Source organism: Mustela putorius, unplaced genomic scaffold, assembly GCF_011764305.1.
Source record: "Mustela putorius furo isolate JIRA1106 unplaced genomic scaffold, ASM1176430v1.1 tig00000390_pilon_pilon_pilon, whole genome shotgun sequence".
Lineage (NCBI taxonomy): Eukaryota > Metazoa > Chordata > Mammalia > Carnivora > Mustelidae > Mustela > Mustela putorius.
In genome coordinates, this window is record NW_025421368.1 from 7,270 (window position 1) to 130,764 (window position 123,495).

At 36.1% G+C, this 123,495-nt stretch overlaps 1 protein-coding gene across 1 annotated transcript; it reads left to right on the top strand.

Moving 5' to 3' along the window:
* Positions 1 to 8,597: 8,597 nt before the first annotated feature.
* On the top strand, positions 8,598 to 119,942 carry LOC123391891 (exocyst complex component 2-like; the record flags this gene model as incomplete). The annotated part of the gene is given in 14 exon segments (XM_045079426.1): positions 8,598 to 8,785; positions 15,162 to 15,193; positions 15,196 to 15,294; positions 32,876 to 32,941; positions 33,110 to 33,267; positions 33,652 to 33,773; positions 35,557 to 35,621; positions 40,767 to 40,847; positions 41,300 to 41,359; positions 42,269 to 42,330; positions 47,040 to 47,106; positions 51,305 to 51,421; positions 68,697 to 68,838; positions 119,915 to 119,942. Coding segments are annotated over 14 exon segments (1,202 nt in total), but the record flags the coding sequence as incomplete, so codon positions are not given.
* Positions 119,943 to 123,495: the final 3,553 nt, after the last annotated feature.

A 123,495-nucleotide genomic window follows, 5' to 3' on the forward strand; every position in this document is an offset into this window, starting at 1 on the left:
TGAATTAGATTTAAAGTGCATACCATTAGAAATCATCACTGTTTGTTAGTAAATAGTTTTTAGGTTTGTATAGGCAGTATTAATTAACCTGAATGCGGATCAGCAGGGTTTTCTATGATTGTGGATTTGTTTTTAATCTAATTTGAAAAAACAATTTGTGCTACCAAATTAAAATTATGATTAGTAATTAATACTAGTCATTTAAGTAGTGTTTTTAAAGTCAGTGACCTAGGACTTAATGAATAACATAGCATTCATTTGTAGATCTGTATAGTAAAATAATAGCTGTTAAACATCATAGGAAAGAGTTGATTAAGTTCTTGTTTCTTCTATTTTATACTAGATTCAATTCACCTTACAGTGAATGAGTGATCTCTCTTTGTTAATCAGACAGGCCAATAAGACTTGAGTCAAAAGGGCCTTTATCCCCCCCATTTTTTTTTTTTTTTTTAAATCCTAGCAGCTGGTTCTTTTCTACTGTTTTGGTTTACTGTACATCTGGAAGAAGACTTCTTAGAGCTGGGAGCCATTTCTTATTCAATTCATGTCCCCTGTCCTTAAGAGAGAAACATTTTTGACAATGCATGTCAAGCACACATTGTATGCTAGCATTAACTGGTAACTTTAAAATATTTATTACAAATATTTTAATTTTGTATTCTGTCATTTTATAATAACTCTATTGCTCATATATTCTAAGCATGTTTTCTCTACTTAGATCTGTATATAATTATAAAGAATATAGTACTTTAATAAAAGCATAAATAATTTTATTTTGGTATTCATCTATCCAGCTTATTATAAATATCTGATTCTTGCTTATATAGCCAATGTTAGCTAATAAATACTTCTTTGTAATTCACACCTGTGGTTTTGCTTTTAAAATATATTTTTTCTTCTACCTATTGTTTTGAATGGTGTTAAAATAAACCAGAATTTCTACCTGGAATCTGCTTATGACTGTTCTGACACCCTAAAAAGTGAAGTTAAATATGAGCATGTTAAATATATCTCCCTTCATTTAATTTAGGTTAAAAGATCCTCTTTAAATTGAGGAAATGCTCCTGTAGGAACTTTAAATATAGAGAGAATAATTAGATCAAAAAGAACATTTTTATCTGTTGACACAGGTCTAATTTGTGAGGAATTTGTAATTCTGTCTTGATATGTCTGCCCCACCCCCCAGCTTTGGCATTGAAATTCTCCTGTGCGGAGTGCTTGAAAGGAATCCCATCCTGCCTGTGTCTGTGGAGACTCCTGGCCCCATGTGTTTGGTCAACAAGCAACAGTGGGTGGTCGGGCAGCAGCTCAGGACAAGGGCCCGCTGTGTGCAGGAAAATGTGTTCAAAGGTGTTTAAGGGCGGTAAGGAAGTCGGCCGCGCTTCTGGCCCTTCTGAGAGTCTGGGGGCTATAGATCAGTGTTCTCTACACTATTGTAGACTGTGAGAAAACTTGCTGCAAGAGGCACGAAGGATGAGAAAATATAGTAAACTTATTCACCTGGTTCCACATCTGCAGGCTTCCCTTAAGACAGGTCTCTTCTGCCCTTTATGTTGTAGAGTTCGTTAAACAAATATTGACTACTCTTTGCATTTAAAATAGGGAAAACTTGCAGGGCTTGAGTTAAATGGATTTGACTGATACATAATAAGGTACCCTGGAAGTCTTATGGAGTGCTAGGTATAATAAGCATTTTTTATAAAGTCTAAAATTCATTATCAGCTTTTGTTTTGTTTTTGTAGGAATCAGTGTTTTAATGTAAACTGTTAAATATTTGACCTTTGGGGAAGATCTCTTCAGATCCATTGGTTAACATAAAGCTTTTTTTTTTTTTTTTAACATAAAGATTTTTTATTTAATAGAAATCTCACAGTTGGAAAAAAATTAGCAAGCGTTTAATTTGTTAAGAGCAAATTGTGAAAGATTGATATTTTATTTTCTTTTAGAAAAGTAAAACATTTTAAAATTTTGATTATTTCTACACTGCAGCTTTTATTCTTTTAGTGAAGTTCCTAGGATGGTTTTATTGATGTTCTATAGAAGGTAACTTCAGCAACTTTTGAAAGTACGTTTTCTCTTAATTAAAACAAACTTTCTGTTCTGTTTAGAATGTGCCAGAAATGTTTTTTTTTTTTAATTTTATGTTTGTTTACAATCGTTAAGTTTCTCTTACATCCTCATAATTAGAAGAAGAGATCCTTTTGAGAATGCTGGTAGCATGTTACAGAAGCTTTAGTTGGAGAAACAAAACATGGATTCTTATTTGTCAGTAATTAAGAAGCTTAGTCATTATTATTATTTTTTAATTTTAAGTGTTTGAAGCCGCCCCCCCCCCCCCCCCGCCAAAGTGCTGCTTCTAGGCATCTGTAGAAAACTATATATTTTTTCTTATGATATACTAGTAAAATCATTAACTCAAACACTAGTTTGTAGAATTTAGAAGACATCGTTTTAGTTCTAGGATTTCATTTGTATCACTTTTCCTACAAACACCACATAGTATTTTTAGAATTAGAAGTACTGTAGTGATGGTTTTCATGCTGTGGGATGTGTTCCTATATGGAATTTTTTACCAAAGTAATCATTACCCTGTAATTATTCCCCAGATATCTTTGACTGTCTATAGCCAAATAATTTTGATCTCATAAGCATTAATTCATTTGAGTGTATTTATTGGTTACCCTGCTTAGTGTTGTTAAAATAGCCAAGCTGTAAGGTCCACAATAACAAGTATTTTGAAATTCTGATGAAGTTTTCACTGTTACGTTTTTGTTGTCTTTATTATATTCTTTATATAATTTATATTTAAGGCTTAGTTTTGATATTGGCTTACTGTGTAGGGGAAGACTTTTTTGATAACACCACTTATCAGTGTTCTAAATTATAAGAATAGTGAGCAAAATAAACATATTTTCCATTTTGTTCTCAGTGGTGATTTAAAGTTTCTCATTCAGACTTCATACCATAGAATCACTGTTTTATACCCAAAAAAGACTCTACAATTTTATTGTGTCAAGCCCTGATTTTTACAGGTCAAGCTAGCTGCAGCTGCAGAACCCCCTTCCAGTTGTATAACCATGAGAATCTTGGGTTAATCCCTGTACCAATTTCAAATATAGCAAACAATTTGTTAGTATTAGCATAAATGAAGCCAAAAAGTTACAACCTTTCATCAAGGTTGTAATCTAAAGGCTTTAAAATAATTTCATCTAGAAAAAATTATAGGAATAGCTCATTTTTTTATCTTCTGAAAATAATCTTTTTTTAAAGATTTTATTTATTTATTTGACAGAGTGAGATCACAAGTAGGCAGAGAAGCAGGCAGAGAGCGAGAGGAGGAAGCCGGCTCCCTGTCAAGCAGAGAGCCTGATGAGGGGCTCGATCCCAGGACCCTGAGATCATGACCTGAGCCAAAGGCAGAGGCTTAACCCACTGAGCCACCCAGGCGCCATCCGAAAATAGTCTTTTATTTTTTTTTAATTAAATTTTATTTTTCTTCAGTGTTCCAAAATTCATTGTTTATGCACCACCACCCAGTGCTCCACGCAATATGTGCCCTCCATAATACCCACCACCAGGCTCACCTAACCCCCCCCCCCCCGCCGCCAAAACCCTCAGTTTGTTTCTCAGAGTCCATAGTTCATTTCTAGAGAAAGTTTACTATCAAGAAAACAAATGATCTCTCAAAACCTAATGCAGTATTGAGAAAGACAAAGACAAATACAATTTTACAAAAACTCTGTCACCTGCAAAATGTGCCGGGAAAAGCTAAAATTGTAATGAAAAAACTGAAGTTGTATATATACAGTTGAATACCATCCTCAGCTGGATATCAAGGGGCAGATAATTTAGGTTGTTAGGTAAAACACACTAAGTAACACCAGTTTCAGTTGCACATAAGTTAGAGCATAATAATCTGAAATTTCCAGAGAGAGCCAATTATCATATGGTTTCACTTATTTGTGGAGCATAACAAATAACATGGAGGACTTGGGGAGATGGAGAGGAGAAGGGAGTTGAGGGAAATTGGAAGGGGAGGTGAACCATGAGAGACTATGGACACTGAAAAACAACCTGAGGGTTTTGAAAGGGCGGGGGGTGGGAGGTTGGGGGAACCAGGTGGTGGCTGTTGGGGAGGGCATGTATTGCATGGAGCACTGGGTGTGGTACAAAAACAATAAATACTGTTAGGCTGAAAAGAAATAAAAAAAATGAAATTTCCCAATTATTCTCATTTAATAACCATATGTTTTATTTAATGTATATTTTCTCTTAAACACATCAAAAGATGTTGCTGTCATATTGTGAGGTAAAACAATCAAGAGGAAATATACTATCTTGTGACATATTTTAAAGCCTTTCTTTGATTTGATGTTACAGAAATAGTTTTTCTCATCTTTTTCTATTTTCTTTTCATAGTAATGTTTACTTATCATCAAAGCAGCTTCATATTTAAAATAATTTTATAGGGTAGGAATGCCTCGTCATATAATTTAAATTTAAAAGGAGGGTTTGAGTCCTCAGGGTTTTTCTGGACTCTTAATAGTAAATAGTTTCTAACAGCTGAGATTAAAAATGTTTTAATTCTGTCTTCAAAGGAAGTCTTCCTAATTCCCTATAAAATAACTGATCTTAAGACCTTTTTCTTTTTCTTTTCTTTTTTTTTTTTTTAAACAACAAAAAAGCAATGTGTTAGAGAAGCTCATTTCTGAGTTTAATGTCCACTGTTTGCAGGGCTTATGCATGTGTGCGGTGCTGAAGCGCTATCTTCTGGTCACTCTGCAAAAATGCATCTAGTAGATGTGTTCCAGATGCTGGTTAGTCCTGAGGATGTGTATATGCTGTTTTAGCTCCCTGGTGCTGTGCTATACTTGATAGAATTCAACACTGTCAATTAAGAAATTAGTTCATGTTAAATTTTCTTTTCCTGATGTTACAGAAAATGATGACATGGTTTCTAAAAGAAGAAAAGCGTATTCTTAATACAGTTTCTATTATTAAAAGGGAAGATAATCCTTTAACGGTTTCAAAATTCAAGATTTACTTAAACTACTATAAATGATTTAAAATTAAACCATTTATATTAACATTGTAAATGATGAAGTTCTAGAACCTAGGTGAGGTTCGGTGGGCTGAGGTCCGGAGCTGATGACCAAGGAAGAATTCTTGAGACATCTTTGGTGCAAAATGGTGGTTTATTAAAGCACAGGGACAGGACCCATGGGCAGGAAGAGCTGCTGCCCCGGATTGTGAGGGTTGGCAGGTTATATACCTTGTGGTTGGGGGAAGGTGAGGGGAAGGGATGGGAGGTTTCAACAGAGTTTTCACATGTTAAGGAGGGCCTATAAGGTGCCCTGGGGAGGCCTTGCCCTTATGGCTTGATCATTGTTGTCTTTAGGTTAGGCACTAACATCAAGATAGTTGGGAGATTCTTGGTGGGGCATTATGATCCGGCTACCATTTACATTCCCTTCTACCTCAGCCTCCTCCAGTTTATGGTGGGGAGGGAGACATTAGGGCTTCAGGAACTGAGAGTTATTTGCCTCTGGAAATTTGTGCTATTGATAAGGTAACCTCCCTGTTTAGGTCTCTAGGACATCTGTAGAGCAAGGGAGATTCCTGTTCTGCAGGATTGCAATCCCTGCAAGTTAACTATTTATCGTTTTATGGCGGTCAGGGGTGCCTGAGGAATGCTACACATATGGAGGGGAGCGGGTGAAGAGGGGGTGCAAGGCGCCAGCTTTTGCTCTGTCCTCAGCCAGCCTCCTGCTCCCTCATCAGTAAACACATCAGTTTTGGAGAAAATCTTTTTCTGAGGATCTATTCAAATATGGTAATTATATTTTTTGTAGGAATGGTACATAATGTATTTTTAGGAAACCAGGAGTGCTTTCCTTCTTAATAAAAAATGTATAGTTTTGGGGGCACCTGGGTGACTCAGTTGGTTGACTCTCCAGTTCTTGGTTTTGGCTCAGGTTATAATCTCATGAGTCCTGAGATTAAGCCCTGCATGGGCTCCCTGCTTAGCAGGGAGTCAGCTTGTAGATTTTCTCCCTTTGCCCCTCCCCATACTCATCCTCTCTTTCTCTCTCTCTCTCTCAAATAAATAAGTAAATCTTTTAAAAAATGTATAGTTCTGAAATCTTCAAGAGTAACGTAACTTTTTATGGTAGGTGCCACACCCAATGTGCAGTTGACGATAAGATCAAAAGTCAGGTGCTCTACCCACTGAGCCCTCCAAGCACCCCACATGTAACATTTTAACCCACTGAGCCACCCAGGCACCCCTGTAACATTTTAAATTAAAGCCTTTTCATTCTTTTCTTTCATCTTTTAATGTAAAATTTTATATATATTATAATTTTTATGTAAATATTGTGATGCTAAGTTTGCCTCCTTTTATTTCCTTTTAAAATATGTCAGAAAATTGATATTTTGAATTCTACAGTTAGCAGCAGTGGTAACTCTATAAACTGCAAAGGAAAATGTCATAAGTCATTAAAAGCTTCCACACAAACTTTGCCTTTAATATAGAAAAAAATAAATTACAAAAATATCATTTCTTCATTGTTTGTATTTTTTTACTCTGTATCACATATCATTTATTTTGTGTTTTAACAAATAAATTGTTGTTTTAAAATATAGAATTACACAGGTCATATCTTAGGTAGTGTTTTCCCTAGTAGAAATGAATGTAAATTAAGCATTTAGCACATAGTATGTCTTCAGTAAAATTCTCTTTCAACAAAAATTCTGTCCACAGATGATTTTATTTCTATTTCTACAAACCATACCTTAGTAGAATTTGTGAGACTACAAGGAGTTAGCTCATACTCTGTCATGTTAAGTGGCTCATGAAAGGAAGGATCTCCTGAAAGCAGGTTTTCCACAGCATGTTTTTACTGTATTTTAATTTATTGTTTTATTTTCTGCCTCTACTACCAGAAAGTAAATACTTTGGGAGCAGAGCCATATCTATTACTCATCAGCTTATCTTCATGGCTTACAGTTCCTGGCACATAGGAGGTACTCAATAAATACTTGTTAAGTATTATTGAATAACATATTATCAGTGGCAGGGTTGTGTTTTATATTTTGCATTTGAAAACAAATTTATATGCTTTTATTATTCTATTAAGTTATAAAAGAAGGAATAGAGTCCTTATTGAGTAATTTAGGATTAATCACTCCGTTTACATTGAGACAGTTATTTGCAGAAGGCCTAGTGATTGTGAGCAGAGATATAATATTTAACTCTTAAACCTTAGAAGATAGTATTTTGATTTGGAGATAGGAACACTTGACTATTAAAGAACAATAGAAGGCAGAATGTCAAATCAATTGAATTATGTTACTTTTCACTGGTATCTGAAGGCAGAGAAGATAGGTAACTCTGAGTTGGAATAATAAGAGGTGACTTCATGGAGCAGCTGAAATTCAGGTTGCATTTTTAAGGATGAGAGTTTAAGTGGGTGGAGAGGAAGGACAGGTAGGTAGGGCCTTTCAGGTAGAGAGGATAGGAAATAAGGCATAAAAATGTAAGATACATTTTCATAGGGAGAATATGTAAGTGTTGTATGCATGGCAAATACTCTTCTTGTTGAATTGTTTGTGTTGAAGCTCTTTGGATGCCCAACTGAAGAGCTCAGAATGGTAGTGAGAAGCACCTCTACAGACTGACAGTGCGAATTTTACCACATAAAGCCAAAGTCTTACTAACTCAGCAACATGAGATACAAGTAATTCTTGAAATCCATTTTAGAAAAAAAATGTTTTCTCTTTTTTAGGATAATTTGGACTGGACTGAATTTCTAAGGGTTTTCTGGAAGACTTGATGCTCATATCAAGAAAGCACTATTTCAGTGATACTACTCCAGGCAATAAAGAAAGTTTACTGACAAGTAGTTAAAATGTTAGACTTCTGGAGTATTTACAGGGTGAGGTGAGAAGGATCCAAATTGGGTGGCTGGCATCAGGAATAGAAAGAGGGAATCAAATTCCACATCCCAAACAAAGAAATCTTAGGATTTAGGGATTTAATTTTTTTTTTTTTAATTGGTTTGAGAGACAGACAGAGATAGCAAGAGAGAGCACAAGTGGGGAGGAAAAGGAGAAGCAGGCTCCCCAGTGAGTAGGGAGCCCAACAAGGGCTGAATCCCAGGACCCCAGGATCATGACCTGAGCTGAAGGCAGATGCTTAACCAACTGAGCTACCCAGGCACGCTTTGGGGATTTAAATTTTAAGGAAAAGTCAGACTGTGCTCTAAGGCTGCTTCATTAAAAGAGAGTCAGAACTCCCAAGTGTCAAGTTGTTCTTCAAAAATGATTTCTCATCCTGATTTTTTGATTTGTAGACCTTTCCCCACCTTTGCCCCTGCCAGTTTTGCTGAACATTCATTCTAAAATGTTACATAAGTTCTCTCACAGTTTGTTATATCTATGTAGTAAGCCAGAGTAATGGATCATCAAATCCTATGAATCTGTCATGGTGAGATTGACTTTTAAAAGCAACTTAGAGAAAATATTTTTTTATTTTGCTTGGTAAATATTTTATTTATAAGAATAGAACAAGTGAGGAAGAAATAACTCAGAGAAGTAGCCCATTAAATCAACTAAATAAGAATATGTGGAATCTATGGGAATGTCACCTCTCTTCTAGGTACTCCAGTCCTTCACAGTCCCATGTTGGATCTGGATAATGATACCCGTCCCTTGGTGTTGGGTCCTCTCAGTCAGACGGCGTCACTGAAGAGGGGCAGCAGCTTTCAGTCTGGTCGAGATGACAGTAAGTATCTCTATCCCCTACTTTGTTTTTTAAATTTGTACTTGTGCAATTTTAAACACTTTTCTCTTGGAAATTTTCCTATTTAGTCATATTACTGCTGCTAAGTATTACCACCCTTCATAGGTGAATGTTTATTCAACATACATAGTTGTTGAATAAAACTCGCTAAAGTCTAGTTTTATTTTTCCTATGATTGGCTTTTTAAAAACATGGCACAGAAAATATTTTGTGAGAATTTATTTAAGATGAAATTTGTAACAAAAGTAATCTCTATAGTCGCTACACAGAAATAACTTTTATGCATTTTAAAATTTGCTTTGGAAAGAAGAGTTAATATATTTATTGCTAATCATTTTTCCTAAGAATAAAGCATCTTGAATTATAAATATGTTACATTTCTTAACTTTCTAAAGTTGATATTTACATATTGTTTATTTACAATTATAACCAAAATCATTGGTTATAATGCATTTGGGTACCAATTAGTCACTGGTTATTTAGTTATTTATTTACCAGTCACTGGTTATTTATAACCTCAATATCAGATCTAAGAAATCCAAATAGGGTGGGATGCCTGGATAGCTCAGTTGGTAGAGCATTCAACTCCTGATCTTGGGGTTGTGAGTTTAAGCTCCATATTTGGTATAGAGATCACTTAAAAATATAAATCTTAAAAAAAAAAAATCTAAATTGGGTAATAGAAATATCTTACTTTATATTAAATACCTCCAAAGTTTATTTTAAAGTATTTTATGTTATTACAAGTCCTGGAGTAGGGCTTTTTCTAAGGTTTCATTAATAAATATGAATGAATGCCCATCATAGGAACAGCTTAAAATTAGATGATTCATTTGTACTAAATGGAGGGTTCAGTGTTCCTTCTTGTTCTGTTCCCATTTCCTACCAAGCCCATCAAACTAATATACACAGTGAAAGAACAGAATTACTTGCTTCTGTATACGGTAGTGTATTGTAGCCCTCTAAGGAAATATAGCCCTCTAAGCAAATATGGCTTCCAGGGTCTGACTCTGAAGTGCCTGAGTTTAAAAACCCACCTGAGTTTTTAAACAATGCTTCCTTCTTTTAATTAGTAGGATAATATATCAGGTCTAAAAACCCTCCACCTCACTTCTTAAGTAATTTACTACCATCAGCTGACATGCTAATTAGAGACTATTCACGAGTCTTAACTTTAAATGAGTTATATCATCTTGAACAGTTCAGATTTATCCTGCCTGGGTTTTGCCAAACCTCTTGAATCTATTTTATGAGATTCTGGAAATTTTCATCAAATTTAGAAAATTTGGGGCCATAGTTTTCTCAGGTGTTTTTCTGTTCTATTTCTTTTTCCAGGACTTCAATTACATGTTTTGTTTTGTTTTTGTTTTTGTTTTTTTTAAGATTTTATTTGACAGAGATCACAAGTAGGCAGAAAGGCAGGTAGAGAGAGAGGAAGGGAAGCAGGCTCCTCGCTGAGCAGGGAGCCCAATGCAAGGCTCTATCCCAGGACCCTGAGATCATGACCTGAGCCGAAGGCAGAGGCTTTAACCCACTGAGCCACCCAGGTGCCCCCAATTACATGTATGTTAGGTCAATAGATTATCTCATAGATCACTGAGGCTCTGTTTCCCCTTTTTCCCTCACCCCAGTTTTTCCATTCTTCATTATAGAGTCAATTGCTAATGCCTTCAACTTTTCTGATCTTTTATCTGCAGTGTCTAACCTGAAAATTCCAGATACTGTATTTTTCATCTCTAGAAATTCCACTTGGTTCTTTTATGTATGTTACCTTTCCATCCTCATTATTTTCCTTTTCCTTTAAATATTTGAATATTGCTTTTATTGCTTAATTCGGTCATCTCTGTTATTTCTGCATTTACTATTATTGATCTTTTTCTCTTGGTTTCTGGTTCATATTTCCCTACTTATCATGTGAATGTCTGATGTTGAGTGTTTGAGTTTTGTTGTCTTCCTTTAAGGAATGCTAGACTTTGTTTTATCAGTACCGTACTCAGACTTACCAGTAAGTTTGAGCCATTCAAGGCTTCTGCTGGTTTGCTAGAGCAGGCCTAGAGTAGCCTTCATTCTGGGAATACTTTAGCCCTACTACTCAAGCATGATCTTTTGGGTCTGTACTGAAAGGCCCAGGTAATTGATAAAGACTGTTCCTCTGGCTGTTCAGATGTATAAGGTCTCCCTGCTCTGTATTATTTCTGGGAATTGTTTACCTTGGTTGTTTTTTCCCTGGTTTTGTGAAGTTTCCCTCCATATATGCAGGACTCAGCAAAGACTTAGAAGTACTCTTAATGCAGATTTTTGGAAGTTTTTTGTTTTGTTTTGTTTTGTCTGTAGACTGAAAGCCATGGCAACTGTGGGCTCACCATACATTTCCCTTCCCTTGGGAATTAGTCCTGTGCTGCCTGTTGTCCAGTGTCTAAAATAGTTTATATTATCTGCCCCCATCCCCAGTTTTCTAGTTGTTTATAACTGGAGGTTGAATCTAATCCTTATTACTCCAGTATAGCTGGGAGTAGAAGTAAAATCCATGTTTAATTTCCTTAAAATTATTACTTGAAACTGAAACATTGAAGAAAATTGCTTATAGTAAAAAATTCTTTTCATCAGTCTTAGGCAGTAACTCAAAGTTATTCTGTGACTGATAATATCATATAGGAACTTATTTAAGACACATTGGATTCAGTACAAAAATAACACCCAGGATCATTTTCAGATAATGATCAAAATTTGATTGAAGTAGATGTAGAAGGAATAGGTAAATAGGACTCTCATTACATATATATATATGTAATGAGAGTCTATGAGTTGTGGGGGGAAAAGCTTTAAATTCAGCTATATATATATATATATATTCCATTAGTAATAAAAAGACCAAATAAAACATGAAACTGAAAAATATTTCCTGTTTCTGGGCAGGCGGCTCTACAGGGACCTGTCTTTTTCCAAGAACCTTGACGATTAAGTGTCAACACATTAAGTAATTACAGAACTCCCACCTCAGTATGATTATTTGGTAATATTATTTAGCTGCTGTATTATCACTCTGTACTATAGTGAACTTAGAAAAAAATTTTACCACTTACTCTGTCATAAAAAGATTCAGCTGAAGAAATCTTTTTGGAAGCCTTATGGGATTGTTTTGTCATATTTTCATTTATATTTGTCCAACTGCTTTTCCTACCATAAAATCCCTTGAGTTGGAATACTTACTAATTAATGGATTTAACAAGACTGAAGCTGAGTTTAATGTGTTTGCTTATTTTGTATTTTTTTGAAATGAAATTTTCCTTTACATTGGTGAAAAGGCAATGTTCCTTATCTTTCTTTGGAGTGGGCACATTGCCCATGGCAGACTGATCTTTGAGTCTTAGTGGTCTATGTATGTAGAATATCTGTATCTATGTATCTATGTAGAATACATAGATATGCAATAAGCCAGGCCACTCAGAGTGCTTGTCCAGCATCAGATCCAATACAGACTTGGTTCACCATAGGGTGTTTTCATTTTAATTTCCCAGCAAAAAAGCTTTGCAAAGAATATATGAGATAAGGATATTAGATGAGTTTCTAACAATAGAGTTACATAAATAGTTGTAAATATAGCTGCATAGAGGAGCTCAGACCTTTGAAAGTCTAATTTAGGGGAAGAGGTCATGTAAGAGTCCACTTGCTGCCACATGAGGCAGGTCTTTCAGTGCTTCAGTTTTTAGATTTTCTTGTCTTATTTCTTACCTTGTCACTGGCCTGTAATACACTGGGCTGTGGCCCATGCTATGTAGGGTACTGCATGCCATTTGAAAAATAGTGCTTATGTGTATTTGGTTTGTCTGCTTTAGCTCTGTCTCCAGAAGAAAAATACCTCCAATCTTATTAGACTTATGTCACATTATCATTTAGGACTCCTTTCATTGTCTGTTCAGTCGTAGGCTCTGAAGGCAGAGACTTGCCCTTTTCATTCAGTGTTAGTGGTGAGTGTCTTAGACATTAAGGTATAGCCACAGGATTAGTACACAGTGGACACTTAATAAATATTGGCTGAATAGACAAGTACAGTTTATAGTGTACCCCTAATAAAGAACCATGCCTTTCACATATGTGACAACTGAATTTCCCCACAACTCATAGACAAAGTATATGAAGGTAGGCACTCAATCTCACTTAAAATAAAAATTTAAATGGCCATGTAATGCTGCAGTGGGATACCAGTTGGCAAAATCCCCAAATTTTTCCTGTTTGGAAATTTTTCCTGTTTGGTTTGTTCATTGGTTATTATAGATTATAAGGAAGCTTCTATGTGTTTATGTGTGTTGCTGGTAGGTGTGTAAAGAATCCCCATAGAGGTCAATTTAATAACACTTACTAAAATCACAACTCCATGTACTCTTGGATTCAGCAATTCTTGTTCTGAGTTTATTCTACACTGATAACTTGTACCTGTGCTAAATGTTGTACAGAGTTATTGATTAAAGCACTTTATTTTATTTATTTTGAAGCACTAATTTTAATTACAAAAACATTGAAAACAGTCTTGTCCTTTATGAAGGGATTTTTTTTAAAAAAAATTATGATACATACAAAATATGAACCACAGTTAACCCTTGAACTGTACTGGTTTGAACTGTGCAGGTTTACTTATACATAGATTTTGTTCAGTAAATACATTGGAAAGTTTTTTGGTGATCTGTGACAATTTGAAAAAACTCTCAGATGAATCATGTAGCCTAGAAATACTGAAAAAATTAGAAAGAGCATAAGAGTATAGTACATAATACATATATAATGTATTAATTAACACATTATATAGTTGGTAAGTTTCTTGGTCAACAGTAGGCTATTAGTAGTTCAGTTTTAGTGGAATCAGAAATCATTCATGTATTTTTGACTGTGCAGGGGGTCAGTGTTCTAACCTCTGTGTTGTTCAAGGGTCAATTGTACTGTGTAACTTTGGGGGATAAAAGAAACATTTTATGTGCAGATAGAGAAAAACTCCAGGATCCATTATTAAATGAAAATGGCCAAGAGTCAAAAGGGTGTGTTTAATATGCTTATATTTGTGTGAAAGAACAGTTGGAACGGGAGAGAATATGTATTTATATTTGCTTGTGTATTTAAAAGACATGTTAGAAAGAATCACAAGCAGCTACTAGCAGTTTCTTAGGGCAGTACCTGGGAAGTAGGCAAATGGGGAAGGGAATGTAGGTGGGAGACAGACTTTGTTCTATATATCTTTTAAATTGTCTTTTCTAACCATATGTTGTCTTTTTAGGTTATTATGAAACATTTAAAAATAAATAAAATCCACCCTTCCTAGAATAACAATAATAATAATTATAAAATAATAATAATTTTTGCAACAGAACTTTTTGCTTGAGTATTTTGCTTGAGTATTTTGAAAGGAAGCTGATAGTTGATGAAGGAATTAATGGAAGTTCCCTTATCTGAACTGTCTTTGAAGTTGCTGAATAGAAGTTGGAAGTTGACCCCAGTTCTCCTGATCATTGCTGTGAACTAGACAGTAGGAATGCCTCTGCCCTGCTCCTGCTGGAGGCTATGAAGCAGAACAGCAGGGAGGGGAAGCAGGGCATGGAGGAAGGAGGAAACAGGAAAGAATGTGATAAGAAAAAGAGAAGAAACTGGAAGTGATTAACACTCACTGAATTACTAATTTGCTTTTATTCCTGTGAACTTATTTCCATAAAAAATCTTTTTTTAAGACCTTATTTCCCACTTCACAATAACTGCATTGAATGATATGTAATCCAAGAGGCTTCAATAGTTTTATTTTTTCTTAAATTTCTTTGTTATGGGAAGAGTTATTCGTTATATGATTATATTTGAATAAGTTCCTTTATGATAATTTGGTTCACTATTGAACTTTCACTGCATTTATAGTGACATTTCTAACTGGTTGATATTTACCTCCAATTTAAGGCTAATTGGCCTTGCCCTGTCTTTGCCTTTTTTTTTTTTTTTTTTTTGTTTGAAAACATGAATTTGCTGTTTGGAAACATGACTTTTGAAGAGAAGTAGAATATCTTGAAGACAAGGTTGAAAACCCAAAGGATTCTCCTTACTTCTCCTGCTGTGTCGTCCTGACCAGTCTGCCACTCCCCCACCTGCCATGCACCTTTGAGAACAGCATGGTATTCTCTGTGTATTCTTAAAGTGTATTAGCTGTGCTGGGGAGGCTTTGGTAATGCGATGTGGAAAAGGAAATATTTGGTCTATCACCAAATTAAAGCTCTACAGCCAAAGTGGGACAAGGTGGGACCTTTTTAGGTGGGAGGGCATTAATATGTTCAAACCGATTTTTTTATTCTTAATTCAAAATATATTCATAGTATTATTCCCCCCTTAGCATGGAGATACAAAACTCCTCACCGGGTGGCTGGAAACTTTTTGTTGAAAAGTTGACCAAGCTTGTTTTAAGTCAGCTGCCTAACTTCTGGAAACTCTGGATTTCATATGTTAATGGAAGCCTTTTCAGTGAGGTATGTATATAAATTTGACTGTAGATATAGCTAAGTCATTGTGTAACCTAGTCTTAAAAGTTTTAGATTTTGAAGTGGCTTTTTTAAAACTTAGGAGGCACAAAGCCTGTTAATTATTGTCAAATATATTAAGATTAATTAAAAGCTCTATAAAGCTCTAACACTTCATAGCTGTATGATCTTAAACAAGTTACTTCATTGTTCTGGGACTTAGTATCCTCAACTGTAAAAAGACAATAAGGGTATCTATATCAAAAGGTGGTCATGAAGATTAAATGAGATATTCAGTAAAAAAAAAAAAAATGTGAAGTATTTGAAGGAATTTGAGTTGAGTAGATGGATGGTCAGGCAGAATTATAGATGAAATTATTGTATAGCTGATATGAGCAAATGGTAAAATAAGGATAAAATGTTTTGCAGTTTGCACATGGGGGTCTGAGGTAAACCCACGTACTTATGGAATTTCCTAGTTTGAAAGAATTTAAAGATCTCTTTTCTAGTCCCCTGTGATCAGCCTGTAGAAGTTGTTACAAGCATTTACACTTTTACAAGTAGCACATTCACATGGTGTCTATATCATAATTGGTAGCACAGAAATTATGAACAGAAAGTAATGAGACTGAGTTTTTTTATAACTCAGACTCATCATTTTAGTGTCTCACTTCAAGTTCCCCATGAAAGACCCACAGATTCTGAAGTATAGACTCTTAACACCCCTTGCCTTGAGCTGCGAAGGTAACATGGAGAAGACATCTCTGGTTTTGTGTCTCTACAGAGAACTCTTTACAACCCTGAGAGATGGCAGAGGTAGAAATCTTCCCAATGGTAAAGACTATTTCCTGCTGCCTTGCACTTGCCAAAGTGAAAAGTGGATATGGAAAAGGACTAACTGGTTTTGGTTTTTTACACAAAAGCATACCATTATGGTTCAAGACCTTTCTTCCTTTGCAAAAGTCGTTAGATGTCTGGGGGATCCATCCAGTCTCTCGCGATCCATGAACATTTATTCATGCTACTTTTTGTTTTAATTGTGTTATTGTATTTAATTGTGTTATGGTACAATACATCATTAGTTTTTGATGCAATGTTCCAAAATTCATTGTTTACATATAACACCCAGTGCTCCGTGCAATACATGCCCTCCTTAATACCCACAACCAGGCTCACCCTCCTCTCTAAAACCCACAGTTTTGTTTCCCAGAGTCCAGTCTCTCATGGTTCATCTCCCCCTCCTATTTCCCTCCCTTCACTTTTCGTTTCCTTCTCCTAATGTCCTCCATGTTATTCCTATGTTCCGCAAGTAAGTGAAACCATATGATAATTGACTTTCTCTGCTTGACTTATTTTACTCAGCATAATCTCCTCCCGTCCCATCCATGTTGATGCAAATGTTGGGTATTCATCCTTTCTAATGGCTGAGTAATAATCCATTGTATATATGGACCATATCTTCTTTATCCATTTGTCTGTTGAAGGGCATCTTGGCTCTTTCCACAGTTTGGTGAGCGTGGACATTGCTACTATGAACATTGGGGTACAGATTGCTCTTCTTTTCACTGCATCTGTATCTTTGGGGTAAATACCCAGTAGTGCAATTGCCAGGTCATAGGGTAGCTCTATTTTTAATTTTCTGAGGAAACTCCACAGTGTTTTCCAAAGTGGCTGCACCAACTTGAATTCCCACCAACAGTGTAAGACGGTTCCCCTTTTTCCACATCCTCTCTGACATTTGTTTTTTTTTTCCCCTGCCTTGTTAATTTTTGCCCTTCTAACTGGTGTTCTAACTTCTAACTGTGGTTTCGATTTGGAATTCCCTGATGGCTAATGATGATGAACATTTTTTCATGTGTCTATTAGCCATTTGTATGTCTTTACTGAACAAGTGTCTGTTCATGTCTTCTGCCCATTTTTTTTTTTTAATTTTTTATTTTTTATAAACATATATTTTTATCCCCAGGGGTACAGGTCTGTGAATCACCAGGTTTACACACTTCACAGCACTCACCAAATCACATACCCTCCCCAATGTCCATAATCCCACCCCCTTCTCCCAAACCCCCTCCCCCCGGCAACCCTCAGTTTGTTTTGTGAGATTAAGAGTCACTTATGGTTTGTCTCCCTCCCAATCCCATCTTGTTTCATTTATTCTTCTACCCACTTAAGCCTCCATGTTGTATCACCACTTCCTCATATCAGGGAGATCATATGATAGTTGTCTTTCTCTGCTTGACTTATTTCGCTAAGCATGATACGCTCTAGTTCCATCCATGTTGTTGCAAATGGCAAGATTTCATTTCTTTTGATGGCTGCATAGTATTCCATTGTGTATATATACCACATCTTCTTGATCCATTCATCTGTTGATGGACATCTAGGTTCTTTCCATAGTTTGGCTATTGTGGACATTGCTGCTATAAACATTCGGGTGCATGTGTCCCTTTGGATCACTACATTTGTATCTTTAGGGTAAATACCCAATAGTGCAATTGCTGGGTCATAGGGCAGTTCTATTTTCAACATTTTGAGGAACCTCCATGCTGTTTTCCAGAGTGGCTGCACCAGCTTGCATTCCCACCAACAGTGGAGGAGGGTTCCCCTTTCTCCGCATCCTCGCCAGCATCTGTCATTTCCTGACTTGTTGATTTTAGCCATTCTGACTGGTGTGAGGTGATATCTCATTGTGGTTTTGATTTGTATTTCCCTGATGCCGAGTGATATGGAGCACTTTTTCATGTGTCTGTTTGCCATCTGGATGTCTTCTTTGCAGAAATGTCTGTTCATGTCTTCTGCCCATTTCCTGATTGGATTATTTGTTCTTTGGGTGTTGAGTTTGCTAAGTTCTTTATAGATTCTGGACACTAGTCCTTTATCTGATATGTCATTTGCAAATATCTTCTCCCATTCTGTCAGTTGTCTTTTGATTTTGTTAACTGTTTCCTTTGCTGTGCAAAAGCTTTTGATCTTGATGAAATCCCAGTAGTTCATTTTTTCCCTTGCTTCCCTTGCCTTTTGCGTTGTTCCTAGGAAGATGTTGCTACGGCAGAGGTCGAAGAGGTTGCTGCCCGTGTTCTCCTCAAGGATTTTGATGGATTCCTTTCGTACATTGAGGTCCTTCATCCATTTTGAGTCTATTTTTGTGTGTGGTGTAAGGAAATGGTCCAATTTCATTTTTCTGCATGTGGCTGTCCAATTTTCCCAGCACCATTTATTGAAAAGGCTGTCTTTTTTCCATTGGACATTCTTTCCTGCTTTGTCGAAGATTAGTTGACCATAGATTTGAGGGTCTATTTCTGGGCTCTCTATTCTGTTCCATTGATCTATGTGTCTGTTTTTGTGCCAGTACCATGCTGTCTTGATGATGACAGCTTTGTAATAGAGCTTGAAGTCCGGAATTGTGATGCCACCAACGTTGGCTTTCTTTTTCAATATCCCTTTGGCTATTCGAGGTCTTTTCTGGTTCCATATAAATTTTAGCATTATTTGTTCCATTTCTTTGAAAAAGATGGATGGTACTTTGATAGGAATTGCATTAAATGTGTAGATTGCTTTAGGTAGCATAGACATTTTCACAATATTTATTCTTCCAATCCAGGAGCATGGAACATTTTTCCATTTCTTTGTGTCTTCCTCAATTTCTTTCATGAGTACTTTATAGTTTTCTGAGTATAGATTCTGTGTCTCTTTGGTTAGGTTTATTCCTAGGTATCTTATGGTTTTGGATGCAATTGTAAATGGGATTGACTCCTTAATATCTCTTTCTTCTGTCTTGCTGTTGGTGTAGAGAAATGCAACTGATTTCTGTGCATTGATTTTATATCCTGACACTTTACTGAATTCCTGTATAAGTTCTAGCAGTTTTGGAGTGGAGTCTTTTGGGTTTTCCACATAGAGTATCATATCATCAGCGAAGAGTGATAATTTGACTTCTTCTTTGCCGATTTGGATGCCTTTAATTTCCTTTTGTTGTCTGATTGCTGAGGCTAGGACCTCTAGTACGATGTTGAATAGCAGTGGTGATAATGGACATCCCTGCCGTGTTCCTGACCTTAGCGGAAAAGCTTTCAGTTTTTTCTCCATTGAGAATGATATTTGCGGTGGGTTTTTCATAGATGGCTTTGATGATATTGAGGTATGTGCCCTCTATCCCTACACTTTGAAGAGTTTTGATCAGGAAGGGATGTTGTACTTTGTCAAATGCTTTTTCAGCATCTATTGAGAGTATCATATGGTTCTTGTTCTTTCTTTTATTGATGTGTTGTATCACATTGACTGATTTGCGGATGTTGAACCAACCTTGCAGCCCTGGAATAAATCCCACTTGGTCGTGGTGAATAATCTTTTTAATGTACTGTTGAATCCTATTGGCTCGTATTTTGTTGAGTATTTTCGCATCTGTGTTCATCAAGGATATCGGTCTATAGCTCTCTTTTTTGGTGGGATCCTTGTCTGGTTTTGGGATCAAGGTGATGCTGGCCTCATAAAATGAGTTTGGAAGTTTTCCTTCCATTTCTATTTTTTGGAACAGTTTCAGGAGAATAGGAATTAGTTCTTCTTTAAATGTTTGGTAGAATTCCCCCGGAAAGCCGTCTGGCCCTGGGCTTTTGTTTGTTTGGAGATTTTTAATGACTGTTTCAATCTCCTTACTGGTTATGGGTCTGTTCAGGCTTTCTATTTCTTCCTGGTTCAGTTGTGGTAGTTTATATGTTTCTAGGAATGCATCCATTTCTTCCAGATTGTCAAATTTATTGCCGTAGAGTTGCTCATAGTATGTTCTTATAATAGTTTGTATTTCTTTGGTGTTAGTTGTGATCTCTCCTCTTTCATTCATGATTTTATTTATTTGGGTCCTTTCTCTTTTCTTTTTGATAAGTCGGGCCAGGGGTTTATCAATTTTATTAATTCTTTCAAAGAACCAGCTCCTAGTTTCGTTGATTTGTTCTATTGTGTTTTTGGTTTCTATTTCATTGATTTCTGCTCTGATCTTTATGATTTCTCTTCTCCTGCTGGGCTTAGGGTTTCTTTCTTGTTCTTTCTCCAGCTCCTTTAGGTGTAGGGTTAGGTTGTGTACCTGAGACCTTTCTTGTTTCTTGAGAAAGGCTTGTACCGCTATATATTTTCCTCTCAGGACTGCCTTTGTTGTGTCCCACAGATTTTGAACCGTTGTGTTTTCATTATCATTTGTTTCCATGATTTTTTTCAATTCTTCTTTAATTTCCCGGTTGACCCATTCATTCTTTAGAAGGATACTGTTTAGTCTCCATGTATTTGGATTCTTTCCAAACTTCCTTTTGTGGTTGAGTTCTAGCTTTAGAGCATTGTGGTCTGAAAATATGCAGGGAATGATCCCAATCTTTTGATACCGGTTGAGTCCTGATTTAGGACCGAGGATGTGATCTATTCTGGAGAATGTTCCATGTGCACTAGAGAAGAATGTGTATTCTGTTGCTTTGGGATGAAATATTCTGAATATATCTGTGATGTCCATCTGGTCCAGTGTGTCATTTAAGGCCTTTATATCCTTGCTGATCTTTTGCTTGGATGACCTGTCCATTTCAGTGAGGGGAGTGTTAAAGTCCCCTACTATCATTGTATTATTGTTGATGTGTTTCTTTGATTTTGTTATTAATTGGTTTTATATAGTTGGCTGCTCCCACATTGGGGGCATAGATATTTAAAATTGTTAAATCTTCTTGTTGGACAGACCCTTTGAGTATGATATAGTGTCCTTCCTCATCTCTTATTATAGTCTTTGGCTAAAAATCTAATTGATCTGATATAAGGATTGCCACTCCTGCTTTCTTCTGATGTCCATTAGCATGGTAAATTCTTTTCCACCCCCTCACTTTAAATCTGGAGGTGTCTTCGGCTTTAAAATGTGTTTCTTGGAGGCAACATATAGATGGGTTTTTGTTTTTTTATCCATTCTGATACCCTGTGTCTTTTGACAGGGGCATTTAGCCCATTCACATTCAGGGTAACTATTGAGAGATATGAATTTAGTGCCATTGTATTGCCTGTAAGGTGACTGTTACTGTATATGGTCTCTGTTCCTTTCTGATCTACCACTTGTAGGCTCTCTCTTTGCTTAGAGGACCCCTTTCAAGATTTCCTGTAGAGCTGGTTTGGTATTTGCAAATTCTTTCAGTTGTTGTTTGTCCTGGAAGCTTTTAATCTCTCCTTCTATTTTCAATGATAGCCTAGCTGGATATAGTATTCTTGGCTGCATGTTTTTCTCGTTTAGTGCTCTGAAAATATCATGCCAGCTCTTTCTGGCCTGCCAGGTCTCTGTGGATAAGTCAGCTGCCAATCTAATATTTTTACCATTGTATGTTACAGACTTCTTTTCCCGGGCTGCTTTCAGGATTTTCTCTTTGTCATTGAGACTTGTAAATTTTACTATTAGGTGACGGGGTGTGGGCCTATTCTTATTGATTTTGAGGGGCATTCTCTGAACCTCCTGAATTTTGATGCTCGTTCCCTTTGCCATATTGGGGAAATTCTCCCCAATAATTCTCTCCAGTATACCTTCTGCTCCCCTCTCACTTTCTTCTTCTTCTGGAATCCCAATTATTCTAATGTTGTTTCGTCTTATGGTGTCACTTATCTCTCGAATTCTCCCCTCGTGGTCCAGTAGCTGTTTGTCCCTCTTTTGATCAGCTTCTTTATTCTCTGTCATTTGGTCTTCTATATCACTAATTCTGTCTTCTGCCTCATTTATCCTAGCAGTGAGAGCCTCCATTTTTGATTGCACCTCATTAATAGCTTTTTTGATTTCAACTTGGTTAGATTTTAGTTCTTTTATTTCTCCAGAAAGGGCTTTTATATCTCTCGAGAGGGTTTCTCTAATATCTTCCATGCCTTTTTCGAGCCCGGCTAGAACCTTGAGAATTGTCATTCTGAACTCTAGATCTGACATATTACCGATGTCTGTATTGATTAGGTCCCTAGCCTTCGGTACTGCCTCTTGTTCTTTTTTTTGTGTTGAATTTTTCCGTCTTGTCATTTTGTCCAGATAAGAGTAAATGAAGGGGCAAGTAAAATACTAAAAGGGTGGCAACAACCCCAGGAAAATATGCTTTAACCAAATTAGAAGAGATCCAAAATCGTGAGTGGGGAGAAAGGGGATAAAAAGAGGTTCAAAAAGGAAGAGAGAAAAAAGAAAAGAAAAAAAAAAAAAAAAAAAAAAGAAAAGAAAAGAATTTTAAAAAAAGAAAACACCTAAGAAAAATGTAAAAAAAATATATATATATATATATTAGATAAACTAGTAAAAAATCGTTAAAAAAGAAAAAGGTAACAGTTTAAAAAAAAAAATTTTACCCGAAGGCGAGAAAAAAAAAAAATGAAAAAGAAAAAATTAAATTAACTGCAAGACTAAAAAAAATCACAGGAAAAAAGCCATGAGTTCCGTGCTTGGCTTTCTCCTCCTCTGGAATTCTGCTGCTCTCCTTGGTATTGAAACCGCACTCCTTGGTAGGTGAACTTGGTCTCGGCTGGATTTCTTGTTGTTCTTCTGGGGGAGGGGCCTGTTGTAGTGATTCTCAAGTGTCTTTGCCCCAGGCGGAATTACACCGCCCTTACCCGGGGCCGGGGTGAGTAATCCGCTCGGGTTTGCTTTCAGGAGCTTTTGTTCCCTGAGCGCTTTCCGTAGAGTTCCAGAGGACGGGAATACAAATGGCGGCCTCCTGGTCTCCGGCCCGGAGGAGCCGAGAGCCCAGGGCCCCACTCCTCAGTGCGCCCTCAGAGAACAGCGCCCAGTTACTCCCGTCTGCCTGACCTCCGGCCGCGCTCCGAGCTCACCGAGCCTGCGACCGGTTCAAGGTAACACGGAGCTGCGAGCTTACTGTCGGCTCTGTCTCTGTAGCCGGCTTTCCCGTTCCAATACCCGCAAGCTCTGCGACACTCAGACACCCCCGATCCTTCTGTGACCCTGCGGGACCTGAGGCCACGCTGACCCCGCGTGGGCTTCGCCCCGGTTTAGCCTCTGGAGCGATGTCCCTCAGCGGAACAGACTTTTAAAAGTCCTGATTTTGTGCGCGGTTGCTCCGCCGCTTGCCGGGAGCCGGCCCCTCCCCCCGGGGTCTATCTTCCCGTCGCTTTGGATTCACTTCTCCGCTGGTCCTACCTTTCAGAAAGTGGCTGATTTTCTGTTTCCAGAATTGCTGTTCTTCTTCTCTTCGATCTGCCGATGGATTTTCAGGTGTTTGCAATCTTTAGATAAGCTATCTAGCTGATCTCCGGCTAGCTGAAGCAGTCTCAGCTTGCTACTTCTCCGCCATCTTGACTCCTCCTCCTCCATTCTGTGTCTTTTGATTGGAGCATTTCGTCCATTTACATTCAGAATTATTATTGATAGATATGTATATAGTGCCACTTTATTCCTGTTTTGTCTTTTTTTTTTTTTCTCTGGAGATTTTCTCTTTTTCTTTCTAGTCATTGTCACTTTTGGTCTTTCCTTCCCACTCAACAAGTCCCCTTTAATATTTCTTGCAGGGATGGTTTAATGGTCATGAAGTCCTTTTTAGTTTTTGTTTATCTGGGAAGCTTGTTATGTATCCTGCTGCGTAGAGTATTCTTGGCTGCAGATTTTTCCCATTCACCACATTGAATGTCGCTGTCTTCTGGCTTGCCAAGTTTCTGTGGAGAGTTCTGCCGCTACCCTTCAGGTCTTCTGTTGTAAGTTGGGGACTTCTTTTGTCTTGCTATCTTCAAGAGTTTTTCTCTATCACTGTATTTTGCAAATTAACTGTGGAATATGTTGGTGTTGGCCTGCTATCGTTGATTTTGAGGGAGTTCTCTGTGTCTCCTGAATTTGGATGTCTCTATTCTTTTCTAGATGAAGGAAGTTTTCAGCTATTATTTCCCCATATAAACCTTTTGCCCACTTTCCTCTCTCTTCTTCTGGGACTCCTATGATATGAATGTTTTTATGTTTGATTAATTCACGGAGTTCCCTAAGCCTATTATTGTGATCCATAATTCTCTCTTTTGTTTGGCTTCATTATTGTCCATTGTACTATTTTCTGTATCACTTATTCATTGCCCTGCTTCTTCAATCCTTGCAGTCATTACATCCAGTCTGTTTTGAATTTCAGTTATTACATTTTTCATTTTTTTTAATTCTTTTATATCTGTGGTAAGCATCTCCCTGATATCTTTCATTCTTTTTTCAAGCCCAGTGATTATCCTTATGACTGTTTTTTTAAATTCTGCATCAGGCATATACTTATACCTTTTTTGATTTGATCTCTGCCTGTGACCTTTTTTTGTTCTTTCTTTTAGGACGAATTCCTCTGTTTTTTTGTTTTGTCTAGGTCTCTGTCTTTTTCTATATTAGAAAATCTTGCTGTGTTTCCTGATATTGAGAGCTTTAGGAAGAAGAGGTCATACAGTGTCCAGGGCCTGGTGCTTCAGGAAGCATCTCTGGTATATGCTGCATGCATTCTGCTACTGTGTTTGGGAGTGTTTGGACATTGGCCAGAGTATGGCAAGTTTTAACTAGGTGTGCTCTGGTCTTCTTGTTAAATGAGACCTGATGCTATTTCCACTACAAGTGAAGTTTTCAGAACTCCATGGTTAGTAGATGTGGTACAGGGGTTTTCTGCTGGTCTTTTGGGAAAGGGCCTCCTTCTCTGAGGAAAGCAGTATCAGCAGAATGCAAGGGAATAAGACTTGGTATAAGCAGATTAGGCAGCCAGTGTTGGCATTGTGCTGTTTACTTAAATTGGTTTATGCTGAAGGATGGGGGAAAGAAATGGTGCCAGCCAGCTCCTTTGTCCCTAGAGAGGGGTCTCTGTGCTTGCTGCTCCCAGGGAAACACTTCCAGAAGAGTGAATAATTTCCTCTTATGCATCCCTAGTGTTTCTCAGATCGCTGTTTTCTCTCTTTCTATCTCCAGGTTGCTTGCCTGCCTGGAGCAGCACAGTGCACTTTGGGTTATATCCCATCCAAGTCTGGTAACTTTTGAAACTCCAAACTTTAAGGTCATGCTATAGCGGGTTCTGAGCACGTCTTCTTGGGGGGGGTCTCATTGCTCTGGGGCAGTTATGCTAGAGTGCAGGGGCATGGGATTTGGAGCAGAGGCTAAACAGCCAGTGTGCAGGTTTTCTACCCTTAGTGCCTAGGCCGGGGGTGGGGTGGCGGGAAGAAATGGCGCTCTGCAGCTCTTTTGTCCTCCAAGAGATATCTCTGTGAATGCCACCTCTCACAGATGTGCTCCAAGAAGAGTGAACAGTCTCTCCCCCATGTACCTTAGGTGATCGTTGGATTGTGCTGTCTGCCCTCGTCTGCTTGCTTGCCTTCTCTCTAGGACTAGGATCTCTATCTCAGCCAAGCCTACTGACCTTTGAACTCCAGTCTCTGAGCCCTACTGGTTGCAGAAACTCAAAAAAATCAGCCTCTCTTCAGCCCTTCTCGTTTTTCCAGCTAATGGCTTTGGGGAAGTGTTGTCCTTGTGCATTTCCCTGTATGCTCTTCTCTCTCTCCTTTCTCTGTGAGTAGGGCTCCTTCCCCTCAGCAATACCTGTGATCCTTTTCTTCCCACAAATCATGCCACCACAATTCCCGTCTTTCTCAATTTGGCCTTTTCTCTCCCTCCAATTAAAAAGTTTTTTTCTGTCAGACCTTAGGTTGATTTCTTGGGTATTCAGAATGATTTGATAGTTATCTAGTTGTGCTGAGGTGCCATACAGGCCTAGATTCCTTCTGGTACACTTTAATCTTAGTATCCCCTTATTCTTAGCTCCTTAGTACACTTTAATCTTAGCTCCTCCCAGTCTGAGGAAGAAAATGCTTTAATTTCAGTTTTTCTGGTGTCCTGTAAAAAGTTTTTTCAGCATTCTGCTTTCACACATGTCTGTATCATTTTGCATTTTTATTCCTCTCAGCCACATGAGAGTTGTGTGGCTCTATGTGCTGAGGACAGGTTTGGGGTTCTTGCCCTCTGCCATGGTATAGAACAGCCACACCACTGATACTGTGTCATAACTTCCTCTTCCTATCTGCTTCGTCTCTAATCCTGATGGCTCATGAGGACTGGAAAGGTTAGCTGCTTCCATATCAGTGCCTTGGTTGATTGTGTTAATAGATAGCTCTTTTACAGAACACTAATTTTAGTGTTTAAATAGAAATGTCCAATATATATCACTTATTAGCTGCGACTTGAGGCAAATAACTTTATTACTCTGTGCCTGATTGCACAGGTCAGGTTTGAGGATTAAACAAGTTAATGTCAGTGAAGTGCTTATAACAGTGTCCAGCAGGTAAATGAAAATTTAATCTTATTATTTAGAATGCATATTTATTCCAGTATTTAAAATTGTATTGGCCTGGCACATAATAGGTGTTCAGAGAATAAAGTTTAGTAGCATTAAGAAATAGTGGACTGTTGGGGTGCCTGGGTAGCTCAGTTGGTTAAGTGTCTGCCTTTGGCTCAAGTCATGATCCCAGGGTCCTGAGACTGAGCCCTGCACTGGGATCCCTGCTCAGCAGAAACCCTACTTCTCTCTCTCCTTCTGCTCCCCCTGCTTGTGTGCTCTCTATCTCTCTCTTTATCAAATAAATAAATAAAATCTTAAAAAAAAAAGAAATAGTGGACTGTTTCATACTGAATAATGTCTAGATGGATTCACTCATCAAAAGAATTAGTACTTTAGGAAATGGATTTTAGACCTACTTATTTGTTTCCAGTCCAGTGTTTCTTCCTTCCAGATTGATTGCTGTAAGTCGCCTACCACACAAAGATAGTAGTTGCCTTATCTTGAGTTTTTTAGAGTTCATAAAATTCCTAAGATTTTCATCTGGAGTATTTTAGTGAAACATTAGTTGTTGGATATGCCTATGGTATTTTTACCTATCTGTATCTTTAAGCCTTTAAGAGATTATAGTTATAATTAGTAATTATAATTATAATTATTAGTTAATAATTATAATTATTTTAAAAATTGAGTATACTATACTGATTTGGGCATGTTTTTAAACTATTTATCCTCTATTGAAAAGCGAGAAAGACACTGAAGGGTAGTAGAAGGGAATGAAATGGAGGAGTTAGGAATGTGTGGTCACCATATCAAACTATTAGTGAAATCCAGAAACTTAATTAAATTAAAACTAGGAAGAGTTCCAAGTCTTTTGATAGTCGGTATTTAAACTCACATAAGAGAGTTTTGTAATATTTAAACAGTATTTACTTGAAGGGTTTTTTTCTAGTTAGAGAACTATTTTACTTTATCAAGAGCCCATCCGTTAAAGATTTAGATGGAGTTTCAGACAGTTTAAAAAATAGTTCTTCAAACCAGTCATGCCCATGTGAAGTAACATACATGAATCAGAACAGTGAAATCTAGCCGTTGGTCTTACCACAAAGTAGTTTTGGTCTGTGTGTGCAGGAAAGAGTTAAGGTTTTTAGTTAACGAAATGGTTAATATTAGGTTGAGATCTCACCTTTAGATATACCCTAAATATAATATAATTTGGAGTGAATATGTTAAGGCATCCAAATAATTTTTAAACACTAATAATCAACATTTTAAAAAGTTGTATGACTCATGGTATATAAATTAAAATGCACTTTATCTTCCAAAATTAGATTTTCTTTTAAAAATAGGGCAATATGTTGATAGGTAACTATTTTTTAATTAACAGTTTCAAGAGGTATGCTTTAAAACTAATTCCTGCCCTCTCCAATTTCTATGTATTTGGAGACCAGACCTTGAAGTTTGTAAATTATTTTGTCTAGTAAATGTCATCATGCATTCATTAGCACCTGTTTAATAGGCATAATTTAGTTTTAATTTTGATATATTTTGTAAGGATTGATCTTCACTCTTTTATTTGATTTAAAAATATTTAGAACAAAGCTATGAAATAACTAGCCCATTAAACAAGCCCACTATACAAAAAGTTCAGTATTAAGAACTGTGATAGCTAGAATTAGAAAAGCACCATCTATTATTAGTATACTTACAGTTTTATGCTGGCTTGACTCATTATTGAAACAAATTATGCCTTTATTTCAGAGCTCAATCCCTTTGTCCATAGCACACTAAACCAGCACTGTCATTTAGAGTTCAGAGAAATAGAACCAAGAAGATGTTGATTCTGCTTCCAACTGTGTATAAAGAGAAAGATTTACAAAAGGAATTTGGCTTACCTGATTATAGAGATTAAAAAGTCCCAGAATCTGCTGTCCTCTAGTTGGAGACTCAAGAACGCCCATGGTGTAGTTCCAATCTGAAAACCAAGAGGCTGGAGATCCAGGAAGTACCAATGTTTCAGTTCAATGTCCCCATTCAAGGCAGTGAAGCGGGAGGAGTTACCCCTTACTGGAAGGAGGGTCCAGCTTTTTTGTTCTAGTCAGGCCTTCCACTGATTGGATGGGTTCCACCCTCATTAATGAGGACAATCTGCTTTCCTTGGCCTACCAATTCAAATGTTAATCTCATCCAAAATCACTCTCACGGACATACCCAGAGTAATGTTAAATAAATATCTGAGCACCCTGTGGCCCACTCAGGTTAACAGGTAGAATTAACCATCACAAGGTCCTTAACTTAGGTTTTACAGTATAGAATTCCAGTGTCATTCTGTGCCTTTTCATATCACAGCGGGTGCTGGGTTCCTTAGCAATATCTGAATTCCACACCTATAGGAGCCCTCCCAACCCTCAAAATTCACAGGGAATTCTTAAACCTCTGCTTATCCCTTTTGCTATTTTAAATCTCCAGGAGAAGCAGTGAATCTGTTGGACTTTTTAGGAATATATCATAGGATTATGCCTGGCAGATCTCCTTCAAAGGGCCAGTTAGCCTTGTGAAGATGTAGGAGTTCAAGTTTTTTTAAAGAAGACCTTCAATTATCCTAGCAGTATGCTTTCTAAAATATATCCCAGGAGGTCCTGAGGAACGCTAACCCTGGGTGATCCTTCATTCACCAACTATTCTGAACACACTAAGTGACAGGTACTGATACATGTACATACACTACATATACATGTATGTACATGTAACACACATATAATGTAAATTCTAAAATATATAAATATATAAAATAGTGGCCAAGATAAATATGACATCTCCCCTCCTGGAGGGACAGAACCAAAATCAATTTTTAAAAAATTTATCTTAAATTTTGCTAATAGCTATAAAAGAAACAAGTAGGGTTCTAAGATAAAGAATATCATTGGGATGGAGGTCAGGAAAGATCTCTCTAAGGAGATGACACTGAAACCAAAACTTGAAACATAAGAGGGAAACAGCCACACAAAGAATCAGGGAAAAGAATGTATTGGGAAGAAACAACAGCACATTGCAAAGCCAAGGAAAGGAGCTTGGCATATTTGAAAAACAGAAAGAAGGTAAAAACATTCAGAGTATACTGAGCTGTGGTTTAGGGTATCAGGAGAAACGGGAGATGAGGCTAGAGGAGGAAGCAGGGACCAACTGACAAGGCTTTGTTACAGACCGTGGTAAAGAATGTGTATTCCAAGTATGGTGGGAAGCCACCTATAGACCCTAATTGGTGGAGTAACCTGATCAGAGTTTTGGTTTTAAAAAGACCAGTCTGGTTATCTGTTCAAGAATGAATTGGCAGGGAACAAAAGGCAGAGTGGGTAAACTATTAAAGCTGTCTGGGCAGGAAATGATGGTGTTTGGATTAAGCTTTTGTTAGTGTAGTGAAGTTGGAGAGAAAATGATAGATTTCATTTGTATTTTGGAAGTAGTGTTGACCAGACTTACTGATGGATCAGATGAGTAAGATGAGGGCAAGAGTTAACATAGAGCTACCAAATGGACTCTCAAATGAGTAGGTGTGACATTTACAAAGCCAGATAGACTTGAAGAACATGCTTGGAGGAAAATAGCAGTTTTCTATTTTTAATGTATTGAGTTTGAGGTTATTGTGAGTTATTCAAGAAGAGACATGAAGTAGACAATCTGAAAATCAGATTTGGGCTTCAGAGGAAAGATTTGGGGGAGAGATATAAATTTGGAAGTGTGACCTTGTTATTTATAATAAGAAATATATATGGTCTTTTTGGTTTGGGGCACAGATTCTAAAACCCTGGGAATTTCCTTAAATGAGGAAATTTTTTTGTTAATAATGTGTCTTTTGTTAATAACATGACCTCCATTGCCACCCAAGGATGGGGTGCTGATTGCTTGGATCACCAACGATACAATTAGAGGGTTTAAATTTATAGTCTAACCCTCAGACCTCTAAGTAGGGGAATGGAGCTGGAGGTTGAATCAGTTGCCAATGTCTGGTGATATAATCAGTCATGCCTTTGCAATGAAGCCTCCATAAAAACCCAAAGGACAGGGTTTAGAGAACTTCCAGGTTGGTGAATGTGTGGAGATGCAAGGAGAGGGCATGGAAGCACTGCATTCTTTCCTTATACCTTGCCCCAACCATTTCTGCGTTTTATCCTTTTATAATAAACTGGTAATCTAGTGGGTAAACATATTTCCTAGTTCTGTGAGCTGTTGTAACAAGTTAATTGAACCCATGCAGGGAATTATAAGAACCTCTGATCTGTAGCCAATAGATCAGAAGCACAAGTAACAACCTGGTCTTGAGATTGGCATCTAACTGTGTGTTGGGGGGGTGCAAATCTTGTAGGACTGGGCCTTTAACTTGTGGGATCAGATGTTATCTCTAGGTACATTGTGTCAGAATTGAGTTGAATTGAGGACACCCAACTGGTGTCTGGAGAATTCCTTGTTCTTGAGGGAAAACTCCTCCCCCAAATACACACATGTTGGAATTGAGTACAAAATCCAAAATAGGAAGACACTAGACTGAAATGATATGTGAAGCCTTGAGAATAAATTAGTGAGAGTGTATAGAGAACAAAAGTGCCTAAGACTAGGACACGGCAAACTGCGTTAATTTGAGAATAGCTAATATATCACCTTGTAAGCCTGGGGCCATTGATTTGCTTTTCTACACCTAGGCCACTATATTGCCTGAAGTGTTAACTTTGAATCAGAGCGTCACACTTTGACAGAAACAGAAAGTAGGCTAACAGACATTCAGGGCCAGTTGGACTTAACTGAGTGGTCATGACTCAGATGGGAGTCACTCTTGACATCTTTCCTTTCTCGCTGAAACACCCAGTAGAATTGACAGGTTCAGTCGCCTCTACCTTGGAATCTTGTGTCTGAGCCATCCGCACAAGTTCATGACTTACCTCCTTTCGCCTTAGTTGCTGTATTGCTCACCTAGGTGAGTGCAACATCCTTATAATTGGCTGTGCTAATACCAGCCCCTATAGTCACTTCTCACTGTCACTTTAAAACACTTAAGTTACTTCTCATTTGTTTTAAAAATAAAGGGACAAAAACATCAGCTTCTAAGTGAAATCCTCATTTATAAAGACTTTTGAGTATTGTTTCTTAATTAATTTAAGAATTTGCCTATTGAATTATTACTGAGGTGAATTTTAGGCTTAGTTTTTTCAAAAATTAATTTAATATAAAATTATACAATAAATGTAAATTAGAGCCTGAAAAGGTATGTATATATGCATATGTTGACCACTTTTTAACAGGTATGTCTGATGTTTTTATTGAAAACATTCAGCAACCCTTACCCTTCTTTTGCTCATTCATGTTAGTAATGCTTATCATAATAATGAACTCTGTAGACTGTTTCTCTGCCTTATACCAAAAATATATGGAACATTATTTGTATTTTAAAATTAACTTGAAGTCGTCAATTTGAAAGTTCTCTTGACATGTCTCTAGTGAATAATTCATAAGCATTTTACCTTTAAAGGATAATTTCACATTATGTTAGTGAAGTATCAGAATTTTTGTTTTTGCCGTACCATTTTGTTATTATTTCTTTATTTCGAAAGTTTTCCAAGTTCACCCTCCGTTCTCAGGCATTTTATATGATAATATTTAGTTGTTTGAAAATTTGGGAGTAAAAAGTTAACTAAAATCCAATTGAATATATTTCTCTTTTAATCAATGTAGTGTTCCACACCTACTTTAAGGAGAAAGAAATATCAGAGGAAAACATGGCTAGCAGTAAAATACATAAAAATATATATAGTTTTTTTTTAGAATTCTAGAATATATTCTCTCCTGAATTAAACTATAAAGTCCCTAAAAGAACAGTGATTTGTAATTTTTTAAAAATAAAATGCCAAGTATAATGCTTAAAGGAAGGGAATGGATAGCCCAAGATTCTTAGATGTTAATCAAGAGTGTATTTTTCCTTTTTTTTCTATACTATCTAATGAGAAAAGTATTGAGAAATTTATCCTGGGTATGATTTAGGTTTAACCATAAACAATTATTAATGAATATGACACCTGAAATTCACCTACAAAAGAAGTAATTTCAACTTAATTCTTAGACTTATTTATGGAAATTGTATTTAAAGGTTTTAAGAAGATGAAGAACTTCTTTTTGGAATAAGAAATTTTTTGTAAGTCTGTTTTTAAATCAGAAACTTAGATTATGTCTTAAACATTCCTTTCAGTCAAGCTACAACTTTATCTTATGGTCTCTTTATATACAACTGTTATCTGAAGACAACTAATATATTTGATTTTCCTTTTTTAATTTTTAAGACTGCAGAGAAATCAGGCCAGATTGAAAGATCAAAGAATGTAAGGCAAAGACAAAATGATTTTAAGGTAAGTTAAGGATAAGTATGTAGACTTTTTCACAGGGTAAGATTTTCTCGACCAAAGTTACTAGAAAACTTTACATTCAAACTATTCATCATTGTTCAGGCAGATTCTGTTAACTGATTTAGTCAAATTAATGACTTCTAATGAAGTTTTACTCTCATAATTATCTAGAAAATGATTCAAGAAGTAATGCAGTGTCTTGTGAAGTTGATCCGTGGAGCCCTGCTCCCACTCAGCATCCCAGAGTGTGGAGTGAGGCAGTATGGAGGCTGGGAGGTGAAATCTGAGCTCTCAGGACAGTGGCTTGCTCATGTCATCCAGACTATAAGGTAAATATGGACTCATTCTTCTGAAAAGGGGTAAATTTTTTTTGTCTTTTTGAGGGAAAAAGGAAATACCAACACATTCAATTTGGGATAAGATTTTTTAATATAGTCAACAAAGAATTTTACTGTCTTCTTGCCTCCAGTATTTCCTCTGTATCATAAAGCATCTAAGCTAAACCTGTTTGATGAGAATGTCATACTGAATGAGGATCTTCTTATTGTTTAATTCGGTATTAGCTGTATTATGATTCTATTATGGTTTTACTTTCCCTAGGCTTTCAGTATGATATTGTAGCTTATAACCTCTATAGCCTGGCCAAACTAATGACAGGGATTGCTTCAATATCATACTCTGCTCATTTTTGTTTTATTGTGTCTCTTTCACAGGCTTACTTATGAATCGTTGACTGCCCTTGAAATTCCTAATGACATGTTACAGACTATCCAGGATCTCATTTTGGATCTCCGAGTACGTTGTGTGATGGTCACATTGCAACACACAGCAGAAGGTATGTTAAGAAAAAATAATGACATTTGCTAGGTAATGATTATCTAAATATGCCACCTCTTTCTATCTTCTAATCCTTGAAAATTACAGAATTACTTTTATGGGAAATTGAATATTTTAGATCACAAATAGCTGCTCAATAGGATTTTTTTCCTTTTCTAAATATCTTTCCAAATCTATTTACCTGAGATGCCAGACCATGCATAAATTAATATGGATATACTTGAAAATATTTCAGGATATAAGAACATCCTTATGGCAAATGTTAAGTAGAAAAAAAGTATATTATAAAATGTATATAAGTATGAGTCCAGTTTTTGAAAAGATGTATACTATATTTTTTTAAAGATTTTATTTATTTATTTATCAGAGAAAGAGAGGAAGGGAAAGAGGACCAGCAGGGGGAGCAGTAGGCAGAGGCAGAAGGAGGCTCCTGCTGAAAAGGGGTCCGATGTGGGACTGGATCCTAAGACTCTGAGCCAAAGGCAGATACTTAACTGACTGAGCCACCCAGGCGTCCTGTATGTATATTTTAAATATTTAGAAATACCAGTGTAAAGTCAGAAGAAAGACTAACAGTGATTTTCTGTATAGTAGAAATTATAAGTGATGCACATTTTCTTTATATATTTTAGAATTTTTCAGGATTTTGTGCATATAATCATAAAAAAAAAGGGTTATCTTTATAAAGCAGCAATTTGGATATTAAATATTTTCAAAGGCAGCCAAGAACATCATTATAAATAACATAAGCCATAAGTGTCTGTCACCAGGACTTTCAAGTAGGAAGGTCACATTTTATGGCACCCTGGCGGCCCGGTCGGTTAAGTATCCAACTCTTGGTTTCGGCTCAGGTTAATGATCTTGTAGTTGTGGGATTGATCAAGTGCAACATTGGCTCTGTGTGCTCAGTGTGGACTCTGCTTCAGGTTCTTTCTCCTCTTCTTCCCTCTCACCGGTGCTCGCTCTCTCAAATAAATAAAATCTAAAAAAAAAAAAAAAAAGTCACATCTCTACAGAATTGGTGACTAAACATACTGTGTAACGGAAAGGGAACAGAATCCAGGTGAGAAACAGCAGTGTCCTCTGAATTTACCTGCTCCCACTAGGGACCTGAGACAGCCTGAAATGCTAAAGGTTGGGACAGGTAGCATTCCTTTGTAAATCATCAGAAGTGTCTAAGATTAGGGGCACCCGGGTGGCTCAGTTGGTTAAGTGACTGCCTTTGGGTCAGGTCATGATCCCAGAGTCTTGGGATTGAGCCCCACATCGGGCTCCCAGCTCCACGGGGAGTCTGCTTCTCCCCTGACTCTTCCCTTTCATGCTCCTTCTCACTCTCTCTCCCTCTCAAATGAATAAATAAAATCTTTAAAAAATCTTTTTTTAAAAGTGTCTAAGATTAAAACAATATAAATTTTTCATCAGATATTTTAGGAAAAAAATATTTTTGTAGCTTATTTTGTACATGTTAACTATTTTCAAGAGTGCTTTGAATAAGTAATAAACCATTATCTGAAGTTGTCATTAAGCCTAGCCTAGCAGTCTCCAAATTGGGCTAAATTTATTTACATTAATGTTTTTATGAAAAAAAAAATCCAGAAAACAATACATATTTAAATCCTTGAGTTTACCAGAATTATGTTTTATATTATTACTTATCTTTCATTTTTTTACAAACCCATATAAAACGATGAAAACCCATAATATTTACAGATTTTATCTCTGCAAAGTTCAACTAGATAATTATAATAGAAAAAGTATTTGTGTGCTTATTTTCTCTTTAGAAATAAAGAGGTTAGCTGAAAAGGAAGACTGGATGATTATAGATAATGAAGGACTGACTTCTCTTGTAAGTTTAAATTCTTTTCAGTGATTAATCATTAGTGTATATTATATTCAAAATAATGATTTATTTTATTAATAAGCATATATTCTAGGGGAGGCTGTGGGAGGGATGGGATAGCTAGGAGATGGTCATTGGGGAGGGTATGTGCTATGTATGGTGAGTGCTTTGAATTGTGTAAGACTGATTAATCACAGACTTGTACCCCTGAAACAAATAATACATTATATGTTAACTAAAAAATAAGCATATATTCTCTGCATTGTAATTCTATATCATTTTCAGAAATAGAAAAAAAAATAATGAAATAGAAATAATAATAGAAATAGAAATATATATTTAAATATATAGAAATATATAAAAATAGAAAAATATATAAAAATACATGTATAAATATATATAAATTACATATGTAATTTATATATATATAGAAAAATAAACTTCTTAATGCTTTCCTTTTCAGAGTCAATTTTGCTTAACACTAACCACAAATATTTAAAAATTAATAAAAACTGTGATTTCTTTTAGGGTACTCTTCATCATGTGTCACTGTTATCTGCATTACATTTTAAAATGGACTGTGCTTCATTCTAAGTTACCCAGTAACTTGTATTTTTTTAGAAAAATAAAATAGAAAGAAATGTTGGCGCTGGCCTCTAAGCCAAAACAAAACAAAACAAACAACAATAACAGCAAACCTCTCCAGATACATACATAGGTCAAGCAGGCAATTAAAAAGTTTAACTATAATATTAAGCAACTGTAACCATAGAATAATTTCATGTTTGTCACAAATACAAGTTAGAAGACTAAACTTTGTAGATGAAGGCAGAAACCTGACTGCATTCCCAGATGTATTTTCTCCATTTTTCTTTCTAAGTTAAAACAGAAACTGTTGGGATTAACAATGTGCTCTGCAAAACAACAACAACAACAACAAAACCTGCATTTTTTTCCAGCCTCCACTGGGATAGGATGTGAATAAAATTCTAGTCAACTAGATGTAGGAAGACTGGTCAGCTGTGTCTTGCGCCTAAGAAAGTGCTGGACTTTTCCCATGACAGGAATAAGGCCAGGGTGGTTGGAACTACAGTGGCCTTCTTGTGATCATGAGGCCATCCAGAGACAGAAGCCACAATAAGGATCACAATGAAGAAAGTCAGAAGGAGCCTTTCGTATTGACTGCATCACTAAGCTGCCACACTAGTTCAGTTTCTTTAATGTTAGAGAAAAAAGAAATGCCCACCTTGTCTAAAGGCCTTCGATGTTTTTAGCATCTGGATGTCAATTTAACTGATACACCTGCCTACGGGATCATTGTGGGAATCCATGAAACAGATGTGAAAACATGGTATATCATGAAAACTATTTTCAAAATAATTTTGAAAATCTAAGAGTCTCATCTGAACAGATGATGACTCTAAAATTAATATGCCATGTTTCTGATTGGCTCTGTGTGCTCAGTGTGGACTCTGCTTCAGGTTCTCTCTCCTCCTCTTCCCTCTCACCCGTGCTCTCTCTCTCAAATAAATAAATAAAATCTAAAAAAAACAAAAAAAAAAAAAAAAGTCACATCTTTACAGAATTGGTAACTAAATGTACCGTGTCAACAGAAAGGGAACAGAATCCCGGTTCAGTCCTTAGTTCTGTCTCATAGTAGTCATGCAATCTTTTTTTTTTTTTTTTAAAGTTTATTTATTTATCTCTACACCCAACATGGGGCCGGAACTCAGGACCATAAAACCAAGAGTTGCATGCTCTTCTGACTGAGCCAGTCAGATGATCCAGTAGCCATACACTCTTAAAGAAGTCGCTTTACCTCTCGGGGTCCCATTTAGTGCTTATGTGATAGCAACTGAATCTGGGTCCCGGTGAATGTTACATGATAACTGCCACATCTGGGTCCCACCGTGTGCTTATGTGGTGGCTGCCATATCTAAGTTTGGTTGTTTGATTATAGTAGTTAAACCTTTTTGAAAATATTTTGAAATGGCCACTATAGACTTGTTTGTAGTCAATTTAAAGCTTAACTATAATATTAAGAAACTGTAACTATAGAATAATTTCATGTTTGTCACAAATACAAGTAGAAGACTAAACTTTGTAGATGAATGACCCACAGAAAGTTATAATTCTGGTGTCAGCCATTGTGTCTTATAGCCAGATGTTGGTAAAGAAATATGCTAACATAATAGTGTTGATAAAGCTGAGCGTGTTTTAAGCTAGTCAGCATGGACCTCACTTCAGAAAAAAAAGGTGAATCAGTGCATAGAGTAAAAGTTGAAGCTCCAGCTCCAGCTTTGAGTATTTTAACCTAACATCTGTAAAATTCTTAAAACTTTGAACAATGACTTAAATTGTCTCAAATTCTATTATAGACTACTGATTTATATCTTAACATTTCCAAAGTACCAGTCACATTTTTTTTTAAAGACTTTATTTATTTATTTGACAGAGAGAGATCACAAGTAGGCAGAGAGGCAGGCAGAGAGAGAGAGGAGGAAGCAGGCTCCCTGCTGAGCAGAGAGCCTGATGCAGGACTCGATCCCAGGACCCTGAGATCATGCCCTGAGCCGAAGGCAGCGGCTTAACCCACTGAGCCACCCAGGCGCCCTACCAGTCACATTTTTATGAATAGTAATATATTTTTCTTTCCCTGAAATTTTTAATTTTTTAATTTTTTAAAATTTTCAATTCTGAGAACTTTCCTCTTTCCTAAGAACTGGAATGATTTGTGATAACTCCTTTAATCAGCTAAATTGGGTGGTTCCTAACAATATGCAGAGATAGTTCTGTTTCCTTTTAGAGAAAAGAAATAGCATATGTTTGTACTTTTACTCCCAGTTTAACTGAAACTACTAGAGTTCTCTGGTATTCCGTTTACTATATTAATATAAATATAAAAAGAAATTAAGAAAATCTAGTTCAGCTATTAATGCAAGAAATCTAAGTAACTACATATGAACATCAACATGTAATTCCCCGCAGTTGAATTTTGGATTTAATGCTATTATTATTTTAACATCTTAGATTTTCCCAACTTTTGAGGCAGGTAGGTTGGAGGGATAAGGTCAGGTATATAACAAACTTTTTGACTCTTGAAATACTTGTGTGCTGTTGGTATTTCATACTGTATGCTTTTATTTTTATTTATTTTGGGGGTACTTTGAAGTATTTTTATGGCACCCTCTTGTTGTTTCAAAGTGGAGTACTAAAATGATAGTAAGGTTGAGGCACTATTTTAGCTTTCATTAAGTGTGGGTTCCTTTTTGTAAAAAAGAAGAAAAAAGAATCATCTTTGTATATAGGTATCCCTTCTGTTCAGTTTTATCCCCCAATCTCTTTTAAAAATTGAAGCATTTGCACATAGCTTTTCAGTTGAACTATGAGCCTTATGTAGCCTTGTGCTCCTGAGTGAAACCCAGACCCCTAGCCTCCTCTTGTACTGCCAAGCTCACGGTTAGTGGTTGCGATGCACTGCTATTCTTGTGGTTCCACAACCCATTTGGTCTCTGCCCATGCTGGCCTATGCACATGTTGTCCTGCCCCCTTCCCTTATCTTTTAAGGGATTGACTCCTCTTCCCCTTCAAATGTCAGCTTAAACATTTTTCACTAAGTCTTCTTTGTCTTAGTTGGAGCAGATTCCCCTCCAGCATCCTCCTCCTCATCATCATCAATTTTTCTCTGAGCTCCCATTTGTTCTTTTCATGTATATAAAAAATAACTGTAATGACTTTGGAATTAAAGATCATAGACTTCCTATAAATAATATTAGTAACATTAAATTTTGAGCAGTTCCAGACATGTAGAAGATCTAGGAGACTGAGCTCAGAATATATCCTGGAAGTGGTATTTAAAATATGAATTTGTGGGGCACCTCTTTTTAAAAGTATTTTCTTATTGGCCTTATCTTTAAACTTCTTAAAAATAAGATTTTCTTGGGGCACCTGGGTGGTTCAGTTGGTTAAGCGTCTTACTCCTGATATCAGCTCAGGTCATGATCTCAGGGTCATGAGATGGAGCCCCACATCAGGCTCACCACTGAAGGTGGAGTCTGCTTAAGATTCTCTTTCTCCCTCTGCCCCTACCAATTGAGCATGCTTTCTTTCTCTCAAAATAATAATAATAAAATATAAACTTGTTATATCTGTTCATCAGGTCATTTGCCTCTCAGTAGAATTTTGAAGAAAAATTTTATTTATACCTGACTTTTGTTCTAGAAGTAGGTATATTTTAGAATTTCAAGCAAGTGTAAAACATGCCAAATCTAAATCTTGATGTCTAAGAGATTATCTATTAAATTGTTGGCATCTGTTTTCCTTTCAATAAAACTGTAAAATTGAGAGTTTTAGGTCATTATTTGCTTCTGTTCAATATCTTTTATAATTTTTTTTTTTTATTTTTTCAGTGTTTCCAAGATTCATTGTTTTAAGTACCACAGTCAGTGCTCCGTGCAATACATGCCCTCCTTAATACCCACCACCAGGCTCACCTAACCCCCCACCCCGTTCCTTCCAAAACCTTCAGTTTGTTTCTCAGAGTCCACAGTCTCTCATGGTTCATGAGACTCCTCCTCTGATTTCCCCCAAATCACTTTTCATTTCCTTCTCCTAGTGTCCTCCATGTTATTCCTTATGCTCCACAAGTAAGTAAAACCATATAATTGACTTTCTCTGCTTGACTTATTTTACTCAGCATAACGTCAAAAAATGGGCAGAATACATGAACAGACAGTTGCCCAGTAAAGACATACAAATGGCTAACAGACACATGAAAAAATGTTCATCATCATTAGCCACCAGGGAGATTCAAATCCAAACCTCATTGAGATATCATCTTACACCAATGAGAATGGCCGAAATTAATAAGACAGTAAGCAACAAGTTTTGGAGAGAATTTGGAGAAAGGAGAACCCTCTTACACTGTGGTGGGAATGCAAGTTGGTGTAGCCCCTTTGGAAAACAGTGTGGAGATTCCTTAAGGAATTAAAAATAGAGCTTCCCTATGACCCTGCAATCACACTACGGGGTATTTACCCCAGTGATACAGATGTAGTGAAAAGAAGGGCCATCTGTGCCGCAGTGTTCAGCATCTTAATAGCCAATGCTTATTTTTGAGTTTTAAGATAACATATTTTTTTTTTCCTTCAGCCATATCAGTTTGAGCAGTGCATTGTACATTCTCTGCAGTCACTCAAAGGAGTTCTAGAGTGCAAGCCTGGAGAAGCCAGTGTAAGTTTTCCATTAAATTCAACTTCTGTTTCAGTCTTTTCCAGGAACCTGTGGGAATCACATTTGTAAATAAGTCATTTCAGCTCTAGAGAGCTTTTCCCTCAGCTGCTTGCTTGTTTTATTTCATTTAATTGCATAGGGTGTCAATCTTCGTTCCATGATAGGCTGACAAGTTAAAATGTGAATTCATTATAGGTAGAGTAATTGGAATCATCAACACTTTGTATACAGAGAGAATGACTGACCTGAATGTTGTCAGGCTGCTCCATGCCAGTGTATTCTCAGGCCAAAAACACTGCCTGGAATGCAGCTCTTTATCACTGTCCCTTTCAGATTAAGGTTACCCACACTGGAAGCAGTTTCCCATGTGATTCTTTTTATATCAGGCTTCATAAACACAAAATTTTGTTTTCTCAGTGAAGTCCAAAAACTTACCAAATTCTTCTTTGTAGGTCTTTCAACAACCTAAAACACAGGAGGAGGTTTGTCAACTCAGCATCAATATCATGCAGGTAATATGTAAAAGCACTGATGCCCTGAAACCTGAAATAAAACAAATTATGGTAAACCCCCACCTATTAATAATATATATATAACATTATTTTTTCATCTTGTCTGAGTCTGTAATAGTTTATGGCAAGTAAGGTAACAAAGTTCAAGGTAGGATTAATTCCAGCTTGTTCTAGCAATACCCCTTTATATTATACCTCTTTTTATATACATTTATACTTTTATATACTTTTTAAAAGTATACTTTTGTATACTTTATATTATACTTTTTTGTGTGTGTTCCTCTTACTTTATGTTACAGCACAAATTAAATGACATGATAGTTGTTTTACATTGTGTCTACAGTGTGAAGTTCTTTGGTTGGGACTAGTGCTTTTGTCAGAACATAACAAAGTTGAGCATGCAATTAAGTGGATGAAAGGAAGGAAAAGGTCTTTTTCCTAAAATTCAGGAATTTATAGTTGGATCAAAACATAGGTGCTTTAAATCTTTCAGCATTTAATTTATGTACATATACGGGATATTTATTCTATCACTTCTGGGAGATACACATACATACATAAATATCACTTAAATCACATAAATATCACTTAGTATACATTTGGGTTTTTTTATTTACATAGGATTATTGGGGCACCTGGGTGGCTCAGTTGGTTAAGCATCTGACTGTTGATTTCAGCTCAGGTCATGAACTAAGGGCCATGAGACTAAGCCTTGCGTCAGGCTCTGATGCCGTGCTAGAGCCTGCTTAATATTCTCTCTCTCCTTCTGCCCACCCCTCTCCATTTGTGAGTGTATGTGCATACACTCTCTTAAAAAAAAAGGAATTTATTTACAGAAAGTTATTTTTAATGTCCAAATTGATTAATATCTAAGAATCATGTTACTGAAACTTCTTATTTTTAACTTAGATTTTTATATACTGTCTGGAACAGTTGAGCACTAAGCCTGATGCAGATGTAGATACTACACAGTAAGTAAACTGAAACTAATCTCACTGATGCATTTAGGAGGATTAAAAATACAGACTAATGTTTTATATGTAGTCTTATAAACTAAGACAATAAGAGAGATAGATTATATACATTAAAATTATATTTTTATATATTTGACCTGTATTTGTATATAATTTCTTCATCTTCTGAACTCATTTTAGCATTCCTAGAAAAATGTTGAGCAAACTGAACACCTGATTGGTTACTAATTACTGAAAGCAACAAGTTTTATAAATAGTAATGAAAATTAAGATATATAATTCCTAGTTGATAACCTTTAGAATTCTGATGTTAGAGAATTAGCTATACTCTTGTTAAAGACTAATTTTTCTAGTAGAATTAAGTCTAGGTCAGGCTTAGTTATTTGAGCTTCAGAGGATACATGTTGATTCTTAACATTTACAAATTCTGATAATAATTCTTTTATAATATTGTTCTGTAGAATCTTTTAGTATGTAATTTATCTGAATGTTACTGAATGATATTTGGCATATGTAACTTCTGTGTTAAGGTTAATGCTCTGACACAGAAAATACTGAAATAAATGCCATTTAAGGTATTTCTAACAGGTATAAATTGGTATATATAAAACCAGGTAATGGGGATTAAGGAGTGCACTTGTTGTGGTGAGCAGGAGGAATGTATAGAACTGTCAAATTGCTATATTGTACACCTAAAACTAATATAACACTGTATGTGGAGTTTAAAATAAAATGACATAAATTTTTAAAAAAAGCAAAGTTCAGAAATACATAGCACTATGTATTAGAATTCAGTGGTGTCTAAAACAGAAATTGTAACAAAACAATATGGAAGGAAAGACGTTTAATCAACAGTATCAGGAAATTGATTAACAGCACAAATTCCTGGTGGATCGTGTTAAATATATAACATCAATACAGAAAAGCTACAGTTCAATATTTATTAAGTCTCAAAGAGGCAGTAGCATTATACACTGTGAGACTTTATATTTTGGATACTCACCCTTTACTGGATATGTCATTTGTAAACCAATACCAAGAATATCACAAAGATGGAAAACTTCTCAAATTACCAATTTATACCTTAAGGATATTTTTAACAGGAGTGAGGTGGTATCTCATTGTATCTTTGATTTTGCATTTCCCTAATGATAAGTAATGATGAACATCTTTTCATGTGTCTTGGCCATCTGGATGTCTTTTTTGGAGAAATGTCTGTTCATGTGTTCTGCTCATTTTTAAATTTGTTGTTTGGGTGTTGAACTTTGTGTTTTGGATACTAACCCGTTATTGGATATGTCATTTGTAGATTATCTTCTTCCATTCTGTAGGTTGCCTTTTAGTTTTAAGATTGTTTTCTTTGCTGGGCAGAAGCTTTTTAATTTGATGTAGTCCCAGTGGTTGACTTTTGCTTTTGTTTCCCTTGCAGCAGGCAAGTTATCTAGAAAAAGTTGCTCTGGCTAGTATTGAAGTGGTTACTGCCTGTGTTCTGTTCTAGGTTTCTTATGGTTTCAGGTCTCACTTCTAGGTTTTTAATCCATTTTGAATTTATTTTTGTGTATTGTGTGATAAAATGGTCCCGTTTCTTTTTTTGGATGGTGCTGTCCAGTTTTCCCAACACCATTTCTTGAAGAGACTGTCCTTTTGCATATTCTTTTCTGCTTTGTCAAAGATGAAGTGTCCTGGGGTGCCTGGATGGCTCAGTTGTTAAACGTCTGCCTTTGGCTCAGGTCATGATCTCAGGGTTCTGGGATCAAGCCCCGCATTGGGCTCTCTGATTAGCAGGAAGCCTGCTTTTCCCTCTCCTACTCCCCTTGCTCTCTGTCTCTCTCTCTCTCTCTGTCAAATAAATAAATAAAATCTTTTTTAAAAAAAATTAAGTGACCGTATGATATTAGTTTAGTCTTGGTTTTTTGTTCTGTTCCATTGATCCATGTTTTCCATTTTTTGTGCCAATACCATACTGTCTTGATGACTACAGCCATTGGTATTTTGATAGGAATTGCATTAAAAGTATAGATTGCTTTGTGTAATACATACATTTTAACAATATTTGTTCTTCCAATCCATGAGCGTGGAATGTCATTTCATTTTTTGGTCTTTAATTTCTTTTCATCAGTGTTTTACAGTTTTCAGTGTACAGATCTTTTGCCTGTCTGGTTAAGTTTATTCCTGGGTATTTTGTTATTTTTGGTGCAGTTGTATATGGGATTTTTTTTTCTTAATTTCTCTTTCTGCTACTTTATTACTAGTGTATAGGAACTCAGCAGATTCCTGTACATTGATTTTCTATACTGTGACTTTGCTGAATTCATTTATTAGTTCTAGTAGGTTTTTGGTGGGAGTCTTTGGGGTTTTCCCTATGTTTTCTGAACTTTATTTTCTGTTCTATTCATTCGTATATGTTTTATATCTTTTTGTATTATTTTAATGTTCATTACTTTGCATTTTTAATTAAGATTGGTATCTTTTTATTGATTCTATTTTCAAATATTATTTGATATTTTCATTTATTTACTGTTCCATATGAATTCTAAAATCCATTGGTTAAGTTTAAGGAAAAGAATTCCTGCTAAAGTGTTGATTATCATTCTATTTTATCACTTGATCAGTGGATTATAGTATTTCCTCCCCTGCAATTTTGTATCTTTGGTCATTGTTGATTATTAGCTAATTTCCTAACTTAGCTCACCTATAAGTGGTTTATTATGTAAATGAGCTTGAAAAGCACTCTGGAGATTCTGATAGTTAAAAACATTTCAATTAATTTGAATCTGTACCTCAATATTAAATTATTAGCTATTTTCCCCTTTGGTTTTTTTTTTTAATTGTGTTGTGTTATTCACCATGCAATACATCATTAGTTTTTGAAGCAGTGTTCCAAGATACATTGTCCACATATAACTCCCAGTGTTCCTAGTAATCCGTGGAATACCCACCTTAATACCCACCATCAGGCTCACCCATCCCTCCACCCCATCCCCTCTAAAACCCTCAGTTTGTTTCTCAGAGTTCACAGTCTCTCATGGTTCACCTCCCCCTCCAATTTACCTCCCTTCACTTTTCCTTTCCTTCTCTTAATGTCCTCCATGTTTTTCCTTATGTTCCACAAGTAAGTGAAACCATATGAGACTTACCACAAGTAAGTCTCTGCTTGACTTATTTTATTCAACATAATCTCTTCCAGTCCCATCCATGGTGATACAAAAGTTGGGTATTCATCCTTTCTAATGGCTGAGTAATATTCCATTGTATATATGGACTACATCTTCTTAATCCTTATGTCTGTTGAAGGGCATCTCGGCTCTTTCCACACTTTGGCGATCGTGGACATTGCTGCTATGAACATTGGGGTACAGATGGCCCTTCTTTTCACTGCATCTGTATCTTTGGGGTAAATACCCAGTAGTACAATTGCCAGGTCATGGAATAGCTCTATATTTAATTTTCTGAGGAATCTCCACACTGTTTCTAAAGTGGCTGCACCAACTTGCATTCCTACCAACAGTGAGAAAGAGGGTTCCCCTTTTTCCACAACCTCTCTGACATTTGTTTTTATCCTGCCTTGTTAATTTTTGCCGTTCTAACTGTGTAAGGTGGTATTTCAATGTGGTTTTGATTTGGAATTGCCTAATGGCTAATGATGATGAACATTTTTTCATGTGTCGTTAGCCATTTGTATGTCTTTACTGGACAAGTGTCTGTTCATGTCTTCTGCCCATTTTTGACTTGATTATATGTTTTTTTTTTGGGTGTGTTGAGTTTGAAAGTTCTTTATAGCTCTTGGATATCAGCCCTTTGTAGTGTCATTAATATCCTCTCCCATTCTTTGGGTTGCCTCTTTGTTTTGTTGACTGTTTCCTTTGCTGCACAGAAGCTTTTGATCTTGATGAAGTCCCAAAAGGTCATTTTTGCTTTTGTTTCCCTTGCCTTTGAAGACATGTCTTGAAAGAAGTTGCTATAGTCAATGTGAGACGTGTCTTGAAAGAAGCTGCTGTAGCCAGTGTTGAAGAGGTTATTGCCTAGGTTCTCCTCTAGGATTTTGATGGATTCCTGTCTCACATTGAGGTCTTTCATCCATTTTGAATTTATCTTTGTGTATGGTGTAAGAAAATGGTTGAGTTTTATTCTTCTGTACTGAGCTGTCCCAATTTTCCCAGCACCATTTGTTGAAGAGATTGTCTTTTTCCCACAGGATTTCTTTTCCTGCTTTGTTGAAGATTATTTGGCCATAGAGTTGAGGGTCTCTACTCTGTTCCACTGGTCTATGTGTCTGTTTTTGTGCCAGTACCATGCTGTCTTGGTGATCACAGCTTTGTAATAAAGCTTGAAATTAGGCAGTGTGATGCCTCCAGCTTTGTTTTTCATTTTTCATTTCATTTCATTTCATTTTCAACATTTCCTTGGCCATTCGGGTCTTTTCTCCCTTTGGTGATTTTTAAAAATTTAATTTGAGTATTGAGAAAACCCCAAACAAATAGCATATGACCTGTATTAATAGATAGCCTATTGTGTCTATTTTGAGCTGTTAATTGTTAAATATAAAGCAGAGAGTTATGAGATTTTTGACCAAAAGATTTTAAAGTCAAGTTTACATAAAGTTCATTGCATTTTTTATTGAGTTGTAATAGATATATGACATTATATTAACATTGCTAATTTTTGTGCTTTAATTGTTACTGTTCTCTTACTTGCTTCCTTTTTAGTCTTTCAGTTGATGTTTCTTCTCCCGATTTGTTTGGAAGTATCCATGAAGATTTCAGTTTGACTTCTGTAAGTAAGATGATAAATAAAAAGCTAAACTTACCATTTTTAAATTATATAATGACTTATAAATGAGTCTAAATTACTTTGCTTATAAATCAGTCTAAATTACTTTGAGAGGCAGATATTGTATTCCTGTTGTAGTATACTTTTCTATAATTTTGAACTGTGCTTTATTTTGTGAAAATTTTAGTAAAAATATAATTTTATATGTATTCCACAACTTAAAAACCTTTTAGTTGAAGTTGTTATTTAAGTGGTTCCATCTACTCCTTGCATAATTCAAGTTTTTGAGTGTGAAGAGGTGCCCTAATGGTTCCTTGCTATTTGAAAGTTGAAGAGGCAGCAGAAGATGGGGGCCCATCTCCCCATGTTTTTCCTCTTTAACTAGAGAAGTTATTTCTGTAAGTTCCCTAATAGCATTTCATTTGAACATAAAGTTCTGTGGCAAAACAAAGCCAGCCATACCACCTTTTTATATATGCATAGTTATATCGTATTTCAGCATATACAGGTATTTGGGGATGATTAACATACATACTTTATTATATGTATAAATTTAGCTCTTTAAATTTAGACCTGTCCATCCTTAAAAAAAAAAAAATAACACTCTCTGGTTTGTCATTTGCTTGAAGGGTGTATGTGTGTGTGTGTACATGTATGTATATATATATGTATCTCTCAAGAAAAAAAAATATGACCAAACTTTCCTGCCCTGTATCATTACCACAGATATTATATTTTTTATAAGTATGAACTCCTAGTTAAAGAATTTGTTATAATAGGAAAGATCAAAAATTCAGTTTGGGACCAGATGAATTAAATGAGTGACATTCAAGCAGAGATATTTAGCAGGTGATTAGATATATGTGTCTGGACTCCAGGAAAGAAATCTAAATACAGATTTGTGAATAAGTAATACACAGTTGACCCTTGAGGATAGGCTAGGGTCATCGATGCCCCATTCAATCAAAAATCTGTTTGTAACTTTTGACTCCCCTAAAACTTAACTACCAATAGTCTATTGTTGAGCAAAAGCCTTCCCAATAACAGGCAATTAACACGTTTTATATGTTATTATGTTATATGTTATATGCTATATCACAGTATCACAATAAAGTAAGAGAAAAGAAAATGTTACCAAAATCATAAGGAAGAGAAAATACATTTACAGTACTGTACTATATGTATCAAAAAAAATCGCATATAAGTGGACTGGTACATTTTGAACCTGTGTTGTTCAGGGGTAAACTGTATAAGGAATACAAGGCCTGGGAGTGGAAAATACTAGGAAAAATATTGGTAGAATGAGAGGAGGGCCAGATATATAAAAATATCATTGGGGTACCAATATTTAAGGGATGGCCAGAAGCAGAGAGCCTCAAAGTTCCCAAAAAAGAATAATCAGAGAGAGAGAGAGAGAAGAAAATTCAAATGAAAAAGTGTTCCTGAGAGAGATGGAAGAGATAATTTAAACAAAGGAGTATTTAACAGTTTCAAAGACTAGCAGAAGATCAGGTGGGTCAGATGAAAACTGGAGCGTTACGGGCTTGGCAGTTAGGCGGTAGCCTGTAGGAGAAGCATATCAGTGGATTGCTAATGAGCTATCTGAACATGTATAGGAGCCAAGGAAGTTGATGTAATGAGTTTGGATCATTCTTTGCACTGTGAACTTAGTAGACTAGAGAGACACAGGCTGGAGGAATGAGCCTTCTAAACTGAGAAGGGCCTTAGGAGCTATTGGGCCAACTATGCTTTTCTTCTCTGCCCTTTAGAACAAGCCTGATTTCTACATGACAATCTTTTTAGTGTTTGAAAACATTTGTTGTGTGGGCTTGGAATCTTCCTTTCTCTTAGGTAACACCCTAAATCTTTTAGGCATCTCTTAGTAGATATGGCAGTGAGTCTCCTCTTAATCTACTTCTGTCCTCTTTCAAGAATGGAGTACCGGACTCTGATGTGGCCCTGGCAACTGGGAAGCAGCCAGAACTACACATTATGTTACATCTCTATTGTGTCACATTGAACTTACTGTCAACCACACAGCAGGTGTTTCATACTTGCTTTTCCCAGTCACAGGACCTTGTCTCTCCCATTTTACTCCCTAAAATTGTTCATTTGGTACCAAATTTAGTTCCTGTGTTTTTCTGCATTTGTATGATAACTCATTAGATTTGACGCAGATTATTGAGATATTCTTAGGGTTTTGTTCTATTATTCGGCGGAGAGGCAGTTATGGTATGGTAGAGGTCCAGGTTGCTTCCTGGTCTTCTTACTGACTGAATAATCTTGGGCATGTCATTGAGGGTGTCCAGTTTTCTCCTGGAGAAAATTGAGATGGTAATGCCTACAATCTAGAGATTCTGTGAGAAATAATTGAAATAATACATAATTGGCAAGTACTGCCTTTGATAGGTTGAGTTGTTATTTTCAAACATACATATTCATTTAAGTTGCTAGTAAGCTTTTAATAAATACTCAAGTTTAAGAATTTGATTATTGTAGTGTTCAATTATTCTTCCCACTTTGACTTCTTCTGACTGATCAGAGTTGGGAAGAAAAATATGATTATCAAGAGTAAGACTTCAAATCACTCAAACTATTTTTCCATTTTGGAGGAAAAACAATGCAGATTATAGGGAGAAAATTTAAAAAAGCGTTAATTAACAGGGCAGAGAGGATGTGGCATGCCCCGGGGTCTGTTAGACTATAAAATTAATATTTGGAGGAAAAGGTAATTGAGGATTGATCTTGTAACTGAAAAACCAGTTGAGATTTTTGCAGAGTGCAGCATGTTTAGAGTGGCTGATGACACCTTATGCTTTCTTTATTTTATGTTCTTTATGAGGACCACCATATAATGATAATACCAAGTATGGGGCAGGAGGGAATATACCCCTTCCTCAAACTGACCTGTGTGCCTATGCAGTGATGTTTACTGCTTTCCTTCTGGTTCTCATTTGCCATTTATTCACACAAAATGTGGAGGAGTGGTATACATAACAGAGCCCTATTTTCCTCGTTTGGTAATTTATTTCCCATCCATCGATTAATTCAAGGCCATTCACAACCTTTCATTTACTCGAGGATGCTTTTAATAACTCCTTGCCCTTTAATTATATTTGTTGATGACCAAAAGGGGCACTGAATAGGCCACTGTGCCAGCAATAGATAATAATATTTTAAATAAAGAAATTTAGAAAGTTTTAAAATTTTTGATGGAGCTAAATGAAATTATTAGGAGGTATAAGCTGTACTTGGCAACTGAGTTCAGAGTGTTGACTTTAACATAAGTTATATATAAAACAGTAAGCAAAATATGGTTGAAAATTTTTCCTGGAAAGTAGTTTTGCCTTAATGTTTAGTCAAGGGATCCTAAATTAAAGCCCTAAATTAGTCACTGTTGTTCTAGAGAATGCTTTCACACTGAGGGAGCATGGGAAAGTATTCTTGGTGAGCCACAACAGCAGAGATAACTGCCATTCCTGGAATTTTGTATACAAAAATAGTTCTTCTGAACTATAAGATAATGTTTATTCATCAGCCTTGGGGTGTGGTAATTTTAATAAGAAATCACCTTAAAGTGGCTAGAACCCTGGAGAACATAGAGTATGAGGCTCTAGCCCTCTTCATATCCAATACTATGGGAAAGTTCCCTGCTTTTATTTTATCACTCCCCATGAGAGGGAAACTATTCTACACAATATGCATCTGTGAAGGCCCAGTTTTTGGAAGGACCCCATCATATAGATGGCATTATAATTCTCTTTCAAGTTAAGAAAAATTTATAAATTACTTTCTATGAATTTTTACATTTGTAACTATTTTAAAATATTAATTTTTATAGCCTTTTTTGTTGCAAAAAATATTGGGCAGAATAACCAGTAAAATAAACCCCTTTCACAAGAACAACAGCTGATCCTACCTTACTAGTTAGCTGTTTTTCCGTACAACTATTAAATTTCAAAAGACAGCATTATTTGACTCTTTAGTGTATTATGTAATAATAAGCAGTTATAAAATATAGAGTTACAGAATTATATTGTTTCTCTCTATATTATTATTGGGGAAAAAAGGGACCAAGAAAAACAAAACATTGAATATTGATATTAAACATGAAGAGATTATAATTAAATGTAATAAATGATAACTGTTACCCAGTTTGTTATTTTAAATGTAATTTTCTAAACATTTGTTTTACTTTTAGGAACAGAGACTTTTGATAGTCCTGAGTAACTGCTGCTACCTAGAACGTCACACTTTTCTGAATATAGCAGAGCATTTTGAAAAGCACAACTTCCAAGGAATAGAGAAAATAACACAGGTAAATGAATTATGCTAAATTAACAAGGTGGTTATTTTAACAATTTAGTTTCCAAACTACTTTCTTAGTACTTTTCTACATAAGCAAAGTAGAAAAGTCTCTTTTGCTTTTCCTATACTTTTCTGTCCTTACCCTCCCCACACTCATATACCTTCCTCATCTTCACCCTACCTGACTTTGAATGACTCCTGCCCTTCTTATAACTCACCTTGAGAATTGTTAATTTAATATTCTCTTCTTTTCTTTAGATCAAAGTTTTCTCAAGGCAAAAGCTGATTTACTCCTCACACAGGCTGTTTGTTCAAAGTAAGTAAGGGAAAAAGAGAAAATAGGAAAGAAAGGCATCAAACCCAAATCTTTAAGAATCATCTCAAATTTGGCTCCTTTTAGGTTAATACTTTACTTTAGAGCCAACAGCAAACTCCCTGAGCCTGCAGATAAACCTCTTCCTGCTTATTCACACCTCTTCTTCCTCAGCCCCTTTCCAAATGACCACAATGATGCTTTTGCTTTTCACTATGCTGAAGCATGGGTACAAGTGCTCAAGCACAGGGACACACACAAAGACTCACACACCAGAGTGGCTACAACCGCCTTCCTCCGGAGGTTTAATGACTTACCTGAAAAATACATGCTCTCCACTCTCTAATCCAAGTTGGATAAAAATGAGTGCTGTATAGATCAATGGAGTAGGTTTTTCTTTAGATGTTATACTTTGTTTATATTTTTTCAAGTAAGCAGAAAAGGAAAAACTGAAACAACCTTCTTATTAAAGGTTGGTTGGTTCTTGGGCAAAGGTTTATCAGATTTCTAAGTAAAACTAAGCTAGAACCACTTTAACAGTATTCTCAGTGCAAAAAATAAGAAAGATAATGATCTTGTTAATCTTATAATCAAAAAGCACTCTTGATAGATTGCATACTTTTTACAAATGATAGTTACGGTTTATGAACTAGAAGTAGATTTTTTTTTTTTTCAAAGAATGAAAATGTCAAAGTGGGTGGCTCTGTCTTGTTTTCCTGCCTTTTCGTAAAGATTAATCATCTTGATGAGAAATGTGACTTAAGGCTGTAGGGCCAAATGTTGAGTTTATTTCCAGAAATTTTTGTATTGAGAGTTGCAAGGTGCTCCCCTGCAGTAAAGAATTCGTATTTCGGGCGCCTGGGTGGCTCAGTGGGTTAAGCCGCTGCCTTCGGCTCAGGTCATGATCTCAGGATCCTGGGATCGAGTCCCACATCGGGCTCTCTGCTCAGCGGGGAGCTTGCTTCCCTCTCTCTCTCTCCCTGCCTGCCTCTCTGCCTGCTTGTGATCTTTGTCTGTCAAATAAATAAATAAAATCTTTAAAAAAAAAAAAAAAAAAAAAAAAAAAAAAGAATTCGTATTTCTACAAAGCGGGCACTTTGTTTATTGTGCAGTAACAATAATGACACAAATATATTTATTGAACAACTTTTTTAATCATTTAAAAATACATGAAATGATTAGGAATTGCATATAACGGAAGGAGTAAGTTTGGTTCTCTTTAGATTTTTTTTGTTGTTGTTTTTTTGTTTTTTTTTACATTAAAATCAATGCCTTTATTGATGTGAGAACATAGAAAGTGAAGTTGGCATTATTTATTCTTCCTTTGGGCTTTTCTAGAGCCTGATGAGAAGTTCTCTATGAGTATATTATCTCTTCTGATAGCCACATATCTCTCAAATACATCTTCTTCAGGAAAATGGATATCTCACTATTTAGAATACAGTGTACATTTTGGATTAGAAATATAATTCTTAGATAAAGGGTTCAAAAGCTATTCAATATTTTGGGGGCTCGTATTATATGGAGGGCTATATCAGTCACAATCCCAATAGGAGACAAAAACCATCTCAATCATTTAAAATAGAATTAAAGCCTGAAAATTGTTAATATAATTTGGCATCTATATTTTTCTTCTACTCAAATGTAATCCCCATTTATTTATTTATTTATTTATTTTTATTTATTTTCAGCGTAACAGTATTCATTATTTTTTCACCACACCCACTGCTCCATGCAATCCATGCCCTCTCTAATACCCACCACCTGGTTCTTCCAACCTCCCACCCCCCGCCCCTTCAAAACAATCTCTTTAGGTTTTTACAAAGTTATGAGTAGTAACTGTTGCTTCAGTTTATATCATAAAGAAATAGAATAAAGTTGACATACAAGGCTTTGATATCCTTCCAAGTCTTGTTGATATAACTTTTTTCCAAAGATTTATTTATGTATTGAGAGAGAGAGAGTTGGGGGGGAAGGGCAGAGGGGGAGAAAGTCTCAAGCAGACTCTGCGCTGAGTGTGGAGCCTGACCTTGGCCTTGATCCCATGACCTGAGATCATGACCTGATCAAAGCCAAGAGTTGAACGCCTAACTGACTGGGCCACCCAGGCACCCCCCAACTTTTAAAAAGATTTAATTATTTTTTTGAGAGAAAGATAGAGAGTTATTGATACTATTTTGAATCCAAGATAATATGTTGGATCTGGAGATAAAGCTTGGAACAAATGATGGACCATTTTTCACACTCAGAATTAGGATTCTTGGGGCGCCTGGGTGGCTCAGTGAGTTAAAGCCTCTGCCTTCGGCTCAGGTCATGATCTCAGGGTCCAGGGATCGAGCCCCGCATCGGGCTCTCTGCTCAGCGGGGAGCCTGCTTCCTCCTCTTTCTCTGCCTGCCTCTCTGCCTACTTGTGATCTCTGTCTGTCAAATAAATAAACAAAATCTTTAAAAAAAAAAATTAGGATTCTTTTTAGAATTAGGATTTTTTAATATTTGACATTCAATATTTTGAAATCACTAAGTTGGATAATAAATGAATCAGTAAACTAAATTTATATGATAGCATTTGTGCTGATTCTATTTATTATGGATGAATTCATTAATTTTATGATGCCAACCAATTAAAATATCTGTCTTGCATTAATGGAGAAACACTGCCAACTGCCATTATTTTTTATAGTTCCCTTTTCGAAGACAGAAATCTCTAAAAGCATAGATCCCAGAAAAACTATGGGGGCACATTGTTCACACAAATGGCTTGTTATTCATTCTATCACTTTGTTTCTGCTCTTGGAAATAATGATTCACCGGGGGCCTCTAACTTAGTGTCACCAGACATTAGACATTCTCTCAGATCTCTTTCCAGGTAGGATTTGATAATTTACCAAGGGTTCTTCTAGGTATATTTCCTCCTGTTTTCTTATTTACCAATAGAAGCATGAAAATGGCCAGTTCTTAATTACCTTCATCTTGATTCTCCTCTTCAAAAGTAGAATTAATTTTAGTGTAGGAGCAGTACACAAATGACTGTGTATTTTAGGGGTGCATTAGAATTTAATGACCAATGATCATTTAAAGCTAGAATGATTTCATATATACATTTTTTAAAGAGTAATTTATTTATTTTAGAGAGAGGGAGCTGGGGGTGGGTAGAGGGAAAGAAGGAGATAAGCAGACTTCCCACTGAGTGGGGAACCTGATACAGGGCTTGATCCCAGGACCCTGAGATCATGACCTATGCTGAAATGAAGAGTTGGATGCTTAACTGACTGAACCACATAAATAAAATTTTTTAATGCAAATAACCCTATGAAGTAGTTAAGGAAAATATTAACTCCATTTTTTTCATATGGAAAGATGCTTGGAGAGGTTCATGATTTGACCTGTAAGTAGGAGAGCAAGGCAGAACTCAAAACTAAGTATTTTCATTCTTAATCCCGAATGAATTTTTGGCCTAACACCATATGTCTTAAAATAAAGAACAAAATTGTTCTCATGAAAATAAACCAAAGAAATAATACCTAAAGCAGGTTGGTTAATGTATTTCATTTAGTATCAGATCAGACTATCAAACTCATCTTGCCCTATAGGATACCTCCTGTAAAATAGGCTCCATTATAAGCCTCATGTGGACTTTGTGCTATTTGGATCCCACACTGAAAATACCAACAGTGAGTCCCCTGTCATTTGCATACATTTCCATTTGCCTTTATCTCAAGTCCTGGAAATGTTTTTTCCAAGTCATGTATTTTTTTCTCTTGCTTATAAAATTAAGACTCAATCATTATTTTTATTTATTTATTTTTTAAGATTTTATTTATTTATTTGACAGACAGAGATCTCAAGTAGGTGGAGAGGCAGGCAGAGAGAGAGAGAGGAGGAAGCAGGCTCTCCACTAAGCAGAGAGCCCGATGCAGGGCTTGATCCCAGGACCCTGAGATCATGACCCAAGCCGAAGGCAGAAGCTCAACGCACTGAGCCACCCAGGTGCCCCTCAATCATTATTTTTTAAAAAGGAGAAATACTATGCAGCCATCAAAAAAAAACCCCAGAAAATCTTACCATTTGCAACAAGGTGGATGGTAGAGGGTATTGTGCTAAGCGAAATAAGTCAGAGAAAGACAATTATCATCATATGATCTCTCTGATATGAAGAATTTGAGAGGTGGGGTGGGGTATCGTGAGGGGTAGGGAGGGAAAAAATGACACAAGATGGGACCTGGGAGGGACACAAACCATTAGAGACTCTTAATCTCAGGAAACAAACTAAGGGTTGCTGGGTGGTATTGGGGGCAGGGATAGGGTGGCTGGGTTATGGACATTGGGGAAGGTATGTGCTATGGTGAGTGCTGTGAATTGTCGAAGACTGATGATTTAAAGACCTGTACCCCTGAAGCAAATAATACCTTATATGGTAATAAAAAAAAAAGGGAGAAATACTGAAAAGTCTAAAAAAATTTTGTTTAAATATTTATAATGCACCAAAGATAAACAGTTATATTTTAGTATTTATAGTAATCAGTACTTTTATATACCATATACCTATATGTATATATGTTAGAAAAATATGAAACATATTTTTCTGAATTCAGTTTACATTAGATATATCTTTTTCTGTTGACAGTTCTGTTGTGAACACCTTTATTAAATATGGAGATGTGAGTTTTATGGCTTATAACAGTTGCTAATGTGGATGTACTTTTTTTTTTAACTTTTTCCTACTGGGACCCTTAAGGTTATTTTTTTTTCATTTTATATAATTTTTTATTTTTTATAAACATATATTTTTATCCCCAGGGGTACAGGTCTGTGAATCACCAGGTTTACACACTTCACAGCACTCACCAAAGCACATACCCTCCCCAATGTCCATAATCCCACCCCCTTCTCCCAAACCCCCTCCCCCCAGCAACCCTCAGTTTGTTTTGTGAGATTAAGAGTCACTTATGGTTTGTCTCCCTCCCAATCTCATCTTGTTTCATTGATTCTTCTCGTACCCACTTAAGCCCCCATGTTGCATCACCACTTCCTCATATCAGGGAGATCATATGATAGTTGTCTTTCTCCGCTTGACTTATTTCACTAAGCATGATACGCTCTAGTTCCATCCATGTTGTCGCAAATGGCAAGATTTCATTTCTTTTGATGGCTGCATAGTATTCCATTGTGTATATATACCACATCTTCTTGATCCATTCATCTGTTGATGGACATCTAGGTTCTTTCCATAGTTTGGCTATTGTGGACATTGCTGCTATAAACATTCGGGTACACGTGCCCCTTTGGATCACTATGTTTGTATCTTTAGGGTAAATACCCAATAGTGCAATTGCTGGGTCATAGGGCAGTTCTATTTTCAACATTTTGAGGAACCTCCATGCTGTTTTCCAGAGAGGTTGCACCAGCTTGCATTCCCACCTTAAGGTTATTTTTGTTCTTGTTACTGAGAGGTGAAGATACTTTTGAGCACATGTTTTATTTCTCAAAATCGATTCCCAGAAGTAGAATTAGAGCTCCAAAGACTCTTGGTAAATATTGCTGGTTTCATCACAATTTGGTCATCATTGATGATTATAATATTTTAATTTGATAGATAAAAATATTCTTTCATGATTTAATTTGCAGTCCTTTCCCTATTTGGTAGGTTAACACTTTTTCTTATGTTCATTGACTGTGGATATTCTAGTAGCGTTCATTTTACAGGTATTTAGAGGGTTAAGGAAATCGTGTTTTTCATTGTAAGTGTGCAAACCAAATTTGCAACAAGTCATTAATTCTTGAGGCCGTTGAGAAGGGAAAACTAGAGCTATATGATTAATACACTTCAGTACATAATTTTATTGTAGTACCCATAATTATATAATTCCAAGATTTTTTTCATATATAAAATGCTATTTTAACCTGTCCCAGTCTTTAAAAAACAAACATCTAATTTAGAGTTTGTATGGTTGCAAATTTTTGACTGACTTGAGACTTTAGTCATTAAATAAGTTGGGCATTAAATTCTTTTTTTTTAAAGATTTTATTTATTTATTTGACAAAGAGAGATCACAAATAGGCAGAAGCAGGCAGAGAGAGAGGGAGAAGCAGGCTCCCCACTGAGCAGAGAGGCCGATGTGTGGGCCTGAGCCGAAGGCAGAGACTTAACCCACTGAGCCACCCAGGCACCCCTGGGCATTAAATTCTTGATTGATGTTTTATTTTATGCACCTAAATCTCTTTCAAAAATTTTGACACGGTAGGTGGGGAGAGGGCAGCTTCTTTTTTTTTCACATGTCCAGGAAAGATCTTTACATACAACAATCAATTTTAAAGATTTTTGTGTCATCTGAACCTACGTATATACCATATTTTACATATTTGATTATTTTTAGCTTAATTGTATATATTTCTCAAGTTTCATTTGAAATCATCTGAATTCAGTATATGATGTGAATGACTACAGTTTTGAGTCCTCACTGTATTATCTCTTTATACTTTATTTTTCCCATCTCTTCTCCTATATTTTGTTTAGAGGCTGTTTTTATATAATACATTATTTGTAAATAAATGTGTTTTGGAGTTCAGTAGTTTAGAGACAGATGTGTAACTGTCTGCTAAATATTAGTTTTGACCCTATTTAACTGCCTCAACTTCTTTGTATGAATGGGAAGGGGAAAAAGAAAGAGAAAGAGGTAATATAGTAGGAAGGACACAAAGACCTTATGGTTTATAAAGTAAAATATTGGTTCCCCAATACAGAAAGTAATTCAGAAAAGCTTTCTCAAAGCAAGGAAGAATATAAGAATTCACAGAGAAATGGTTGTTTCAGAGATGAGAGAAAGGCATTAACTCAACATGAGGCAGGAATCCATCAAAATCCTAGAGGAGAACATAGACAGTAACTGCTTCAGCATTTACCACAGCCACTTCTTTCAAGTCATGTCTCCAAAGGCAAAGGAAACAAAAGCGAAAATGAACTTTTGGGACTTCATCAAGATAAGTCTCTTTGGAAAGTTGGGAAGGTGTAGGCAATATGTGAGTAAGACTGTTGGTCATCCATATTGTGTGGAGTCCTAAATCAAAAACCTTGAACCTGAGCAGGTACAATTCAACAACTTAAGTAATTGTCTTTTACCATCCTTGTACTGTTTCTATCATTTGGACTTGTACTTTGTTTCCTCTTCACATTCTATGCCTTTTCCTTAGGAGATCTCATTTATTCCCACTGCTTCATTTATCATGGATGCCCATGAGTTCCAAATCTGTATCTTGAGCTTATATTTCATTCCTAGGCTGCAAATCTGTTTCCTGTCAGACGTCTCCACTAGAAGTTGCCACTGGGATATCAGAGCAGCTTACCCAAACCAAAGTCCTATTCCTTCTTCCTCCTCCAAATCAGCTTTGCTTTTTGTGTTTCCTGCCTTAGTCAGTAATCACTGAGTCAGCAAGTCAGGGACTTGGGAATTGTCTTTGACTCATTCCTTAGGAATGGATGGTTCAACCCCTGAACAATCTTCTCTCTCTCCCTCCCTAATTTGTTCTTCCTATCCAAGATCAGCTTTCTTTCATCATCTGATCCTTGTGCTATTGCAGAACCCTCCCTCCAGATGCTTTGCTTATGCTCTAAATTTCACTCTTTAAATATCCATGGAGTTTCAAAAATACAGATCTGATTATATTCTTCCTCCTTCCCACATTTCAGTCTTCTCATTGACTGAAGAATAAAACCTAAACTCCTTAGACTGATAATGTTCATATTGTTTTAACCTAGACCTGTACTTCTTTGTCTTATGCCATTCATCTCCTTTATACTTACCGATACCCTATCATCTAGCTATTCATCTTTCCTTGAGTATTTCGGATTATTTGTCCGGTCTTTTAGAACTTCAACAAACATTCATTCAACATCAGCTTACCAAGCTCTATTTTAAGAATATTTACCTGTAGCTCGTATTGTTCTATGGGTCTGGAATACCTTTTCCTCAACCTCAACTTGACAAAATCTTGATCATCTACCTATCTCAGATATAGATGTCTCACCCCGTGGAAAGACTTCTCATTCTTTCTCCCAAACTGCAAAATGGATCAAATCCTCTTCTTTATTCCTGTGATACCTTGTTTATATTATAGCACTAGAATAACATCTTAACACATTGTATCATGATTAGTTTAATATTGGTACGCTTCTTTTCTAGATTATAAATTCTTTTCAAATATAAAAATATTAAATATTTTAATCTCTCCAAAGGACTAAATCTTATATAGGTATAAGATAGAAGAACAAAAAATGAACACATGTTCACCTGTTGCCAGGCTGAAGAAATGGAGTATATTCCCAGGACTGTTTGTGCCCTGCACATCTGAATCATCCATTTTCCCTTATGGACAGACACTTCTGCATTTTGTGGTTTATAAACAATACATTATTTAATATTACCTGTTTTTGACTTTTAAAATACCATAAATGGGATTATATGGTATGTATTTTTTTTCTCTGATTTGCTTTCTCTACTCAATATTGTTTTTGATATATATCCATGTTGCTACATGTAGCTTATGCTAATTTGTAAAACGAATTAAAAAATTGTATTCCTCTTTTCTTCCTATGAGTTTATATAGTATTCGAATGTTTATTCTTTGAATAGTTATAAGAACTCTCTAGCTTTTTCTTTATGAGATGATTTTTAATTATTGGTTCAATTTCTTTAATGGTTAAAGAACCATTCAAGTTTTGTTTCTTCTTGTTAGTTGTAATAATCTGTATTTTTCTTGGGCTTTCTCCATTTTGCCTAAATTTCTAATTTTATTGGTATAAAGTTGTATTATAATAGTTTCATATTATCTGTTTCAACTGCATCTGAGGTTATTTCTAGACTTAATATTTTCAGTCTTTTTTCTTGATCAGAGTCTTTTCAAGAACCAAATTTTGGCTTTACTCATCTCTCTGTATGTCCTTGTTTCCTGTCACAGTAATTTGAGCACTTAGCTTAATTGTTTTATTTATGTAGATCATTGATTCCAAACCTTTCTGCCTTTTTAATGTAAACATTCAAGGTTATGAATGTCCCTCTAACTCTTTAGCGGTTTCCCACATATTAACATATTTTATTTGTTCTGTTTTGTATTTTCTCATTTTAATTGTGAGTTTTTCGGGGGCACCTGGGTGGCTCAGTGGGTTAAGCTGCTGCCTTCGGCTCAGGTCATGATCTCAGGGTCCTGGGATCGAGTCCCACATTGGGCTCTCTGCTCAGCGAGAAGCCTTCTTCCCTCTCTCTCTCTCTGCCTGCCTCTCTGCCTACTTGTGATCTCTCTCCGTCAAATAAATAAATAAAATCTTAAAAAGAAAATTGTGAGTTTTTCTTTGACACACAACTATATAGGAGTGTGATTTTAAATTTCCAAATTGGGGGTGGGTGCGTAGGTAGCAATTAGTTTCCATGTTGGGAATTAGTTTTCTCTTTGTTAGAGATTTTTAACTTAATTATGCTGATGAGGTCAATGAATATCATGTTTTTTACTTTGCTGAGACTTGCTTTTCAGACTGATACATGATGAGTTTCTTAAATATTCTCCCTTGCTTGAAAATATCACATCCTTCAGTTTTAAACACCATTAGATCAAGTTTGTGAATTTTATTATTCAGTCTTCTATATCCATTCCTTTTATGTGTTTTGGCCTTCAATTTGTCACTTACTGAGAGATATGTAATAAGTCTTTATTTGTCTGCCTTTTAGATATTTTTTGTTTTCTTTGTCTCTACTATTTCATAGTTCCCCTATGATGTGTCTCTTGGTGTATATTGTTGGCCTTTTTTCCCTGACTGATTGATACCCTTATTAGGTCTGGAAAATCTCAGCTATTACCTCTTTAAATATTTATTCTTTTCTATTCACTCTTTTCTCTCCTTCAAGACCTCCTATGGGATATATGTTAGACCTCACTCTGTTCATGTCTCTAACATTTTTTGTTCATGTTTTCCCCACCCATCTCTAATTCTTTTAGTGATTCGGAATAATTCATTCAGCTCTCTATTCTCCTTGACTTTTTCTTGATTTGTATCTAATCTTGTTGAAATTTGCTGTCTATTGCCATTTTATTTCAGTTGTTTTTCATTTCCAGAAATTTGGGGTTTTTTTAAATTTTTATTTACTTATTTTTTATTATTTTTTTTAATTTATTTTCAGCATAACAGGATTCATTGTTTTTGCACCACACCCAGTGCTCCATGCAATCCATGCCCTCTCCAATACCCACCACCTGGTTCCCCCAACCTCCCACCCCTTCAAAACCCTCAGATTGTTTTTCAGAGTCCATAGTCTCTCATGGTTCACCTCCTCTTCCAATTTCCCCCAACTCCCTTCTCCTCTCTAACTCCCCTTGTCCTCCATGCTATTTGTTATGCTCCACAAATAAGTGAAACCATATGATAATTGACTCTCTCTGCTTGACTGATTTCACTCAGCATAATCTCTTCCAGTCCCGTCCATGTTGCTACAAAAGTTGGGTATTGTTTGTTTTTTTTTTTTTAAGATTTTATTTATTTATTTGACAGACAGAGATCACAAGTAGGCAGAGAGGCAGGCAGAGAGAAAGAGAGGGAGAAGCAGGCTCCCTGCTGAGCAGAGAGCCTAATGTCGGGCAGGATCCCTGGACCCTGAGATCATGACCTGAGCCGAAGGCAGAGGTTTTAACCCACTGAGCCACCCAGGCGCCCCCAGAAACTTGGTTTTTGTCACTAAGTAAAGGAAAATGATTAACTTGCTCTGGAATGGTATAATTTCAAACATCAGTATAGGAGGTGGTGGCAGTGGCAAGGAAAGTGGCAGGCAGAGGGAGAAAGTTATTTCCCATGCTCCTTGGATTGTTTTTTGTAGGTGGCCAAATCGCATACAATCTATAGTCAAACAAAAGACTCACTATTAAGAAGACGATTGGAGCAGTTATGAGAAGCCTCAATAGTGGGATGTGAGACAGTTAACTTGATTATAAAAAATTCACGAAAAACAAAAGATTGAGGAATAATAAAGATTAGTGACAAGTCACCAGGTTAGAATCACAGTGGAAGGTGAGGGAAGTAAGGAATAATGGCTCTCACTAAGTGCTAGAGACATTGTCTTTCTGTTTCAGGGTGACAGTATATCCTGTTTTTTCCTGTTTTTGTTTTCTTTTATTAGTGCCACCTCTACTAGGGGCTAAGAGTTTATTTTTAAAAGTTAATTATTTACTTGGCATTTATTTTGTCCACATTTGACAAGTTGTGTTTTAGTAACACAAAGTAATGTCAATTTGCCATTTGTCTGACCACTCATTTGTAAAAAAATTTTAAAGTATATTAATTTAACTGAATCTAGTCATTCATATTCACTTGGATAGGTGATGTTCTTATTGTAATTTGATTATTTTGTTTCTATAGAGATTACTTAGTTCACTGTATTCTTTCTGTCATCTCTGAACTGAAATTAACTTTTTTAAAATTATTTTTTCTTTTTCAGAAACATGCTTTTTAAGAAGGATTTTTAACAAAAAGCTTTAAAAATAGTAAATTAGAAAATTTAAATTTAGAACATTAATTAATGATCATTTTTTTAACTATTTTGAATGAGTTGAAGACAACTATATAGAAATTGTGGAAATAAGACATCTATGTAGGTGTGTGTTTTTCGGCACGTGTCTGGCATGTGCACTTACTGCTGTACAGGTCAGGCTGTATGTTGTCAGGATATCTTTTGATATGTGTATTGCTGCCTAAGATGATATAATGGCAGATTATTACCAACATTATTTTCCCCTGCATCTGAAATGCTACCTCCTAATGTATTCTGTATTTCTGTAAGTTATTACCAACAACTTGAAGTACTTTAAAAGGTGCTCCTCAATTCTCAAATGTAAGAATTTAGTGAGTACATCTGTTTCTAAATTGGCACCTCTTTTTTTTTTTTAAAGAAAGCCTTTCCCAGTACCCTTAAAGGTACCCCATAAGCACTCCCTCTCTCCATTAACAGCTTTGTTCTTTGAACGTTTTATAAATGTTTTCTTGCCTTTCTTTCCTATTAGACTGTGATTTCCTTTAAGGTCTTTTTTTTCTTTTCATTTAACTTTCATACATCACTATTAGATAGTGCTTTAATGATGAACAGACGTTATCCTTGGGTAGTAGGGGTCAAGTAAATTTAGCTAACATCTGTATTTATTAGCTATCATGAACAGGGTTCTAGTGAAAATTGGGCATGTTGAAATAAATAATAATAGCATAATAATGATAGCTGAGAGAATTTGTGATGTACTTTAAATGTACTGTATTTAAGTCTCATAAATTATCTTTTTGAATTCCTACACAAAATTTATGAGGTACTGTTGACCTTAATTCTGCTTTGTCAGACATTAATAACTGCTACTCCCCTTTCTCTTTCACTTGCCTAGTATCTATCTGCCCATTTACTTATTTTCAGCCATTTTTTAAAAAAATAGAGTATGAATTATATACAGTAAAACATTAATCTTCAGTGTACAAATAAGTGACTTTTAATGCATATATACATCCCAGTATCCAACACCTAAAGCAAGATATATTTCCCTCATTCCCCCTTCCAAGTCAGTAGGCACCCTTCTGTCAGCATGCATTAGTTTTGTCTGTTCTTTAACTTTGTGTTAAAAGGAACTGTACAGTTAATAATCTTTTGTGTCTAGCTGCTTTTGCTCCAGCTTAATTTTTGAGATTCATCCAAATTGTTGTGTCTGTAAGTAATTTATTTTCTTTTATAGCTGAATTTGGATAACTCAAATTTGTTTAATCATCTCACTGTAACAGGTGTTGAATTGTTTCCAGTTTAAGGGTTTTGTTTTGTTTTGTTGTTTTAAGATTTTATTTATTTAACAGAGAAAGAGAGCACAAGCAGGGAAAGTACCTGGCAGAGGGAGAGGCAGAAGCAGTCTCCCCGCTGAGCAGGGAACTTAGTACTCTTTTGAGATCATGACCTGAGCCAAAGGCACACGCTCATCCCTCTGAGCCACCCAGGTGCCCCACTTTAAGGTTTTTATGAATAAACTTCTTGTGAACGTTGCCGTGGAAGTCTTTTATGGACATTTGCACTCTCTCATCTTGTAATTGCTGTCATGGAATAAGTTAATTAGGAATTCTAAATTGTTTTTCAGAGTGGGTATCTGATTTTAGTTCTCATTGTATAGCAATGTATGAGTATTCCATTTGCTCCATGTTGTCCTTACGAACACTTAATATATCATTCTTTTTTATTTCAGTCAATTCTGTTGCTTTCATTGGCTTTCTCTGATTAAATGATGTTAAGCCCTTTTTCTTACATATTACTCATATTCAGATATTTTCTGTTTGGAAGTGCCTTTTCAATTCATTTCTCTATGGTTTTTTTCTCATAATATAATACTTTATGCATTTTTATGACACATAAAATATTTTTTAAATTTATTTTCAGTGTTCCAGAATTCATTGTTTATGCACCACACTCAGTGCTCCATGTAATACGTGCTCTCCATAATACCCACCACCAGGCTCACCCAACCCCCTATCTTCCTCCCCTCCAAAACCCTGCTTGTTTCTAAGAGTCCACAGTCTCTCATGGTTTGTCTGTCCTCCAATATCCCCCAACTCACTTCTTCTCTCCATCTCCCCATGTCTTCCATGTTATTCCTTATGCTCCACAAATAAGTGAAACCATATGATAATTTACTGTCTCTACTTCACTTATTTCACTCAGCATAATCTCTTCCAGTCCCGTCCATGTTGCTACAAAAGTTGGGTATTCATCCTTTCTAATGGAGGCATAATACTCCATTGTATATATGGACCATATCTTCTTTATCCATTCATCCATTGAAGGGTATCTTGGCTCTTTCCAAAGTTCGGCAACTGTGGCCATTGCTGCTATGAACATTGGGGTACAGATGGCCCTTCTTTTCACTACATTTGTATCTTTGGGGTAAATACCCAGGAGTGCAATTGCAGGGTCATAGGGAAACTCTATTTTTAATTTCTTAAGGAATCTCCACACTGTTTTCCAAAGTGGCTGCACCAACTTGCATTCCCACCAACAGTGTATGAGGGATCCCCTTTCTCCACAACTTCTCCAACACATGTTGTTTCCTGTTTTGTTAATTTTGGCCATTCTAACTGGTGTAAGGTGGTATCTCAATGTGGTTTTGATTTGAATCTCCCTGATGGCTAATGATGATGAACATTTTTTCATGTGTCTGTTAGCCATTTGTATGTCTTCTTTGGAGAAGTGTCTGTTCATGTTTTGCCCATTTCTTGATGTGATTATTCTTTTGTGTGTGTTGAATTTGAAGAGTTCTTTATAGATCTGTGATATCAGCCCATTGTCTGTACTGTCATTTGCAAATATCTTCTCCCATTCCGTGGGTTGCCTCTTTGTTTTTGTTGACTGTTAACTTCGCTGTGCAGAAGCTTTTGATCTTGATGAAGTCCCAAAAGTTCATTTTTGCTTTTGTTTCCTTTGCCTTTGGAGACATATCTTGAAAGAAGTTGCTATGGCCGATGTCAAAGAGGTTACTGCCTATGTGCTTCTTTAGGATTTTGAGAGATTCGTGCCTCACATTGAGGTCTTTTATCCATTTCGAGTTTTATCTTTGTGTATGGTGTAAGAGAATGGTCGAGTTACATTCTTCTACACATAGCTGTCCAATCTTCCCAGCACCATTTATTGCAAAGGCCGTCTTTTCCACTGTATATTTTTTCATGCTTTGTCAAAGATTAGTTGACCATAGAGTTGAGGGTCCATATCTGGGCTCTCTACTCTGTCCCATCGAGTCTATTTTTGTGCCAGTACCTTGCTGTCTTGATGATCACAGCTTTGTAGTAAAGCTTGAAATCAGGAAACGTGATGCCCCCAGTTTTGTTTTTCCCCCAGTTTTGTTTTTCTTTTTCAACATTTCCTTAGCAATTCGGGAACTCTTCTGGTTCCATACAAATTTTTGTTCCAGCTTCTTGAAAAAGCCAGTGGAATTTTGATCAGAATGGCATTGAAATTATAGATTACTCTAGGCAGCATAGACATTTTAACAATGTTTATTCTTCTAATTCATGAACATGGAATGCTCTTCCAACTTTTTGTGTCTTCTTCAATTTCTTTCATGAGTGCTCAGTAGTTCTTGAGTATAGATCCTTATAGATTCTTGAGGTAGATACTTTACCTCTTTGATTAGGTTTATTCCCAGGTATCCTATGGGTCTTGGTGCTGTAGTAAATGGAATCGATTCTCTAATTTCCCTTTATGTCTTTTCATTGTTAATGTATAAAAAAAAACCAGCTGATTTCTGTGCATTGATTTTGTATTCTGTCACATTACTGGATTACTGTGTGAGTTCTAGTAGTTTGGGGGTGGAGTCTTTTGGTTTTCCATATAAAGTATCATGTCATCTGTGAAGAGAGTTTGACCTCTCCTTTGCCAATTTGAATACCTTTTATTTCTTTCTGTTGTCTGATTGCTGTTCTTAGGACTTCTAGTACTATGTTGAACAAGAGAGGCAAGAGTGGGCATCCTTGTCATGTTCCTGATCTCAAAGGAAGGCTGTCAGCTTTTCCCCATTGAGGATGATATTTGCTGTGGGTTTTTCATAGATAGATTTTATGAAGTTGAGGAGTGTTCCCTCTATTCCTATACTTTGAAGGGTTTTAATCAGGAACAGATGCTGTATCTTATCAAATGCTTTTTCTGCATGTATTGAGAAGACCATGTGGTTCTTCTCTATTCTCTTATTTATTCTAGCACATTGATTGATTTGCGAATGTTGAACCACTCCTGCATCCCATGGATAAATCCCACCTGGTCATCGTGGATAATCTTTTTAATGTACTGTTGGATCCAGTTAGCTAGGATCTTGTTGAGAATCTTGGCATTCGTATTCATCAGGGATAATGGGCTGAAATTCTCTTTTCTTTTGGTGGAGTCTTTGCCTGGTTTGGGGATCAAGTTAATGCTGGCTTCATAAAAAGAGTCTGGAAGTTTTTCTTTTGCTCTGTTTTTTGAAACAGCTTCAGGAGAATAGGTATTATTTTTTCTTTGAATGTTTGGTAGAATTCCCCCAGAGAATCCATCAGGTCCTGGGCTCTTTTTTTACTCTGTGCCTTGAAGTACTTATTGTACTTAACTTCAATCTCCATAGTGACCACTGGTTCCTCCAGTTAAACTACTCATTGGTTAGCTTTGAAAGTCGTATGTAAGGGTGCCCGGGTGGCTCAGTGGGTTAAGCCTCTGCCTAAAACTCCGGTCACAATCCCAGGTGCTGGGATAGAGCTGGACATTGGGCTCTCTGCTCAGCAGGGAGCCTGCTTCGTCCTCTCTCTCTCTCTCTCTCTCTGCCTCCTTCTCTGCCTACTTGTGATCTCTGTCTGTCAAATAAATAAATAAAATCTTAAAAAAAAAAGAAAGTAAGTCATGTGTGTTCTCCCTAAGTCTTGTTTTATATCGTACATTAGTCTCCTTAAAGGTTTTCATTATTTTTCTAAGTCAAGTTGTTGCTTGTCTTTTCTACAGCTGAATTTCACTGCATGACAAATATTCCTTTTTACAGATACTACACTATATGACATAGAAGCAGACACATCACCAGTAGTCCACTGCAGAGGGCCCTGAGCCCATAGACTCTTTATTCCCAAATTTACGACTCTGCCCACCTACTCTAACTCTTGGCCTCTTGAGTCCCAGTGAGACCAGGAAGGTACCTCATCTTGTTCTACTTTCACTACCAACAGGAACTCACAGTTCATGTGGGCTGAACTTTCTGTGTATAGTCCATGTATGAAGATTAATTCATATTAAATAACCTGTGTTAAGAGGGTGGTCTTTGTTATTGAAAAATAAATAAAATAGAAATCATGTTTTTTCTGTAGGAAAATTCATAAGTATATTTAAAATATGCTGAAGTATTTATATTATTTTACTTTTCCCTCATGCTCAGATTAAAAAAGTCATAGTTATTCTTTATTATGTGTTTATAGGTTAGCATGGCTTCATTGAAAGAATTAGACCAAAGACTCTTTGAAAATTACATTGAGTTGAAAGCAGATCCTATCGTTGGCTCATTGGAACCTGGAATTTATGCAGGCTATTTTGATTGGAAAGACTGCCTGCCTCCAACAGGTAAATGGTTTTAAGTAACTGTCCAGCACATCTAGAGTTATAAATATGAATTTTATCAATCAGTGTATTCTTAAAATGCTTTTATTTTTATTCATATTTTCCCCATTAGTTTGATTTTAACTTTTTACTAGCTTAAACCCATTTTTGATAGTTTGGAATATAGTGTGCTTTTTATTATTCATACCTCAGGCTTAAAATTACTCTTAAATGCCAGAAAATAATTAATTATACCATATAATATTCAATCATTTTAGTAATACATATTTGCTTCCCAGGATGTGTCCCTATTACGTAGATAGAATAGACTGTGAGTGACAGTTTTGTACAATGACTTTGTGACTATCATCAAAAAATTTATGTAAGAAATTTGGTCATTTCTTTATAAGACCTAATTATTAATGCTGACAAGGTGAAGGATAGAAGAAAAATACGTAGGAGTATGATTATTACAGTAATTTAGCAAAGAAAATTGAACCACAGAAGGATGACTGACACAGTTCCAGTATTATCTCGTGACATCAAATGAAAGTCACTTAAATCACTTCATAATATATATTTTAAAAATAAGTATTGCTTGCTGAATCAAACTTTTTGATGCGTCAGGTAGTTATTCCTTTGTATGAAATAGAGTGAAATACATAGAACCAAGCTCCCTAATAACATTTTTATCTAAAAGTGGTCTTATATAGAAATGGTGTGTTTATGTAAGACAGATTCTTTTTGGATATATATATGTAGATGTACTAGTGAATTGTTAAGAAGTTTGAGTTAATCATCATTCTTTTACCTAATTGCTTTAAACATCTTTTGAAATTATGTAATGCTTTTATTAGGTGGTGATAAAATTGTTTAATCGTTAAACACCTTTGGGTTTTTATTGTGTAGTGTTCACTTTAAGTGGTAACAATATAGTAACGCCATGAGTCAAAACTAAAAACAAGAATCATGAAATTAAGGATATTGTATGTGACCACAGGTATTTTATTTTCTGAAATCACAGCCATTATAGTCACCCGAGGCTTTTCTACCCACGTGTCCATAATTAATCTTTTTTCCTTAAATTCTGTTACTTCTCTATATACGTACTTTACTGTGTCCAAACTGGGTTATAGTTCATATCCCAAATATATCCTTTGAACGTTTAAATCAGATCCTATTAGTATCTTTAAATCCTTGCAATATCTTCCCATTAAACTTACAGTAAAATGTGCAATGCAGTACATGGCAGGCCCTAGCCTGGTGCCCTGGCGCTTTGCCCACCACTCACAAGTGTACACCAAGGCCTCTCTCCAGCTACATTTTAGCACAGTGAGCCTTTTTGTTGCCCAAACTTTCCATTTCCTTCCACCTTACCTCTTCAAACCTTTTTTTTCTCCTTTTCTTAGGTGGTAGTTCTTCTTATCTTATAGGATTGACTCCCTTTTGTCATTAGGTCTTAAACTTAAATGTCACCATACCAGCCACCAGCCTGGAGAAATGATATGGACAATGGACAGTTGTCATGGTGTTTTAAATTTAACCTGTAAAAAGTATTCATTTTATATGTAAAATAATTATTTACAAGGGAAAATGCTATACATCTGGTTCTAGCACTGGCCTTTATACTGGTTGAACTTATTAAAGCTAAATCCATGAGGTCATAGTTTTGTGGGTTCATTACCATTTTAAGTGATTAAACATGACTTTTAACAATAAATTATCATCCTCAAGATCATCAGTCAACAGCATCTGGAACTTTTGATCTACAGTCCCTTTTTCAAAACTCTTGAGCCCAGATGACTTTTGGAATTGCAGTATTTTGGATTTTGGAAAGATACAACGCATGTGCCGTATATTATGTTACATTTCTAGCAAGGATTTCTGCAGGGAAACATGAATACTTAGACTAGGAGTGATACTCAGTATCCTTAATCAGGTCAGGTGAGAAATTGCCGCCAGAAGAGTTCATCAGAAATTTGTAAATTCATGAACAGAAAATTTTGCCTTTTACATTCTGTGTCTTCAATATCTAAACTACTTGATATATAATGCCTGCTCAGTAAATATTTGTTTAGTAACTGCAACAACGACCCCTTTATAGCTTCCACTGATGCCTCTGCTCGTGTCTTCAGTGCCCAGTCATCACTTCCCTGACTGGCCTGTGCATGCTTCAGGGTCCATCTCTGAAAGGAGTGGTTTTTCTGGCAAGTCTTCCTCACATCAGCCCTAACAGGATTGTTTGTTTTGTTTTGTTTTTCTGAATTACACCTTTAACCTCTCTTATAATTCTCAGGTACATATACATTATATATGTATGTTATATATATGTGTGTATATTATATGTATGTATAAATGTAAAATATAAAATGTAAAATATGTATATTATATATGTGTACCAAGTATGTATATTATATATACACATATGTATATATGATATACATGTTAATACATATATAATATACACATTATATGTATATGTGCATGCATATAATATACATATTTAGTACATATATAATATACATGTTTTTTGTAACCTGTCACCTGTTTTTTTATTGCCCCAATTTGGGAGAATTTTTAAAAATGTGTAACGATTTCTTTTCACATTCATAGACTTCAAATTATGTAAGTATTTTTATAGAGCAGTGACTGAAAGTTTCGGAATTCCAAGAGATAGATATAAAAAGGGTTTTCAATAAAATCTCTTTATTTTCTACTAAAGGTATTAATGCACAATACTTAGATTTTGCCCCTACTGTTCTTAGCCCACCGCTGGTGAGCTAAATGTCATTGCCCTGTCCTTTCTCCCCAGTCTTAGATGAACTAGACTAAAAGAGCTCTTTGGACCAGCCTGATTTCTGCTTCTCTCTTGGTTGGCCTGCCACCACCTTCTGTCTAAGATGGCTGAGAGGAATGGTATCCAGTGACCACTTTTCCTTTCTTACTTGGGGTACTTCCGTGTGTGTGTGTGTGTGTGTTTGTGTGTGTGTGTGTGTGTAAATTATCTCATGGGAAAACAAAAGTCTCACTTTTGCTGTAGCAAACTTTTGTGGAAGTAGTTTAGCAATCCCAGATATTCAGAAATAAAGGAGTTGTTATGTGGCAGGCCATGCATGTGCAAACACATACACACACATATACACATGCACACATTCATGTACATCGCAGTTTTAAGCATCTTGCTGACAGATGGTTTCAGTTATTTGTGTCCTCATAACATCTGACTCAGTGCCTTGAATATAATTATCACTTACTACTTGTGGTTCTAATTTTCTAGATTTCAACCATCTTAAGATAACTAAATTATTTATAACCTCTTGAGAATCTGGGGGTAAGGCTAGGACATTGAGCACTAAACTGGCAGTGTGGTTGCCCTAACTATAAATCACAATCCCCACAAAAACTCCCCATCACTCTTCTCTTTGCAACCCAGCTTTTAAAAAGTTGTCTTCCTTGAAGATTCCTTGCTAGTGCTATCTCTGTTACTGTGTCACTTGATGTCTCACCCTGAGAAGTCTACTTTCACTGGCCCCCGCCATTGAGACTATTCTCACTGAAGCCACTTCTGATGTTATACATTTGACCCTTGAACAACATGGGTTTGAACTGTGCATTCCATATGTCATTACTTCAGAGGCTGTGATTGCTGGTCATTGTTACTCCCTGGTGGATCCTAGAACATGGCCTCAGTGAGGAGTTCTGAGAGAGCAAGGAGTATGGGAATGGCAGTGCCAGGCTATTAGGAGTTTTTTATTCCAATTTCATCTAATTAGGTGATTCAGTGATTCAGAGTATCCAGGTCCTCTCTTTGTAGTATTTATTTAAGGTACTCAAAGTTTCTTCTCTATTATCTTCATATTTTCTCAGTCATGAAATTGAACTAGTGTAAGTCATTGATGTGAGTAATAAAGGTTTGTGTCCTCTGGATAATTTTTTAACAGAAAATTAATATTCTACTGGCCACATGACATTAGTGATAAGGCTTTTTATCTTTTATTATTATTTTTTTAAAGATAAACATTCTTTCAAGAACAGAGGGCACATGGCACTGCACTGTCAGCAATTGACTTACTCCTTCTCAGATTCCAAAAACACTTAGAAATTGTCAGTGTTCGTTTCACTTTTATGAACTGTTTTTAGTTCTGTTCTTTGTGTAGTTTTGTCTTCATGATCACTAACTGAACCTTAGTCTTGCATAGTCATATAGTGATTGTGAGTTGTTTAAAATTGACTTAAGTTGAGACCTCATGTAAAGTGAGCGACCAAAATAGTTTGACTATTAATCTTCCAAAATAATTTCAATTAACAACTTTAGTATTATCTTTAGAGTTTTCATCTTGAAAAACTGAATTTTGCAAATCATATAGATAACTGATTACTTATTACTGTAGTTAGCAATAAATTTAGTTTCCGATACTGTATGTAGTAATTTAAAAAAAAATCCAGTTGATTAATTTCATGATTCAAGAGGAGATATCCGTTAGAGCCATAGCTATGCTTTTTCAACCTGACAGTTGGATATTTAAATTGCTGTCACCTCTTTATTTGTGTATATGTCAGGAAAGGTTATTCTGGTTAGTTCTGAGTCACCTAACTGATTGTTTAATTTTTCTACTATCCATAGTTATTAAGAGCTCTGAGTATTTGCATTTGATAAATTTTAGCTAAATTAAGAATATTATTATTCCCCATTTGCAAAAATACACATGAAATTTCACATCTTCAAAATAGATTAAATTTTAAAAAAATGTTTCTTTAAATTTTTACTTAAACTTGATTTTAGCATTTTTCTATCTAAAAAGGATACAAATTTATATATATTCCTTATACATATTTAACAAATGAATTTAAACATTTTATATACATAAAGTAATTGACTGATTTTTAATTATTAATTTTTTATTGACATATAGTTGTCATACAATATTAGTTTCAGGTATACAACATAGTTACTCAGCAATTCTATACATTATGCTCACAAAGTAAATTTAGTTACCATCTGCCACCAAAGTTAATAAAATATTATTGACTGTATTCCTTATCCTGAACTTTTCATCACTATGATGTACTTATTTTATAACTGGAAGTTTGTTCCTCTTAATCCCCTTCATCTGTTTTTGCCACCTCCCCTTTGATAACCACCAGTTTGTTCTGTGTATCTATGAGTCTTCTTCTGTTTTTGTTTGTTTTGTTTCTTAGATTCCATATGTAAATGAAATAATATATTTGCTTTTTCTATCTGATCTATTTCACTTAGCATAATACCCTCTAAGTTTGTCCATGTTGTTGCAAATGGCAAGATCTTTTTCTTTCTGTGTCTGAGTAATAATTCCATGGATATATGTGCTGTATCTTCTTTATCCATTCATATTTTTATGGACACTTGGGATGTTTCCATACCTTGGCTATTGTAAATAATGCTGCAGTAAACATAGAGGTGCATATATTTTTCCATGTTTTTGTTTCATGTTCAGTGTTTTTGTTTTCTTCAGGTGAATACCCAGAAATGGAATTACTGGGTCATATGGTATTTATGTTTAATTTTTTGAGGAATCTTCATATTTTTTTTCTAGTGGCTGTACCAATTTACATTTCAGCTAATAGTGCACAAATGTTCCCTTTCTCTACATCCTCACCAGCATTTGTTATTTCTTATATTTTTGAACTAGCCATTCTTACGTGTGAGGTGATATTTCATTGTGGTTCTGATTTGCATTTCCCTGATGATAAGTGATATTGAACGTCTTTTCGTATATGTCTTGGCCATCTCTGTGGCATCTTAGAAGGAATGTCTATTGAGGTCCTCTGTCCTTTTAATTGGATTATTTGTGGGTTTTGTTTGTTTGTTTGTTTGGTGTTGAGTTGTACAAGTTCTTTATATAGTTTGGATACAACCCTATAGTGGATGTTACCATTTGCAAGTATCTTCTTACCTTCAGTAAGTTAGTTGCCTTTTTGTTTTGTTGATGGTTTCCAAAAGCTTTTTAGTTTGATATAGTCCCAGTTGTTTATTTTTGGTTTTGGTACCCTTCCTTGAGGAGATAGATGCAGAAAAATTCTGCTAAGGCTGATGTCTAAGAGGATACTGCTTGTGCTTTTTTTTTTTTTTTTTAAGAGTTTATTTATTTATTTGAGAAAGAGAGAGCCTGAGTATGGGGGGCAGAGAGAGAATCATCCCCCACTGAGCAGGGAGCCTTACGTGGGGCTCAATCTCATGCCCTGGGATCATGACCTGAGCCTAAAGCAGATATTTAACCAATTGAGCCACCCAGGTGCCCTCTGCCTATGTTTTCTGTTAGGAGTTGCATGGTTCAAGTCTCACATTTGGGTCTTTAATCCATTTTTTAAAAGATTGATTTATTTGAGAGAGAGAGAGACGAAGGGAGAGAACGAGCATGCGCAAGTGGAGGGGGGCAGAAGGAGAGGGAGAGAATCTCAAGCAGACTCTCCACTGAGTACGGAACCTGACATGGGATTCAGTCCCATGACTCTGAGATCATGACCTAAGCTAAAATCAAGATTCAGATGCTGAGCCACCTAGGTGCCCCCGATCTTTAATCCATTTTGAGTTTATTTTGTGTGTAGTAGATGGGAGTGATCCAGTTTCATTCTTGTTCATGTGATTATCCAGTTTTCCTAAGAGCGTTTATTGAAGAGACTGGTTTTTTCCTTTTTTTTTTTTTTTGCATTATGTATTTTTGCCTCCTTTGTGATAATTAAGAGACCATAAGTATGGGTATATTTCCGGGCTCTCAATTCTGTTCCCTCGATCTTTGTGTCTGTTTCTGTGGCAGGACCATATTGTTTTGATTATTGTAGTTTTATAATATGTCTTGAAATCTGGGGTTGTGATACCTATAGCTTGTTCTTCTTTCTCAAGATTGCTTTGGCTATTTGGGGTCTTTTGTGGTTCCATACAAATTTTAGGATTATTTGTTCTAATTCTGTGAAAAATGCCATTGAAATTTTGATAGGGATTACCCAGAATCTATAGCTTTCTTTGAGTAATATGGACATTTTAACTCTTCTAATCAATGAGCTATTCCATTTGTTTGTGTCAGCTTCAGTTTCTTTCATCAGTGTTTTATAGTTTTCAGAGTACACTGGTTAGGTTTATTGCTATGTATTTTATTATTTTTTGTGCAATTATAAATGGGATTTTAAAAAAAATTTTGCCACTTTATTAGTGTATAGAAGTGCAACAGATTTCTGTACATTAATTTTGTGTTCTGCAACTTCACTGAATTCATCTAATATTTTTGTGTGTGTGTGGAGTCTTGAGGGTTTTCTATGTTTAGTATCATGTCATCTGCAAATAGTGACAGTTTACTTTTTCCTTAACAAAACTTGGATGTCTTTTTTTTTTTCTTGTGATTGCTGTGGCTAGGACTTCCAGTTCTATGTTGAGTAAAGGTGGTGAGAGTAGATATCCTTGTGTAATTCCTTATTTTAAAGGAAAAATTTTCAGCTTTTTATTATGAGTGTGACCATAATAATGGGTTTTTTTTATACATGGCCTTTTGGTGTTGAAATACATTCCTTCTAAACCCACTTTGTTGAATTTTTATCATGAATGGGTATTGAATTTTGTCAGTTGGATCTATTGCAATGATCGTATGATTTTTATTTTTCACTTGGTTAATGTGGTGTATCACATTGATTTGCATATATTGAATCATCATTGCATCCCTGGAATAAATTCCTCATGATTGTGGCAAATGATCCTTTATATGTGCTGTTGAATTCAGTTTGCTGGTACTTTGTTGAGGATTTTTTTCATCTGTGGTTCATCAGTAGTATTGGTATTTTTGTAATATTATAATTTTTGTTTAGTAGTCTCTTACTGGTCTCTAGAATGAATTTGGAAGAATTCCTTCTTCATCATTTTTTGGGGGGAAATAGTTTGAGTAGATAGTAATTCTTCCAAAATTTGGTAGAATTCAACTGTGACACTGTCTAGTCCTCAACTTTTGCTTGTTGAGAGTTTTTGGGTCACTGGTTCAGTTGCACTATAAGTAATCATTCCATTCAAATTATTTATTTCTTCCTGATTCTGTCTTGGAAGATTATATGTTTCTAGGAAATCTTTCTTGTAGATTGTCCCGTTATTTCACATGGAATTTTTTGTAGTAGTTTCTTACAATCCTGTGTATTTCTGTGTGTCAGTTTTAACTTCTCATCTTTTATTTCTGATTCATTTATTTGAGTCCTCTCTCTTTGTTTTCTTGATGAGTCTGTTAGGGGTTCTCCATGTTGTTCATCTTTTTAAAGAAACTGCTCTTAGTTTCATTGATCTTTTCTATTGTTTGCTTTTTTATTTTTTTAGTCTTCATTCGTATTTTCCACTCTGATCTTATATTATCACTTTTCTACTAAAATTAAGCTTTATTTACTCTTTTGTTTTGTAATTCCTGTAGTTGTGAGGTTACATTGTTTATCTGAAATTTTTGTTTCTTGATTGTTATCAACTTCCTTCTTAGAACTAGTTTTGATGTGTCCCAAAGATTTTGAGCCATTATGTTTTCATTTATCTTTAGTTTTTTTTTAAATTTTTCTCTTTGATTTATTCACTGACCCATGGTTTTTTAGTAGCATGTTGTTTATCTCCTATTCTCCTTTCTGTCCAGTCTTTTTTGTCTGATGTAAGTATTGCTACCTCAGCTTTTTTTTCCTTTTAAATTGGCTACCATTTGCATGGAATATCTTTTGCCACCCCTTTACTTTCAATCTCTATGTGTTCTTAGGTCTGAACTGAGTTTCTTGTTGGCTGCATATAGATAGTCTGAATTCCTTTCTCAGTTCTGGTAGTTTTTTGGTAGTTTTTTTTTTTTCTTTTCAGCGTTCTAAGATTCATTGTTTATGCACCACTCTCAGTGCTCCATGCAATACGCGCTCTCCTTAATATCCTTCACCAGGCTCACCTAAGCCTCCACCCCTTTCCCCTCCGAAACCCTCAGTTTGTTTTTCAGAGTCTCCCATGGTTCGTCTCCCCCTCCGATTTCCCCCAATTCACTTTTCCCTTCCTTCTCCTAATGTCCTCCATCTTATTCCTTAAGCTCCACAATTAAGTGAAACCATATAATAATTGATGCTCTCTGCTTAACTTATTTCACTCAGCATAATCTCCTCCACTCCTGTCCATGTTGATACAAAAGTTGGGTATTCATCCTTTCTAATGGAGGCATAATATTCCCTTGTATATTTGGACCATATCTTTATCTGTTCTTCTGTTGAAGGGCAACTTGGCCCTTTCCACAATTTGGTGATTTTAGCCATTGCTATTAAGAACATTGTGGGGCACCTGGGTGGCTCAGTGGATTAAGCCGCTGCCTTCGGCTCAGGTCATGATCTCAGCAGGGAGCCTGCTTCCCTCTATCTCCCTCTTTGCCTGCCTCTCTGTCTGCTTGTGATCTCTCTCTGTCAAATAAATAAATAAAATCTTTAAAAAAAAAAAAAAGAACATTGAGGTACATAAGGCCTTTCTTATCACTATATCTGTATCTTTAGGGTAGGTTAAGGATCTGTACTTGAGAAACTACAGAACACTCATGAAAGAAATTGAAGAAGACACTAAAAGATGGAAGAGCATTCCATGCTCATGGAATAAACATTGTTAAAACATCTGTACTGCCTAGAGCAATCTATACTTTCAATGCCATCCCGATCAAAATTCCACCGGCATTTTTCAAAGTGCTGGAACAAACAGTCCTAAAATTTGTATGGAACCAGAAAAGACCCCGAATTGCTAAGGAAATGTTGAAAAAGAAAAACAAAACTGGGGGCATCACATTGCCTGATTTCAAGCTTTATGATCACCAAGACAGCATGGTCCTGGCACAAAAACAGACACATAGACCAGTGGAACAGAGCAGAGAGCCCAGATATGGACCCTCAACTCTATGGTCAAATAATCTTCAACAGAGCAAGAAAAAAATACCCAGTGGGAAAAAAGACAGTCTCTTTAATAAATGGTGCTGGAAAATTGGACAGCTATGTATAGAAGAATGAAACTTGACCTCTTACACCATACACAAAGATAAACTTGAAATGGATAAAAGACCTCAACGTGAGGCAGGAATCTATTAAAATCCTAGAGGAGAATATAAGTTCACCTCACTGAAATAAGCCACAGCAACTTCTTTTGGTAGTGTTTTTTTGGATTTTCTATGTATAGTATCACATCATCTGCAGATAGTGAAAGTCTTTCTCCATTCTGACCAATTTGGGTGATTTTTACTTCCTTTCAATTTCTAATTGCTATGGCTAGGGCTTTTAGAGGTAAGAATAGATACCCTTATCTTGTTCTCAACCTTAATGGAAAAGCTTCATTTTCCACCATTGAATATAATCTTAGCTGTGCATTTGTTATACATGGTCTTTATTATATTGAGGTATGTTCCCTCTAAACTAGTCTGTTGAGGGTTTTTATCATGAAGGGATATTATACACTGTCAACTGCTTTTTCTGCATCTACTAAAATGATCATATGACTTTTATACTTTCTCGTTGATAAGGTGTCACACTGATTTGAGAACATTGAACCCCTTGCATTCCAAGAAAAAATCCCACTTGATCGTGGTGAATGATTTTTTTTAATTATTGTTGTAATCAGTTTGCTAGCATTTTGTTGAGGAATTTTGCATCTATGTTCATCAAAGATACTGGCCTATAGTTCTCCTTTTTGTAATATCTTTATCTAGTTTTGATATCAGAATAATGCTGGCCTTATAAAATGAATTTGGAAGCCTTCCTCCTCTTCTGTTTTTGGAATAATTTGAGAAGAGTAGATATTAACTATTCTTTAAAGGTTTTGTAGAATTCATCTGTGAATCCATCTGATCCTGGATTTTTGTTTTTTGGGAATTTTTTGATTACTGATTCAATTTGTTTGCTGTTAACTGGTCTGTTCAAATTTTCTGTTTCTTCCTAGTTCTGTTTTAGGAGGTTACACCATTTCTAGGGATTTATCCATTTCTTTTAGACTGCCCAATTTGTTGGCATATAATTTTGTATTCTCTTATAATCCTTTGTATTTCTGTGGTGTTGGTTGTTATTTCTACTCTTTTATTTCTGATATTGTTTATTTGAATCCTCTCTCTCCCTCTCCATCTCTCTCTCTGTCTCTTTTTATGAGTCTGGCTAAAGGATTATCAGTTTTCATAATCATTTCAAAGAACCAGCTCCTTGTTTCATTGATCTGTTCTGTTGTGTTTTTATTTTCTATTTCATATGTATCTGATCTTCTTTATCTCTTTCTTTCTGCTGATTTGGGTTTTGCTTGTTCTACCTTCTTTAGGTATAATTTTAGGTGGTTTATTTTGAGGTTTTTCTTGATTTTGAAGTAGGTCTTGCTATAAACTTCCCTTTTAGAACAGCTTTTACAATATCCTAAAGTTTTTAGACTGTTAAGTTTTCGTTTTCATTTGTCTCCATAAGCTTTTTTATTTCCTTTTTGAATTCTTGGTTGACCCATTCATTGTTTAGTCACATGTTATTTAACCTCCATGTGTTTGTGTTCTATCTAGATTTTTTTCATGTGGTTGATTTCTAGTTTCATAGCATTGTCAGAAAAGATGCATGGTATGACTTCAGTCATTTCAAATTTATTGAGATTTGTTTTGTGCCCTAATATATGATCTTTTCTGGAGGATGTTCCATGAGCACTTGAAAAGAATTTATATTCTACTATTTTAGGATGGAATGTTCTGAATATATCTGTTAGCTCCATCTGGTTCAATGTGTCTTTCAAAGTGACTGTTTCCTTGTTAATTTTCTGTCTCACTGGTCCTTGCATGAAGGGATCTGTAGCCGCTTGGAAAAATTACCAAGGCCTGCTGGTTAGGAGGAGAATGCCTGGTATGCTGTTACCAGGATAGGTGGAGAGTGTTGGCACTATGCTGCTTCTACAGGTGTCTGTGTATTTAGACTGGGACATGGGGAGGGAAATGGTATTGCCAGCTCTTTCATGGTTAAAGAAGTCTCCCAAAGATCCCTGCTCATCCAGCATAGTCTCTAAGATCATTAAATAAATCTCCTTCCCATATATCGTAGGTATTTTTCAACTGCTGCTTCTAGGCTGTATCTCAGCAGTGCTGTTTGTTATACTATCTCTTTAAGGGTAGGGATTCAGTTTCCTCTCTCCCTCCCAGCTCTCCCAGTGCCGAGCCTGGGTTTTAAAGTTTGAGATGTTAAGTCTCACTGATGGTAAAAACTCCAGAAGACAGGTGCTTTTTTTAAACAGGGATTTCCCCTTCCCAGAGCATGCCCTCTATGCCTAAAGAGCCCAGCATGGCGTCCACTCTTTACCCCTGTCCATGCTCCACAACATTGCTTCTTCCTGTGGACCCTCCCATTGGTTTGTATACCTCCTGATCCCATTTCTGCCTGTACTACCCTTTTAAATGTGGCCATTTACACTTAAGATAATGATAGGAATGTACTTATTACCATTTTGATCATTGTTTTCTGGTTGTTTTTGTAGTTCTCTGTTCCTTTCTTCTCCTCTTCTCTTCCCTTGTGATTGATGGCTTTCTCTAGTGTTATAGTGACTTTTTTCTCTCTCTCTCTCCTTTTGTATCACATGGTTTTGGTTTGTGGTTATCATAAACTTCATATATAACACTATTTTTCAGATACCACATTTTAAGTGTATAGCACTATATATTAAGTTGATGGTCACTTGAGTACAAATATATTCTAAAAGCGCTATATTTTTACTCTTCACCTCTACATTTTATGTATATGATATCCTATTTTACATCTTTTTATTTTGTGAATCCCTTGACTTATTTTTTAGATATAATTGATTTTGCTATTTCTTTATAAGTAATTGAGCTACTACCTTAACTGTGTATGTTTACTTTTGCCAGTGAAATTACTTTCTTTCAAAATCTTCCAGTTATGTCCTTTTCTGCTTAAAGAATGCCCTTTACCATTTCTTGTAAGTCCAGTTTAATGGTGAGGAACTTCTTTAACTTTTGTTTGTCTGGGAAACTGTTGCTCTCTCCTTTATTCTTGGATGATAATTTTGCTCTCTAGAATATTCTTGGTTATACTCTCTTCTGGTCTGCAGTTTCTGCTAAAAAAAAAATCCGCTGATAGCATTATTGGGTATCCTTGTATGCAACTGTTTGCTTTTCTTATGCTGTTTTTAAGATTCTTTATCTTTAATTTTCAACATTTTAACTATTATATAACTTGGTGTGGATCTCCTTGGTGTGGCTCTCCTTCATCTTGTTTGGGGACTCTGTGCTTCCAGGGCTGGGATGTCTGCTTTCCCCAGGTTAGGGAAATTTTCAGGTATTATTTCTTCAAGTACGTTTTCTGTCTCTCCTCTCTTCTTCTTGAAACCACTATAATGTAAATGATACTATACGTGGTAATGTTTTAGAGGGCCCTTAATCAAGTCTTATTTTTTATTATTCTGTTTCTTTTAGCTGTTCAGCTTTAGTTCATTCCATTACCCTGTCTTCCAGATTGCTGATCCTTCTTTATGCATGGTCTAGTCTACTGTTGATTCTATTTTTTAATCTCAGTTACTGTATTCTTTAGCTCTGATTGGTTCATTTTTATACTTCCCATCTCTTTGTTGAAGTTCTCCCTGAGTTTATCCAGTTTTCTCTCAAGTTCAGTGAGGCTCTTTATGACTATTACATTGAACTCTTTATCAGGTCCATTGCTTATTTCTATTTCATTTCATTATTTTTCTGAAGTTTTGCCTCATTCTTTCATTTGGAGCATATTCCTCTGTCTCACTTTGTTTTACTTTCTGTGTGTTTTTCTATGAATTAGGTAAAGCTGCTACCTCACTCAGTCTTGAAGGAATATCCTAGTGTAAGAATGTTCCCTGTATACACAAGGTATGCCCAGCAGCTTAGCTGACTGGAACTCTAATGAGACATGATCAGAGTGATCCCAGGTGTGTTCTGTGCCAAGGCTTCCTTAGTATGAGATTGCTGGAGCTGGGGCAGAACAATTCAGGGTGCTTCATGCAAGAGACACCCTGGTGGGATGGCTGAAGCTGAAGTTGATGAGGGCTGCCAATACCTGTGGCACTCTGCAGTGGGGGCACCCCAGAAACAGCTGGAGATTTTGTGGGCAGCAGAGACCTCCTTGGCAAGACAGCTGGAGCAGGGGTGGGGATAGATGGAGAGGCTGCTTGGGAGAATAGTTGGAGATGGTATGGGCTGAGAGCCCAAGACTTGTTGAGGTGGCAGGCCAGCTAGAGCACCTGAACCCTGCTCTTGCCTGTGTTATCAAGGTAGAGGAAGGACATGAGTAATGTTTCTCACCAGCACCGCCAACCCTGGAGAGAGTTTACTAGTAGTTTCCTATAGTTTCATGGGCTCTCTAGGGTTAGAAATGGGTTTCTTTCATTTAATAGTCTAGTTTCCTGTCAAATCATTGTTGTTTTGTGGTGTCCCAAGTTAGACAGATCCCTCCAGGGATCTCTTAGTGCTCTCCCTCTGCAGTGCATTTCACAGTGTTGGGGGTGGGTTTCCTGTAGTTACCATGTTTTCATTTATCCTACCATATGTGGTTCTTCTGTCCTTTGTTGTGCAAAAGCTTTTTAGTCAGCCCTCAGTTATTCTTTAGAAGGATTCAGTGTGTCCAAGTAAGGAAGTGAGTTCAAGGTCTTCCTGTGCCATACCACCTTGGAGACAAAGACAAATGCATAGCTTTTCTTAAGTCTGTGGTTATGGACATTGGGGAGGGTATGTGCTTTGGTGAGTGCTGTGAAGTGTGTAAACCTGGCGATTCACAGACCTGTACCCCTAGGGATAAAAATATATGTTTATAAAAAATAAAATTTTTTTTTAAAAAGATGTGGTAAATATTAAAAAAAAAAGAAGTACATTTTCTATAAACGCCAGTGTTCACATCAATGATGAGCAGACAACTACATAGATATACTGTTTATTGGGGACTCTTGGTTGATCTGAGTGACCTCAAAGACTTTCAGGGTGAGACCCTGCTACTTTTAGCTGGGATGATCAGATTTGGCATATAGTAGGTGTCTTGAGGAACAAATAGGATATGGAAAGTTAAAATTAGCATAGTAGGTTTAGGAGATGAAACAGAGAGGCTATATTAGAACTCTTGGAGTGAAGTAGACTGTGAGCTTACATGGGGTTAGAGGACGGATAAACTAGATTTCATTTATAATGAACTGTGGGTAGATAAGTTAGCATTATTAAATATAGTAAGTATATTTACAACTTGGGGAGAACTCTCAGACAAGCATTTTACATTTTGGTCAGCATAGTATCTGTTTTTTTCTAGAAAAAAATAATTAAATTTAAAAGTAAGTATGTGTGGGCAAGATGGTGGCAGAGTAGGGGACTTTGTTTCATCTGGTCCCTTGAAGTTAGCTGGATATCTATCAACCCATTCTGAGCACACCCGAATTCAACCTGAGATATAAGAAAATTTATCTGGATCTCCACAAGCAGAAAAATGACTTGTTTTGCAAGGCAGGAGGTGCAGAACCTTGAATCTTCAGAGAAAATATTGGAAGATAAACAGAGGAGGGAGCCACCATAAACCAGCCACCAGAAAGTGATATAACACTGGAGTGAAAAATCAGGACCCTTAGAAATTTGCTCCAGTTAGATATACTGTGCCCTTTCTTAAAAGGGCACAGGGGATGAATGGGGCAGAATTCTAGGTGGATTATTATGATCTCAGGATTCCAGGAGACTCCCAAAGAATGGGGGAGCCTCAACCAATAGAGTGCCCAAACAGGTGGAACAGGAAGACTGGTTATGGTCAGTGAGTCCAGAAGGGACTTTCAGCTCTGGTCACCATAAAAGGTGAGCTGGGCCAATAGAAACCACTCTCTCACCACCCTGAAAAGGACTAGAAGGTCTGTTTAACATCCCAGGGAGATATAAAACAGCTTGAGAGGACATAAAGATATAAAAGACATATAAAACAGAGATATAAAAAAAGAGATGTAAAACAGTGAGAGGTATAAAAAAAGTGATATAAAAAAGATATAAAAGAGATATAAAAATATCTCTTTTAATAATAAGATATAAAAAATACATAAGATATATCTAATATATATAATATATAAGATATAATATTAATATATAAGATATTAAAAGAGATATGAAACAGTGAAAGGACACTGGGCCAGTACCCAGCATGACCTGGGAGCTGCAGAAGAGGGAGCACATGTGAGCCCACAGCCCACAGTTTATCCATAAAAATAGATAAACACCCCAACATATAATAGTGAAGCTTGCAAATCTTCCAGCTGAAGAATCTATCCTGAGACTAGCTGGGAAGAGGAAGTTCCTTACATATGGAGGGAAGAACATCAGAATAACATCAGACCTATCCACCGAGACCTGGCAAGCCAGAAAGAGCTAGCAAGATGTATTCACAGTACTAAATGAGAAGAACATGCAGCCATGAATACTTTATCCAGTAATGCAATCATTCAGAATGGATGGAGATATATAGAGCTTCCAGGACAGGAAAAAACTGAAAGAATATGTGACCACCTGCAAGAAGTATTCAGGAGGATTCTATAACCGATGAGAGATTCCAAGAGTAATGTAGACTAGAAATAAGAGACATTCTATAGAACCAGGGACTTTACAGGCAATACAATGGCACTAAATTTATATCTTTCAGTAGTTACTATCAGTATAAGTGGGCTGAATGCTCCCATCAGAAGACATGGAGTCTCAGATTGGATTAGAAAGCAAGACCCATCCATATGCTGTTGATAAGAGATTAATTTTGAACGTAAAGACACATTCAGATTCAAAATGAGGGGATGGAGAACCATTTACCGTGCCAATGAACCTGAAACATGAAGAAATAGACTGTCTGAACAGACCAATAACCAGTGAGGAAATTGAAGCGGTAATCAAAAACTTCCCAAAAAACAAGAGTCCAGGGCCAGATGGCTTCCCAGGGGAATTCTACCAAGCACTTAAAGAGGAAATAATATCTATTCTACTGAAGCTGTTTCAAAAAATAGAAATGGGAGGAGAACTTCCAAACTCTTTCTATGTTCTATGAGGCCGGCATTACCCTGATCTCAAAAGCAGACAAAGGAGAATTACAGACCAATATCCCTGATGAACAGGGATGTCAGAATACTCACCAAGTTCCCAGCCAGTAGGATCCAACAGTACATTAAAAGGATTATTCACCCCAGCCAGGTGGGATTTATTCCTGGAATATAAGGCTCAACATTTGCAAACCAAAGTGATTGATCACATTAACAAAAGAAGAGACAAGAACCCTATGATCCTCTCAACTGAAGGAGGAAAAGCATTTGACAAAATACAGCAACTCTTCTGATTAAACTTTTCCAAGTATAGGGATAGAGGGGGGAACATAAAACATAAAAGCCATCTATGAAAATCCCACAGCGAGTATCATTCTCAATAGGGAAGAACTGAGAAGACAAACTCTCTCTTTGCAGATGACATGTTAGTTTCTCTGGAAAACCTGAAAGACTCCATCTGCAAATTACTAGAACACATATGGCAGGTCAGCAATGTGGCAGGATACAAAATCAATGCACAGAAATCCGTTGCATTTCTATACAGTAACAATGTAACTGAAGAAAGAGAAATTAAGGAAGCAATTCTCTTTACAATAGCACCAAATACCATAAAATACCTAGGAATTAACCTAACCAAAGAGGTAAGGGATCTATACTCTAGAAACTCTTGTGATTTCTATACTCCAGAAATCATAGAGAATACTTATGAGAGAAATGGAGGAAGACCCAGAGAGATGGAAAAACATTCCATGCTCGAGGATTGGAAGAATAAACATTGTTAAAATGTCTCTGCTTCCCAGAGCAGTCTACACTTTGAGTGCAATCCCTGTCAAAATACCATTGAGATTTTTCATGGAGTTGGAACAAACAATCCTAAAATTTGTATGGAACTAGAAAAGGGCCCAAAATCTCCAGGGGAATGTTAAAAAAGAAAAACAAATCTGGGAGCATCACATTGCCTGACTTCAAGCTATATTACAAAGCATCAAGACAGCATGGTACTGCACAGAAACAGACACAAATTAGTGGAACAGAATAGACCCCAGAAATGGACCCTCAACTTTATGGTCAACTAATCTCTGACAAATCAAGAGAAAATAGCTAATGGGACGGGAGAAAAGTCCTTCAATAACTGGTGCAGGAAAAATTGAACAGCCACATGCAGAAGAATGAAACTGGACCAATCTCTTACACCATACAAAGTGTCATTATGGAGTGGATATGCAGAGCTAGTCAGAAATGACATTGCAATAAAAGTGTATTTAAGTGCTTTAACAAAAAATTCAAAATGAAGCTAAGGGAAAAAAAAACTTGAAGTTTAAATTAAACAGAGTGGATATCAATAGAAAACAATATATGCTCAGTGAAAAGAAAAACTATGTGTAATATTGATTCGGATGTTTGTTAGGACACTGAAGTATGAGGAGAGAACTATTAGACTTAATACGTCTGTAATAATATGGAGTGTCATCTTGTAAAATATTAGTGTGGGTCCTTCCTCACAGTCGGCAGAGTCATGCAACAACTGACTGTCAATACAGGAGCAACTAGGCAACTTATTGTTTCTTAGAGTCCCAGGAAAATCTGTTTCTGAGGTGATAATTTGTTTCCTTAGTTTAAAATCCCAGGAATGTCTCGAATACACATAACTGAGCAGTGATACACGGCAAAGTAAGTGAACTGAAATAACTGTTTTTCCCTTATTTTTTAAACATGTATAAGAGACTCAATTCCTACTCTGGAAAGCAGTTTTATGTACTTGCTTTTTTAATGTTAACTATTTTTTGTTTTATTTTTATTTTTATTATTATGTTTAATTAGCCATGTAGTAGATTATTAGTTTTTGATGTGTAGTGTTCAACAATCTTTTAAATTCAGTTTTATGTTTTTAAAATCATTCTGAAGATTCTTTGAGCCTTGCAGAATTTTAAGGGCACCATTATGAACATCATATTCCTTTTGCTATTTGTTGGACATTTTAAAATTTCTGTTCCTTTCTCTGAGTTTGGAGCATTAGTGGTTCTCTTATGTTTCTCTTATGACCCATCTTCCACAACTTTCCTGCTTTCTAGTCATGGAGTGGTTTGACACTTTGTTATACTTCTGCTTTTGATCAAAGCAAATGCTAATTGAGTGAACTTCCTCTTTGAAGAGAGAAGTCTTAAGTCAATAATCTTTTCCTTTGCTGACCTCTGAAAAGCTAGTTTTCCTCATTTCTTGGACTATTTTTCTTAATTCCATTTAAAAAATATTATGAAGTAGCTTTTAGTAAACTTGTATTTGATCTACTTGTGAGGAAAGCAGTTTTACATTTTCTAAGGAAGATAATCCTAAGTCACTCTTTTTTTTTTTAAATCACAGTTTCATTATTACACCTTACCTTTTTTTTCAGACATTTTTCTCCTTTTTTTGTATGCAGTTTAGTATATTAGAGCCAGTGCTATAAAGCCATTTGTGCAATGCTTTGAACATTTGGTTATAATTATTTGTCTGCCAAGCATTTTTCGATGTGATATTTATTAACCTTGAGTTGACCTGTGACATACATACTTTCTTCATTACATGCCTCATCTGTTAAAGCATTTGTTGTGTTATATATTAAATTGATAGCTGCAAACCATGCTGTTTGGTGTCAGGGGAAACTAAAGTACTTGTGTGCAAACAAACAATATAAGTCATTTTTTAAACTTTATTTTGTACATTTCAGGCATCTATCAAGATAGTGTAGTAAAACATATCTTGATTGACCTTTGGCCAGCTTCAACAATTATGAGCTCATGGCCAATCTTGTTTTATCAGTACCCCTCAATTCCCCACTACCCTAAGGTATATTATTTTGAAGTGAATCCCAGACATTAGATCATTTCATCTATATACAAATCAGATAAGGACTGACCTAAAAAACAAAATAAAACAAAAACTCCAAAGCAAAATCACTGTACCATTATTCGATCTGGAAAAAATAAACAGTAATTTCCCAGCTTCATCAAATACCTAGTCAATGTTCAGAAATCATAAAAGCCTTTTAGACAGTTTGTTCAAATCAGGATTCAGCCAATTCTGTATGTTGCATTTGGTTGATATGGTTCTTATTAATTCTTTTTTTTTCTTCCTTCAGTGTCCCTTCTTCAGTTTATTTGTTGAATAAATCAGGTTGTTCTATAGGTATTCTCACTTTCTGGATTTTTCAGATTGCTTCCTCATTGTGTCATTTACCATGTTCCTCTGTTCCTTGTGCTTCCTATAAATTTGTGACTAATAAAATAGCTCTATCAGTTTTAGGCTTGATTTTTTTTTTTTTTTTAATTTTGTTTGCTGTTACCAGGAGGTAGCTGGTGATTGAACAAGATTGAAAATTGGATTCAAGTGTTATCAGCTTGATCCACTCCTTAAAAGTTTATCATAACTTTTATCATAACAAAAGTTTATCATAAACTTTTCATCCCATGCTTTTAGCATTTTTGGGAATTGTTGCAATGACCTATTATTTCCTTAAGGATTACAAATTTATGATTGTTAGCTGAAACACTAAATAAAAAATTTCATCAGCTATTCATATACTCTGAGAATGTAGTTCCTACAGGAAAGGCAGGATAAATTCTTGATTATTTCCCTTTTTTATAATTTTTAAAAATGAGCTGGTTCTCTCACATTTTGAAAAAGTGATTAGTAAAAATTTTTTATTGGTTTGAGCACATTTTATGAGTTTCAACTCAGTATAGTAGTTATTATTTTTTTAAATAATCAATGTGTGTCCTTTTTGGCTTGGGAGTCTCTTCAGATGGGCTCCTGACTCCTGAAAGTACAGCTTCATGATGCTCCCTTGCTCTCTGGTATGTTGAGGTGTTACATGCTTATCCTGTGCTTTCTTGTCCCAGATGTGGAGTCAGCCATTGGAAGGGAATGAGATAATTCAAATTTTGAAATAATGTAAAGTCTGAAGAAACTTCTTTTCTTTACTCTTTCCATACTTTGTCCCTGTTCTCCCTTTGTGCCCCTAGCTTGTTTTGTGGTCTGTCTCATTAACTCTCATCCAAAAGTTCATTCTGTAATTTGATAGGCAGTGTTAGCAGCAGTCACATTACCCGGTGGCTTCTTCTGTTCCAACAATACTATTACTTCTGTTCAAGTCAGCACCAGGTAAGCTGGTTCCCTAAAATCACAATTCTTACAAATCAGATAGTGAAAGATGTCTTTAGAGATGCCTCTAAGGAGGTGTTCCCTAGTCAGGAAGACATTAGAAGGACTATGTATTTATGTTCTGTAATTATGAATCTGTGAAACTTCTGTTCTAAGGGCCTATGGGAAGTGTTAGGAATTTTATCTCCTTACTTCACCTGATTCTGTTTGTTGAACTATACACCTAAGGGTCTTTCTAAAACTCATTTACACACTTCACAAAGATATCAGATACTTGTCTATATTCTACCATTTTGATGTTCTTTTTTCCACCCCAGTCTTTTTATTATTTCTTGTAACCTTGGCTACACTAATTTAAAATATTTGTCTTTAAATAGTTCTGTGTAAAAAATTTTAAAGGGCATTTGAGGGCCTGCCTTTTGTTCTGATCTCTGACTTAAGGCATGGCCTGAAAGCCTGTGGAAGTTCATTGTACCTGCCAACACAATGAACAGGTGGCTACGTCCACTCTTCTGTTTGGCTAGTTGCACATCCAGCGATAAAACCACACAACTCCATATTTGGCAACATCAACAGCTGATAGCAAATGTTGACATTTGGATCATCATTTTCGTAAATTTAGTCTAGATGTTGTAGCTATTATCAAAGGAGTTATTTTATCTCCACCATGATTCCTCCTCAGAACAAAAACTTTCTGATCATATTCAGAAATTTTTTATTCTAGCATTAGTAAAGGTAGCCTGTTATAACAAACTGATTAATTTTAGTACCTCTGCTCTCTGCATTATATGTGAATTTTATGAAACACTGTAGAATTGTCTTAGAATGTGGATGGTTGGAGTGAGTTGGACTAGTAGAATGAGTAGATAGTTCCAAATTATTACTTTAACCTGGAAAATAGTGACAAATGTTATGCTTTCCCAGTTATATATAACATGTATCACAATAGAAAGCTGAGGTTAAGATGATTTCCAAATGTTATATTTGGACTTCTTAACAAATTTTTTTTTCTTTTTAATTTATTTGTCAGAGAGAGAGCGAGCGAGAGCAAGCATAGGCAGATAGAGTGGAAGGCAGAGTCAGAGGGAGAAGCAGTCTCCCTGTGGAGCAAGGAGCCCGATGTGGGACTTGATCCCAGGACGCTGGGATCATGACCTGAGCTGAAGGCAGCTGCTTAACCAACTGAGCCACCCAGGCGTCCTGGACTTCTTAACAAATTTTAAGTCACCATCAAAAACGCTTTAATATGTCCTTGAGATTTACAAACAAAGAAGTTACCTTATCAATAGCCCAAATTCCAAAGACACAGAACTCAGTTTCTCAAGCCTAATGTCACCCTCCCCTCCATAAAACCGAAGGAGGTGGAGGTAGAAGGAAAAGTAAATAAAGTTAAATTTCTTCTAAACCTAAATCTCATTAACAAGGATGTTTGATGGCAGGAATGTAACATTCCACCAGGAGACTCTCAATTGTCTTTACTTGATAGTAACTAAGCCTTCAATATCCTGATAGTATTCTTTGCCCCAATAGCCCTTTGTCCTCACCTACCCAACTCCTGCGTATATAACCAACCACCCCTCACAACCCGGGGCGGCCGCATCTCTGCCTGCCCACGGGCCCTGTCCCCGTGCTTTAATAAACCACCATTTTGCACCAAAAAAAAAAAACAAAAAAAACGCTTTAATATTTTGGCCACTGGTTAACAGAATCAAAGGCATTAAAATAAAACTAAGGCATTAAAGGCATTAAAGTAAAACTAAGGACAGATAAGTTGTCTTAAAACAAACAAACAAACCAACCAACCCTCGGGGCACCTGTGTGGCTCAGTGGGTTAAAGCCTCTGCCTTTGGCTCAGGTCATGATCTCAGGATCCTGGGATCGAGCCCCACATCGGGCTCACTGCTCGGCGGGGAGCCTGCTTCCTCTCTCTCTTCCTGCCTTTCTGCCTACTTGTGATCTCTGTCTGTCAAATAAATAAATAAAATCTTTAAAAACAACAACAACAACAAAAACAAACCCTGGAAGCTATTTTATACTGGAGATACCTAAATACTGTGTGTGTGTGTGTGTGTGTGTGTGTGTGTACGTACATGGTCTCCTTTTTCATTGAAAATCATTATTTAATTAAAATTATTATTGCATGTTGTTACCTCTCCTGCAGGATTATATAATGTGCCCCTATCCCAACACACCTAGATTCTAATTGCCAATACTTCAGCTCTGAAACTACTTTTGGTGCTTAGATGGGTCAGGATAGCTCTCTGGAATTGCCTTATATCCAACAGACATTTGGATGACTTTAGAAAGAACAAGAGAGATTACAAAAAAATCAGGGATAAATAGGAGGTCAGAAGACTTAACACAGAAAGGTTAGGAAGATGTTAAGAGAATTTTTTTTCTATTTTTCTATTCACTTCTAATGCCCACATTCCCCAACCTGCCTTCCTGGGTTTTTTGTTTGTTTGTTTGTTTTTTCATTTCTTTGCTTCTCTTTGTATTTCTGCATGTGGGGTGGTATGGGAGTAAGTTAGGGTTCCTAGTTTCTGACTTATAGGAAGAAGTGAAAAATGTGTATTTCAAATATTCTCTTCTTTATGCCTTACCATTACAACACTATAAATTTGTTTCTGGCTTGATAGTCTTTAAAAACCAAAAACCAGTATGTTTATAGTTTCATTAAAAGCAACACCATCCATATGCTTCTACTGTGGCTAGGATTGAAAGGGAAAATTTTGAGAACTGTTAGTTTAGAACTTAAGCCTTTGTTGCTTATTGTCCTCCTTAAGGTTTTAAATATGCACAAATGGTCATTGGCTCTTATAACTTCCCCATCACAATACCTTTAAAGATATCTCTCTTTGTCCTCACTTGGCTTTGCTAGTCCTTACTCAGCTACACCTGCATCCCCCTGTCTCCTGCTCTGGGCTTCTGCTCTGGTGGAGCTCTCCTAACCCAACCTGAGCTTCCCACCTAAGCCTTCCTGAAGGCTATGTGCATCTTCATTTCCACCAAGTCTGAAGCCACTTGAGAAAGCACCACAGTGTACTCAAAAACTGCGCTAAGTGAATGGAATAGGCAAATGAATTTACTCATTCTAATAGAAGATGCACACCTATAGAATGTTGTGAGAAAGCTAAATCATTGAACAATTCTTTCTTTTTCATTTCCTCTAATATGTCATCAGCCAAGGTCAGAAATGCCATCTCTGTCTGTGTCTCTCCGCCAGTACTAGGAGAGAATCTCAGAAATAAACAGTATAGTAAATACTTATTGGATTAATTATATGCAACTTCCTTAACCATCTTGTCTTACTAAGCAGCAAAAGCCACCCCCCCAAAACACTTTAGTACAGCTTAGTTATAAGCCATTTTAATAACTATTGAACATCACAGTGGAAAACTTTTGAGTATGGGTTTTTCAAACAACAACGTCTTGAACATTTCCTGGGAGTCTCCATTAGAAGGGAAACTGACAGACCTGAGAGGGACTCAGAGACCTGACACATCCTCTGCTCCAGAGCTGAGGAAACCCAGCCCAAGTGAAGGGTTACTGAAGGGTTACTGAGTACCATGTGATCCACATAACTGGCCAGGACTTTTCTCTTTCTGCCTCAGTTTATCATTTATCAGCAAGGTAATTAATGTTGTAAACTCTATATTGTATAAACAGTCCAACAGTAATACAGTTTGGATCCAAAACTCAGTCTGGGACTAAGTTTTAAGTGATTAGAACAGTAGATATCCACAAAGCAGTTTGTGTCTCTAAGAGTAAGTTAAACGTGGTGTTAATTAAGTCCTTATATTGTATGAGATACTTACTTGAGATATGGATTTTCTTTTGTATCAGCTTACTTCAATTTTGTGGTAATGTCCAGTACTATAAAAATGTTAGAGTGACAACCAAAGTAAATTCATAAATATGATATATTTGAAAACCCATTTTTTATTTTTGAAACTGCTGTCATTTCTGATTGCAAATGGTGTGACAGTCTATGATTATGGTAACAAGAACTTTAAGAATTATATGTAGAATGTATATCACTTTTAGCAAGTTTTTGTATTGAAGGAGCTTAATAATGGGTTTTATGAAATCACAAAAAGCCGCCTTCAGGGAGTTTAAATATGGTGGCTATGAATAAGATTAATATTCTTGTTCTCTATAGTACAAGTTAGGTTGTATTAATGAAAAGAAAAATTGGTGTATATTCTTGGACTTTTTTCCTTTTTTTGATTTTGTGCTGTGGCTTTTTCTCTGCTAAGGAAAATGTATAACAAACCCCCCCCCTTTTTTTTTTAACTAGAGAAAGTGCTACTTTTGGGCATGTGTACCCATATCCTACAAGACTATACTTAAATTAATGTTGACAATAAGGTGCTTTTGCGGGGTGGCACTCAGTCTTTCACCATTGAAAACTGGCAGTCCCCACTAAAGATAAATTTACATTTCTGCAATGATCAGTTCTGTTACCTAAGAGAAATGAGTGTTTATGCCTACCAAAGACAAAAGCAATATTCATAGCAGCTCTATAAAATAGCTAAAAATTAGGACGCCTGGGTGGCTCAGTCGGTTAAGCATCTGCCTTCACTCAGGCCATGATCCCACGATCCTGGGATCAAGTCCTGGATCCGTCTCCTTGCTCAGCAGGAAGCCTGCTTCTTCCTCTACATCCTGCTCCCCCTGGTTGTGCTTTCTCTCTGTCTGTCTGACAAATAAATATAATCTTTTGAAAAAATTTTAAAAATAAAATAGCTAAAAATTTGAAACATTTCAGATGTCTATCAGCAGTTAGAGTGGATACATAAGTCATTATGTGGTCATACAGTGAGATTTGTATAGTACTGAGAATGACCAGACTCTCCTATATGCAATAACATTAATTCTATATATACTACTGAGGGAAGGAAGCCAGATGCACAAGATATACTGTCTGCTTCTATAGGAGTCCATTATTTCATTTATATGAAAACCAACAGATGGATCAATAGAGAGAGAGAGAGATTGGAATAATGATTATCTTTTAGACAGGGATATTGCCTGGTAAGGACTACCAAGAGAGCCTGCTGTGATGCTGGATATAAATGTCCTCTCTCGGGGCACCTGAGTGGCTCAGTGGGTTAAAAGTCTCTGCCTTCAACTCAGGTCATGATCCCAGGGTTCTGGGATTGAGCCCCACATCAGGCTCTCTGCTCAGCGGGGAGCCTGCTTACCTTCCTCTCTCTCTCTGTCTGCCTTTCTGCCTACTTGTGATCTCTGTCTATCAAATAAATAAATACAATATTTTTTTTTTTTTTCACTTTTTGGAAGAGTTTTATATTACAGAAAACTTGAGCAGACAATTTACAAATTCCTGCAAACCCCATCGCACGCCCAGACTCTCTTACTATCAACACCTTATTTTAGTATGGTACACTTGTTAAAGTAATGAGCCAATACTGGTATGTTCTTATTAAATAAAGTCTATACTGTATCAGATTGCCTTAGTTTTTACCTAATACCCTTTGCCTGTCCAGGATCCTGCACCGGAGACCCTATCCCTGTTGGGGTCTTCTTGGGCTCCTCTGGGCTGGGAGCATTTCACTTCCCTTGTTTCTGATGATCTTGGACAGTTTTGAGGAGTACTTTTCAGGTTTATTGTAGGATGCCCTGCTCTGGGTACTTGTCTACTGTTTTTCTTTTTTTTTTTTTTTTTTTTTTTTTTTTTTTTTTTTTTTTTTTTAAATTTTTTATTTTTTATAAACATATATTTTTATCCCCAGGGGTACAGGTCTGTGAATCAACAGGTTTACACACTTCACAGCACTCACCAAATCACATACCCTCCCCAATGTCCATAATCCCACCCCCTTCTCCCAAACCCCCTCCCCCCGGCAACCCTCAGTTTGTTTTGTGAGATTAAGAGTCACTTATGGTTTGTCTCCCTCCCAATCCCATCTTGTTTCATTTATTCTTCTTCTACCCACTTAAGCCTCCATGTTGTATCACCACTTCCTCATATCAGGGAGATCATATGATAGTTGTCTTTCTCTGCTTGACTTATTTCGCTAAGCATGATACGCTCTAGTTCCATCCACGTTGTTGCAAATGGCAAGATTTCATTTCTTTTGATGGCTGCATAGTATTCCATTGTGTATATATACCACATCTTCTTGATCCATTCATCTGTTGATGGACATCTAGGTTCTTTCCATAGTTTGGCTATTGTGGACATTGCTGCTATAAACATTCGGGTGCATGTGCCCCTTTGGATCACTACATTTGTATCTTTAGGGTAAATACCCAATAGTGCAATTGCTGGGTCATAGGGCAGTTCTATTTTCAACATTTTGAGGAATCTCCATGCTGTTTTCCAGAGTGGCTGCACCAGCTTGCATTCCCACCAACAGTGGAGGAGGGTTCCCCTTTCTCCGCATCCTCGCCAGCATCTGTCATTTCCTGACTTGTTGATTTTAGCCATTCTGACTGGTGTGAGGTGATATCTCATTGTGGTTTTGATTTGTATTTCCCTGATGCCGAGTGATATGGAGCACTTTTTCATGTGTCTGTTCGCCATCTGGATGTCTTCTTTGCAGAAATGTCTGTTCATGTCCTCTGCCCATTTCTTGATTGGATTATTTGTTCTTTGGGTGTTGAGTTTGCTAAGTTCTTTATAGATTCTGGACACTAGTCCTTTATCTGATATGTCGTTTGCAAATATCTTCTCCCATTCTGTCAGTTGTCTTTTGATTTTGTTAACTGTTTCCTTTGCTGTGCAAAAGCTTTTGATCTTGATGAAATCCCAGTAGTTCATTTTTTCCCTTGCTTCCCTTGCCTTTGGCGTTGTTCCTAGGAAGATGTTGCTGCGGCAGAGGTCGAAGAGGTTGCTGCCCGTGTTCTCCTCAAGGATTTTGATGGATTCCTTTCGTACATTGAGGTCCTTCATCCATTTTGAGTCAATTTTTGTGTGTGGTGTAAGGGAATGGTCCAATTTCATTTTTCTGCATGTGGCTGTCCAATTTTCCCAGCACCATTTATTGAAAAGGCTGTCTTTTTTCCATTGGACATTCTTTCCTGCTTTGTCGAAGATTAGTTGACCATAGATTTGAGGGTCTATTTCTGGGCTCTCTATTCTGTTCCATTGATCTATGGATCTGTTTTTGTGCCAGTACCATGCTGTCTTGATGATGACAGCTTTGTAATAGAGCCTGAAGTCCGGAATTGTGATGCCACCAACGTTGGCTTTCTTTTTCAATATCCCTTTGGCTATTCGAGGTCTTTTCTGGTTCCATATAAATTTTAGCATTATTTGTTCCATTTCTTTGAAAAAGATGGATGGTACTTTGATAGGAATTGCATTAAATGTGTAGATTGCTTTAGGTAGCATAGACATTTTCACAATATTTATTCTTCCAATCCAGGAGCATGGAACATTTTTCCATTTCTTTGTGTCTTCCTCAATTTCTTTCATGAGTACTTTATAGTTTTCTGAGTATAGATTCTGTGTCTCTTTGGTTAGGTTTATTCCTAGGTATCTTATGGTTTTGGATGCAATTGTAAATGGGATTGACTCCTTAATATCTCTTTCTTCTGTCTTGCTGTTGGTGTAGAGAAATGCAACTGATTTCTGTGCATTGATTTTATATCCTGACACTTTACTAAATTCCTGTATAAGTTCTAGCAGTTTTGGAGTGGAGTCTTTTGGGTTTTCCACATATAGTATCATATCATCTGCGAAGAGTGATAATTTGACTTCTTCTTTGCCGATTTGGATGCCTTTAATTTCCTTTTGTTGTCTGATTGCTGAGGCTAGGACTTCTAGTACGATGTTGAATAGCAGTGGTGATAATGGACATCCCTGCCGTGTTCCTGACCTTAGCGGAAAAGCTTTCAGTTTTTCTCCATTGAGAATGATATTTGCGGTGGGTTTTTCATAGATGGCTTTGATGATATTGAGGTATGTGCCCTCTATCCCTACACTTTGAAGAGTTTTGATCAGGAAGGGATGTTGTACTTTGTCAAATGCTTTTTCAGCATCTATTGAGAGTATCATATGGTTCTTGTTCTTTCTTTTATTGATGTGTTGTATCACATTGACTGATTTGCGGATGTTGAACCAACCTTGCAGCCCTGGAATAAATCCCACTTGGTCGTGGTGAATAATCCTTTTAATGTACTGTTGAATCCTATTGGCTAGTATTTTGTTGAGTATTTTCGCATCTGTGTTCATCAAGGATATCGGTCTATAGCTCTCTTTTTGGTGGGATCCTTGTCTGGTTTTGGGATCAAGGTGATGCTGGCCTCATAAAATGAGTTTGGAAGTTTTCCTTCCATTTCTATTTTTTGGAACAGTTTCAGGAGAATAGGAATTAGTTCTTCTTTAAATGTTTGGTAGAATTCCCCCGGGAAGCCGTCTGGCCCTGGGCTTTTGTTTGTTTGGAGATTTTTAATGACTGTTTCAATCTCCTTACTGGTTATGGGTCTGTTCAGGCTTTCTATTTCTTCCTGGCTCAGTTGTGGTAGTTTATATGTTTCTAGGAATGCATCCATTTCTTCCAGATTGTCAAATTTATTGCCGTAGAGTTGCTCATAGTATGTTCTTATAATAGTTTGTATTTCTTTGGTGTTAGTTGTGATCTCTCCTCTTTCATTCATGATTTTATTTATTTGGGTCCTTTCTCTTTTCTTTTTGATAAGTAGGGCCAGGGGTTTATCAATTTTATTAATTCTTTCAAAGAACCAGCTCCTAGTTTCGTTGATTTGTTCTATTGTTTTTTTGGTTTCTATTTCATTGATTTCTGCTCTGATCTTTATGATTTCTCTTCTCCTGCTGGGCTTAGGGTTTCTTTCTTGTTCTTTCTCCAGCTCCTTTAGGTGTAAGGTTAGGTTGTGTACCTGAGACCTTTCTTGTTTCTTGAGAAAGGCTTGTAGCGCTATATATTTTCCTCTCAGGACTGCCTTTGTTGTGTCCCACAGATTTTGAACCGTTGTATTTTCATTATCATTTGTTTCCATGATTTTTTTCAATTCTTCTTTAATTTCCCGGTTGACCCATTCATTCTTTAGAAGGATACTGTTTAGTCTCCATGTATTTGGGTTCTTTCCAAACTTCCTTTTGTGGTTGAGTTCTAGCTTTAGAGCATTGTGGTCTGAAAATATGCAGGGAATGATCCCAATCTTTTGATACCGGTTGAGTCCTGATTTAGGACCGAGGATGTGATCTATTCTGGAGAATGTTCCATGTGCACTAGAGAAGAATGTGTATTCTGTTGCTTTGGGGTGAAATATTCTGAATATATCTGTGATGTCCATCTGGTCCAGTGTGTCGTTTAAGGCCTTTATTTCCTTGCTGATCTTTTGCTTGGATGACCTGTCCATTTCAGTGAGGGGAGTGTTAAAGTCCCCTACTATGATTGTATTATTGTTGATGTGTTTCTTTGATTTTGTTATTAATTGGTTTATATAGTTGGCTGCTCCCACATTGGGGGCATAGATATTTAAAATTGTTAAATCTTCTTGTTGGACAGACCCTTTGAGTATGATATAGTGTCCTTCCTCATCTCTTATTATAGTCTTTGGCTTAAAATCTAATTGATCTGATATAAGGATTGCCACTCCTGCTTTCTTCTGATGTCCATTAGCATGGTAAATTCTTTTCCACCCCCTCACTTTAAATCTGGAGGTGTCTTCGGGCTTGAAATGTGTTTCTTGGAGGCAACATATAGATGGGTTTTGTTTTTTTATCCATTCTGATACTCTGTGTCTTTTGACAGGGGCATTTAGCCCATTCACATTCAGGGTAACTATTGAGAGATATGAATTTAGTGCCATTGTATTGCCTGTAAGGTGACTGTTACTGTATATGGTCTCTGTTCCTTTCTGATCTACCACTTGTAGGCTCTCTCTTTGCTTAGAGGACCCCTTTCAATATTTCCTGTAGAGCTGGTTTGGTATTTGCAAATTCTTTCAGTTGTTGTTTGTCCTGGAAGCTTTTAATCTCTCCTTCTATTTTCAATGATAGCCTAGCTGGATATAGTATTCTTGGCTGCATGTTTTTCTCATTTAGTGCTCTGAAAATATCATGCCAGCTCTTTCTGGCCTGCCAGGTCTCTGTGGATAAGTCAGCTGCCAATCTAATATTTTTACCATTGTATGTTACAGACTTCTTTTCCCGGGCCGCTTTCAGGATTTTCTCTTTGTCATTGAGACTTGTAAATTTTACTATTAGGTGACGGGGTGTGTGGGCCTATTCTTATTGATTTTGAGGGGCATTCTCTGAACCTCCTGAATTTTGATGCTCGTTCCCTTTGCCATATTGGGGAAATTCTCCCCAATAATTCTCTCCAGGATACCTTCTGCTCCCCTCTCACTTTCTTCTTCTTCTGGAATCCCAATTATTCTAATGTTGTTTCGTCTTATGGTGTCACTTATCTCTCGAATTCTCCCCTCGTGGTCCAGTAGCTGTTTGTCCCTCTTTTGCTCAGCTTCTTTATTCTCTGTCATTTGGTCTTCTATATCACTAATTCTTTCTTCTGCCTCATTTATCCTAGCAGTGAGAGCCTCCATTTTTGATTGCACCTCATTAATAGCTTTTTTGATTTCACCTTGGTTAGATTTTAGTTCTTTTATTTCTCCAGAAAGGGCTTTTATATCTCTCGAGAGGGTTTCTCTAATATCTTCCATGCCTTTTTCGAGCCCGGCTAGAACCTTGAGAATTGTCATTCTGAACTCTAGATCTGACATATTACCGATGTCTGTATTGATTAGGTCCCTAGCCTTCGGTACTGCCTCTTGTTCTTTTTTTTGTGTTGAATTTTTACGTCTTGTCATTTTGTCCAGATAAGAGTAAATGAAGGGGCAAGTAAAATACTAAAAGGGTGGCAAACAACCCCAGGAAAATATGCTTTAACCAAATTAGAAGAGATCCAAAATCGTGAGTGGGGAGAAAGGGGATAAAAAAGAGGTTCAAAAAGGAAGAAAGAAAAAAAAAAAAAAAAAAAAAAAAGAAAAGAAAAAAAAAAAAAAGAGAAGAAAAGAAAAGAATTTTTTTTAAAAAAAAGAATACACCTAAGAAAAATGTAAAAAAGAAAAAAATATATATATTAGATAAACTAGTATAAAATCGTTAAAAAAGAAAAAGGTAACAGTTAAAAAAAAATTTTACCCGAAGGCGAGAAAAAGAAAAAAATGAAAAAAAAAAAATTAAATTAACTGCAAGACTAAAAAAAAATCACAGGGAAAAAAAGCCATGAGTTCTGTGCTTGGCTTTCTCCTCCTCTGGAATTCTGCTGCTCTCCTTGGTATTGAAACCGCACTCCTTGGTAGGTGAACTTGGTCTCGGCTGGATTTCTTGTTGATCTTCTGGGGGAGGGGCCTGTTGTAGTGATTCTCAAGTGTCTTTGCCCCAGGCGGAATTACGCCGCCCTTACCCGGGGCCGGGGTTTGCTTTCAGGAGCTTTTGTTCCCTGAGCGCTTTCCGTAGAGTTCCAGAGGACGGGAATACAAATGGCGGCCTCCTGGTCTCCGGCCCGGAGGAGCCGAGAGCCCAGGGCCGCACTCCTCAGTGCGCGCTCAGAGAACAGCGCCCAGTTACTCCCGTCTGCCTGACCTCCGGCCGCGCTCCGAGCTCACCGAGCCTGCGACCGGTTCAAGGTAACACGGAGCTGCGAGATTACTGTCGGCTCTGTCTCTGTAGCCGGCTTTCCCGTCCCAATACCCGCAAGCTCTGCGACACTCAGACACCACCGATCCTTCTGTGACCCTGCGGGACCTGAGGCCACGCTGACCCCGCGTGGGCTTCGCCCCGGTTTAGCCTCTGGAGCGATGTCCCTCAGCGGAACAGACTTTTAAAAGTCCTGATTTTGTGCGCGGTTGCTCCGCCGCTTGCCGGGAGCCGGCCCCTCCCCCCGGGGTCTCTCTTCCCGTCGCTTTGGATTCACTTCTCCGCCGGTCCTACCTTTCAGAAAGTGGTTGTTTTTCTGTTTCCAGAATTGCTGTTCTTCTTCTCTTCGATCTGCCGATGGATTTTCAGGTGTTTGCAATCTTTAGATAAGCTATCTAGCTGATCTCCGGCTAGCTGAAGCAGTCTCAGCTTGCTACTTCTCCGCCATCTTGACTCCTCCCCTACAATATTTTTTTAATAAATAAATGTCCTCTCTCTTGATCTGGGTGGTGGTTATATGTGTATATACAAATGTAAAAAATAATCAGATTATGAACTTAGAATTTATGTATTTACTAGAAATTATACTTAATTTTCCCTTCATTTTGTTTTTACTATAGAATGTTTGCTTAATTTACATTCAGCAGAAAATAAGCTGGGTTTTGACCCTAACATTGATGTTTTAAAGGTTCTACATAGTATTTGTTTAAAAGAACATACTAAAAATTCCTTTTTAGAAGCTAGAAAATACAAAGTTTAACCCCACAATTTTCCTCTTTGATAGAATTGCAAACTATTGCTACAATTTTAAATGGACTTTTTGTTGTTTAAACTACATCTAAGAAAATCTAAAAAATTTTAAAAATGTGCAAATGATTGCATAGCAGAACATGAACATTAACTGCAAACAGTAAAAAAGTGAAAGTTAGAAATACTTTCAAATATACAAAGGTTCCAGAATCAATCCTTTAAACACATTCCACAAACATTATTTCGGAACTATCTTTTGTTCTTCATAGGCAAGACCTATATTACTAAAACCAAAATTGAAATGAAAGCAGTTCTCTACAAGGAATTGTTTCCCCACAATATTTCTTACTTATATCTTCAGTAAGTTTTTAAAATTTAAAAAATTTTAAAGATGCTAGCTTTTATTCTGAAGTGAGATTGGACATGTTACTTTTATTGCCTCCCCAAATGATCTCTCAGAGAAATGCTAGAAATTATAAATGGTTGAAGTATTATTGTTTTCTGTTTTTTGTCTTTTTTAGTCAGGGACTGCCAGGTACTACATTGATAATTAAACTCAGAGATATGACTCTTACTTAAAATTAATTCTTTTTCCAAAATATTTTAAATTTCATGGCACCATAGAATCACCTGGAATGGGAATATTAATCTTTCAGCTTGCCTCACATGAAATAAACAGGTGTGAAGAACAAGCTTCCTTCATAGAGCGGTAGGTAAATTGATATAAATGTATAGACTGAGTGCTATAAACATCAAAATTCACTTCTTTTACAGTATAAACTTAAATCAACTTTGAAACAATTTACTTACTAAGCAATATGACCCAACAATAGTCCTTAACGTTTGGAGTAACTGTAGGAGAGCATTTTTTTTCCCCTTAAAATTTTTTCTCCTATCTTTGACCTATTCAGATTTTAAGGTGAGTTCTTCCAATGATTATATGTTCCAAGTCTTCATAGAAACCAGAAAAAAACAGTGAAAGTTCCATGTTTCTGTCAAAAATTCAGTCTTCTCCAAAATCCTACTTAACCCAGTTGACACCATTTCACAAGACAGTTAACAAAAAACTGTTCCATGCTTCATCATAAATTTACTATCGTCAGGGACCGAGAAATTTTAACAAGACAGAAAAGTCCACCCCAAACTTAAATGTTCTGATCAGTCAGTTGTTATACTGTAGCTACACCTTTACTTTTTTTCATTCTATCTTATTAGCAAGCTACATTTCTGTGTTAACTGTTATATAATGGGTATAAATATAAAATATGGGTATAAATTTTACTTTTAATAAAACTGTTACAAATTATGGTCAACCAACATCTTTTCACCAATACTACAAGCATAAAAAATGAGAATCTTTACAAAAATACACAGAGAACACAAATTGGTAGCTACCCATAACATTAAATAAACTGGACTCTTCAGAGTGGCTTCTCAACAGCGTATCATTTTAATTACAACCATTTGCCTGGTACAGGGAAAACTGACAAGCATCATTGCAACATTGTATTCATGATAATTTAAGTAAACCAAACTGAGTAAAATAATGATACATGCCTAAAAATATCAAGGTTTATACTGTCCACTGAACCTAAAGATTAATCTAAGACCTTGATCTAGATTTTGACCTAGACCTAGTTTGTGATCTTGACTAGATTTGGATCTAAGTGGCTCTTTTTTTTCCCTTGTCTTCTTTTTATATACGTTAAGTGAAACATAATATGTCTTGGACTCTGTTTTACAAGTGCCTCTAGTTTTGGTGTGAGATGCAGACTTCATTTCTTTCTTGAACTGGGACTTGGACTATGGTCTTGAATTGGATTTAGATCTTGAAAAAGATATGTTTTAGTGTTCGAATCTTATCATTGTCAGAATGGCTTCTGCTATGCTATGGTCTTCCAGCTGGTCTAAGACTATAAAGTCTTCTTTATATACATGAATGTGTGTATGTATTTTAGTGAGAGAGAGCATGAGTGGCAGGGGCAGGAGGACAAGGAGAGAGAATCTCAAGCAGACTCTGTGCTGAGCACCAACCAAGTGGGCTTGATCTCACGTCTCTGAGATTATAACCTGAGTTGAAACCAAGAGTGGATGCTCAACTGCCTGTGCCACCCAGGGCCCCTAAAATCTCCTCTGGTTGTAATCATAATGCCGGCTTCTTGATCTCCTTTCGTAGCTTCAACTTTTAGAACATTTGTATCTGCTGTCATCATAGTGTAAAAAACTGTACACATTCCACCCTCCCTTGGTTTTCACATGATTTGGAGTCTTCTGATCCCCTTGTGCAAACTGTGTTTCATTTTGGTATCCACGAATTCATTTTCTATCTAAATTATGTAAAGCGTCTTTGGTGTCACAGAGATCTTCAAGTTGAACATAAGGAAATCCTCTTGGATGATAGGTGTAGAAATTGAATGGAACATAGATATCAACTTTAGGACCATAATGACCAAATTTGCATTGTAAATCTTTGGACCAGGTATCGTCGGCCACATTTCTTAATAATAGAGATGGGGTGGGGGACGCCTGGGTGGCTGAGTGGGTTAAAGCCTCTGCCTTCAGCTCAGGTCATGATTCCGGGGTCCTGGGATCGAGCCCCACATTGGGCTCTCTGCTCAGCGGGGAGCCTGCTTCCCTTTCTCTCACTCTGCCTTCCTCTCTGACTACTTGTGATATCTATCAAATAAATAAATAAAATCTTAAAAAAAAAAAAAAGAATAGAGATGGGGTGGGGCGGGAGTGCAAGTAGCAGAACATGACAACATGAGTCTCAACAGGGGTTATTAATGGGCTCAGTAAACCTTCTGTAGATCCTCACTCTCAGCCAGAGGGCTCCACTATGACAGCCATCTGTAAGTTAGACTTAATTTTTAAAAGAGGGGGAAACTTCAGACTTAAAAATCTTGAGAACAGGGGCACCTGGGTGGCTCAGTGGGTTAAGCCGCTGCCTTCGGCTCAGGTCATGATATCGGGGTCCTGGGATCGAGCCCCGCGTCGGGCTCTCTCCTCAGCGGGGAGCCTGCTACCCTTCCTCTCTCTGCCTGCCTTTCTGCCTACTTGTGATCTCTGTCAAATAAATAAAAATTCTTAAAAATAAAAAAAATAAATAAATCTTGAGAACAGAGTATCATGACTTAGTAAGTGCAGCCAATTGTGTATCTTTTTCAAGTGCTTATCTTTGTGTAATACTTTGTGTAGGACTTTTCAGCTGTGAAAGTCGCTAAATCCAAGTATCTAAATAAAGTGAATTTAGATGCAGACCTTTAAATCACTGTGATTTCAGTTTAAAAACACTTTTATTTGCTAAATGTAAAACTTAAAAACTTACCTTAAGGTGAAGCCTCCATAAGCTGAGGTCCATGAATGACTACAGGGACCAGTCCCTGTGACCCCCATGGGACATGTCTCCTGAGCATGTACATTTGCTTTTGTATTAAGCTGATATTTTGGGGTTGTTTCTTAACTTTAGCATAACCTAGCTTGTTTAAACTAATAAAATAGTTTTTAGTTCCTTTTTATCTTCTTTTCTAATTTGTTTTCCATATTTATAATGCATGGAATATATAATGTACATATATGTCTAAATTATTGTTTTATAAATTTATATATTTTATATCACAATATATATTATATAAGTATGTTATAAATATGTATTATTTATTTGCATTATTTATAATATTCATATTATTTATTTTATTTATATTTAACATATATAAATTTATTCTAATTTCTATTTAATAATTTGTATTTAAATTAAATAACTTAAATATTTTTAAATTAAGTAATTTATACATTTATATTTAATAATTTAAATTTATATTTAATTTTATATTTTTATTTATTATGTTATACATTTTACTTACATATTTATGTAATATATATTTATGTAATATATTAATATATAAATATATTAAAATATATTTGTATATTGCAATATAATATATTTACATAGTGGGACATAGTTATATAAATCAGAGGTTATATATTATACATTATAATCTTATATCAAGAGGGCTAAAAAATTTTTGGCCTGTAACTTGCATAATCAGAAAAGTTTGGAGACTGCTCTACTACACTGTGCCTCTTGATGGCAGACACCATGTCTTAGTCACCACTGGAGTCCCCACAATAGGAAGTCCCTTTACATAATGAATTCTCAACATATATTTGAACAAATGAATGTTTTAGTAAATGGATTCCTTTAGAAATGGAAGTGACACCTTGTATGTAGTGTATACTGCCTTAAGAGTGCATGTGAGAGAACCTGGTGACATATACTATTTAAGTCATAACTGTGTGAATGGAAACATGTAAGGCTGGCCCATTTTTGTCATTTTTAAGCTCATAACATTAAAAGTAAAATACCAAACATCAAGTTTGCTTTAGTTCATATTGAAAACTTGATAAATTTATTACGATATTCATTTTGGTCCATTTTTCTTTTTTTTTTTTTTTATTTAAGTTCATCTTTAGTTTTTGATGTGGTGTTCAGTGATTCATTTGTTGCATATAACAGCCAGTGCTTATCATGTCATGTGCCCTCCTTAATGCCCATCACCTAGATACCCCATCCCTCCCCCCATCTCCCTTTCTGCAAATCTTGGTCCTTTTTTTTTTTTTTAAGATCTTATTTATTTATTTGAAAGAGAGAGAGTGAGTAAGAGAGAGCACAAGCAAGGGGAGCAGCAGAGGGAGAAGCAGACTCTCCACTGAGCAGGGAGCCCAATGTGGGGCTTGGTCCCTGGACACTGGGACCACAACCTGAGCCAAAGGCAGACGCTTAACCAACTGAGCTACCTAGGTGCCTCTCCCTAAGTCTATCTTTAAATAAAAACATTTTGCAGTTTAACTTATTTTTACATACATTATCACATTTTATCCTGCCAACGACCCCACTGGGGTAAGATTTTATTTTCCCCATTCAGATGATTTTTAAAATTTGGAAAATCAGAAAAGGAATCAGTCTTATTCAAGGTTCTAGAATTAGGACCTCAGTGATTTTCCTCTGTCTTCAAATTCAGACTTTATCACTCTTACTGGAGAAGTATCTGAGGTACAGGAGATAGGTCAGGCCAGAGGGATAACAGTACTATATTATTTTGCATATCTCAATATTTTGTAAATAATTGGGTTAAAGAAAAAGCACTTTGTGCCTTTTCTGCCAGAGGTGTACCTAACAAGATCAGAAGAGGGAGAGCTGCTGTTTTCCCCGAGTGATGGCTCATAGGCTTTGGTCTCACAGTCCTTCCCCAGCTGAAGAAACAGGTGGTGGCTTGCCAAAAGGACAGTATGTGTATCCAGTTTTCCTTTTTCCCTGATAAAACAGTGACATACTGGATCATGTCCATGTAGGGCAGAGTTAAAAGGTTACAATAATGAGTGATAAAAGTATCAGGAAAAATATAGGGGTTGTTGCAATTGTTTTTGGATAAAACTGTACCAGAGACTTCCATAAGCAACAAGTTTTGTGGAGTCATAAAAGCGAGCATTGATTGTGAAGATGGAAAAACAACTGAATAATTATTAATAACATTTTTCAAGAGTAAAAATAACTGATAATTCAAATATTGCAATGAAGATATTGTTAAAAAGAACCAAAATCCTGGCAATGAAATGAGTCATTGTTACTACCTCTACGGCTCCTCCTCCTTGCTGCTGTTGAGCTCCTGTGCCTTTGTAGTTGGTAGTGTTTACAATAAGCTTTTAAAGCAGTATTACAGACAATGGAAGTGTAGCTAATATATGAAAACAGCTTGTCTAAGTCAGATGCCACCATCCAAGCCCTTTCTACCTTGCCATGCTGCTGCTTCAATTTCATTTCCAACAGTTAAATACCCAGGGCTTAGTAGTTTTAATTGTCACAGTTAGGCTTAAAACATGCTTATTGAAAGATTTACAAGATTTTATTACAAATGGCAAAGTTTCATTCTTTTAATGGCGGAGTAATACTCATGTGTGTATGTCTGTGTGTGTGTGTGTGTCTGTCTGTCTGTGTCTGTGTACACACCACATCTTCTTTATCCATTCACCTGTAGATGGACATTTAGCTTGCTTCCATATCTTGACTACTGTATATAATGTTAAAATAAACATAGGGATGGGTGCCTGGGTGGCTCAGTGGGTTAAGCCGCTGCCTTCGGCTCAGGTCATGATCTCAGGGTCCTGGGATCGAGTCCCGCATCGGGCTCTCTGCTCAGCAGGGAGCCTGCTTCCTCCTCTCTCTCTCTCTGCCTGCCTCTCTGCCTACTTGTGATCTCTGTCAAATAAATAAATAAAATCTTTAAAAAAAAATAAATAAACATAGGGATGCATATATCTACTGTTTTTGTTTTCCTTGGGTAAATACTCAGTAGTAGAATTACTAGATTGTATGTTATCGCTATTTTTAATTTTTTTGAGAAACTTCCATACTGTTTTCACAGTGATTGCACCAATTTACATTCCCACTAACAGTGTTCAAGGGTTTCCTTTTCTTCAAATTCTCAGCAATACTTGTTATTTCTTGTCCTTTTGTTACTAGTTGTTCTGACTGGTGTGAGGTGACAGATGACTGGTGTGAGATGGACCTAAAGGATACATGCTGAGTAAAATAAGTCAGACACAGAAAGACAAATACTGTATGTGAAATCTAAAAAAAAACAACCAGAACCAAACCTATAAATAAAAAGAACAAACTTGTTTGCCAGAAGGGAGAGGGATCGGAGGATAGTCAAAATGAGTAAAGGGAAGTAGGAGACTCAGGCTTCCAGTTATGGAGTGAATAAGTCACAGGGATGAAAGGTATAGCATGGGGAATGTAGTCAATGGTATTTTGATAGTGTTGTATGGTAATAGATGGTAAGTACACTTATGAGCATAGCATATTGTTAAATCACTATGTTGTACACCTGAAACTAATGTAACATTTTTTTATCAACTGTACTTCAATTTAAAAAAAAAATTTCTTGGGCGCCTGGGTGGCTCAGTGGGTTAAAGTCTCTGCCTTCAGCTCAGGTCATGATCCCAGGGTTATGGGATTAAGCCCCTCATTGGGCTGTCTGCTCATCGGGGAGCCTGCTTCCCCCCTCTCTCTCTGCCTGCTTCTCTGCCTACTTGTGATCTCTCTGTCAGATGAATAAATAAAATCTTAAAAAAAAATTTCTTATCCAAGTTAGCTACTGTTTTTAATTTCAACACTTTTTTATTTATTTTTTTTTTTTTAGTTTAATGGTTGGGACAGATTTTATTTCTTAAGTTGTATATGGAACCATATGTTGAGAATAGGGACTTTATCTTATCATTTCTTTACTGTGCTCCACAGTGGTGATTCCAGTTTTAGGGATGCAATAGCTGCTCCATAACACGGATGGTACCAGCTATCATGGGTCAGACAGTGGTAGAGCACTTTCTGTGTGTTTGTTCAGTGAAATCACAGAAACCAACACAGCTAACTAGGGAAGCCAGGATTCTAACTCAAACAGTCAGGCTCTTTGTGCCTGGCTTCTCTCATGAGCATTTATTGATTTTTATTTAATCAGTGTCATTTTATTTAAAAAAAAACTTATTTTGAAATTGAACAGTTACTACAAACCTGTTTATGAAATGTGATATACAAATATAATAAAACATTGCAAGTGTAAAACAAAATGCATCCATTTGCGTAGATAGAATGACTTTTATTTTTTTGTCTTTTTCATTTTGCTAATTGAAGTTGCCTTCTAATGAAAATTTTTTTTTCTGACAAAAGACTAAATTGAAACAAATGAGTTTGATTTATCAGCTAATGTTAAATTGATTAAATGTCTACCTTTATGTCTGAAATTCAGTATATCATGTTCAAATGATGAAATGATATTCTATGCTAAATGTGTACAGTGTGCTTTAATATTCTATGTTAGTATACTTCATAATCTGTTTTACCAACCAGACTTTAACTTTGAAATGGGATATGTTGTGATATCCTTGATCATTTTTAAGTCTTGAAAGCTATTTGTGATATATATAAATGCTAAACTGTTATGAATATAAATCCTTTCTTACAAATGGAAAACACAAACCATGAAATAATTTTATTCTTATTTTCAGAGCTGGTAGTATTTTCTGTTTTCATAAGGCAGAGTTTTCCTGTTCATATTTAAAAGCTAGGAGATAATATTAATTAAAGTCAGAAAAAAAAAATATCCTGAGAAAGAAAATAGAGAACTGTAAAGGTTGAGATTATTCATTCACATACTACATATGAAAGGTATCCTCTTCTCAAGTGTTCATTTAAAAAATCTCTGATATGGCAAAAGACATTTATCAGTTTAGGAAAAGAGATCAATTTAGGAATGATCCAACTAAAATATGAAGACCTGAAAGTTAAAACCCTTCCTCTGTTCCAACAAAAGCTAATTTTGTTGCAAGATATTTAGGCCTTTCTGTTTGTCTGCCAATATTGATAGTTTTTGGTTACCTTTTTTTTAATAGGCAGTAATTTCAATAATGTGCCTTCAGAGGTAATTGAGTAGATAATTTATTTAGAAAAAAATACCCCAAAGTTCTTTCATGTAGTGTTTCAGTTTGACCCAAAAAAAAGTACATTGTGGGATATTTATAGTATTTTTCGATCTATTTTTGTCTGTAGACTAGGACTGAAAACTGATTTAGGGCATAGGGGTTAAAAACAGGAAATGTGGTTTATAAAGTAGGTAGTATCTCCAAAGTTTCCAAAGTTTGATTTCTTATAGTATTGACTGAAGAATATCATGTTTCAAAACAACATTAGGCAGAGTACCTTGAAATCAGTCTGTGTTTAAAGGAGTTATCTGTCCAATTATGACAGGAAATGCTTCATGGAAAAATTTGCATTCTTGGTATATGTTCAAATAGTACAGCATTGCTTTCTTTAATTAATTGCACAGTGCTCTTGCCTCTAGCTCCTTTTTAGACAGTCTTAATATAGTTAGATTGAGTATAAGTCTTGTGTAAATTTTAGTAAATTTCCTTTGATCTTTGTGTTTGGTTAAAATTTTATTTTAGTGTTCTAGCGGAAGGTTTTGTCATTATCATAATTGAGAAGGAGCATATATTATAGTTATAGTTATTAAATAATTTGGGAATCCAAGTTAAGAAAATAAAATGGTATATAAAAGCAGAGTTATAATTTTGTATGGCTTTGAATGACAGCTTGGCAGAAGTGATCAAAACTAAAAACCTTTGACTCAGGCAATCCCATTGCTAGGAAAATATCTTACATAAATTATTCTATGAGAATACAAAGATTAATATTCATTGTAGCATTATTAGTAATATGTACTGAAAGTCAATGAAATTGTCTAATAGGAGAATAAATTATGAACAGAATAAAATTAATAAATTAGAATAAATATAGAATAAATAAATTGTGGCACATCCATTGCATAAAATACCCAGCATCCACTGAAAAATAATAAGGTAGATATGTATACACTGGCATGAAAGAATGTTTGTTTGTGATTTATTACAAAATAAAGTAAGCAAGTTTCAAGAAGAAATGTGTAGTGTAATCTCATTTTTGCGGGAGAAAAGTTTATATTCATTAAAAGAGATTTGGAAGAATACATACCAAACTAGAGAGAAGGATGAAAGAGCTTATTGGACTTTTGTTATTATGAAAACATATACTTCTGTGTTTTAATTCTTTTCAATTAGTATTTGATTTTTTTTTCAGAATAAAAAAATCAAGAAGAAAGGTCGATCAATCCAAAATGTTTACTATTATGTTTTTTAATATAGACATTCTTTAGAGAAGTCTGCCTAGTAGTTTTTCCAAAATTATTATTATTTTTTAAAGATTTTATTTATTTATTTGACAGAGAGAGAGAGATCATAAGTCGGCAGAGCAGGAGGCAGAGAGACGGGGGTGAGGGGTGTTGGGAGTAGGCTCCCTGCTGAGCAGAGAGCCCGATGTGAGGCTCCATCCCAAGACCCTGAGATCCATGACCTGAGTTGAAGGCAGATGAGCCACCCAGGTGCCTCAGCCAGAATTATTAATTATAAGAAAAATCAAATCTGCTCACATAATACTTTTTAATATATAAAACATTTTCCCATATTTCAAAGAAAATTTGAAGCTCCAGCGAATTAGCTGATTTTCCAGCTAAGTTGTAAATCCAATTCATTCTATATATATCCATACATTATCTATTATAGCTTATTGCTAGGTATTATTCCATGAGATCGGCACAAAAATAATAGTAAGACCCTTTCGACGTGTCAGGGGACCATTTTCTCATAAATGGTCCTGAGGATTTCATCAAACAGAGCCCTGTTTACCAATTTGGGTTTTAGTGTTTGGCAAACAGTTTTCTTTTATACAGTTGCTTTCTTGTGCTGTTTTAGAAACAATGTAAAGCTCTCTCCCATGTGCAATGTATGTCCTGTGAAGAGGAGAGCTTTATTTCTTATGAATTTGTTTTTTGTTTGTTTGGTTGGGTGGTTGGTTTTGTTTTGTTTGGTCACTACTATAATCCCAGCACCTGGAAGAGAGTCTGGCCTGTAATAGTAATAGGCACTCAAAAATATTTTTAGTAGTGTGCCTATTCCAAAACCAATTGTTCCCTTTATGTGATTAAAAGAAGAAACTGACAAATATGGCAAGAAAAAAAAGTACTTCTTATCCACTTTCATGTATGAAAATAAAAACCTTCATTATTGGAGAAGATGGTATGTGGTCCAGGCCCAGTTACAGGAAGCCCACCCTGCAAGAAGGAGCCTACAGGTTCTTGCTCAGAGTAGAGATGCTTTGTTTTCTCCATGGGGAATTTCCACACTGGGCTGCTAGATTAATTGCTAAGTGATAGTTTAGATTGATACCGTGTGGGTGGGGACACTTTTTTGTCAAATATCATGACACATTCTAATTTTATATTCAGAAAGTAGAGGAGATACATATAGTAAATACTTAGAAGTTGTTCTCATTCCTTTGGAAAGTTGTGGGGGTTTATCTAAGAGGAACCTTTTTAAAAACAATACTTATTACTACATCATAAAAATGTAACATTTGTAACTCCAAGAAATAAGTCATTTGCCTTATTTTTTCTGTGTGCACTGTTCACATGGACAGCTCATTTCCTAGTAGTACTGTAAATGTGGTATTTATGGCCCACTTAATGTTGGAGCTAAGGCTAAAACCCTGGTTTCCTAACACATTTACTAAGTGTTCATTATGTTCTAATGTGTCTGGGCTTCTTCCTGAGTAGCACATAATGAGCATTCAATAATGTAAAGGTTTATTGTTTGACATAAGCTATTTGCTAATTAAGCATATAGCCAGAAAAACAAAGCATATTTGGAAAAAATATATTTAGACTCAGCAGTATTCCATTCTGTTATACTTAATGATTCAAATTATATTTTTCAAATGGATCCTACAGAATTATTTCAAAAGGACTGTTTTTGTTTTCTTGAATCCTGTGAAAAGTAAGATATATGCTTTAGCAGAGAGTATCTCCTTTACACATAAACTGAGGCATTTACATTTTTAGTGGATGATGGCTCAAGTATAAAATTCATATTATAGAATCCTACATGCATTAAAATTTTTCTCTGATGTATTTGTTGACTCATTCATTCCTTTATCACTTTATTTAAGAGGGTTAAGGGAACTTATTAGTGAGTAAGACATACATGATGTTTGCCTTCTTTCTTCATTCATAAATATTTTTGAACTTGTGCCTCAGACCAGCCACAGTAATGGGTAGTGAGGATACAAAGATGTGGTAAATGGAGGACAGTTCCTATGCCTGTGAGTTAACAATCTAGCAGGGTAGATATCAATTAAGTAGTCATGTAAATCAATGGAAAGCTGCTACAGTGGGGGAAGAGGGAGTTGGTGCTGAGAGGACATGAGAGGTGATCTAAGTGTATCACCTCTGAAATACAAGGGAGAGTCAGCTGGTCATAACCAGTAATACTTCCTCCCATTTGCTGACTGCCTGCTCCCCAACAGATATACTGTTAGCCTCTTAGAAGCATTATTTCATTTATTAAATGGTATCTCTGTTTGATAAATGAGAAAGCTACACATTAGAGATGTTCAGAAACTTTCCGCAAGGTGACAGCTTAGTAAGTAATGTGAGTATTTGAGGTCAGCACCTGCATCTGCCTTCTGTTCAATTGTGTAATTCTGATTTACCCAGCCATTACTCAGGTGTCCCCGTAGAAGTCAGTTCTTCCCTAACCATTGCTGGTATGTTACGTTCAGCCATTCTTTCCAAACCAAGGCAAAGTATGACAAAAACAGTTCCACTATATTCCAATTTCTAGAGAACTTTATGTAAACTAGAAAAATAAGTATATAGTCAAAGACCAATCTGCAGTTATTGCACAGCCCAGTAACATTTGATATTGTATCTGGGCTGTCTGCTGCTGTCATGTTCTAATACACACATTTAGCTGTTCAGAGATTGCTAGTGCCACTCAAAAGAACTTTGCCTACAATTAAGCTGTAGCCAGGGGGTTACATGATGGATTATAGTATCCAAACTTCTAAATCATGTGTTTCAGAACGAGAAATTGGCTCCCTTCTTCTAGTTATCATACATTTTACCCAACTATTTATGTCTTTTCTTTTAAAAAGTACCTTAAATATGTGTACTGCTTTGTAATCTACAACATGTCCTCTACCACATAAGCTCGCTTAGGGTGGGGCCATGTCTGTTTTGCTCACTTTTTTATACCATCACCTGGCAGTGCCTAGCACATAATTGATGCACAACAAATATTTAAACAATAAGAAGATAAATATATATCATTTTTATAGTTTGGATAGCAAAACGGGCATTGTAATCTCTACATTTTGTAAACTAAGCTGCTGTCTAAAAGGTGAACTGGGCCATATCATTAGTATATAGGTAAGCCAGAACTTTGATCCCAAGTGTTCTGGCTTTACATTGAGTGTTTTTTCTATCACCTCAATGAACTTAAAAGTCTTCATCAACCATTAATGTTAATAATATTAAAACTAGAATAATGTATAGTGAGAAGAAAACACACTACCAAATTTAACTACAAAATCATCCCTTCGTCATAGTCATCATAGACCTTTTGAAAATAGTACCATAACCAAAAATCAAATCCTGGTCCTGCCCCCATGGATCATGGTCCCTTTAAACTCTGCCATCCACTTTAAGACCTCAGGCACTTTAATAACAAAATTTATGTACAGCTATGGGAGATCCTTAGAGCTATGGGATCCTTCTTGGCATTCTTACTACCTCTTGCTTGCTTTCCAAATCTAACCCATTCCATTCAAGCAAGTTAGCTCAGCTGTCAGTGAAATCACAGGGAAGACCCAACTTTACATTTTACAAAACCTAATTCTGTTTCTTTCAGCTCTGAGTAATTGAATTTCTGTCCTTTTGGCATGATTGCCTTGTACTTTCCTCTTCCAGGTCAGTAAAGAGCAAATTTGTCACTCTAGCCACCGAAAAGAAGATTGCTACCTTCTATCAGCTGTGTTTTGATGGAGTCCTTTGACACCAGTACCACATAAGCAAGCAAGGCATGCTCATGCATCCTACCAGGATGCTATAGGTTTTGGGGGGGTACATATTTTTAAAAGAACTGACAATCTCTTATAGCTGGGTTTGGAGCAATATTTTTAAACAGAAAACTTACCAGGCACTTAAACCCAGGGGGTTAATCTGTGTTTATTTTTTTAGAAACACATCTGAAAGTCTCAGTGTAGATACCTGAGTGAGTAGGATAGGTGCTAGGGAGGATAGGCTAGTGTGGAGGGTGTGATACTGGTTTTGTTTCTCATTCAGCTGATAACAGGCTATAGAGTGGAGTAAAGAGAAAGGAATTGAAATTCTTAACTAGGAAGACCACAAAGATCTTATCTGTTTGATGTTTGTGAACCTTCAGACCTCAGTCCCTAGACACTGATGCTGTCTAGTCTCTAAGTCCAGTGCCCTTCCTCCACACTTCCCCAGTACTAATCTTTAACCTTTCAAGAACTTAAGAAAAATAGAAATTGTAAGTAAATGTTTTACAAATTAGTATAAATTGTATTACAAAGATTTTTTTCTCACAATATAAAACCCTTTCATTCCACATATTTGCTACATGCGACTTATACACACATGTGAATACCAATACATTAGGATAAAATTTAGTAACTAAACTTTGAGGTCTTAATACATACTGAGGATATACACATGCTCTACTTGAGAGACCTATTGTCTCATTACCTCTGATGTGAGCCTTTCAGGGTCCACCATGGAGTAGAATCTCAACAAATCGATGTTAAATGAATTAATGAGAACTTTAGCCATTCCCTTAGAACTAATAACAATTTCAGCCCAATATGCAATAAAAATAATTCTCTCTCACGGGCGCCTGGGTGGCTCAGTGGGTTAAGCCGCTGCCTTCGGCTCAGGTCATGATCTCAGGGTCCTGGGATCGAGTCCCACATCGGGCTCTCTGCTCAGCAGGGAGCCTGCTTCCTCCTCTCTCTCTCTGCCTGCCTCTCTGCCTACTTGTGATCTCTCTCTGTCAAATAAATAAATAAAATCTTTAAAAAAAAAATAATAAAAAATAATTCTCTCTGTATTTAACATAATGGATTTTTGTAGAGAGGCAATCAATGATTTATTTTTATTTAAAAAAAATTTTTTAAGTTATTAACACCAGCATATACTTTGCTTTGGAAGGTTGTAATAATATTTCACAAATCTCCATCTCAAACTAAGCATGCATTTTTCAGACATGTTCAATTTAATGCTGTCTTTTTGAACCCATACTGACCTGATGTGTGGCTTGACTGAGAGCTCTCTTTCTGTTCATTCCTAGGGCCACAATTTTTTTTCTTCTTTTTTTCCAACATTACCACTTAATCTCTTAAAGTGGTTGTTGGGGCTTTTTTGGAGTGGGGGTACAATTATTTCATTTTGTCCTAGTCATAAAATTAAGTCTCCAAGAGATAGAATTTTTTTTTTTCCTCAGTTTGTTCAGGTTGAGGCTGTGTGTTCCCTCTAACATATTATCCTTGTGAAACCTGTGGTCAACCTAAAACAGGAAGCTTGTTTTTGTTTTCATATTATTTATCAACAGCAATATAGTTCTAATGGCTGAAAGTATCTTAGTTTTTATTCTTACTATTCATAGCTTTGCCTTTAGAATTATATTGAGTAATTTAGATTTATCTCTTTTACAGGGTGTTTTATTAGTAATGCTCAGTCTGATGGGTTCTTGCCAGGAAATGTTTTTCCTATCACGGTCAGAGTGGGAGTTGAGTTGCTAGCATGTGACACTGGCTTGCTTTATTCTAACTTTAATTTTCTGCTTTTTAGTCAGCACTCTGGCCCCACTCTTGTCTTTTACATTGAAGAATCTTAGAAGTTAAAAACTGCCCTGACATTTCTAATCATCATTGCTAGAACATTGCTAGCACCCAAACTTCTGACATTTGTTCAGATAGTAGCATTGACAGAACCCTGGTTTTCACGAACAGCTGAGACTATTGAATTTCTCACTCTTAAGTTCCTTACATCATCACTGGCTTAAGATTGTGCTTATATTTTTAGTAACTGTATACATGGTTATATATATATGCATATAAGTATGTATGTACGTATGAGCTAGTCTTTTTCACGTATTGCGATTTAAAAATTCTTGACCTGAGAACGGTGGTTATGAAACTCTTGAACTGGAGAACCCTTCTGTGCTTTCCTCTACTCACCTAAGAGTGTCCCTGGAGAACAAGGGACAAGAGGAGACCTTTTGACTTGGATGACCATAGTCACCAGAAACAGATGTCACAGCCAGATCTCCCTGTTTGCCCTAACTATATATAACATGTGAACAATCCAAAGGAACAACTATGTGGTATGACTTTCCCCTTAGAGGAAGAAAGCTTTTCTAGTCTTAAGCACAAGGTAGTCTATTTCACTTTCACTTACAATAGGCTCCTGATATTTTTCCTGATATATTTCCTACCTCCTAGATAAAACTTGTACCTTTCAATTAGTTGACTTCAACTAACTTCTGAATATTTTTTGCTCTTCAACAGTTTTCTCATTTTTCCACCCAGAAAAGCAGAATTAATAACACTTGAACCTTGTATCCTAAACATATATATAAATTGGCGCCTCAAAAGAAAAATAGTGTACCTATTTATGTACCATCGCATATGACAGAACCGAAAGCTTTTTATATATTTAGAATCTGAAAATGCCAATTCAGAAAGCTGATTATAGTTCTTGGCCTTTAATCTCAACTTTTCTAAATAATCAGTAGCTTAGATGACATTATAGAAAAAGATTCTCCTTAATATTTTTACTGTTAACATCCATGATTTTACAATACAGGAAACTTTTCTCTGTTCTATAGGAAAAGATTTCTCAGTATTTGCAATTAATTCTAGAAGGCATTCTGAAGTAATAATATTCCACTCCAAGTAAATGTAATTTCTTTAGAGTTACAGTAAAGTAGCATTTTGTTTTACTTTTTTTTTCCTACAAAATTATAGTAATAAAAGTTCTTACTGAGCCTGTGGATACCAGGACTAATCACATGCATTATCTCCTATAATCCTCACTGTAAACCTACAAGATAGATACTGTTCTTATATTCTGATAGAAGAGAAAACTGGGCTCTCAGTCTTCTTGCCAGAAGTCATAGTTTGTAGCTGATGAAGCTGGGGTTTGATCCAAGATAATCTGACTTAAGACTGTTAAATCTTCTGCACACCTGCTTTTGAGTACCTTCTTTTGAGTGAAGTAGTATTTGTTACTGTCTGTATTTGTTACATCTGTACTATCCTGAAATCTTGTATTGTGTCCAGTTTTTAACTTGCTTTACAGAATCAGATTGTGACTTTGTCAAAAATTTCTCCCAGAAGTATTTTTTTAAGAGCGCCAAAATGGTCATTCTGGGGGGTGCAGGGGGGGTTCAGTGGTTTAAGACCCTGCCTTAGGCTCAGGTAATGATCTGAGGGTCCTGGGATGGAGCCCCACATCAGGCTCTCTGCTTATCAGGGAGCCTGCTTTCCCCTCTCCCCTCTTTCTGTGTGCTGCTCTGCCTACTTGTGATCTCTCTCTCTCTCTACCAAATAAATAAATAAAATCTTTTAAAAATGGTCATTCTGTATGACTTAACTTTTACCTTTGGAAATAAGATATTATAATAGATAATTTAGCTTTTATAAGCTTTGTCAAATATCTTCTGTCTTTAGGGGGGGTCTGCTAATGTAAATGTGTGTGTGCATATACACACACAAAGATATGGAAGAAACTGAAGGATAGTTTTTAAATTTCAATTTTGAAAGAGACTGAACGTCAGTTTCAGAAAAATAATGACAGAGAAGTGGAAAAAACATGAAAGAAAATGCCTAACTTTAACTTTTTTTTTTTTTTAACCTGTATGAAAATAGTCCTTTTACCATTTGGTCCTCAAAAGGAACTAGACAGTGGTAGTGTTACTTTCGTTTCTCCTTAGAAAATTCTAAAGCAGTAGTACATATAGTGCACAGTAATGCCATCAGGGAGATGGGTAGCTTGTTTCCATTAAATGCCTTTTTCCCTCCCTCATTTTGATTTCAGGTGTCAGAAACTATTTAAAGAAGCATTGGTGAATATAATTGCTGTGCATGCAGAGGTAAGCTATCATTAGGTGTTCCTGAGAAATATGGATAACTGGAAAAAAAAGAAAAAGAGGCAAATTTGATGGTTTATATGGGTAGTCTTTTTTTCCCTTCAGAATATATTATTGAGTATAAATAAAAACACAACTCTACTTTCATACATGCACACACAATCACACTCAACACATGTGTGCTTTTTTAACTCTGAGAGTTTTTTTTCTGAAATTGTGTGTGTTTAAAACTAAATTCATTTATTTTTCTCGTACCCACTTAAGCCCCCCATAAATGAAAGAAGATGGGATTGGGAGGGAGACAAACCATAAGTGACTCTTAATCTCACAAAACAAACTGAGGGTTGCTGGGGGGAGGGGGTTTGGGAGAAGGGGGTGGGATTATGGACATTGGGGAGGGTATGTGTTTTGGTGAGTGCTGTGAAGTTGTGTAAACCTGGTGGATTCACAGACCTGTACCCCTGGGGATATAAAAATATATGTTTATAAAAAATAAAAAATTATATTAAAAAAAAACTAAATTCATTAGTGTTCAAAAGGTAAGGAGAAGAGAGATTGAAAAGATGAAAGGTACGTTAAATCCCTTGTCTTGGAAAATTCATTAACCTCTTTTTAACTAGGAGACAAATAAGCACTGTTGTCTTATTTGTGTAGCAATGTGCTCTTACATAGTGGCTGGGATTCCAAAAAACTAGACTTGTTAGAAAGATAGGCTGAAAGGGCACACTGAGGTTAGGAAGCAGGTGCATGGTTTCCTATCAGTAACTGACTTAGGTACATGTAGATGTTGATGCCTCTGGTTCTTGCTAAAAGTTGTCCTCACTTAAAGCATTATCATCTTAAACTTCACATTAACCTCCTTTGTTAACATCCTTCTTAGAAGGACTCTTCTAAGGAACATCAAAAGAGGCATAGCTATCACCATTATCACCCCTATGACTACCTATTCTATAATTTCACAATCCATTACTCACTGCTTTGCCAGTACTTTCAGAGTTGTTATAGCTCATAGACTGATGGATGACCAGATAAAATGGGGGCCCCCAGCAAAGAGGTTTATCATTAGATAATTTCTACTGTTGCTTGAGTGCCTTTTAAGCTGTATATATCTGATATAAGTGTATTTAGTTTATACCACTGTCTTCATCCAAAATTATCAGAGGTTATCGAGGTAAACTGGAAAAATGGATAATGCAGGCTAAAACAAAAGAGTAACCAAAGGAAACAAGAGAATGCTTCCTAAATTTGTCTCTAGGTTTGAAGTAACTCAAGCAGAAAGAGAAATATAGTATGTTACAGTTTCCATTTTTTTAAAAAAGATTTTATTTATTTGACAGAGAGAGATGGCAAGAGAGGGAATACAAGCAAGGGGAGTAGGAGAGGGAGAAGCAGGCTTCTCACTGAGCAGAGAGCCTAAATGTGGGGCTCCATCCCAGGACCCGGGGATCATGACCTGAAGCAAAGGCCCATGCTTAATGACTGAGCAACCCAGGTGCCCCTATAGTTTTCATTTCTTAATAAAGAAAAACATACATTCCTCTATAAAGTTTATATATGATTGAACTCTAGCAAGAATTTATCACATACATTTTAAAATTATTTTATCATGATTTTCCAAAGATCTACAAATGCTTTCTTATTATGTTAGCTTTCAGTAAAATTAGATTATAAAATTAAATCATCGGTCAGTGAAAGCATTTCTGTGGTAGATGAACAGGTGGTAGTCAGAAGAATTGCAAAATATGTAGGCATTTTTAGTGATCATGGTAATTCTCAAGAAGCAGCTATTATTAATGTTCACTATCAGTAACCATGATTTGTATTGGGTTTTCCAATATTAATTTTTTAAATTAGTTTAAGATAAACTTTTAATTTATCTCAGTGACTGAAGGTAGAATTTCATTCATAATGTTTATTATTTAGTATTTCCTACCTGATCTTAACCTGACAAATTTATAAATCAGCATAGTAAAATGTTTTACCACATTTTCAAATATAATAACTCTTAGCCTGAATATACCAAAATTCAAATTTTGAAAATATTTTATGTCAAATGAAAGGAAATACATATTAAATTCAGCAATAGTAAAATTGGGGACTTAATTGTCCCCAATTGGGAACTTTTGTTGTCCAGTACACAATAAAGTGCCCAATATGATATGATGTTTTAATCTAAGAGTCTGGCCCCAGTATGTTTTTTTCTTTTAAATGTGGTAAAAAACTGACACAGTATATTTTTTATTTCTACAGTTTTTCTCTTTAGAAATAATGTTTCATTTTGGTGAAAAAGGCAAGAAGAAGAGAAATCTTTGAAACTATTTTTACTTTGTCAACATCAACAATACCTTTCAGGAATTATATTTGCCAATATATTTTTAGAGGATTAGTTTGGGCATGAAATCACTCTAATACAACTTAAGTATATCTTCCTTCATTCATAATTATGATCCTTTAAAAATATGACTTAGAAGGAACCCTTGAGTTATTTTGTTTTGTGCATTTCTTTGTTTTTTAACAAATTCAAGTTAGGAAATGTTCCCATATGCACTATTTCTTTCTTTCTTACCTTAACCCTTCCATCAGTGTTCACTATTTCAAGAATTGGTATCCTCGCGAGTTTCTATCCAAGGTGTCGAAGCAGTTTCCCGAAGAGCTGATTCGACTAATGCAGTGTGTTTCAGCCTTTAGCAAAATGGGAGGGGGGGGGGGGGGGGGGGGGGCCATTACAGGTACCAAAATAATTCAGTTCATGTTGAAACTTTTATTTCATTTAAAACATACAAATATATTTTTAGTCATCAATCTTATGATCTACAGACATGGTTTGGAGGTTGTTTTTTATGTATCTGCTGATTATCATCTGTCATCATATCTTTTTTATATAAGCCATAACCCATTCCATTGTCTAAAAGTTTTAGAGTGTCTTGTTTCTTTAGAATAGAGCAAGACCTTAATGACTCTTGTGTGAAATATCTGAATGCAGATTCATTTAAGTTTGTGATTTTTTTTTTTAAGTTTATCACTGTCTTCACTAATTCAGTTTCAACAGAAATTTTAGCAACTTAAAAATCTTAAAAAATTGGTTTTTTTGAAAACCAATCAGGGCAGTTTTCATTAGAAGAAATGACAACAGGCCGTTGTACTCAAATCCATTTGGTTTATGTTTATAAGTGTTATTAAAATTACTAAATTATAATAACCAAAATGTAAATTCTCTTAAAACCAGATACTTCTTAGTAGGTATAATATAAGCCAAATTGAAAGGCATCCAGGATATGCACCAATATGGCAGATTTACCTGGTACCTGTAAACTGCAGTGATCCTAGAGCATTGCAAATGTATTTTTTAAAGTACTGACAGTTTTGCTATAGTGGCTGAGGAAGTTTCTCTCAGGCCATCTTCCTACCAGCAACTATAATCTTGAATACTGTAGAAAAATAAAAGTATAAAAACAAAAAACCTAAAGATACTGGAGAATGACCATTAGTGAGTGATTTTGAAGAAATGGCACTTGAGGAATTTTTCACT